The sequence below is a fragment of the Bos taurus genome, chromosome 12 (genome assembly GCF_002263795.3).
Source record: "Bos taurus isolate L1 Dominette 01449 registration number 42190680 breed Hereford chromosome 12, ARS-UCD2.0, whole genome shotgun sequence".
Lineage (NCBI taxonomy): Eukaryota > Metazoa > Chordata > Mammalia > Artiodactyla > Bovidae > Bos > Bos taurus.
The window spans coordinates 32,603,976-32,748,154 of record NC_037339.1 but is presented as its reverse complement, the minus strand read 5'-3'; the positions used below and the strand labels follow the sequence as shown (position 1 = coordinate 32,748,154).

The window sequence follows — 144,179 nt, the reverse complement described above, 5'->3', positions numbered from 1 at the left end:
TCAGCAAGGCTCTGGGGGATCGTTCTGAAGGCAGAGTTTAGCCACAGTTCCAGGAACAGGAGACAGGGCAAGAGACTCCTGGAAGGCTCTTTGTAAATGCCTTCCCTGGAGGGGTTTAACAACTGGAGTCCCCCGTTCCGGTGGGGAGGAGGTGTTGTATTCAGGACTCGGATCCCTGGAATCCTGGGCTCTGCTCCGGAGGTCGGCTACCAGCAGAGAGGGGTGCTCATGCAGGCTGTGAGCCAGGTTGGAGGGAAGCAACAGGTGACAAAGAGCAAAGTAGAGAGAGAGATGCCCCCTGGGGCTGACTGGAGAGAGAGGTCAAAGATTGGTCAGGAGAACAAAGCAGGAGAGGGTGAGGCCTTCTAGCTTCCAAGATCTAGGAGAAAGGGACAACCAGGCTTGAGGGCAGGGGGCAGAGGGGTGGAAATGAGAAAGTGCTTGACTGTTGTTCAGTCGCTCAGTCGTTCAGCTCTCCACAACCCCATGGACTGCAGCATGGCCAGGCTTCCCCGTCCTTCACCATCTCTCGGAGCTTGCTCAAACTCATGTCCATTGAGTCAGTGATGGCACCCAACCATCTCATCCTCTGTTGCCCCTTCTCCTCTTGCCTTCAATCTTTCCCAGCATCAGGGTCTTTTCTAATGAGTTGGCTCTTTGCATCAGGTAGCCAAAGTATTGGAGATTCAGCTTCAGTCCTTCCAATGAATATTCAGGACTGATTTCCTTTAGGATTGACTGGTTTGATCTCCTTGCTGTCCAAAGGACTCTCAAGAGTCTTCTCCAACACCAAAGTTCAAAAGCATCGATTCTTCGGCGCCCGCTTTCTTTATGGTCCAACTCTCACATCCATACATGACTACTGGAAAAACCATAGCTTTGATTAGCCGGATGGACCATTTTGCGTTAAAAACAATGGTGGAACTTGGATCTGTTGTTACACAAACATGTAAGTACAGGGTTGACCAGCAGGTGTCAGGCTAAGACAATATATTTTCTGTGACGCAACACCTCTGGGCTGATTAATTACCTCTGTGAACCCAAAGCTGTACCTCCACTCAGAGGTGTGACCCAGTTGTCAAATAAATCAAATCTCTGTCTTTATGCCAACAGCCTAAGGAGCAAAAGTAACATGAAGAATTATAGCTCCTTTTCTCTAGGTGTTTCTTTTCCTCCCTGACCCCAACTACATTTAAACAGTTATTGGAAGTCAGAAAAGATCCTAAGTTAGAAAAAAAGTGTAATTTGAGATGTGGTGCTTTCGAGGACTTAAAAAAAAAGGGAAGAAAATTAAATTGTGGAAGATGGTCTTTGCAGCATGAGGTCTCCAAATTCGTCGAGTCAGTACCTTCGCTGTATCATCAGGAAACAACCTTCAAGGGTCCTTTGTGTCCTGGGGTCCAGGCCGGATGCTGGAGACACACAGGCCCCCAAGCAGGGTCCCCACTCTCTGGCTTGATGCCTCTTCCATAAGGTCCCTGAGCGCCTACACCGCGGAGCTTCCTGCAAAAGCACTGTGCAGGCATGGGGGTCGTGGTTTCTAATAAATACGCATCGCTTCTGTCCTGCACACGCGAGAGCGAGCTCTCCAGCAGGGCACCACCCTGACTCCAAGACGACATCAGTAACCCCTAGACTGTGCAGTTCAGGCACCAAAGCACATTCAATTTCCTTCTCGGTTTCCCCCAGCTCCTCATACAGCTTGAACCAGGATTCGGTGATTTCCGTACCATTTTCTGAGCATGTACGTGCTCATGCCCAAATTGTGAGAGGAGCCCAGGGTGCCCCCTCGATAGCCACACCTCAGTGAGGCTGTGATTATCATCCTTCCATCACAGAGATGAAAGCCAAGGCTTAAAGACGCTCAATTTCCCCAATGCCAGAAACATTGAGTCAGTCTTTTAAATGACAGCAGGAGTGTGTAACTGCACACATGGCCGGCGGGGTGGGGGGGACGGTGTGGCAGTGGCCTGGGCCCCACCCTCAGTGTTCCAGGATCTCCGTGTCCCGTGATCGTTCCTGGTTTGTGCATGAAACACACTGTGCCGTGTAGCCACACGCCTTACACATGGCCTCCTGCCAGGAGCCCGACATGCGAACTCCCCAAAGAAAGAACTCCCCAAGGAGAGACCCTCCCTTTGCTGGCTGCAAGCAGCAGACACACCCACTCTCCCGAATTGATTGTGTGCTGGTTCCAGCTCAGGGATTCCCAGAGGAACGCCATTCACCCAGAACCCTGGTTAAACTAAACACTCAGTTCTCAGAGAAGTCACCTAAGATCTCAGCTCAAGGCTGACGCATTTGTAAAGATCTTTTGAAATAGGTGTTTTCTCCTCTCTTCCTCCCCAGACCTCACATACCGACGCTCAGCCGCTTATTGCTCCCAAACCTTGCCATCTCTTGCCTCCTCTCTTCAGAGAAAACGTCCTAATGAAAGCCCCTGGATACCCACAGGAGCGACAGTCACACCAAGCCCGACCTCTGCTTTCCTAGAACCAATGATGCCCAATGTCCAGAGCAATGAAATCAAAGCAGGACTCCAACTCCACAGACCAGGTGAGCTTGGGGTCTGCCCCCAAGCCCAGGCTCTGCTCCACCGTCCCCAGGAGCTGAGCTGGAAATCCGAGGGCCCCCTGGCCTCGCCCACCCTGCCGTCCCCAGCGGCCGGGAGCAGAGCACCCTCCCCACCCTACGTGCCCCCGACCCCGAGCTCCTCCCCTCCTCCCCAAGCACCCATGTTCCCCTATTCCTCCTTCTCTACAGGATCATGTGTAACTGCGCCTTTTATCACATTTTCCTGCCCATAGTTTCCCTTCGCTCCAGTTTTCTTCTCTATTTACTTTTCTGTCCTGTTTATATTTGTGTCTGTGGGGACTGGACACGGCAGAGTGTATGTGCGTTCATCACGGCCCGAGATCTCTGTGGCAGAGGTCAGCAGCACTTCACGCTCACACCCAAGGACACCGAGGTGGGCGGGGCAGTGACCCTGCGGTTCAGGGGGCGACAGGGGGTCCAGGCTCCTGGCTCATCATCCCAGGCCTCCCCTTGCCCCTCCCCACCACTGTGCCCCCACCTCTCTGCCCTCAAGTTTATAACCTGTAGGGTCAAAGACAAGAGAAGGCCACTCCCTTCTCTCGAGATACAGGCAGGGCCAGGGTGGACAAGGCCACAAAATAAATAGAATCGAATTTAAAAGGGCCCTCACCTGGAAACGCCCCTGGCCAGGTAGGCTCCTCCCCGCCCCAGTTCTGCCGCATTGTGGGGTTGATGTGCACAACTACCCTCCCTGACCTTGGACCTTGACTCTAGTCTAGTTTCCACATTCCTCTGAAGTCATTCCCCTTTGTGACATGAGTTTCAAGTGACAGGAAAGAAACCAGGGTCCCCGGTTAAACAAGAGCCAGCCCAGCAGCAACTCTGAGTCACAGACACCCAGACCCTAAGCAGCCGGCGAGGGCACCTCCTCTGTCCCCTCCTGCAGAGGGTCTCCCAATCCCTCTCCTGCCTCAACTCGGCCCAGTTGACCAGGACCCCTGCCAACCCCAGGGACTTCTCACCCGGGGCCATGGAGCCCCCCAGGGTCTGTGGGCAGGTTTGGGATGTCATGTGTCAACTTGGACGGAGGAAAAAATGACTCTTGATCTTCAGTCACTTCTAACTGCAACTTAACATTTCCTTAGACAAAGCAGCCTTCAGTGGATCTTTCCAGCTTTGTTCAGGTGGAAATGATGTCAGTCACTCTCCTCTTCACCGAGTGCTACATTGAGACCTCACATCAACTCAGCTCGGGAAGCCTTGCCTTTGCTAACTGCAAGGTTTGTGTCTGGAGACAGCCTCTGACTCGGTGGTTAATCTGTCGATCTCCAGATGTAGAAAATTAGACAGCAAGGGCCTGCACTAAGGTTCCTGACCACTCTGCCCCATGTCCAGTGTGTTCCCTGGGGAACAGACCAAGAGGGAGCCCAGCCCCCATGCACCTGTCAGGGCTGGTTCTCCGGGAGCCTGGCTGACCTCTGGCCTCACCCAGCCCTCCGGGAAGAGCACCCGAGATAAAATGAGATGCCCATGCTGGTCCTCAAATAGCTCAGTGTAAGCTCACCAAGTGTGATGGTTGCTCCAACAGAGCCACTTGGACCCAAGGAAATCCGGCTTGTCCACACAGCATTCCACAAACACCTGCTGAGTCCCTACTGCATGCCAGACACTGCACAAAGCATCATCAACAATCCAGGGGATTCTGGGTGGGGCCCCCCAGAGACAAAGCACTGACCCAGACAAAGTCCTTGACCAGAGTCCTGGAGACTCTGATGACAGGGGTGCATTTTATTCCTGATGCAAAGCAAAACCTCAGGAGGGTTTAAGCAGGAAACTGTCACATCCATTAGCGCTTTGGAAAACATCCTTCTGGGCACAACTCAGAGGCTCTGGGCAAGAAGCCCGGATGCAGCCACGCTGGTGAGTCAGGAGACCCGGCCGGGCACTGGACAAGCTGAGGTCACCGGGCAAGTCCCTCGTCTCTGGGCCTTCACTTGGGAATGTGGGGCGGACTGGGTGGACCGCAGAGCACAAGCGACTCTGTGAAATGGGGACCTTCCTGGAGTAGCCTGATGACTGGTGTGGACCCCGGGCACCTCTACCCAAGGCTCCCCCGAGTGGGATGGATGGCCTATGGGACCCGGGGCTGGCAGTGGTTCCCCCAGACCCCGTGTGCTTGAAAGGGTGACGGGGGGCAGTGGGACCTATCAGCACAGTCATCCATCAATGCAAGTCCTCCCAGGGCACCCAGTTGGCCCACCGCTGACCTGAGGTGGGAGCTGTGTTCTCAGTAACCATTGAGCATTTGCCCAGGACACCCTCTGCCTGCAGCATCTGCCGCTGCTGACTCCCAGCTACTCACTGGGTCTGACCCTAGACACCCTTCCATGAGGAGCCCTCCCAGGAGCCCTGAGTAGTCCAGGTGCCTCCCATCCAAGCCGTACTTCCCTGTAGAGCATGAACCCACAGCCGCTGCCCCCCTTTCTCCAGCAGTCAGTGCCCCCGAGGGCAGGACCAACCCCACCGTGCACAGGAAGCAGGTGCTAGACAAACACTTGCTGAAGGAACAAGTGGACACCTTTTAAAAGCCATCGGGACGTCCCTGGTGGTGCAGTAGATAAGACTCTGGCTACCAATGCTGGGGACAGAGGTTCAATCCCTGGTCTGGGAAGATCCGACATGCCTCGGAGGAACTAACTCTGTGCGCCACAACTACTGAGCCCGAGTGCTCCAACTACTGAAGCCTGAACGCCTGTGGGCCACAACCAGTGAGCCTGCGCGCCTAGAGCCGGCACTCCACAACAAGAGAAGTCCCTGCAGTGAGAACGTTACTAGCACAGAACAGGAGCCCACTGGACACGTCCCTGGCCGCCCCACGTAAACCTCCACCTCCTGACTCTGCACTCCCTGTGGGCCTGTCCACAAGGAAGAGAGCCCTCGATTCCACAACTGGAGAAAGCTGGCGTGCAGCAATGAAGATCCGGTGCAACCGAAAATAAAATTAAAAAAACAAAACATCGGATGCTGGGCTGCTATACACCACGATGTGAATCGTAGTTCAAGACCACTGAAATACCTGTGTAAGCAACAAACTGACCAGTTTCTCTGCTAAGACCACTTACTATATGTGTTCAGTTCAGACTAGGCAATTTGTGAGTCTTCCAATTCAAGTGGTTTATCCTGGGCAGAGAGCAGCAGGTAACTGCCGGCTTGCTCAGCACCCCTAGATATCTCAGCTGTCGACCCAAGCCCGGGGCCTGGACAGAACCTCGGGGATCACAAGGAGGCATGAATTAGGGAGAAATTCAGCCACCGCCCTCAGAGCAGGTTGCTAAATGTACAAGTCACTACTTTAGCTTTTATATATTCATATGGTTATACTTTAAAAGCAGCCTCGGGTACTGATTTTTTTTTTCCAGTATTCAACAATATCACTAAGCCTCCATGTTTTCAGAACAGTCCGGATGGGTTTATCTCAGAATGCCAGCTGGAGTGTGGGTGGCAGTCAGTGCCAGCCCAGGGGAGCACCGAGTCGCCAGGTGGTGCCAGTTCAATCACTGATCACTGAGGCAGGAGGCAGGAGAAGGCAGGGTGCTGCCTGCTTCACTGCCATGCCTGGTTTCTCTCTTCCAACGACCTCTGCCTCCAGGCCAGGAGCCCAGGTGAGGCGGCAGGGGAGACGTCACGTTCTGCTCAGGCAACCTCAACAAGCCCTGAGAACCCCAGCCAGCAAGCAAAGCTCTCTGCCTGCACCTCGAGGCACGGCTTAAAGAAAATGGACCATCCAGCCTTTCTCCAGTAGGACATGCGCATCCTCCAAACACAGGGGCTCCCCAAGTACAGAGCAGCCCAGTGCAGCCTTCACAGGGGGCTCCCTCAACCATCGTTGGTGCCCTCGGTGGCCCCAAAGACCAGGCGTTGAGGGGCAGACAACCCAAACAGAGACTTAGGTGTTTTGAAGAAGAGCCCATGAGCTTGGACAAAGCTAGGTTGTCTGGCCCTCAGCGGGGACACTCCTTAACAGATGGGGCTCTGCCAACTAGGTGTGTGTGTGTGTGTGTGTGTGTGTGTGGCCAGGGGGCAGGGCAGGGAGCAGGAAGGTGGAAAAGCAAAATCCCCCTAAGAGCTTTCTCGCTAAAACTGCCTTCAAGCAAATGAATTTTCAAAGTAAAATCCTGACTGATGGCCCTCCTCCTTTTCAAATGCTAAGTCCAACTGAGACCTAGACCAGGAGAGCATTTGAGATGTTAATAGCGTGGTGGACGTGGGTGCCCCTCTTTCACTTCCGCCTCCTGACTCCGTGCTCCCTGCAGGCCTGTCCAGCTGCCAACCTCAGGCCCCTGCCCAGTCTGTTCCTCTCTCTTCCATGCAGACCAGCAGGCAAGGTTTGCCAGCCTTCCCACAGCCTGCACCTCCAGCCACCCCCTCGGACAAGCACCCTGGGAATGCAGCTTGAAGAGGTGATGCGCTTCAGTGCACAGACTAAGGGGTAGATTCTGCAGCTGCCACTTGCTAACTTTGGGCACTTCACTCAAATCCCTTGAGCATCAAGTCCATCAACTGTATAATGGGTATAACCCCTCAGTCATGGACCATTGGTTGAAAGTAACAGAGGCCCACTGAACTGGCTCAAGTCAAAAAAAAAAGGCGGGGGGGTAAGTTACTAAAGGGATGCTGGGATCAATCAGAGAATCCAAGGAAGAGCTGGGCCAAGGAAAGCTCAGCAGGCTACAGGCTTCAGGAAGAGTGCAGATCAGAGAGAGTGCCGAGAACTTGGCCAATGCAATGCCTGGGCAGCAAAGCTTTGCTCAGTGTCCACCATTGTTATTAACAGGGTTTCTCCAGTGGCTCAGTGTAAAGAATCCACCTGTAACGCAGGAGACACAGAACAAACAAGTTTGATCCCTGAGTCAGGAAGATCCCCTGGAGGAGGACATGGCAACCCACCTCATTATTCTTGCCTAGAGAATCCCATGGACAGAGGAGCCTGGCGGGCTGCAGTCCATGGGATCGCAAAAAGTTAGACACAACTGAAACGACTGAGAACACACACATTGTTATTAACAAGCCAGTTGCACCCTCTCCCAGAGACCATGAAACAGAGATTTCTCACTTGTGTGAAGTTAGTGTCTATTCTGTTGGCATCTTCAATATTTCTAATTAGACAGTATAATTAGATGGTAGAATTTTCCAGACATGGTAAGGGATTTGCTCTGTCTCATTTGTTTAATTTTTCCAACCAGAGTCTAATTTCCTTCTCATTTGCTGTGCGACAGGGGCAGACGGCGGCAGAGCTGAGCTGCAGAGAGGAGCCTGTGTCGGGGCAGGGGTGTCCCCTAGCTTCTCCCACGAGGTCCTAGCACAGAGGTGGGTAACATCCAGATGCACCCGCAGCCACCAGCATGGGCATCCCTGTGGCTTCCCTGAAGCCCCCCCCCACCTCTCTGCACGCTGGGCGGCTGCTTCCCGGCTTCTCAGGGTGGCGGACCACCGCCATAGCTACCTTCACAATGGCAAGATATTCAGCACAGCAACCCGTGGTCAGCCTCAGTTACACAGACAGACATACCCACTGTGCAGTGTTTAGTCAGAACTCTGGAATCTGAACGATCCCACTATAAATCTGAACTCCAGCATTAACCCCTCGTGTGACTGAGAGCAAATCATGTACTACCTTTTCACCCATTTTTTTATTACAGTAGAATACATGTAACAAAACCTGCCATTTGAATTATTTTCGAGTGCATGGTTTAGTGGCCTCACACATATCTGCACATTGCCCTGCAGTCGCCACCATCCATCTCTGGAACTCGTCTCACCTTGCAAAACAGACACCCTAAGTCCATTGTTGATAGTAGGGGTTCTTCAGAGAACCACGGCCACATAGACACATCCAGAAATAATGCTTAACCAGCTGTCTGGGCACCACTGGCCCACTCAGATTTGTGTGCGTGCTAAGCCACTTCAGTCGTGTCTGACTCTTTGAGACCCCATAGACTGTAGCCCACCAGGCTCCTGTGTCCACAGGATTCTCCAGGCAAGAATACTTAAGTGGGTTGCCATTTCCTCCTCCATGGCATCTTCCCCACCCAGGGATCGAACCCAGGTCTCCTGCATTGGCAGGCAGGTTCTTTACCCCTAGTGCCAACTGGGAAGTGAGAGCAGTGTTTGTCAGGCACGCTCCTGCTATGTACAGGACCCAGCTCGGGCTGCAGACTGACTAGTAAAGCACTAAATGCTCTCCCGCCTGGGCTGTGTGGGATAGGCTAGCAGACAGTCCCCTCCTCCCTGCTGCCCAGACAAGGAAAGTACCATCGATGACATTCAAAATCAAGGTTCAGGCTCAAAGTCCTTCTTCATGTCTCCTTGCCATCTGCTCCTGTCTTTATCTCTGAAATACTGTGCAATTGCTCTTCTTTCCAGAATCTCCTGATTCTGACATAAAAGGATGTGTCTGATGCTTAGTCTCAAAGGTGAAACCAATGAACATGGATGAGGTGTGCACCACGGGCAGGAATAGAGCTCCCCTGAGCCCGTTACTCGTAATTGTTGGCTGTTACATTTTGTTCTGTACCTTGAGAGAAAGTGAACAGGTTGCTCTGTTAAATGAATGACAAAGCTGTTCTAAGTATGGAACAATTAATAGGTTATCTTATATAGCATTCTATAAAATATAAGACAAGGAAAGCATTTTCAAACCAACTTGAAATTGCAGTCTTCCTCTCTGCAGAAGTTTTCTTTCCCGCAGCTCGAAGCTGATGTCCTTGTTCACTGTCAGTGTGGTAGGATGATGTACCATCATCCCCTGGGAATGTGACATGAAGTCCTCCCGACACAAGGTAAGAGGCTGGAAAACAGGGCAGGGCAGAGTTCATTTGGAAAAATCAGCCTTGAAACATATAGCAACATTGGCACTTCATGGCCTTCCAAACTTGAGGGGCAAAGGCTGTTTACAGACCCTACAGTAACCACTGGGCTTCCCAGGTGGCTCCGTGGTAAATAACCCACCTGCCAAAGCAGGAGACTCAAGAGATGCGGGTTCGAGCCCTGGGTCAGGAAAATTCCCTGGAGGAGGACATGGCAACCCACTCCAGTATTCTTGTGTGGGAAATCCCATGGACAGAGGAGCCTGGTGGGCTACACAGTACATGGGGTCTCAAAGAGTGGGGCATGACTTAGTGACTAAACAACAGTAACCTCTGCTTTGCATTAGATGCCTCAAAATATAATTCTGATGTTTCAGATGTATTAATGTATCGGTATACTTAAAGATGGAGAAGGCAATGGCACCCCACTCCAGTACTCTTGCCTGGAAAATCCCCTGGACGGAGGAGCCTGGTAGGCTGCAGTCCATGGGGTCGAGAAGAGTCGGACACGAATGAGAGACTTCACTTTCACTTTTCACTTTCATGCATTGGAGAAGGAAATGGCAACCCACTCCAGTGTTCTTGCCTGGAGAATCCCAGGGACGGCGGAGCCTGGTGGGCTGCCGTCTATGGGGTCGAACAGAGTCGGACACGATTGAAGTGACTTAGCAGCAGCAGCAGCATACTTAAAGATACAATTTTTCACTCACCAAACGGAGGGGGAGAAAATCACTGAGAATACATGAAGAGCATCACTTAACAAGAAAATCTGGAGACTGAAATTTCCTAAATTGTTAGTAAAACACTCAGACATACAGATACCCACAAACACGCATAGCACACACCCCATACCATCACTACTTGAAATGAGAATGTGTTAGTTGCTCAGTCATGTCCGACTCTTTGGGACCCCATGGATTGTAGCCCACCAGGTTCCTCTGTCCATAGGATTTTCCAGGCAAGAATACTAGAGTGGCTGTCATTTCCTCCTCTAGGGGATCTTCTTAACCCACAGATCAAACCCACATCTCCAAGTTTCCTGCACTGCAGGTGGATTCTTTACTGCTGAGCCACTGGGGAAGTCCATTTAATCTGTATGCTTAGCCATTTCACACAGTTCCATATATTCCATCACAGCTCCGAATGATAGTGAAATAACTCCATTAACCTTCAGAGAATTCTACCAAGTGGTGGGACTTTTAACTCCAGTAAGCAGAGGACAGCCCAGGTTCTCTTGTAATGTTACCTACACAGCTGCTTCTATCCAAAAGGACTCCACAAACGGTTCATCCAACCACCCAGCACACTTGGAGTATGAACTTCGTCTCCACAGCCAGGAAGAGCGATGATCAACAGAGTATGAACCAGTCTAGGCATCTGGACCGTGGCCATCCTGCCCTTGGGGGCAGTCACCTTCCTGTATTTCAGAGACCTTTCTCAGATCCTAAGTTGCCGAGTCTGAGTCTGAGAACTTCCTGGGATAATAAGAACCAGAGAGGTGATGGAAATTGACATGAAGCTTTAGCCAAAGAAATCCTTTAACTGAAAAAGCTATTTGTAGACCATCCTGTACTATGAATTCATTTCTACACAACATCTGTATGGGGTAGTGTGTGTTTAGAGTAAACTCTGGAGAATATTACCGAAATGTAACTAATGGTTATTGCTCTGATTGAAGCTGAATTTTAGAGTACTCTAAGTTTCTACTTTACTTTGATATTGAACCTTTTGCTAATGAGCATGTATTAGTTCTGAAACCAGAAAAAAAATCATTTTTTAATTTTAAAGAATAAATGTGCAAAATAAGTTTCAACCTATCATTTTACATTCTATTAGATATGGTTTTATTAATGGAAAAATGAGTGACTAAAACTAAGATTGTCTTAGCCCAGAGGCCCTATTTATTTTTCATTTCCTCATTTTTTATGCCCCAAAGAATATAGGAGGATATTTAATAGGATTCTAATTTTTAAAGGTGCTAATCATTCTTTAGCCCTGACATGAAGACACCTAGCAAATGAAACAGAGGAGCTAAATAAATTCAATGTAGAAAACAACAAACTTTATCAGAGTTTATATTAGGATTTTCAGTCATCATGAGGTTCAATGCTGGACCCTATTTCACTCTCCTCTTCTTTTTTCAAATAATTGAAATTTAATAAACAGTCATATTCTACAATGTCATTCCATGACAAATCGTAAGCATTTCCCCACATTGTTAAAAATTCTCCAGAAACAGATCTCATATCTGTACAGAAAACAACTGTAACAGCTGTGTCACAGACAACCGTGTCTTGGTCGATTTGGCCACTAGTCTGCCATTGGCCTCCTAGGTCTTTAATTAGCTAATGGAAACAGTCATCGCCTGTTCATCAGCTCCTGCATCTACCAATTCAGTGAATACCTTCTGCACACTGGCTCTGCATCAGGCACTGTGCTAGGCACTGGGACGCAGCCACCAGCAAAGCAGGTGTGTCTTCCCTGTTGATGGAATTTAGACCTGGTTGCAGGACAAACACCAACAGGTCAGACGCCCGTATTGTCACTCACCGTGCTGACCACTTCTGACACAGTCTGATGACACCCAATTTAAAGTTACCTCCAATTCCTCCAAAAATTAAAAAATTGAATGATCATATGATCTAGCAATTCGGGTAAATACTCCCAGGTATTTATCCAAAGAAAACGAAAACACTAATTCAGAAAGACACATGGACCTCCATGTTCATTGCAGCATTATCTGCAAGAGCCAAAACATGGAAGCAACCTCAGTGCCCATATATAGGTGACTGGATAAAGAAGATATGGTGTATATAATATATACACACAGTGGACTAGTACAGGCCAGCACCAAGAGACATCAGTCTACTCTTTTCTGGCCCTGGCGCTCCAGGAAGGGGCTCAGGTACCCGTCCTCTGACCCCTCGGTCTGAGTTCTGTTCCCCTCGCTCCCTGTGGTCACCTCTAGGTCAGCACTTCCTACATCAGACTGTCTGTCTGTCTGTCTGTCTCCCCTGCTGGACGGGGCACTCTGAGGGCAGGAACAGGCCCTCCAACTCTGACTCCTAAGGCCCACCCAGATCCTGGTGACAGGGGCTCACCCACAAACATCTGCAAAATGAGCAAATTCACTGCAGCTTCATCCAGGGGACTGTTCCCCAGGGGCCCCTCTGGGGACAGATGCACACACATCCCCACCCCGAGTCCTCAGTACTTTCCTCCACCTGCAGTCAGGCCAATTAGTACATCTGCACATCAGGCCAGGAGGGCACCAGCTGGAGGGACCGCTCAGCTCAAGAGCTGATTCAGCAAGCAGTCCCCAACAGGTGACACCCCAGATGCTAGAGCGCCCTGGTGAGGTCAGGGCCCTGCCTCAGCTGCTGGGGAACCCCAGCTGACCTCCTCCCCTCACCTGCCCAGAGAGTCTGCGCCCAGCAAAGGCCAAGATGAAAATCAGGCTGCTTCTGCAGGAAGCCTCTGTCCACAGAAACAAATGACGCTGCATCCAGGGAGGAAGCAACAACGCGCCTTTGCTGCTGCTGCTGCTGCTAAGTTGCTTCAGTCATATCTGACTCTACGCGACCCCATAGACAGCAGCCCACCAGGCTCCGCCGTCCATGGGATTTTCCAGGCAAGAGTAGTGGAGTGGGTTGCCATTGCCTTCTCTGAACACACCTCTAACCATGTCTTAGTAAGAAAGCGCCATGAACATGACGGGTTTAACTGCGGAGGGCTGCCTCAGACCTATCCTCTGAGGTTTTATCCCTACTCACTCGGCTTTTAAAACGACAGCCCGGGCCTGAGCAGCTTGATAGCCTCCACAGACTGGCCCCGGTATGGGGAGGACAGAGGTGCTCCAGCTCACATTTGTGGGGTCTCCAGATCCCCTGGAGGAGGGCATGGCTATCCAGTCCGGTATTCAGGCCTGGAGAATCCCCATGGACAGAGGAGCCTGACGGGCTACAGTCCATGGGGTCGCAAAGAGTCAGGCACGACTGAGGGACTGAGCGCACACGCACTCTTCACCCAAATGCTTCTTCCTCAGCTGTCTGGTGCTTTGTGACATTTGTTTCTGGGAAAGGGAGGGAGAGGGAGGCCCCGACAGCTGCTTCTGACGTGTGTGCACTCTGGGGACCTGGGGTGGGATGGGGGGTGCAGGGAGAGACAGCTGCTGGGCCAGCTGGCCTCCTCTCTCCCTAACACCACCCGGCTTCGTAACCCATCTGCGTGCCTCCTCGGGTGCCCAGAACCCTGGTGGAGTGGGACACAGCAGCAAAGATCGCCGGCAAAGCTTTTCAGAAACACTTCCTTTCAGAAACCCAGCCTTTCAGAAACACTTCCTCAGCTGTTAGCTGTGCTAGATGGTGGGCAGACATGGAGGGTATGAAGAGTAAACATCAGTTCTCCTCAAGGCGCCTGGGTTCCAGCTGAAGAGCTGAATAAGGTGCAAATGAAACAGGATACAGCAGCCACTACAGGAAGCACTCTGCATTCCACCTGGGGGGAGTCAGGGGGGCTCCCTGGAGGAGGCGATCATGCCTTAACTGAGTCATGAAGCAGAATCACTAGCTGCATGAAAAACTGGGAGTAAGGGACAGAGATCAGACTGTCCAAAGGAACAAGCAAGAAAGAAGGGGCCCCGCACGGTCAGAAAACCACACAAGCCAAATATCCATGAATCTGAATGAGGTCATGTCAGTTATATGAGGATATGCTCGGGTACAAGAAAATTAACACCCAGCAAAAAGTCACTCAAGGGCTTTCCAAACTTCAGAGTGTATACAAATCACCCGGGGATCTCATTAAAATGAAGATGCTGATTTTTAAATGATTCAAATGAAAAGACCTGGGGTGGGGCCTAAAGTGAAGTGAAGACGCTCAGTCATGTCTGACTCTTTGCGACCCCATGGACTGTAGCCCACCAGGCTCCTCCATCCGCAGGATTTTCCAGGCGAGAGTACTGGAGTGGGTTACCATTTCCTTCTGCAGAGGATCTTCCCAACCCAGGAATCAAACCCGGGTCTCCCACATGGTAGGCAGATGTTTTACCATCTGAGCCACCAGGGAAATCCCTGTTAGAAATGTGGAACATAACTGACAAAGTAACTGGCCAAGATAATGGATAATACGATCAGGGTGAGATGTGGACCACACTTCTGGTGGCAAGGGTTAAACTTCCAGGAGATGCCTGGATCAGGCTGTTGGACCGTGGATCCAGTGGTTTGGCCACATCACCAGGGGTCCACTTTTCTGTCTTTCTACCCTGCTTCTCCAGAGAAGGCAATGGCACCCCACTCCAGTACTCTTGCCTGGAAAATCCCATGGATGGAGGAGCCTGGAGGGCTGCAGTCCATGGGGTTGCTAAGAGTCAGACACGACTGAGTGACTCACTTTCACTTCCCACTTTCATGCACTGGGGAAGGAAATGGCAACCCACTCCAGTGTTCTTGCCTGGAGAATCCCAGGGATGGGGGAGCCTGGTGGGCTGCCGTCTATGGGGTCGCACAGAGTCGGACATGACTGAAACAACTTAGCAGCAACCCTGCTTCCCAGCACTACTGTTCTAGTCTCATGTTCTTGTCATCAAAGCTGAGTATTACAGCTCTAGACAGTTCATCCTGCCACACCACAATAAAGCCAAGAGCAAAGAGGGCTCCTCCTCCCAGGGCTCTTCCTTTTCATCAAGGAGAAAAACCTCCCTATATGCTTAGTCACTCAGTTATGTCCAACTCTTTGCAACCCCATGGACTGTAGCCCGCCAGGCTCCTCTGTCTATGGGATTCTCCAAGCATGAATACCAGAGTGGGTTGCCATTTCCTCCTGCAAGGGATCTTCCAAACCCAGGGATCGAAAATGCATCTCTTACATCCCCTGTATTCGCAGGTGGATTCTTTACCACTAGTGCCACCTGGGAAGTCCCAATCTCCATCCATATATATACATATATATATACACACATACACACACACATATACACACACACACACACACACACACACACACACTTATCTGTTTATCAAGAGAGAAAAGAGAGAGATTCATTATAAGGAACTGGCTCATGCAATCCTGGAGGCTGGGGAGTGCCAAGACCTGCAGGGTGGGTTTTCAGCTAGAGACCCACGGGAGCAGATGGTATGACTCCAGTCCAAGTCTGAAGGTCTGAGAACCAGGAGAGTCAGTGATGTAAGCTCTGGTCAGACAGCCAGCAGACTCTAAGCCCAGGAAGAGACGATGTTCCAGTTAACCTTCCAGTGCTATCCAGACCTTCAACCGATTGGACGAGGCCCACCCACATTAGGGAGAACAACGTGCTTTTCTCAGTCTACTAATTCAAATGTTAATCTCTAGGTTTGACATATATACCCTACCATGTGTGAAATAGATAGCTATTGGGAACCTGCTGTATAGCCCAGGGAGCTCAGCTGGGTGCTCTGTGAAGACTTGGAGGAGTAAGATGGGGAGTGGGAGGGAGGTCTAGGAGGGAGGAGCTATGTGTATCCGTATGGTTGATACACTCTGTGGTTAGCAGAAACTAATGCAACATTGTAAATCAATTATACGCCAATAAAAATAAATAAATAAATGTTACTACTACTACTACTATTACTACCACTAATTCGCTTCAGTCGTGTCGGACTCTGTGCGACCCCACAGATGGCAGCCCACCAGGCTCCCCCGCCCCTGGGATTCTCCAGGCAAGAACACTGGAGTGGGTTGCCATTTCCTTCTCCCATTCATGAAAGTGAAAAGTGAAAGTGAAATCGCTCAGTCGTGTCCGACTCTTCGAGACCCCATTGACTGCAGCCTACCAGGCTCCTCCGTCCATGGGATTTTCCAGGCAAGAATACTGGAGTGGGGTGCCATCGCCTTCTCCGAAATAAATGTTAATCTCATCCCAAATACCCTCACTTCAACACGAAGAATTACATTTGGCTGAATATCTGGGCACCCCCATGGCCCAGCCGAGAATACTGAAACAACCCTGAAAATGAAGATCCAATACCACCACCTAATTTCAAGACTATGCATAGGCTACAATTATCTAGTCAAGGCAGAAGGCAAACAGATGAATGAAACAGACCCACACATAAGCTCACAACTGACTTTTTACAAAGATGCCAAGTAAAAATGATCCATAAAAGAAAAAGGCAGACTTCACCAAGACTAAAACCTCTGCTTTTTTGAGAATATTATTAAGAGAACAAGAAAATAAATAAAACCAGCCATCGACTGGGAGAAATATCTGAAAAATCATATAGCTGTTAAAGAACTTATATCTAGAATACACACTTTTAATCAGCTTTTTTCTTTCAGTTTCATTGAAGCAAAGTTGACATAGAGCAGTATGTAAGTTTAAGGTGTGCAGCGTAATGACTTACAGCTATTGTAAAATGGTTATCACAATAAATTTAGTTAACAGCTGCTACCTCATATAGACACAAGGGGAAACAAGAAAAAAAGGAAACATTTTTTACTTGTGATGAGAACCTTTAGGATATATTCTTTTAACTACAGTCATCGAATTAGTTTATAGAGTCTTTGTGGCTTTTCTCTCACCTTGAAAAGCTTGGCTCACTCCATTAACAAATTTACCTATTGATTTCATCCTCCCATGTAATTAGCTTCAAAATTACTAGACCAACATTACTACAGATAATAACAGTGAATGAAATTCAAGATTTCTCTGCTATTCTTTTTGATCTTAGAACATACCCCGTCATCAGAGATGAGCCACATTTCTAGAGAATCAGACTTGCAACAGGTTCTAGAAATAAAAACACCGCAGTTGTGGCACAGGACACACTCAGCGGCCCATGGGACAGAGCAGTAAATTCACAGAAGATCTGTGTGTGTAGGATTGTGATCAGACACTGTCCTTGTCTTGGTGTTTCAGCTGAGGCCCCACAGCTGAGAACAACAGGTGACAGGTACCCACATGCTCGAAAGATGCTGGACCATCTAGGTCAATATCGCTCACAGGTGCCCCAGAAACACTCTCCATCTGAGCCGGGAGTGATGGGAGAGGATGGAGGGAGATGGTCAGTGCGAAGGAAGGATTTCCAGCAGGGACTGGTCAGGGTGATGGTATCACTCCTCGCCCACTCAGATGAGGAGAGGTTCTGCTCCGTCCACTGCTCCCAAGCTAGCAAGGGGACTGCAGCCCCCAGCCCAGAGCGGGAAGCCATGCCAGCGGTGCAGTCAGACCTGCAGAATGCCAGGAGGTTGGACGGAGCAGCTGAGGAGGGATTAATCCCTGAGCTTCTACACAAGCCCCGACAGCTGACCCTGGGGGTGGCGTGTGCTGGGGGGAACCCCTTCCCAGCCTCTCCAGGTACCTTCTCCAGGATAACCCTGAGTAGGGGGTCAGGTTATCACGACACCACCCCGCCCCAAGGCTCTTTCCATTCCTTCTGCCTTGCCCAGCCTCTCGGAGCCTTCAGCCTGGTCCCCAGTGAAGACGTGAGGCTGCCATGACCCCACTCAGCCCTGAGAAAGGAGTCACACCCTCTGCTCCCTCCAGCTATGGATCTGGTGACTTCTGCTGGGGCATTTACACATTGTGCAGGCAGTCACTCTGCCATATGGACCCAGGGCTGCAGCTGGGAGGCTCCAGATTGCTGATGGAACATCTAAGCTGGTCAGAGGCCCAAGCATCACCGACAGAGCCAGCAGTGGATGCCAGGAGCCCCGAATGTGTTGTGGCACAACTCATTGTCAGCTGCGGTTACTTAAGGAGGCTTAGTAATCTCCCCACGTGGCTCTTGGAGCATGGGGGTGGGGGTGGGGAGCTAGTGTTAGTATTCTGCGAAGCTCTTGACGGATGATGCCTGGTGACCTCCTCACACCCAGGCTTTTGGACCTGCTCTTCTCTTGCTTGTGATGCCCCCTCTTGCCTCCCTCCAAATCCTACTGGCCCCCCTTTCTCCAGGATACCCTCAGCTCACAGCTCTGACCCGAGTCTTCAAAGATCACGGACCACTCTAGGAGTATTTTCTCAAGTTGCCTCTGGTTGGTTTTGTCCCCAGGTCTCACTTCCCTAACTGAATTTTTCATGCCTGCCCTGGGGTCCTTTTTCTGGTTCTCAGTCCCAGGCTCTTTCTTGTACATCATAAGCTCCAGAGAGGTATTCTCAATATTTGTGTATGTTTGGAAAACAACGTAATAAAAACTCGATTAATAAATAAATGTGAGGCTCCTCAGAATATTAACACTGGCTCCTCACCCCCACCCCCATACTCCATGAGCCACATGGGGAGATTACTAAGCCTCCTTAAGTAACCGCAGCTGACAAACCGTTGCCAAATACAGTCCGCTGTGCTTTAACGTGATGCCTGTGTTCTGAAGAATCCCCCTCCGGGCGCAAAATCAAAAATCACTCCATGCACAGCCCTGGACTCACAGGAGTAAATGGGGCCCGTGGAACAACCCTAAAGACCAAGGACAACTTCATACACAGACAGGACCCCCTAGGATCATATTTTAACACAATCAATGGTTCACAAATACAAAAAAAGAGGAGAATGAACATGGCACTGTACCTTGGAAATGACCTGAAGCGGTTCAGGGAGAGGGCTGGGCAGGGCTGCAGCCTGTGCGTCTTCGTGAAAGGTGGGAAGTATGACACCCACGGGCCGGGGGCAGGGCCCCTTATCCTTGGTTATCCTTGACCAAAGGGAGGCAATCTTTCCAGCCTTTTATCCTGAGGTCTGGTTTCCTGCCTTGGAGAGGCAGGTCCTTTGAAGCAAGTGTTTATGGTAAATATCTGTTTTTATCAAAGCTGAGAATCAAATCCAGTATTATTGACTTCTCTTACAATCAACTTGGGAATCACTGCTGGAAATGTGTTTCTGATCTTCTTGTTTTTCTCATTGGCGCTCAGCGCCTGGGGAAATGCAACAGGACCTGAAACCACTGAGCCACCGGGATGGCGTGGAGCCGGGTGGCTTCCGTAGGGCTTGGGGATTCCTGCGAAGGTGTCCGCACACCTGCAATGCCTTCCCCACACGTGCTCCCTGGAGTCGTGGGCCTGGAGCCTCACACTCAAGTTGGGTGTGGAATAACCATTTCTTCTTTTTTATTTAATAGAGAAAAACTCACATATGCACAAGCAGAGTGAAGCCTTTCAGGACCACGGGTGCAAGGAAGCCAAGTCGCTAGGAGCTGTCTGAGAGGCTGTGCATGTGCACGCTCACACCAGTGCTTGCATTCACGTGGGCACATGTGCTAGTGTGCGTATTCGCATACACGTATACATGCCCATGTTCACAGTCCCTACCCTGCTCATTTTAGGTGGGTGCAGGTTAATGCTCATAAGCAAACACAAAATTCACATTATGCTTAAATTTCCCCTAATGGCAGGCATCCCCAACGTCTGGAGACTAATGCCTGATGACCCCAGGTGGAGCTGGTGTAATAATAAAAGAAAGAAAGTGCACAATAGATGTAGGCTTCCCAGGTGGCTCAGCGGTAAAGAATCTGTCTACTAACGCAAGAGATATGGGTTGGAACCCTGGGTCAGGAAGATGCCCTGGAGAAGGAAATGGCAACCCACTCCAGTATTCTGGCCTGAAGAATCCCATGGACAGAGGAGCCTGACGGGCTACAGTCCAGGGGGTCACAAACAGTCGGACACGACTGAGCAGGCACATGCAGGAGCAAGAAATGTAATGCGCTTGAATTATCCTGAAACTGTTCCCCCACCCACCTCCACTCAATGGAAAAGTTGTCTCCCCTGAAAACAGTCCCTGGAACCAAAAAGGTTGGGGATGGCTGCCCTAATGTATCAGTTGCTCTGAAACAAATTCATAGGCTTCATAACAGAACTGCCTGTGAGCGGAAACTAACACAGAGACCACCCTTCTTCTGAGTACCACTATCTCTTCCGTATCATCCTGGTGATAATAACAATAGTGACAGCCGCCTTGTTCTCAGCACAGCCTCTGTATGTGCTGGGGTCAGAGATAGAGGTTTGATGCACATGATCACATCCTGTATTTACCACAAACCTGCGAGCCAAGTACTATTACATCTGGCTCCACAGATGAGCAAACAGACACAGAGAGATTAATTAAATCACTTGCCCAAAGACATACAGTTAATCAGTGTGTGTTAAAGAGCCACCAAAGGCACTCTGCTCACTGCTGCCTCCACCCTTCCCTTCCCTGCCCCCTCCCTTCCCGTATGGTACCCTATTTGAAGAAGCACCGCTTTCTCCATCTTTACTCTGCCTTATTTTTGTTCATTGAACTTACCTGACCTGATCTCATAGTATACTGATTATTTATTTATTGTCAGTCCTCCCACGAGACTGTTAAGTCCTCCGAGGTGGGGACCTGGTTTTGTCCCTGCAGAATCTCCAACGCCTAGAAGAGTCTGGTCCACAGCAGACCAGACTCCAAAAAGATTTGTGGGATGAATGACTATATCCCATGCTAACTCAAATTTTGCAAAGTTGAAGTGGTGTCATGCAAAATATTAATAAAGCCTCACTTTGTTTGCAAAATGTAAAGCGATTCAAATGTTTCCAAGTTGTAAGAATTCATCAAGATCCATACAGTTCCAAAGCTGGATGGACGGGGAAATTGTAAGTTGTGTTCATACTGCTAACTACGGTTGGAAGATAAACCTCAGCTTCTGTACTCCAGACACTTCAGAAACCAAAGTATGGGAGGGATTTTGATGGCTCGTGTGTCATTATTTCCTCATTTGCTGTCATTATAATTTAAAGTATTTTGGGTGTGTATAAAAATGTCATCCAAGCACTCACTGCATTCATGCGGCAAAAAATTTGCCCGACATTCATCAACTTTGGAGCAGAAATCAAATGTGATAAAGTTGTCTGTAAGGAAGCCTGAACTACACGCTGGTCATTTATGGAGAGTGTGTGTGTGTGTGCATATGTAGTTGCTCAGTCTACTCTTTGCCATCCCAAGCACTGCAGCCCACCAGGCTCCTCTGCCCTTGGGATTTTCCAGGCCAGAACACTGGAGTGGGTAGCCAGCCATTACTTTCTCCAGGGGATCTCCCCAGCCCAGGGGTCGGGCCCACGTATCTTTCGTCCCCTGCATTGGCAGGCGAATTCTTCACCACTAGTGCCACTGGTGCTTGTGCTAAGTCACTGCAGTCGTGTCCAACTCTTTGGACTCCATGGACTGCAGCCCGCCGGGCTCCTCTGTCCGTGGGGATTCTCCAGGCAAGAATACTGGAGTGGGTTGCCATGCTCTCCTCCACGAGATCTTCCCAACCCAGGAATCGAACCTAGGTCTCCCACATTGCAGGCAGATTCTTTACCATCTGAGCCACCTGGGAAGCCTTCATTTAGGAATAGGACTTCACAGAAGCCTAGAGCCACTGACTGAGAAAACTGTTAATAAGAAATTACAAGGCCCAGATGGAGCCATTTGTGCCCCACCCCCACCCCTGCAGCAAAACAAGACTTACTGACAGTTTCAGTCCCTTCCAGATGTCATCTTTGAAACAGCCAATCTGACACTTCCTGATCCAGTCTAGTGAGGTAAGACCCCTGCCTGCCTCCCCATCCCTCAAAAGAGTTGGCCTGGCCTGGGACAATCCTTTCTTTTCTTCTGCTAATACCTCCCCTTCCCCCACCCCCTTCTGCCTAAAAAAACCCACCGTTTTGTACAAGCCCACCTGGGTGAGATGCTGCTGTCCAACTCATTACTCAGCTAACAGAGCACGTCACATCTTCAAGTTTACTCAGTCGAATTTTGTTTTTATCACAAAACTTAAGGCAACTCTGAGGCAAAAGGAGAAGGGGTCGACAGAGGTTGGACAGAGGTTGGCGACAGATGATTGCATGGCATCAACGACTCAGTGGACATGAATCTGAGCAAACTCCGGGAGATAGTGAAGGACAGAGAAGCCTGGTGTGCTGCCGTCCATGGGGTCGCAGAGCAGGACACAACTGAGTGACTGAACTCAGCAACAAGGTGAAAGTAATAATAGTTACAGACTTCTGTGCTTTGTCTTGTGGTCAATACTTTGTATTTTGGTGGCAAAATAGGCCTCAAATCATGCGAGTCAAGTCTCCTTTAATTTGTAATGTGGCCACCAGGCTATGGGGTTCCAGACTCAGCTCCACAGCCAGGGTTGGCTGGGGGATAGTGACCCGGCCCTCCAGTAATAAGGGCAGTTCTCTAGCTGCTCTGTCCCCTGGGATAGGTGGGTCCCCAACCCTTCACGGCCAGCCCCAAGCACAGGTTTCTTCTCACCCAGATTGCAGGGCTCCCACCAGTGGCCCAGACCAAGACGGACAGAAGCCGTCACTGATGTGAGCCCATGTCTACCCGAGGCCACAAAACCATACCCCAGGCCCTGCAACTAATAGGCCACTTCTTTGTCCTGAACCTTCCTGTCATGGGCTCAGCTAAACATTAGCTTCTCTTTCAAACACAGAGCAAACTGCCCCCCAACATGCAGCAGAAGGAAACTTGAATGCTAACTTCCCCCACCTTCTGGGGCCCCACACAGGCCTGCATGGAGGAAACCAGAGTCAGGTGTGAACCCTGAGGTGGTCAAGACCACCTTGCTGAGACCCTCCCTGTGGCCTGGGCTTCGTGCTCTGGCCCCAACCTGCCCCTTCCCTCAGGCCTAGGAGAGAGCAGTGCACTGAGAAAGGCCACGTAGGTGGCCGTGGGGGATAATCAGAACCCTGGGGCGTGGGAGGAAAGCCTAGTGGGACCAGTGCAGAGGGAGGAAGGTGGGGGCTCTGTCCACACTGAGCACTGACCGCAGTCCAGGAGGGGCTCAGCTCCAGGATGCAGAGACAGCAAGACACACATCTGCTGCCCAGCGGTCCACATCCAGGGGCATGATGCTTGTGTGGGGGAAGGAGACCCGGGGAGTCAGAGGCACCTGCTGGGGGTCCCACTGCCAGGAAAGTGTCCTTGTGTGCAAGCAGGAGTCTCCTCCAGAGAGCTTCTCTGGAGAGGGGGAAATGAAGGAAACAAAAGAGGCAAAGATGGCAAACGTGCTGTGTGGGGTGATGGACAGACACAAGCTGAAGCCAGAAACACGAGGACTAACTCTGACCTCTGCTGGTCACTGGCCAGGGTCGGGGTCGGGGCGGAATTCTTCAGGCTCTGAGCTCCTTAACCAGGTGAGGCTCCGCTTCGACTAGGAATAAGCCTACTGTGCACGGGGCCTGACCCCGAGAGAGGACACTGAGAGGCAGTCGTGGCTCTTAACATGGGTGTGGGGAGGGCTCGGGTCCTGCTTGTGCACAACTGGAGGGGGGTGAGGGGCACCCAAGGGTGCATCGACTTCAAACCTGAGTCACCGATTTCCAGGCTGACTTGGCGTTATCCACACAAACACCCTCTGCTGAGGAGGTAGGAACTCAGGGCAACCCCGTTGGACAATCGTGGGCTCCTCTGGCATCCCTGGGCCCTGGGCCTTTTGGCTTTTATCCCTCGAGTTGCTCCCAAGGGAGGTTTCAGCTGTTCGCCAGCACCATGGCGTCACATCACTCTGACCAACTCCAGTACTCAGCGGCCACTTTCAGTGTGAAAATTCAGCTGCGGGTGGTGCCTTGCACTGAAGAGCATTAAATTAGTGTTTTGGGGAGAGGGACACATGCGTCATACACTCTGCTTTGGAACAGATGGACGCTGAAGCCGGGGCTCCCATATTTCATAAAGGAAGGACATGCCACAGCCCCAACCCTGAGCTGACCATGCGGGCGGCCACGAGCCTGGGCCCCTCTCTGTGTCCCAGGCGACACACGTGACCATGGAGGAAAAACTAGTTCTAGATCCCTGGGAAAAATACACAAGGAATGAGATGCCACGTCCCACTTATTTGACCCTGAACTCTCATAACCTGTTTTTCTGCTCTTCCCTATTTTATAAGCATCCGTTCGAACTTTCTCCTGCTGTCACACCCCCGGCCCTCAGGCCTGGACCTGCCTTCTCACGTCTCCCTGCCCCTCCAGATCCCTGCAGACCGGTCCCAGCTCCTCCATGCAAGAGCTGAAACAGGTTGCTGCTATCTCAAACCAGCTTCGTGGAGCTAAGGTGCTTTGTCTATAAATTCAAGACAGAGAATAAGGCCTGGAGCTTGCTGTTGACCTGCCAAATAATTTCTAACTATAGAAAAGAAGCTTCTAAACACCATCCAGTGACACAGAAAGAAAATGACACGGGGTGCACAGTCCACAGGCATCCGGTTCTTGGGTAGAGATGATACTTTAGAGTTGTGTCTGGAGGTCTGGGGGAGAATCTATATTTCCTCCTTTCTGTCCCAAAGAGGGTTTACTGAACAGACAAGAATCCCAGGCAGTCGAGACCACGGAACAGAGGGCCTGATGCAAGGAGTGCATTTGGGGTTTTAGGCTCTGTGTCAGATTTAAGATACATGAAGATTAAAAACATTGAAATTCACCCAGTAAGAGTAAGACAGTGTTGGCTGACCCCATATGAAGTGATGGGATCACTTACTACCTTCAGGGGCACATAACTCCAATGACCATAGGACCAGTGGACTGCTGATGGAGGGCTGGGGCTCCCAAGGAAGACAGGACAGCTTCTGGGTGAGGAGGGAGCCAGGCACGACTGGAAGGACCCACTCACGCACAGACACACGTGGCCTCTCTGCTGACAGGCTTTAAGGAGACATGAGGCAGAGATGAGCAGGGGGTAAGTCACAAGGCTGCCCTGCCTGTGGTGATGTGGATGGAAGCTGTGACACGCCAGCTGGGCCTCCAGTCCTTCCAGCAGCCCTCCCACCTCTTGGGGGCCGCCGAGGAGCCTGAATCTCAGTTGAAGGGGTCCAGGCTCCTGCTGACTGCACAGTAACAAGCCCTACAAGCCCCAGGAAGCCCCCTACCCCGGACCCAGCTCCCCAGCCCCCCAGAGCGGAGGCCCAGCCTGAGTCCCTCCACCATCACACCTGCCTTCGCATTTTACATCTTTTCTTCTGAAAATATGGTTGATAACCATATCATAGCATAGAAACAGGAGCCTTAGAAACAGAATCTCAGAGCCCTGGGGTGAGCTCCTTGGGAGGCCATGTGCACAGCTGACCCCCAGCCAGCAGGTGTCCCAGTGGGAAGCACTGGCCTCAAGTCTCTGCTTCTCCTCCCGCCTCCTTGCAGCCCCTGGAGGGAGTGAACCTAGGGTCCCCCAACCTCTCTGCGTCCCAAGGACCAGGTGCCTCAAGAAGGGGCAGCCTGACTCTCCTGTCTTCTTGAGCTCACTCAGCAGCTTTACTCTCTCTGATACTTTTTCTCCTAGGATCCTGGAGGCAACAGGGTTAGCAGTACAAAGTTGACTTTACAGCACAAAGCATCTGCAGGGATGATGAGGGTCACTTCGTAGTGATAAAATGATAACACACGGACAGTTGCCCACTTGGGGCTGTTCGGCCTTGTTGGCAGTGCACAATGCTCTTACAACATTCTTTCTTTAATATTTATTTATTCAGCTGCATCGGGTCTTAGTTGCAGCATGCCAGATCTTCATTTCACCATAAGGGATCTTCCACTGCAGTGCACAGACTCTCTAGTTTCAGGGCACAGGCATAGTTGCTCTGAGGCATGTGGGATCTTAGTTTTCTGACCAGAGATCCGAATGGGTCCCCCATTGGGAACCTTTGCAAGGTGGATTCTTGCTTGGCAAGGTGGATTCTTAACCAGTGGACCACCAGAGAAGTCCCTCTTATCAACATTCTTGCATTTAAATCAAAATTGTTTTGAATATGATCAATTAGCCAAGAGGATATAATAATTTTATGTGTCTAATAACCTGGATTCAAATATATGTGTGTGCGTGTGTGTGCGTTCATGTGCTCAGTCGTGTTCAACTCTTTGCGACCCTACGGACTGTAGACCACCAGACTCCTCTGTCCATGGGATTTCCCAGGCAAGAACACTGGAGTGGGTTGCCATTTCCTCCTCCAGGGGATCTTCCCAATCCAGGGATCAAACTCACATCTCTTGCGTCTCCTGCCTAGGCAGGTGTATTCTTTACTGCACCACTGACAATTTGAATCACCACCTGGGAGATTCAAATATATAAAGCAATAAATAAATAAGACAAATCTACAAACATATACAGTGATTTTGACCTATTTTCATAATTAACAAACATAAAAATCAGCCAGGATATAGATTTGGACAAGCCAGATATGTCTTTGAAAAACAGCTTGGCATTATCTTTAAAATCACAGATATGCAAACCCAGAACTCCCAATTTGTGAGGTACAACCTGCAGAGAAACGACACATGTGACTCATATACAAAAATATTCACAATAGCGCTGCTCGTTGCCAACGGACTTGTACAACAGCCAATTCCCATCCACAGTCAAATGAGTAAGTAACCGGGGTGTATTCACCAGAGAGAACCCTACACGGCAGTAGAACCAGAGGGCTAAGTCTGCACAGAACAGCATGGATGAATCTCAAAGTATGAATGCTGGGATAAAGGAACAGAGGATGACTCCACTCCCACACAGTTTAGAAAGAGTCAAAGCTCACGTGCCGTGCTTAAGATAGAGACCTGCATGCTCACACTGCAGTGGACAGTCAGGTGGGCGGTCACTCTGAGGGGTCGGAGGTAGACTAGAGAGAGGCACACGGGGGTCTCCTAGGTGTTAAACTGTACATATATTTGGGTTGGCCAATAAGTTCATTCGGGTTTTTCTCTTACCACCCAAATGGTCTCATTGGCCAACCCAATACTTTGATAGCAATTTCAGGTATGTTGGCTATTATTTACCGGTAAAAGCAATATTTTTCAAACTTAAGAAAGCTGGAGAGGCTCTGGGAGCTGTCCTGCCCAGAGCAGCTCTGCCCTCCTCTTCTCTGCTCCTCTCAGGCACCTGATCGTCCCTGCCTGCCCCCGCAGGTGCCCCCCAACACCACACCCTCCCCCACTGCTATCTCCCACCAGGAAAGAGGCGGCTGTGGGATAGGAGGCAAGGCCCAGCCTATCTGGGTTCTGGGCCCTGACCTACTTCCAGCTGGGAGAAAGGAATTCCTCATAGGGCCACACTAGTCCATAAGGACCCACACGGGGCTTCCTCCTTGTAAAAGGTACATCTGCCTTCACCTTCCCTGTCTTGGGCTTATCAAGGGCAAGAAAGGGCTATGTTGGAGCAAAATTCAAACATTTCAGATCTTCAACCTTTTGGCATCGTCTGTTCCCAAAGTCCAGTACCAAGGGGCAGAGGCAGAAATGACAGAAAATTAAAGCCAGGAGGGTGAGAAGAGGGGGCGCGACATCTCCGAAGATGTCAAGAGCCTTCCATGCTCGGCAGAAGCGCATGGTCCCCAAGAGTGACCCACTCAGGGTATTTCTCGTCTGTGATGGGGACCCAGCCAGGCCCAGAGGCTTCCAGAAATTATTCTTATTATTTTTAATAGATTGTTGACACCTGTATATAAAATAGATTCCTATAAACAGACATTTTCCAAAAGATTTCCAACTACAAGGCATCTACCTAAAGCCTGAGAAATGTAAGCTTGGGGCTTATTTTCCTTCCACGTGGGAACCAGGCCCAGCAGCAGCCCCAGCGGAGCCGCCAAAAATGGGCTAGAGCGGCTGGGAGCACCTCCCGCACCCTTGGCTGGCCACAAGACAGATGGAAAGCAGGCTTCGCCTCTGGCTTTCTCCCTTGTGGTGAAAAAGTCCGCAGTCTCCACTCCCCGCCCCACCTAGCACCCCCTGCCCCTCGCCGCTCCCACACCTCCCCACCCATGCCGAGGCACCCCGCCCCCACAGCACCCCATCCTTTCCCTAAGCTCCCTGGCCCCCTCCCTCCTGCATCCATCATGCCACTGGTAGGGGGTCACTCCCTCCACCCCCACCCGCTCCTCTCCGCTGCTGCCCTGGGCGTCCTGCCTCCCTGCTGTCCTCAGCTTCTCTGCTCAGCCCTGTCTGGCCCATTTCTGGCTTTTTGCTTCCACTTTTAACCCCCCACCCCCACCCCGTGGGCTTCCCTGCTGGCCCAGACAGTCAAGAATCCCCCTGCGGATGCGGATGACCAGAATTTGATCCCTGGGTGGGGAAGATCCCCTGGAGGAGGACATGGCAACCCATGCCAATATCCTTGCATGGACAATCCCATGGACAGAGGAGCCTGGTGGGCTACAGTCCATAGGGTCACAAAGAGTGCAGACAGGACTGAGCCACTAAGCACAGCCCAGCACCCACCCTACACCCCACACCCTGGCCTCAATTATCCATACAGTAGCAGAGCGTCCTTTTAAAATTGGAAATCAAGGACTTCTCTGGCGGTCCGGTGGTTAGCACTCGGCACTTCCATGGCAAGAGGCACAGGTTTGACTCCCTGGTTGGGAACTAAGATCCCATGTGCCCTGCTCAGCCAAAAAAAAAAAAAAAATCCCTGGAAATCAGACCTACCCAGGTTCGTCCCCTCATTTTCTGGATAAGGTCCAAAGCCAGCCCCCACCCCCACCCCCATGACATGGCCCTGCCTGTGTCTCTCCTCTCTCCTTAGTGCCCATCTTCCAACCTGCTTCCAGGTTCCTTCAATACGTCTGGCTAAGGCTGGGCTGGGGGTCTTGCCCCTGGCCGCTCTGCCTCTTGAGTCTCCCCTTAAGATGTCCAGATGGCTCCCATCAGATTCCCTCTCTGCTTTCATGTCCCCTCGTAACAAGCTCTTCCCTGCCCCTGCCTTTTCACCGCATCCCCGGGTCTGCGCTCCTGTGCGGTCCACACACGTACATGACATCATAGGTATGTTTTACAGGCCTGTTTCCTGCCTTGGCCTACACTAGCAGGTACATTCCGCGCCAGGGACTTGTTGGTCTGAATCAATTATTTCTTCATTCCCAGAGCTAACAACACTGACGCGTAGTAGGCTCTCGATTAGTACATGGATCAACCAAGGATTTAAAAATCATATAAATACTTTCAACATTTTCTTTTACCTTAAAACACATACATGGTAATTTACTTGCCAATATTTGACTCAGGGCCCAAGTCTTTCTTTGAGTGATGCCCTCGCTGGGGAATCTTGCTGTCTTGGGTTTTGCATAAATCACACCTGTAATAAATTATCTACAATTTCAGATTTTGTTTTCTTTAAAGGGGTTGGAGATCTTAAAGACTGTTGAAAAACCATTCCAGTACAGAATCCTTCTGTTCCTATTTTCCCCCGGTGTCCCCTACACCTAATTTAAAGCAAATATTGTTACCTTTATTGGATCTTTTCAAATCATTCAACTGAGCTTTCAAAGAAGCAACTCTCCCTCCCAAACTCATTATAGTTGCGTACATAATATTTAATTGACTGATGTAGTAGGGAATCACATGTCTTAAGCACAATATCATGAACCTCAGGCATCAGCTGGTTTAGGAAAAAAACAAAGCTCCCCTCAAAGGCGTGCAGGTGAGCTGGAGAGATTCCAGGTTCACTTGCACCTGCCAGCAAGTTTGCTCCGGTGAGACTTGGAGTGGAGGTGGAAGAGCCCCTCTGTAGAATCCAAGTCCCTGACGCAAGCACGCAGCCGTTGTGATGGAAACCGGTCTGGCGCCATAGGAAAGAATCAGAAAAGCAAACTGAGGGCAGCTAGATGTGGTGAAGGGGCTTCCCCGGTGGTAGAGAATCCACCTGCCAATGAAGGAGACTCAGGAGACGTGGGTTCGATCCCTAGGTTAGGAGGATCCCCTGGAGAAGGAAATGGCAACCCACTCCAGTACTCTTGCCTGGAAAATCCCATGGACGGAGGAGTCTGGCAGGCTACAGTCTGTGGGGTCGCAAAGAGTCAGATACAACTGAGCGACTGAGGACGCTCACACAAGGTTACTAGGAGAAGTAAATGAGATTGTATGTCAGGGGTCTGGTTCAGTAAATGCAAGCTCCCTTCTTCAGCTGTTTAGTAGTCTGCGAGGAACCCTGTGTTTTCATGGCTGACTGTGTATTCAAATTATGAATTCCCTGTATCAGCAAAGTAAATTTTAATAATAGTACTTCTCTTGACCTGTCTGCACATTCCCTACACTTGTCTCAACTGTGGGTCTCCTATCCCCACATTCCTGGTCTGGTCACTCACTGACACCCTCTTCCAAAGGCCCCCTGCTGGGGTCCCAGCCTGGTGGGCTCACACACATACACACACCTTGGTCATGGGAAGCTTTCCCCCTCCCACCTTCTCAGATGTGTGGGCCTCAGAAGCTCCTGGGCTCTAGCCTGCCATTCCGCAACCCACTTCAGATGTAGGATCAGCCATAAGCTCTAAAAGCAAAGCTAAATGTTTATCATCCTTCAGGTAAAATTCACTGCAGCTTTCAAGGTGATTTTCAAATCCTGCTTGGGAATGAGGAGGATGGAGTCTGAGGCCCAGATCTGTCCCTCTGGGGCGTGTGTTAATGACAACTGTTTTCACCAGACCAGAGCCACCAGCCAGACACCACCCCCCAACCCCCTTCTCTGATGGATGGAACCACAGTCACCATGTGTGACGCAGATGTGAGCCAGTTCTGCTGTTTTGACTCCCATTTTGGAGTCCATTTCTGAATGACCTGATAATTTGTCGTTTAGTTGCTCGGTCGGGTCTGACTCTTCGCAACCCCATGGACTGCAGCACACCAGGCTTCCCTGTCCTTCTCCCAGAGTTTGCTCAAACTCCTGTCCATTGAGTCAGTGATGACATCCAACCATCCCATCCTCTGTCATCCCCTTCTCCTGCCCTCAATCTTTGCCAGCATCAGGGTCTTTTCCAATGAGTTGGCTCTTCAAATCAGGTGGCCAAAGTATTGGAGCTTCAGCTTCAGCCCTTCCAATGGTCCATATAGTCAAAGCTATGGTTTTTTCAGTAGTCACGTATGGATGTGAGAGCTGGACCATAAAGAAGACTGAGTGCTGAAGAATTGATGTTTTTGAATTGTGGTGCTGGATAAGATTCTTGAGAGTCCTTTGGACAACAAGGAGATCAAACCAGCCAATCCTAAAGGAATAATCAACCCTGACCATTGCTTAATTTGATTTTTCAAAAGTGCTACCATCAGGTCCACTCCAGACTGGCCGTGACCTTACAGAAACATAATCTAGAACTTCAAAGGAGTCCTAACACAGGCCCCAAAGTGGATGATTAGAACCACCTGGGAGCCTTTGAGAATGAGCTTTCTCAACGTTGGCCAACGAGTTGAGATTGTCCAGATTTGGAAATGACTTGTCGGTAGAGTGGGACGATTTTCCTTGCTCTTGAACGTTTTGCTTATTTAAAAACAATTTGGAGAAATAAAGTGTTCATTAAGTTCTGTATCAGTTTCATTATAGGCAAATCCTTGACAGCAAGTGAGGAAATTTAAGAAAGGAACATGTTGTAAAGGTGGATTATAAGTGGTTTACTGTAAGCCTGGTGGCTCAGATGGTAAAGAATCGCCTGTAATGCAGGAGTCTGGGGTTCGATCCCTGGGTGGGGATGGCTACCCACTCCAGTCTTTTTGCCTGGGAAATCCCATGGACAGAGGAGCCCGCTGGGCTACAGTCCATGGGGTTGTTAAAACAGTCGGACAGGACTGAACAAACGCCTAATACTTTCACTACTATTTCACTTTCATAGTAAGTGGCATATGACAAATAGTGTGAGCCTGTTCCTTCAGGAATCAGGTCCACAGTGGCTGCTTGAGAAAGAACTCCTAAGAGCACTGTAGAACCCTCTTTAGGAACCAAGGGGTTAAGCGCTTGGAAGTCAACTTATACCTAGTTGACACCTTCCAGCTGAGTGACTTTGGAGTCACTTAACCTTGGAGAGACCTAGTTTCCATTTTTGTAAAGTGAGGATATCATGACCTCTGTGACAGTCTTCAAGCTACCTTTTTAAAAATGTAAAATGCTGAGTACAGAGCCTATCACACACTCAACTCAAAAATGACGGGTTATTTCAGCAAACCTGGAGATTTTAAAAAATGGTTGATAGCTTATCATAAGGAACAGACCAATGAAGAAAGGTGGAGAGGGTTTCAAATAACTTACACACAAGCACCCGATGACAAGGTAGAAAAGGTGAGGGGCAGTCACGGCTTTTTCAACAGTCTGTGAAACTCTCTTGAATACAGACAATGTCATTTACTCAAAGTTCAGTATGTTACAGATGTTTATCTCAGGTCCCCAGGTAGCTGGCTGCCCTGTTACTGTGTTTAACTCTGAGAACTCTCCTTCAGAGACTCCAATGAGAGTGCTGCCTGGCCAGGCTTCCCAAGAACCATGGGGATCAAGAAACAGCAATTTTTAAGTCACTCTACAGAGGACCAGGCTTTGTCTCAAGTTCATGTGATCATTTTCCAGGACCAAGTAGGCCCGTGGAAGGGAGGACAGGACATTAGGAACAGTGACTGCAAAGGTATCTTGCCCTCTAAGATTCTATGACGTGAAAGTTAAATTTTTAAATTTGGGATTTGGGGAAAGACAACGCCACTAAATAAAGACAAATACATGCACGGTGCATGCTGAATAAACATAGGCACGGATGGAACACAGGTTTACACTTGTGGGATGCGTTCTGGGAAAATCTCTTTGGGCGACAGGAGTAGTCAACTTTTGAGGAAAAGCAGTAAGACAGCGCCCACGGTGTACATTTCTATTTCGTAAATGCATTTTAAGGAGGAAAAAAAAAAAACACACGAAACCCCACAGGCACAAATAGACCAACTTTAATAGATATTATTTTGTATTTATATAGCGCCTTCTTCAAGAACCTTAGATGCTTTACAGACATTGTATCTAATTAATCCCCACAACAACCCTGTGAGGTAGGTATTACTCCCATTTTACAAGATAGGGAGACTGAAGCACAGAGAGGTTAAGTGACTTGCCCAAGGTCACACAGTTAAATTCACTGAAGAGCCAGGACCTGAGCGCCTTAGCCTCCCGGCTCCCAGGTTAAATACCTCATGAGAGAAATCTTCAATGAAAAAGTAGCTTTAAAGAAAGTATCAAGAGTAGTATGTTATGGAAGTGAGGTCTTTCTACTGCCATCAAGGAAAGGAAAAAACTCTACACGGATGGTTAGAGGCGACGATGACCCATATATTACACACCCCCCCTTCTCCCTCTGCCTAGAGTCTCAGGGCTCCCGTCTCCAGCCAGCTTCTAAAGGTACCGCTGCCAAGGCAGAAGCCATATGACTTAGAAGTGAGACTTCATTTAGAATACTTACTTTCAGTTACGATAATTCATAGAAATTCTTATTCCAAAACACAAAATACGGGACAGCCATCCCAACAAACATGTACACAGTTGGACGGCAATCAGCACCGTGTACAACTGAAACCCGCCGCTCCTTTCAGTTGGTCAGCCAACACACACCCTCACGTCGCTTTCTAGACGCGTCACTTTTCTTTCTCTGTCTGCATTTCTCCCCCCAGCCCTAAACCCTTCGAGTTTTTAAAGCATACTGCGTTTCTGAGAAGCTTCGAGACATTGCACGTAGATGCAGCTGCACTTAAGAGGACAAAGTGAATGGAGAACCATCATGCCATTGTCCTGCCCCTGACAGGTCGTCCTATTAAACAGGGTATAGATGTGAACAGTGTGCGACTACCATGGAACTCAAGAAAAATGTGAGAACTTGCTTTCATAGAAAATTTAACCTTGGCTTTTACTTTACTGTACTTTTTTTTTTTAATGCAAAATGTAAAGTTTACAAACACAACACAGTATCCCAACGCTGTACCTTTATGCAAATGACTTCATCTATCTTTCTTCTACATGCTGCGGACCAGTGCAAGTTAAAGCTGGTTCAGCTTCACGTTACTCCTCGTCTCTGGACTGAAAGCTGCAGACCTTCAGCTTTAAATTACAAGACGATTTGGCTGAAGCCCTCAAAGCAAAAAAAATGTATGCACCTCCAGAGCTCTGACCTTGCCCACATTCTTGGTTGATTCTCTTGAGCCACACTGGTAGATTGGGCAGGCCATGTAATTTGTACGAAACCATCCCAGCCAGGGGTAAGGCTTTAGAAACTGTTATCTGCAAAAGCAATCTGTCAGAAGACACCATCATTTTCTCCTGGCACATTTGTTTCAACAGTCCAATTAGCTAAGTGACCCTGTTAAAGATCTATTCATGGAACGAACAGGTGAAGTCATTTCCTGAGCTAAAAGATACAGATAATAAATGTTAATAATAGCAGCAGACAAAAACATTCTTCTTTGTTGCTTTTTTTTTTTCAGATTCAACAGTATTAGTAAAATAACTTTAGAAAATTACAGCAATTAAAAAAAAAGATTACTGCCTTAAAAAGACTTGAATAAAGAACATCTAAGACCTGATTGCTATTATTTTGAATATATATTCAATTACTTTCTGCAAGTTACATTCGGCCACTGTCAAACAACTTACTGATGTATAGGAAAGTGTCAACTGCAATGGTTTACATACATCTTACATCACGCATGTCACTTCTTGAAACTCCCAACAGAATGAAGTCTTTACAAACACAAAGTTAAATTTCTAAACACTCTTCCAGTAAGATCTGCAAAGGTGGAAGGGGGGGAAAAAGGACTTGCTTTCAAAGTACTCCTGGTTGACCTCATTAATGCACTCCTCAAAAGGTCTGTCAGCTCCCCAGGAAGGCTGGGGTTGGGATGGTCACTTCTTTCCAGAATAAAGAACATCTGAAAATAAGGTAACTGCTGTGACATGAGTTTTCCAAACGTGACCTCAGCCTGAAACAGAGTACTGAAGAACCCTCAAGACTAGCACACCACTACCACACCAGGATTTCTTCCATCATTCCACAACAATAGGGAATTTTTTGATTATTTTTAAATTTTACTGAAATTAAAGCTGAATAAAACTTACAACTAGGAACAAATATTTAGAGCCAGAGATATCAGTTCCTCCTGGAAAAAGAATAATTTACCTTCTCTCACTGCAATTTTTCTTAGGGTAACTTATGATTTAAAATAGTTTAAAAATTCACCTTAAAAATAGAAACAAACGAAAGGATTCATTAAACTGACAAAAACTAATAAAAATATGCTCAAATTTACCAACAGAATCATGGGCACTTCATACAATACTTAGACTCTACCAGTTTTAAGTAAAATAAATAAGGAAAAAAATTATAATTACAAAGCCAGTCTTTCCCCTTGGGGAAACAAAAAGCCACTTTTGACCAATTGTTCCCTAGATATACATATACTGTATATGATTATAAGCTTCTTCAGAGAAGCAAACGTTATTTGCCTTCCTGACACTGGATTCTAGTATGTGTTAAGTCTCTTTACATCAGGAAGGCGACTCCAAGTGTTGGGCCCAAAAAGCATTTCCGGTTTACGCTCGAAAAGACTACCCAGTGTTCTCTCTCTACGTGTCCAACCCAGGCACGCGCGTGTGCGGCGTGTTCAGCATCACCTCCTGCCATCGTCAGTATAACCTCGCACAGACTCCCGTTTTCTCTGCTGCACCCCCAAGGAGCTCAATCACTACCGGTGCAATGAAGGAAGAGAAAATGCATGTTGGTTACTGGAAGGCTGTTTTACAAGAGGAGCTGGTATCTCTGATTTCACTGCCTTGTGCAGAGTTGCACAGACAGCATGATACCTGAGCGAATCAATCAACTACCAGGATAGGAAGAGCGTGTTAACCCACGGTCTTTGCTTTATTGTGTGCAAAGTGTGCTGCTGCCCCCCTGAGCTCCCTGCAGTTCTCTTTTCTTGGAAAAATCGGTGCTTGATCCTTTCCCAAATAACCAGAGAAGAAATGAGGCAGAAAGTCTCTCTTCACTGCGGTTCCCTCAGTCCCGGGACTGATAGAAAAGGATGTAGCCAGACTCAGAGTTCTTCGAGATATCTGATGTTAACCCGTAGAATTCTTCAATAGCTTGTGCATCTATTTTCTGCAAGGGAAAAAAACAAATGTCAGTAGAAAAATGAGCTCTTTGGACTCCTGGAATCCAGTAAAAGCTTCAACCTTTCTTAGGATAATGTCTTTCATTTTCTCATTTGTAAAACAGCTCTGCACAATCAGAATGGCTTGGATGATGCCCAGTATTGGTGAGAACGTGGAACGAATGGAACTGTCATTCATAGCTGGGAGCGCAAAACGGCACCAGACACAGACAAAATGCTTTCATCATCTTCTAAGCCTGAACATACCCTGTGACCCAGCAACTCTATTCCTAGGCACAGGCCGAACTATAAGAAACAACGGATTGTCAACCATTTGGGATCTATGAACATGGCAATTTCATAAGGTCCAATCTAATATATACTCAAGAAAAAAATGAGTGCATATGATCAGTGAAAGACTTGTACGAGGGTAACCAAGGCACTTTTATTTTAATAGTCATTAATGGACAAAAAGCCAAGTTTCTAACATGGTATATTTGTACAATGAAAAATTAGATAGCAATTTAAAAAAAGAACTACTACTGCAAGTAAGAAGAATGAACTGCATAAATACGAATGACTGAAAAAAGACACCAAAGAAGTCATACTGGATGAGTCTACTTGTATTCAAACATAGACAAAATTAACCCCAGTAAAGATAATAAAATTAGAAATAGTGGGTTCCAGGGGATGGGGGAGGAAAGCTGTAGGTACTAAAGGGGAAAACGAATAAGAGAGCTTGTTGGGGTGGTGAAATACACTAGTTCTTGATCTAGATGGCAGTTATGTGTGTGCGCTCATGTGTGTGTGTTCACATGTAACAATTTAAACTCTTGCTTAACATCTGCATACTTAACTGTGTCTTATAGCTCAATAAATTATTTTTTTCATAGTGTAAGTTCTTTTTCTTAACTAGCTCTGTGGTTGAAAGATCTCACTTGTTTTATTCTAAACATTTTCAAGGCTACCTGACTGTTCCAGCAGCACTGGAACTGGGTATTAGGGACTGAGAAGTAGGAATTCGATTACAACCTGAAGACCTGTCATATACAATGAGAAGCTGGAAGGAAAAAGTCACGAGCAAGATACACACATAACTTTGAAGGAAAACAAGAAATCAGGAAACTACTTACTTCTACAATGTCGTCATCAAACAACAACCAAAAATCATGACTCTTAACTATTGCAATATAATGGCCTCGATTGGGACCACTAAAACAAAGAGAAATAAAAGTTAACTTTATACAAAGTTTATTAGTATTACTCTTCTTGTCCTAAATTCCATGTTCTGTAAAGGAGAAAAACTGAAACAGATAAAAATGTTCCTTACTTATTCTTTCCCCCCAAGAGATCAAGCTACATTGATTTGAATTGTCATTCGATTTTAAAATAATTTGTACTCTGCTTTGAGAGATATAACCAGTATTCTATTTATATAAAGCTATGCTATTAAAATTCTTTGTTGCCTTTTAAAATTATTATTTTTAAAGTAAAGTTCAAATTTGATTCTGCAAGAGACTTAAATAAAATTTTCTAGCATTTTTGTGGGGCAGGAGAGGCCAGAACACACTGAATTATAACTATAGAACAATGTACATAGAATTATTTCTGAGTCTTAACCCTTGGCAATAGTTTTTCTTGAGGAAAAAGTCCACATGATGCTTGAAAAAGATATTGAAACCTTGGATCTGCAATCAAGCTCCAACTTCATAAACTTCTCTAAACAAATAACTTATTTTTAGTATTATTAGTGCTAGTTTTAATTCTTAGCAACATGTAATTATTATAATTGCCTCTGCCTTTCATTTTAAATAAATCTGGGATACAGAATCTAGAAAAATGTAAAAATAAAGGTGGGGTTTTTTTGGTTTTTTTTTTTTTTGGCCATGCTGCATGGCCTGTGGGATCTTCATTCCCCAACCAGAGACTGAACTCGTGTCCCCCACAGTGGAAGCGTAGAGTCCCAACCACCGGACCACCAGCCAATTCCCTAAAAGAAATTCTTTTTAAAGAACATATCAAAGATTTTTTTAACTTCTCCCAGTTATTTAAGTATGACTCACTAGAAAAGCTTATATAATTTTTAATTAAATTACAATTCTACCACAATTATTACATTATAGGCCTTGAAAAAATTTTCAACGCAAATTATCCTTTATGGCTCTGAATACTATTTTAAAAGCAGCAACCTCAGATCTGAGAATAAGCTGCCTCCCAGTTTCTTTAGATCTTTGATCCCGTAGTTAAAATGAGTATCTTTGTTGAGAGAAAGATATGACGAGAGTACTTTTTCCCTGCAGAAGAAAACATCTCAAACTTAAAAAAAAAATCTTAATGCTAACATAAACCTCCAGTCTGATCATTACAGTAGAGTTCTGTAAGTTATCTGATACCGTTTTCCTCTGTTCAGATGTCATTACTTACTTTAGAAACAGAACGCTCCAAAAATGGAAAAGCAAGATTACTGCTGAGGATAAACGACAGGAAACGGGCTGACGCAGCCCACGGAGGTTAAAGACTGTAACAGGGTGGACCCCCCTCCCAGCTCTCTTGACATATTCTGAGCAGAAAGGTGGGAGGCAGGGACAGCTAACATTCCCATTATCTGGGATACAATACGCTGTTAGTACACGTTTCCAAACACCAGGGGAAATGGAGGAGTGTCTTGTTTTAAAATTATTACAAGGGAATTTCTTGGTGGTCCAGTGGTTAGGACTTGCACTTCCACTGGCTGGGCCCTGGTTCAATCCCTGGTGAGGGAACTAAGATCCCACAAGCTGTACAGTACAGCCAAAGTATGTGTGTGTGTGTGTATATATATATATATATATTTATAAAATAAAATTAATACAGGAAATAGTAAACAGTCAATGAAGACTGTATGTTCTAAACATAAATGTTGATTATGCAATGCTCTTGTGGTCTGAGAATCTTTTTGAGCTATTTTATGAATTAAGGTCTGTAGATGAGATAGTACACTAAATTAGCTAATAGGAAACATACACACGGACTTGTAAAATCGGAAAACTTATCTTTGAAGGTTATCTCCAAAGCCTTCTAAAAGTGTTTTTCATTATTATCAATATGATGAACATATCCAACTAGTCTCAGATTTTGTAAAAATAAAGAATTTATTTTATAAAATCTCTTTAAGCAGCATCTTTTTTCTTTTTTTTAACCAACAACCAAGAAAAACAAAAAAGAAAACTAACAGGACTTAAAAGTTCTCAGAGTAATATTTAGATGGTGGTGGTGGTGGTTTAGTCACTAAGTCGTTTCTGACTCTTTGCAACCCCATGGACTGTAGCCCGCCAGGCTCCTCTGTCCATGGGATTCTCCAGGCCAGAATACTGGAATGGGTTGCCATCCCCTTCCCCAGGGGATCGTCCCAACCCAGGAATTGAACCCGAGACTCCTGCACTGCAGGCAGATTCTTTACCAGCTGAGCTACGAGGGAAGCCCCTATTTAGATAATAAGAACAAATATCAGATCCAAGCAATAATGCACTATTTAAACAGATAAAAGCTTTAAGGAGGAAATGGTAAAATGGATCTGAAATACTCATTCTGAAATAAACTCATCTCGGTCCTAGAGCACCGGGGGTACAGGATCTCTGGCAGGCCCGCCTCTGAGTGGCTCTGGGGTGTCCTGTGCACACTGCCCGCCCCTGAGCCTCCCGCCGGCACGGCCCACACCCGTTACCTTCCACAGTGAACCACGACGGCCACGAGGTCGTACATTCTGTCAGGATTGGTCGCATCGCCTGAAGTGTTAAACAGACGAAGTTCTAAAGGAAAAACCACCCGGTAAGAAAGTTTTGTGTATCGATGAAGTTGATCCATATACTTAAATCTTTTCAGATGCAGAGCTAGAATCATGGGCAGCTTTTTCACTTTCATCCTGTCAGAATAAACATGAAGACAGAATCTTGTAACAGACATTCACCATGTACTTAAAAGAACTATCAAACTGCAGGATCCAATTAACCGTTGACAGTTTTATTAGCCCAGCACTGCCCACTTCCGTGTTATTTCTACCTGTGCCTTTTTTAAGCTTTTTATTTTGTGTTGGGGTAGAACTGATTAATAATGCTGTGATGGTCTGAGGTGAACAGCGATCTCCTGTGACTCTTATATCAGCAGAGCAATATTCTGACAGTCTTAAGACGGCCCCGTCCCTCATCATCTCCAAACCACATAATGCAACGTGGAACTCCGTGTGGCTCCCAGACAGAGGTCTAGCTGGTTATTTTAAGAACTCTGAACTCCTGAAATAGAGGTCCCTTATGACAAGGCAGACTGCAGGCGATGCCTGCGTCTGGTAGAGGAAAAACCGGTTCCTAAACGCTGCTGAGCAGAGATTGAAATATATTTGTTCTACTCATCTATATAAGTCAGGAACAGACTGGGAACAGGAGAGAGAGAGAGAGAGAGAAGTGCAATGAAGACCAGCCACTCAGGCTGTTTCACAGACAGGATACAGCTCCTTACTGCGTGGATCCCAGAAAGGCAATAAAATAACCTGGAAACACAGGAATGAGGTTTCTACCTGTGAAGTCCAGGCCTCCTCATCCTCAACAATCCTGAAGACCCCCTCCATGCCATCTCCACTCCCCTATGTCACCGCATGGCAGCCTCTTCTTAAAAAAATTCTCCGCCAACGCTTTCCCGTCCAACAGAAACAGCTGTTCTCCTCCGTCCTCCATCAGCACTTTACAGACTCACTCTGTTTTGGTACAGTTTGCTACACTACAAAATACAGAGATGGTCGTGGTCTCTCTCTCTGTCTAGGGTCTGGACTCCGGGCAGACAGACACCATCTCTTTCATCGCATTTCTCCACCCCCAGTAACATGCCTGGCACAAGCAGGTACCTGACAAACAGTGCGGAACTGAATTCTGTACGTGTTCAGGGAAGCAAAACACTTTTCATATTTTAAAAAAAATTTACTAAGCCACTGCCTCTAATAAAGTGAAAAAAAAATTATAGCCTTATTCGAAACCTGCATTCTGCATTCTACAGATCTTAAGTGTGGAGGAGCAGCTGATTATCCCAGAAATATTTATTAACCTGGCCAGTGGAAAACATCAGTGAAAATAAATGTAAAAACCTAATCTTTCCTGGAAAACCAGCCAGCCACAGGAACCAACAGTCTTTATGCCCTTTTCCTCAATAATTCCATTTCTAGAAATTAAATATATAACCTCAAATACAATATCCCTGAGCCCTCACTGAGACTGAGAAATAGGGATATTCATAATCTCAAAATACCTTCACACAAAATGCATACGAGTAACAAACTAGGGAGAAAGCACAGCTTAACACTGGGCGACAGCACCTCAGTCAAGTGACCAGAGAGAACGGTAGGAGTCACGGGACCTACAGAGCAGGCCCCAGACCGTCCTGGGAAAGGCTGGCTGTGGGGCTGACCCTCAGCTGGCATCTGGGAACCTGATCTGGGGGTGCTCCCGCTGTTCCCTAGCTGGTAAGCGGTTCTCGATGTGCCTGAACTTATGGTACAGATCATATGGTTTATGCTGAGCTCTTGCTTCCCTTCCAGGAGCCTAGAGTTTTGGTACAGGCCTGATGGCTTGGCGGGTGAAGAATCCGCCTGCGATGCATTAGACATAAGAGACTCAGGCTTGATCCCTGGGTCAGGAAGATCCCCTGGAGGAGGAGATGGCAACCCACTCCAGGATTCTTGCCTGGAGAACCCCATAGACAGAGGAGCCTGGCGGACTGTGGTCCGTGGGGCCGCAAAGAATCGCACACTGAGTGACTGAGCGTGTATGCACACACACAGGCAGGGAATGCCTAGGTGACCTGCCCCCAGTAAATCTCGGGCACCACGCTGAGTCTGTGATGAGCTTCTCTGGGAGACAATGCTGCCACATTCGATGCTGGAGAAACAAGTGTGTCCAAGTGACTCCACGGGGACAGGACACCTGGCTTCCCCTTTGCTGATCGGACCTGTCACTGTTCCCTGTGACAAACCTTGGCTGTGAGCAGGACTATAGACGCTGAATCCTGTGAGTCCTTCTAGGGAAGCATCAAATCCAGGAGTGGTCGTGGGGCCCCGACACATGACATGCATCAAAATCGTGTATTTAAAAAGAACACAGCCTCACCTCTGTGTGATTCCTGCCCAGAATACATAATCTGAACCTCATCACATGAAAACATTAGATGGACCCAAAGAAGGACATTCTGTAAAGTAACTAACCTGTAATTTTTAAGTGTCAAGAGAGTGAAAGTCAAGCAAAGACTAATAAGGAACTGCTCCCGATGTAGAAAGACGACAGAGACACGAATGCTAAATGCAACGTGTGCTTCTGGACTGGACCCTTTTTTTCTATAAAGGACATTACTGGGACATCTGGTGATGCTAAAGGAAGGTCTATGACAACAGTAACATGTCAGTGCTGCTGTCCTGACGTGGCCGGACATGGTACAGGGGAAACGTCTCCGCTGGCAGGACACTGCTACCAAAGCCTCAGAATTGTGGGACATCACAGCAGGGACCCACTCTCAAATGGTTAAGGGTGAAAAAGCATTCTTGGTATATTGCTCACAAGACTTTTGAGGCTGCTTCAAAATAAAAAGTAAAATAATCAGGGTGATGAGGAGTCCCTTTTCTGATACCAGAATACGGCTTCTTCATGGTAACATGTGTTCTTCATGGTAACACACTGAGAAAAGGCATGAATCCTAGGAGGAACAGTGGAGATTGGAGTGGGCGTGAGGAAAGCACTTTCCCCCTCTTCTTTCCTCACCAAGAGAAAGCTTACACAACGAGGAGAGCTTCAAAGCAGAACCCTCTCACTGTGTTGGTTTATGGTGATTAAACACTCACCAAGTGTGGACAGTCAAGGCAGCACAGAGTTGAGCACTGTTTGCCTGGTAACCACCTAATGTGTTTGTCTAGTAATTACCTAATGAGTCTTAACGGTTGGTGATAAAACGAAGGATGATTACTCAATGTAAACTGCCAGAGATCACTTTTGGTTAGAACATCCATGGCCAAAGAATCACTATGAATTTCAGAAAACACTAAATTACCGTTTGTGTGCTTCCTGTTTGCTGCGACATTCTTCACAGTAATATTTGTATTCACTGCATAGAGTTTCTGTGTTGCTAAAACCCCTGTTGTAAAATTCAAAATAAATTAGTTTTGCCTATACCAGAAAATGATGTATTCATTTAAAGATATTCTAAAAACCAAAGATAATCATTAACTGTCAAAATAAATAATTCCATGCTTACCTTAAGCAGTGAGTAATTGATGTGTTTTGTTCCACGTCAACAGAAAGGTCTAAAAAATCTTCATCTTTGCTGCTTATCTGTAAAAATAGGAGAATTAATTACCGTTGATTTCTTTAGATATCAGGAAATTACTGCTTCAAAATGATAGAATTAAATGTGGGTTATTATCAGTATTATTAAATACATAAAGAACCTTTTCCCCCAAGTTGAAAAGAAACTACTTGAGTCATGCAAGTTTACAAAAGGACGCTGAATCAACACCCTTCATTATATTTAGAGGAAAATACCAAAGTGCACCTACGGCTGCTCTCCTTACTGGCAAAGGCTGGTGTGATGTGAAATCCTATCACTTCCCCGAATCCTGGTATGGGGGGTGGTTTAGTCACTCAGTCGTGGCCCACTCTTTCAACCCCATGGACTGTAGCCCGCCAGGCTCCTGTGTCCATGGTGTAAAGCATAAAACAAACTATGCCATATACAGTAATTCTTAAAAGAACACAGGACAAGGCTGAATGAGAATGGCTGGTAAAGGACATGATCTCTGTACTGTTTAATTATTAAGAAAAAAACTACCATTTAAGAAAAAATGTTAGTCCAACATGCCAAATGAGCCTTCACTTATGACCTTCTTTCATTTACCCTCTGAATTTAACCATGTTCTGTTTGAACTATGAATAAATCATCTGTCATGATCTAAAGTTACTACTGATTCAGTGAACTGGAGTAGGACACATCCCTCATGCTGGCTGCCTCCCTCGACAGGATGCAACAGGAGGGACGTCAGACTCGTGCCCGGGACCCCCCACCACCACACGACTCTACACGCACAGATGGTCTGTGATGACTTTCTCGATACGACACCAAAAGCATTTAAAGAATATCAAAAGCATTTCCATGAAGGAAAACAAACAAACAAACTGGACTTTATTAAAATTTAAAATTAAAACATTAAAAACTTCTGATCTGCCAAAGGCATGGTTCAGAGAAAGTAAAGATGAGCCACAGGCTGGGAGAAATCCTTGCAAATGACACAGCTGACAAAGGCCTGGTATCTAAAATGTACAAAGTACTCCTAAACCTCAACAACTAGAAAACAAACAACCTGATTTGAAAAATGGGCCAAAGACTAGTACTAATACCTCAGCAAAGAAGATATATAGATGGCAAACGGGTGCATGTAAAGATGTTCCACATTATATGCCATCAGAGAAATGCAAATTAAAACAAGACAACACTACATACCTATTAGAACAGCCAAAATCCAAAACACCGACATCAGCATGTGCTGACCAGGACGTGGAGCAGCAGGAACTCTCCCTCATTGCTGGTGGGAATGCGAATGTAGTTCCTTCCAAAACTAAACGTACTCTTCCTACCACACGATCTAGCAACTGCACCCCTGACCACTAACTGAGGCACTGAAAACACATCCACACAAAATCCTGCACATGCCTGTTGAGAGCAGCTTTATTCATAATTACCAAAACAAGCAACCGAGATGTCCTTCAGTAGGTGAATGGATAAACTCTGGTACATCCAGACAATAAAATGTAATTCAGCAATAAAAAAAAATGAGCTATCAAGCTGTGAAAAGACGGGCGGGAACCTTAAATACCTACTGCTGAGTGCAAGAAGCCAATCTGAAAAGGCCACGTGCTCTACGATTCCAACCCCGTGGCATCTGGAAAGGGCAAACTATGGAGGCAGTAAAATGACCAGCGGCCGATAGGGGCTGGGGCGGGGGGAGGCACAAATACACGAGGCACAGAGGGCCGTCAGAGCAGCAAGACTACTCTGTACGACACTGCAGTCACAACACAGCCCTCCTGTTCAACATGAAGTCTCCGCACAGTTCACACCGCAGCGAGTGTTCCTCTGCCGGCTCAGGGTTCAGTCAACAAGAGACAGCTGAGAGGCTTGTCGGTCACAGGCACCACAACTCTCAAGCTCACTCTCACATTCATCTTCAAAGAACTTTTAACACGATGGGTTAGATGTGTTCTATACGACATTTGATGATATACTTACAGTTTCACAAGTAAGACACCTGGTTTCATTAGTCAGTGTTCCCTGAAAGATCTCATGAACCCATGTTGGGTCTGGTGTGCTGTTATTTTCACTGTCGATGTTACCGTTAGGCAAACGACCATTTTGTTTCTCCTGCTTTCTCTCTTCTTGTAAAATATCAGCAATGGTGTTTAGTAGGTAGTTTAGGAATTCGTGGGCATCTTGCTGCATGTAGTTGTCAAAGAGCTCTAAAAATAATGATACACAGAGAATTATTTCAGAATGAATAACTTCATTAAAAAAACTAAATTAAAAAAAGTATATCTAGTATTCTATCAGAATTACATAAAATGTTTGGGACTGTTAGTAATGAACAAGAAACACGTACCTTTCACATATACAAATTATGACTCAAATGTGGGGAAAATAAAGTTATGATGAATAAAAGTCTTCTGCTGCTGCTGCTAAGTCACTTCAGTCGTGTCTGACTCTGTGCGACCCCATAGACAGCAGCCCACCAGGCTTCCCCATCCCTGGGATTCTCCAGGCATGAGTACTGGAGTGGGGTGCCATTGCCTTCTCCAATGCATGAAAGTGAAAAGTGAAAGCAAAGTCGCTCAGTCGTGTCCGACTCTGTGCAACCCCATGGACCGCTGCCTACCAGGCTCCTCCGTCCATGGGATTTTCCAGGCAAGAGTACTGGAGTGGGGTGCCATTGCCTTCTCCAAAAATCTTCTAAAAAATACTAATTGATCAAAAAAGAGAAAACCTATCTCATACATAATGTATTGAGGTGGTAAGAATCAACTGCTTTTTATTAGTTCACTTAATCTATTGTCCCGTAAATACTACAAAAAGGCAAAATGGTTGTCTGCGGAGGCCTTACAAATAGCTGTGAAAAGAAGAGAAGTGAAAGGCAAAGAAGAAAAGGAAAGATATACCCATTTGAATGCAGAGTTCCAAAGAAGAGCAAGGAGAGATAAGAAAGCCTTCCTCAGTGATGAATGCAAAGAAATAGAGGAAAATAATAGAATGGGAAAGACTAGAAATCTCTTCAAGAAAATCAGAGAAACCAAGGGAACATTTCATGCAAAGATGGGCTCAATAAAGGACAGAAATGATATAGACCTAACAGAAGCAGAAGATATTAAGAAGAGGTGGCAAGAATACACAGAAGAACTATACAAAAAAGATCTTCACAACCCAGATAGTCACGATGGTATGATCACTCACCTACAGCCAGACATCCTGGAGTGTGAAGTCAAGTGGGTCTTAGGAAGCATCACTATGAACAAAGCTAGTGGAGGTGATGGAATTCCAGTTGAGCTATTTCAAATCCTAAAAGATGATGTTGTGAAAGTGCTGCACTCAATATCCCAGCAAATTTGGAAAACAGCAGTGGCCACAGGACTGGAAAAGGTCAGTTTCCATTCCAATCCCAAAGAAAGGCAATGCCAAATAATGCTCAAACTACTGCACAATTGCACTCATCTCACACACTAGTAAAGTAATGCTCAAAATTCTCCAAGCCAGGCTTCAGCAATATGTGAACTGTGAACTTCCAGATGTTCAAGCTGGATTTAGAAAAGGCAGAGGAACCAGAGGTCAAATTGCCAACATCTGCTGGATCATGGAAAAATCAAGAGAGTTCCAGAAAAACATCTATTTCTGCTTTATTGACTATGCCAAAGCCTTTGACTGTGTGGATCACAATAAACTGTGGACAATTCTGAAAGACACGGGAATACCAGACCACCTGACTTGCCTCCTGAGGAATCTATATGCAGGTCAGGAAGCAACAGTCAGAACTGGACATGGGACAACAGACTGGTTTCAAATCGGGAAAGGAGTACGTCAAGGCTGTATACTGTCACCCTGCTTATTTAACTTATATGCAGAGTACATCATGAGAAATGCTGGGCTGGATGAACTACAAGCTGGAATCAAGATTGCCAGGAGAAATATCAATAACCTCAGATATGCAGATGACACCACCCTTATGGCAGAAAATGAAGATGATCTAAAGAGCCTCTTGATGAAAGTGAAAAGAGGAGAGTGAAAAAGTTGGCTTAAAACTCAACATTCAGAAAACTGAGATCACGGCATCCGGTCCCATCACTTCATGGCAAATAGATGGGGAAACAATGGAAACAGTGACAGACTTTATTTTTAGGGGCTTCAAAATTACTGCAGATGGTGACTGCAGCCATGAAATTAGAAGATGCTTACTCCTTGGAAGAAAAGATATGATCAACCTAGACAGCATATTAAAACGCAGAGACATTACTTTGCCAACAAAGGTCCATCTAGTCAAGGCTATGGTTTTTCCAGTACTCATGTATGGATTTGAGAGTCGGACTATAAAGAAAGCTGAGTGCTGAGGAATTGATGCTCTTGAACTATGTTGTTGGAGAAGACTCTTGAGAGTCCCTTGGAGATCAAACCAGTCCATCCTAAAGGAAATCAGTCCTGAATAGTCATTGGAAGAACTGATGCTGAAGCTGAAACTCCAATACTTTGGCCACTTGATGCGAAGAACTGACTCATTGGAAAAGACCCTGATGCTGGGAAAGAATGAGGGCAGGAGGAGAAAGGGGATGACAGAGGACAAAATGGTTGGATGGCATCACCGACTCAATGGACTTGAGTTTGAGCAAGCTCTAGGAGTTGCTGATGGACAGGGAGGCCTGGCGTGCTGCAGTCCATGGGGTCACAGAGTCAGACACGATTGAGCAATAGGACTGAAATGATAAATACTACAACAGGGAAAGTTTTAAAGCGGAAAGTGGACCTTGTGGCAGTGCCAGGGCAAATGTATACGAATCACAGAGGAAGCCTTGAACATGATAAATCACTGGGCCACACAGCCCCGTGTACACGCTCTGCCAGAGTCAGGTGAGGCCTGGAACCTGCACTTCTCCAAGCTCCTCCAGGTGATTCTGCTGTGCAGTCAGGTTTAGGGAACAAAGGCATCATGGAAAATATATTTAATCCAGAGAATCTCTAAGGGCCCTTCCAAAGACCTGTAACTCCGTGGAACGTCCCCCGTAGCTACTCAAATGAGTCCTGTCATGGAAACACTAAGCACTTGATCTGTGCTCACATGATGTACCCTGAGCCTGGAGAGGAAGACCTTCCAGGGCAGGGCCTCATGCCATCTTCCTAACAACCCCGTGACACCGCTATTAGCAGTATTTAACAAGTGAGGAAATGGAAGAGAGTGGTAAAGACACTGCCAGGAATCAGCAGGACCACGACTCAAGGCAGGCCGTTTGGCCCCACCCAGGGGACTCGGGCAGCCAGGCCACCTGGCCACACAGGCATCTGTACCCAGCCAACAAGATGCACTCAGACCACCACCCCACCAGGAAGTTTCACCTCCAGAGCTTATATAAGTTCAGGAAGTTTACAGTTTACATTTTCAAAATGATAGAATAGAAACTGATTAGAAAATCGAGGGAAAGCCTCCCTAAGACACAAGGAATTTAAAAATTACATTTTAGAAGGGCTGCAGATATGACCACATAAGACTAAGTTCTACACATTAGAAATCATTTAAAAATCTTAAGATGGTGAAACCTGAAAGGTATGAACATCTTCAACATAAAAAGAATTTATACAAAAGACAAAGTCAGCAAAAGACTTGAAATCAACAACTTATAGAAACAAAATTTTAAAGGTTAAATAAAATACATGAAAAAACATTCAACCCCATGGTAAACCAAAGAGGTCATTTGGCATTTCTTGAATGAATGAATGAACAGACCACAGGCCCTGAAACAGTGAAGGTGACATAAGAAGAACAGACTTGACGCCCAACAGCAATGTGAATGCTGCACATTGCTACAAGCCAGCTGTTCTGACTTCAAGCCACCTTAGGAGAGGTGGCCCTCTGCACAGGTGAAAACCCACGTAAAACCATAGTCGGCCCCTTGTATGTGAGGACCCTCCGTACCTGGTCACGCACCTGTGGATTTGAGCTGCCACAGACGATGCAGGGCTCTAGTATTGACTACTGAAAAAATCCTCGTACAACTGGACCCGTGTAATATAAACCCATGCTGTCCCAACGTCAACTGTACATGAGCTTTCTACCAGGACAAAATTTTTTAAGTGTCCCACCAACACAGACAACAAAAAAACAACAACTCTCTGAGAAGACCTGAATCACTCTCATTCTAACAGAGTTGTACTTGGCTTTCTCACCACAGCAGATACTCGACACATCTGTAATTTAAGACAGTAAGTAGGTTTAGCTTTGAATCAGGGAAATATTTTAAAAAGTGCTTTTGTGAGCAATTAATCTATTTGTATATGGAGAAAATGAACAAAACTTTTAACATGGTTATCAGATTAATAAAGAGTAACCTATAATTATATTATTCCAGCATCTTCATATGTTTTAGGAAATTCAGTATGACCCATGCTTTTCTTGATTCATGTGACAATGAACAGTTCAACTGAGTTAAGGGCAGGACTCCCCATTAATAACCAACCTTAGAAACTTCTCAAATTATATGTCTATGGGCATCATTATATTCGAGAGATAACAAATGAAACTAAAAATAACACCCAATTTTCTTTCTACAGTGACTGAAATGCCTAATTCCAAGCAAATAAGCAAAAAGAATTCCACACGTTTCTCAAGTCCATCCGAGCTTCCCGAGGCGGTTCACCACCCTGGACAGACGCTGGGCTCAGACGTCAGGGAGGACACGGGCCTGACAGGTCACCGTAACATCCCTGAGTGCCAGTGACATTAAGGCAACTGAGGAAGTAGTGACTAATGATGAGCTTGCTAGGGAAATCAAATGAAAACTATTTGAAGAGAGAAAAGGGAAGTGGGGGTGTAGCCAGTAACTATTTTTAAAAGGGTGGGGTGGGGTAGGGGGTGGAGTTAAAACCATATATCTAAGCCAGAAAGTTTCATTTATTGTGTTGGCGCTTTCCTTTGCCTGGGGTATGTCTTTTAGCATCAGTTTTTGTTTTTGTTTTTTTTCATGGCTAAAGTGGGGGAAATATAATGGCCTTTCATCAGGTTATTGTAAGGATCAAATGAGTTAATATGCATAAAAAGCATTACCAAAAAAACACAAATGAACAGTAATTGGAAAAAAAAATCAACAAAAAAACTGCAGAAGACCCCACAACTTTTCTTTTTTCAATATTTGGGTGCACCAGGTCTTAGCTGTAGCATGCAGGATCTAGTTCCCTGATCAGGGATCAAACCCAGCCACCCCCAACCCACCCACCCCCGCCCGCACTGGGAGCCTGGAGTCTTAGCCACTGGACCACCGGGGAAGTGGCCCCCAACAACTTTCCTTGATCAAAGAGCCAAGTAGGCAAAAAAAGAGAAATGACGATTTCTCATATCCGGGCATACAGAATTTAATCTCTGTACAGCACACTTCAGACGGCAGCCACACCTCACAGGAACCCAAGTGACTGTGTCCTCACTGAGCCGGCTGGCGCTGCCTTCCAGGCAGGAACACCGCCTTTGGCTTCTCAGAAGCCGCTGCACCATCAGGCGTGAGGACGCCCAGCCAACGCTTGCTGCACCCGACCGTCCTGTTACCTCAGCAGCAGGTTGAGAAGCAGAAGAGTTATTTACCATTTTCTTTCCGCAATCTTGTTATGAACTTCTTAGGAGGTATGACTCCAACCTTCTTCTTCTGGGTGGCGATGCTGTGGAAGAGGTCTGCTAAGCACGTGAGAAGGCTCTCCTTCTTCCGGGGCTGACTCTTATACGCGAGAACTTTTTCCCGAAATGGACGACAGAAGTAAAGTGCCTGAAGAACTGAATTGCAGTAGCAGGTATTCCCAAACTAGGATAGAAAAAGAAGAAAAAAAATTTATTTTGGTTAAAATTGGGGGTAAAACAATTTCCAGAGAAAGAATTTCCAAGCCTAGAGTTGTTGAGAGAAGAGAAAGAGCAAGATAGCGAATATTTATGATCCTCATAAATCAAAAGGTACCCAAGGGTAGAACTGTGGTGTTGGAGAAGATGCCTGAGAGTGCCTGGACTGCAAGGAGATCCACCCAGTCCATCCTAAAGGATATCAGTCCTGAATATGCATTGGAAGAACTGATGCTGAGGCTGAAGCTCCAATACTTTGGCCACCTGATGCGAAGACTCATTTGAAAAGACCCTGATGCTGGGAAAGATTGAAGGCAGCCGGAGAAGGGGACGACAGAGGATGAGATGGCTGGATGGCATCACCGGCTCAATGGACGTGAGTTTGAGTGAACTCTGGGAGTTGGCGATGGACAGGGAGGCCCGGCATGCTGCAGTCCATGGGGTCACAAAGAGTTGGACACGACTGAGCGACTGAACTGAACTGAGGGTAAAAATAATTGTCCTGACTGCAAATTAGAGATTTTAACATTAAATGGATGCTCTTGACATCAGTTTCAGGTTAAAATGGAAGAAAGATACATGCGATAAATTTGGCCTTTATGACCACTGAGTTAAAGAACTACAGTTTAAATAGTGAAATTAGATAAGGTTTAGGATTCTGGAGTGGAGAAGGAAATGGCAACCCACTCCAGTGTTCTTGCCTGGAGAATCCCAGGGATAGGGGAGCCTGGTGGCCTTCTGTCTCTGGGGTCGCACAGAGTCGGACACGACTGAAGCGACTTAGCAGCAGCAGCAGCAGGATTCTGGAGAATTTTTTTCTTTTCCAATTCTCACTGTTTTGATAGTATCGGTTGTATAAGAACTATTTTCTATACTGTACATTTAAAAATATAACTCTCAAAAATTCTTTTATAAAAACATAATAGTGAAGTTTACTATCAAGTTCTTCAGGGCCATCCAAAAAATAAAAACAGAAAATAAGAAAAAAACAGGATACTCTGAAGTATTAGATGAAAGAATCAACAGTGTGACAGCCTAACCACTGACATGCTGAAATGCCAGGTCACTGGCATTTTGTGCTCAATCCATCAGGAGGACCTGGACTCGCTCTGGAGTTGAATCCTGAATGCCTGCGCCACCTCTCACTGGCCGTGTGGCCTGGAGCAGGCGACCATGACTCACTCAGCTTCAGTTTCCTTCTTTTTTTTTTTGGCCTTGCCCCAAGGCACGTGGGATCTTAGTTCCCCGACTAGGGATCAAACCTGCACCCTTGCATTGGAGACACAAAGTCTTAACCACTAGACGCCAGGGAGGCACGAGTTTCCTTCTATTTAATGACAAGGGAGGAAACAGTCTTACTTTACAAACAGAAGAACACAGAGCTTGACAAATATTTTCTGCCTTCCTTCTTCCTTCCCGTGAATAGACAATGACGTGAAAAGCAGGCTAATAAAACACCTGGAAGTCACTCAGGGAGGATCCAGGGAGTACACAAGGACCGAGGACAGTTCTCAGAGCACTGTCCCAGGGTAAGGTCCTGCACGCGAAACTCTAACAGGCTACCTGCAGAGGAGTGCTGAAGAATGCAACCTTCAACTATGTCCATAAACACATGCACACGTCCGCTGATATTTTAAAATTAGGAAGGCTAAATCAAAAGCTAATATAAATGATTATTTATAGAGAGAAGGAAAAGAGGAGAGAGCAATGAAAGTGAGACTGCTGTGCATGTACATGGTTATAAGAAGTTTCTTTTGCACCCATATTTTTAAGAAAAGATTTATTTGGCTGCCCTGGGTCTCAACTGAGGAACACAGGATCTTTAGTTACAGCATGCAGACTTTTAGGTGCAGCATGTGAGATCTAATTCCCCAACCAGGGATCAAACCTGGGCCCTCTGCATTGGGAGCTCAGAATCTTAGCCGCTGGACCACCAGGAAAGTCCCTGTATCCATATTTTTAAAAAATTAAATTAAAACAGGAAGAAAAAATAAATTCCTAAAATCAAAAATAAACAGAAATAAACCTAAATGTCTATCAAATTGATGGCAGAATTACTTAAAGAATGACTTCAAATGACTTTAAAGCACAGGATGGGTTTTTACTATCAACGCCTTCCTAGGGAAGTTACCAAGCCACTCTCTTTATCGGTTTCCTCATCTGTAAATGACGTTTATAACAGCACCAACCTCTACAATCTTGTGAAGAAGTAACTCAATGATCTGCATGAAGAACTTAGTGTGGTTTGGCATACCTCATCACTACATGGTTATTTTTGAAACAACCTTTTTGAGTCATCTGTCCCTTTTGGAAAATTAGCTTAGCTGAAACAGATTAAATCCTATAATCCCCAGGTCTACACTTAAATCATGATAGATGGCAGCAGCACAAATAAACCAGAGGGGTGGTACCATCAGCCTGCAGCACTGTGCAACTTGAAGTGATACAGAGCCATCACATGTGTGGACAGAGTACGGGTGCCAGCATTGTCCATTTATTAAGAATCAGCAAAGCTTAATTATCTTTCATTTTTAGGTAAAAATGAACATTAGCAGTGCTCATACTTTTGCCCCCACCCGCCAATGAATCATCTTACATATTCCATTTGGAAACTACTGGTTTTAACCACTATTATGTCAACATAATGTCAACAGAATGTTTTAAATGGCTAACTGCTCCACTGTCACCCACGCTGGTTGGTGACGATGCCTGTCCCATGAACATCCCCTTCTAAGGGAAGACCCTCTTCTCCCCACAATTTCTGTTCAGGCACGTCCCCAACCACCTGCTCCCTGCAGCCAAGGGTACCTAATCCAGATTCTCAGGGACATTGTTCCTCCCCCTCACCTGACCCCCATCCTGACCCCCTTTCTGACCTGCCCCCCCCACCTACTCCCCCCTACTCACCTGCTCCTCCCCCCTTCACCTGCTCCCCAGCCCCAGGCCTCCTCACAGGAACTGACTTCTCTATGCAAATTCTGTAAGGGGGTCAGTCACAAGCCCTTCTGCAGATGCTGCCACAGGGTCAGGCACTTGATCCAGTCTGGCCCGAGTTCTTTGGTCAGGTTTGATATGAACAGTCTGCGATCTCTGATAATATAGGCTTTGAGCAGCCTAAGGACACCAGGTGGGAAGAAAGTAATGGAGAATGAAATCAACACAAAAGAAAACAGAACCAAGAGACATCAGCCTGCTCAACCCTGTAACCTGCAAATGGTAAGTTTCATTTTTATTTCTCTTTCCTCCATGGTGACCCTTGTTCCCTGCATTCAGAGTTCCAACTAATGACTACTATCAGTTCAGGTTAGAGAAAGCCTTTTATAAGATGGTTCAGCCTCACAAAAAGATTCATTAATCCCAACCGACTTGTGTTTGGGGGCTTATGTATTAGAAAGTTAAAATGATTCTCGAAAGGCTGCTAAAAACGGAGTAACTGCACAAAACGTAGGAAAAAGACACTAGCAGTCTAAATGACTCTTCACTCAACTTCACTCGACTAAGTATTTATTGGCTACAAGATATAAAGGGGAAAAGGCAAGTTGGCTGGTCAGATTAAAACCATTTGTTTTCAAAGAATTCAGCTAACTGCACAAACAGCCGACATGTAAAAGAGGGATTTTACAGCAAGAGAAAGCACCCAAAGGCTCCTCCGCCTCTCGAGATGGTTTCTGCACTCCCCTGTACCCCACCAGGCACACCCATATTTCTCCTGACATCCTGTAACATCAGAAATACTAACGTACCCACAAGGGTTAACTCAATAGGAAACCCCCACTATATGTATTATGCAAATCACAGGGATAGACATCAGAGTTATCAGGAAGAGTCAACTGACATGAAAGCTATCATTTGCGAAAATGTTCCTCCAAGATAAAAATATCTACAACTGAAAGTAATGGAAACTAGATTGTTATTAACAAAGTGAAGAGTAACCACTCTGAATTTTCTGGTAGGTTAATTAAACTATGGGGTTTTTTTCCTTCTCTTCATTAAAAAAAAAAAGTCTACTTTTCTAATTGCCCAAATGCACAGACAGTTTCCCAAAAGCAAATGCCTTTGAGTGATTCTAGTACTTTACTAGTCGCAAAAAGGGATTCAATCAGGAAGACCTAACAGGAACTCTTTTCAGTATTCGCTTTCAGTATTCGCTTTTTGTAAGGTTGATTAAAATGAACCTGGAAATGCACACTTTGCTAGAACAGACTGATTAGAAGAAAACAGACACGTGCCTCATTTTAACAGAATCCAATTATTAGGAAAGATTAACCACCAAGTTCCTAAAGCAGCTGCGTTCCGTGTTGTTTATAAACACTAACGACTTGGCAAACAGGCATAGGGACAGGAGGAAAATGTTCAAATGTTCACCTCTGAATTAACTAAGCCATCTCCCCAGCTTCTCAGAGCTCCAACCTTAGTTTTTAAGGGACTCTATAAATAGTGTGATAACTCCAAATAAAAAAGGAGAAGAAAACTAGAGAGAAGGGTGATGACAGTGTAAGAGGTGGAAATAGAGCTCATGGAAAACGGTTCAAGGCACACAACACAGCTGTAAAGTGGCCCAAGACCACAGATCACAGGAGCGTGTGTCGCTGTCCCAGGTCAGCTGAGCCTGCTCTCACCACCACTGATCTCTGAGCAGAGTTCGAGGTGCTCATCAACTCTTCACAGCCGGAGCCCTGGTTACCTCAGGATCTCAGGGATCTCAATTCTTCATCACTGTAACAAGGCACAGAGATCGGAAATTCCGGCTTTCCTTGGCTTTACTGGACCCTCATTTATTCAGCTTCAGGGAGAAACACAAACTCCACCTTCTGAATTTAGACTGGTGCATACGAAGTAATAAAAATGATACCTTCTTAGAAACTTTTGGTAACACAATCAACAATGGTTTTTGGTATCATATTGAGTTAAAAACATTAGCAGAAAAAAAAAAAAATACCACAGAGCTTTGTGCTTAGTCGTGTCCAACTCTTTGAGACCCCATGGACTGCAGCCCACCAGGTCCCTCTGTCTTTGGGGATTTTCCAGGCAAGAATACTGGAGTGGGTTGCCATGCCCTCCTCCAGGGGATCTTCCTAACTCAGAGATCGAACCCAGGTTTCCCGCATTGCAGGCGGATTCTTTACCAACGGAGCCACTAGAGAAGCCCCACAGAGCTTTAGGACTCATATCGTATCAAGTATGTTGTTTTACTTGTTTGGAGGTTATTTGCAAAAAAGTTACTTAGGCACAAAAGGCAGAAGGCTGGAATGCTTACACAGGACAAGCTAAAGGTAAGATAGCCTTCAATATAGAAAACACTACTGTTCTAAAGAAGAGAGGTTCTCCCGGGACACTAACAATGGGCACAGCTTTACGACAGTTCAAGACACAAATGAGCTTTGGGGTCTGAACCAGGTAAGAGTGGTTCCCACAGAAAAGGAGCAGTGAGACTGAAGAAAATAGGGTCTGCTCCCCCAGAACTGAAATGAGGCTTCTGATCGCTAGGCAACTCTATATGTAAGTGCAAGCATTTCAGATACTATACAGAAGTCGAGGCTAGACTTCTCAATAACCAAGGGAAATTAAATATTCATTTAACTCTCTTCCCCACGAAACCCCAAATAAAATGACAGTAAAAGAATAGATTATTATTATTTGTAGACTTTTGGATCGCAGCCATTCTGACTGGTGTGAAATGGTACCTCATAGTGGTTTTGATTTGCATTTCTCTGATAATGAGTGATGTTGAGCATCTTTTCATGTGTTTGTTAGCCCTCTGTATGTCTTCTTTGGAGAAATGTCTATTTAGTTCTTTGGCCCATTTTTTGATTGGGTCATTTATTTTCCTGGAGTTGAGCTGTAGGAGTTGCTTGTATATTTTTGAGATTAGTTGTTTGTCAGTTGCTTCATTTGCTATTATTTTCTCCCATTCTGAAGGCTGTCTTTTCACCTTGCTAATAGTTTCCTTTGATGTGCAGAAGCTTTTAAGGTTAATCAGGTCCCATTTGTTTATTTTTGCTTTTATTTCCAATATTCTGGGAGGTGGGTCATAGAGGATCCTGCTGTGATGTATGTCAGAGAGTGTTTTGCCTATGTTCTCCTCTAGGACTTTTATAGTTTCTGGTCTTACGTTGAGATCTTTAATCCATTTTGAGTTTATTTTTGTGTATGGTGTTAGAAAGTGTTCTAGTTTCATTCTTTTACAAGTGGTTGACCAGATTTCCCAGTACCACTTGTTAAAGAGATTGTCTTTAATCCATTGTATATTCTTGCCTCCTTTGTCAAAGATAAGGTGTCCATATGTGCGTGGATTTATCTCTGGGCTTTCTATTTTGTTCCATTGATCTATATTTCTGTCTTTGTGCCAGTATCATACTGTCTTGATAACTGTGGCTTTGTAGTAGAGCCTGAAATCAGGTAGGTTGATTCGCTGGAGAGGGTGTGGAGAAAAGGGAACCCTCTTACACTCTTGGTGGGAATGCAAACTAGTACAGCCACTATGGAGAACAGTGTGGAGATTCCTTAAAAAACTGGAAATAGAACTGCCTTATGATCCAGCAATCCCACTGCTGGGCATACACACTGAGGAAACCAGAAGGGAAAGAGACACGTGTACCCCAATGTTCATCACAGCACTGTTTATAATAGCCAGGACATGGAAGCAACCTAGATGTCCATCAGCAGATGAATGGATAAGAAAGCTATGGTACGTATACACAATGGAGTATTACTCAGCCATTAAAAAGAATACATTTGAATCAGTTCTAATGAGGTGGATGAAACTGGAGCCTATTATACAGAGTGAAGTAAGCCAGAAGGAAAAACACCAATACAGTATACCAACACATATATATGGAATTTAGAAAGATGGTAACAATAACCCTGTGTACGAGACAGCAAAAGAGACACTGATGTATAGAACAGTCTTATGGACTCTGTGGGAGAGGGAGAGGGTGGGAAGATTTGGGAGAATGGCATTGAAACATGTAAAATATCATGTATGAAACGAGTGGCCAGTCCAGGTTCGATGCACGATACTGGATGCTTGGGGCTGGTGCACTGGGACAACCCAGAGGGATGGTATGGGGAAGAAGGAGGGAGGAGGGTTCAGGATGGGGAACACATGTATACCTGTGGTGGAATCATTTTGATATTTGGCAAAACTAATACAATTACGTAAAGTTTAAAAAAAAAAAAAAAAGAATAGATTAGGTAAAAACTCAAAAGGCTAAAGAAGATGACAATGGACCAGAGACAGAGCAAACTTAGAGAAAATTTCACTCTTTTAGATGAACAAAATTTGAGGAAACCTTCCAATAGTAAAGATACTAAAAAAGAGGTGGGGGCGGGGGAGTGGAATAAACTCAAAGGTCTCAGAAACAATCCAGTGAGTGCAAGAAAACCTCGGCAACAACAAAATCTTTGAATAATATCGTAAGAAAAGGAGCAGAAGATATTGTCTCCATGAAACAAGATTAAAAAAACAAACAAACAAACAAGGTAACACTCTAAAAAATGAAACATGCAAAGAGTGGATAAAACAGTTGAAGATACAGTCTAAAATGGAGACTAAGGGAAATGATCAAAAATGGGATAAAAAATAAAAATAAGGAATCAGTCTGTTTCAATATGCAATTAACCATAAAAAAAAAAAAAAGACAAAACAGAGACATTACAGTAACAGGAAGAAAACTATCCCAATAATAGTATCGGAAATGACTTAGACCTGAGGGACACACATCATTAGTCTGAATGGGTCAGTAAACAGCACAACAGGGTTCCCATCAAGAGACAGGATGAGATTTCAGAACATTGGGACAGAGAACACCCTTCAGGACTCCCAGACACCCTCTAAAGGGGAAAAGAAGGCACGTTCATAAGAGAGAAAGAGCCAGAATGGCTCTCTTACTGAGAGGCTCTCTCACTTGCTGAGAGGCAAGTGCCCTCTCAGCATCAAGAGAAGCCAGAAAGCACCAGAGCAAGCCCCAAAGACTCTGAAGGACGGGTATACCCTAGGATGGACGTCCAACTGACACTTAGAGACAGATAACCAAACCTGTCTTTGGTACACACGACCTCAGAGTTTATACCTGTGCACACCTCCTTAACAAGCGACTGCGGGCTGTGTTCTGCAAAGCAAGGGAGGAAACCGCTGGGAAGGGGTCGGGATGGAGGGAAGGAGTCAAGCGCAGGGGCCGTGCAGGGCAACAGAAGAGACGCTGCCAGGCACCAGGAGAGCACAGAGGGGGCCTGCTGGGCACAGCTCCGTGGAAACTGACACATGGTCTTCTTGGCTTTCTTTGGTTCTCTTGAAGACTTTGGTTAAGAATAAGTGACAATTAAGGCCAAGATTAATTTCATACTGGGAGAACCAGGGAAAGTGAAGTTGGGCAGGGATGATGGGAAAAGACAGCAAAGTTCCTGCTTCTATTTCTGCCAAAACAGCAAGTCAGTATACATATACGTGTGTGTGTGTATATATATATATAAATAGAAGTATAAGTATCTTATTTACTCTATAAGGACACATTCCAGAAAAAAGAGCCAGAGGATTGATGAGTGGTCTTCTCCAGGGAGGGGAATACAGAAGAGGGTGGGCACTGCTGATTCTCTGTCCAGCACAGACAAAGAAGAGTCCCCTGGCAAGGTGACACCACACACCACTTTATCTGCCCTCCTCAAATGGCACAAGAAATCCATGTGTACATAACGACATGCTAGAACCAAGTTTAATAAAACTTACTTTCGTACCTGTATTATCACATATATATATATATATATATATATATTTAAAATGCCACAGATCCACCTAACAGAATAGTACAATAGCATAAACTACCATGCCAAGCGTGTAAAGATCTGTGTTCTCTGACGATTCAGGAAAGAGTTCAAAATTCTAAAGAAAGTTCTTTAGACTCTACAGACACACAGAGACATTTACAAAACTATATTTATTTCTATCTGTACATGTAGACCACTTATATTTAGACATGTATATAATTCTCAAAGAATCAGATCATTTGGTCTAGGCCATATGAGATTTTGGTTATGAGAAAATTCTGACACAAAATAGAAAAAAAAAAAAATCAGGCTGATAAATTAGAAACTGTTTCAAGACTCTTAAGGCTTCAGGCAGTGCCTCTCTCTCTCCCATTAGAGAGAATTCTGAAATTCCAAGTCGAGTTTCTTGCATTAAATCTGCTGATGCGAATGAACAATTTTCCTTTAATAAATTATGAACTGCATTCATCGTCCTTAAGACTACTTCCAAGCACAATTCTATAGGCTACTTACGTATTAAGTTACATTGATACTTACATTGACTAATCCGAAATAGTGCTCGTTGACTGGAAACTGTTCTGGACCAATCTCTTTCTCTAATGCCGAGGCATTGGCGCCCTATGGGATGAAAAGGAGAAATCTCAGTATTCAGGGTATTTTCCCAATACTATCACAGATACATACACATTACAGAGAGATCCTTAAAATGATTTTGTTTCCTGTAACTACCTAACATTATGGAAAGAAAATAAAGGGTGACAATGAAGAAGAAAGCCTTTTAATAATATGACTTAAAAAAAAAAAAAAACAGTTTGCAGGAACAGTTGGATCAAGGAATTCTACTAAATCCTGCTCCTTTTCCTACATGATTCTTATGTGATGGATGAGAGCCCCTGCTGTATCTGTGGTCTCATAGGTGCGTGATTTCAGAGACATCATGAAGTTAAACAGGCATACCTTCAGCAACCTAACACTTCTTCAGCAGTGTACGCATGAAAATTTCTCATGCAGAACAAAGGGGGACAAGAATGTTTGCTGAGGGCTTCCCTGGTGGTTCAGTGGTAAGGAATCTACCTGCCAACGCAGGAGACATGGGTTCAATCCCCGGTCCAGGAAAATCCCACGTGCCTTGGAGCAGCTAAGCCCGTGGGCCACAACTCCTGAGCCCGGGTGCTGCCACTACAGAAGCCCATGCGCCTAGAGTGTGTGCGCCACCGCAAGAGAAGCCACTGCAGCGAGAAACTAGAGGACAGCCCCTGAGGAAAAGCCTGCGCAGCAACAAAGACCGACACAACACTGCCAAAAATAGATGAATAATATGAAAAAAAAACATTAAAAAAAGAACGCTTCCTGAAGTCTTACTGGTGACAGCACAGCTGACCGCAATCTATGAACAGATGGCCCATAAAATGACAGCATACCACGTAGCTGTCAGAATAAATGAAGCAGAGTTCATTCACACACACAGGTATTTCTCAAATACATAATACTAGGTACACAAAGAAAAAAGATCAACACAACCACCACCACATACATACACAATAGCGCACGGCAAGGGGGCTGGAGAATGTACACGACACGCACCTGAGTGGGGCCGGAGGAGGCCAGGACGCGGAAGTGAAGGGGGTTAAAGACAAGAGCGGAGAATGAGATGACACCCAACAAAAGAAGGGCCTTGCTCAGAGAGTAACCGCGTGCCACGGTCTCAGGAATACGGTCGACACGTCTGTGCATCTGGGGCACCGAAGGAAAAGGGATTGGGGGGACGGGGGTGACAAAGGCCCTGAGCACCGGTGCGTGCCAGCAAATGCACTCCAGACGAAGTCTGAAAGGGAAGTCAGAGCGATTCTGGAGACAGAGTAGCTGTTAACTTCAAAATTCCCCAGAAAACACAGGACCAGATGAATACAACTGACACTACCCACAAAACAGCCGAACGCTGCCTTGTGTACGAAGCCGCGGACAGGACGACACGCACACGGCGCCTCCCCGGGGACAGCCGCACTCAACAGCACCCAGTGCCCAGCGTGCCCCTGCTGCCTCCTCAGCCTGGAAGCCCGGCCCTTTGTCAGGTGGCGCCTCCTTGGCTTCCTGACATGCCAGGCCTGAAAATAAGGCCTGACGGAAGGAACCAGGCAGGCTGGTGGTCAAGCTCGACCAAAGCAAGACATTTGCCTGAATACATTTCAGCCGCCCAGCACCTGTATTTATACATGATGTTTACTTGTTTAAGACATACTATTTAGCTTTATATAAGACCTTGATATAAGCCCTAGCTCACAGACACTATTTAAATTTGGCATTCCATGCACTTTTTAATAATAACACGAAATTCAGTTATGACAGCAACTTCAAGATCCACTGAACCAGAGCCCTTTGTGGGGAGCCTACCGCCCACTGTCCACACCACCAGCTTGAGTGTCTTGTCACGGAATTTCCTCGCGTGTGCTGAGAACTATCACTAAGAATTCAAACTGATACTGGTGTCATTCAAACAAGTATAACCTCTTTCCATACACACATACACAAAAGCTAGAAAAGGTGCTGTTGTCAAAGGACATCTACTTGGAACAGTAAAAGCCAGCAGGCACACCCAAGGAAGGCATTTCTCGCCCTTAGGGTGAATCAAGAACCCAGCATGCCAGGCTTCCCTGTCCTTCCCTGTCTCCCAGAGCTTGCTCAAATTCATGTCCATTGCATCAGTGGTGCCTTCCAACCATCTCACCCTCTGTCCCCCGCTTCTCCTCCTGCCCTCAATCTTTCCCAGCATCAAGGCCTTTTGCGATGAGTCAGCTCTTTGCATCAGGTGGCCAAAGTGTTGGAGCTTCAGCTTCAGCATCAGTCCTTCCAATGAATATCCAGGGTAGACTTCTTCAGCAATTTTCCAAATCCCAGCTCTAAGCTCATCTGTTGGGTGTTCAAGGAAGCCCTTACACCAACTTAGGTTTTCACAGCTAAAGGTCAGAAAATTTCTAAAGTCTCTTCTAACTCAACATTCTATCATGTCTAATCACTTTTATCCACACTTCTGAGGACATTACTAGATTCACACAAAACTCTAGGAACTCCAAGTCAACCAGCACATGACAAGCACCATAGATGGTTATAGATGGAGTAAGGGCAGCAGACTGCAATGGGAAGTACAGAGAGCACGGAACTTACGGACGTGAGCGCTAAGTTAAGGTACAGCACAGTAAACTATACCTTAGTGCAGCGCGATGACACCGCGGCGCTTATTCTGTGAATGTGCGGGAGGACAGTCTCATGGCAGGAATTCAAGACTCTCTTGCAGAAACGACCAGAGCACATTCCTGCCTCTAGCCAAACGCTAACTACAAAGGCAGGGTGTAGACAGAGCAATCCAGTGGCTGATGAGTGGTTCTTTTTTGTTTTTAATTTAGAAGTGTTTTCAACACTGTAGTTAGACATTAATTGGTTAAAAAATTAATAATAAAGAAAAAAACCCCACCAAGTTGAAAATGTGCTATACAATTTTTTTTAGTACATTTACAAGAGTTCTCAAACACCATCCCCTGAAGATTCTAAGATTCTGTTGAAGGTTGCCAAAACCTATCACGTCAACTAATAGTCCATCCAGCAGCCCAAAATTTAAACTGAGCCTAGAACCTGTCAACATCCAACAGGGATGGCTCTGAACAGTCTCCCATCCCCACATTTGAGAAATATGTTCCTACTGCAATTAACAACACTGCGTGAAATCATGATTCTTCACTGGGACAAAGGGAAGAAATGCTGGCACTCTCAGGAATCTCTGCTCTAAAGCCATGGGGATCAGGAATGTCATCTGTTTTGTCTGAGAACACAACACACTGAAGGAAGAAAACATTCTTTCTGACTCTTCCGTTACCACGTAAGATTATTTTAGACTCAGGACCTATTGCTACAAATTCATCACGAAGAAGTGATTAGATATTTATGACCCTCCTGATGAAAACAACCAAAAAGTGGATGAACTTTTTAATTAAAAAAAAAATATATATATAGTAATTTAGTGAGCTGGTGAGAAAATAAGAAATCTGCAGAAACCAAAAATCAAGTGATGGGAGAACCTGAGAGATGAGCAAATGCCAAAGACGGATTTCATGAGGAGGCACCTGCCGACACCAGCGACCCGAGCACCCCACGCTGATGGCCGGATCGAACGGGGCACGGAGACCAGGGCTGAGGCTCAGGGCCCGCTCAAGACGGGGACCGGCAGGAGACCCAAGCACGGCAAGGGAGCCGAGAGGGCTGTGTCTTCAGCAAAGGCGGAACAAGAAATAACCCTGCACCACAAGAGGAGATGGCAAAAGAACCTGCAGGACTTGTCCATGGCCTGGGGGTGGGAGAGACGACCAGTATCTTCCCAACATCATAACCACAAGCTGGCCCCCATCAAAGCTTGTGACCCAGATTCACACACACAAACAAAATCAGGCAGGAAATGTAATTCAACAAGGTCCTAAGCGGATGGTGCCCACAACTAGCAAACAGTGGAATTACAGACTCATTCCAGAAGACAAATTCAATCCACCCACAAGGAATTCCCGCAAGTAAAACTCCCAAGAGATTGAGTTCACAGTCAAAAATCACACATACACACAAAAGCAGAAAAACAAAGCACCATGTGTAAAAACCAGTGAAAATACAGACAGAAGAATTAAGACTCAAGATGCTAAACATCAGAAATATTTCAGACATGACATAAAGCAAATGGTTGGTATATACAAAGAAACAGCAAAAGCCTGATTATAAGAACAAATGTCAGAATTTAAAGCCTAAGCTGATTTGTTTTTAAAGAATCAAATAAAACTTCCAAATCTGAAAATTATAATTGAAAGTAAAAAACTCAATGGTAATTATGGAGACAGTTTAAAAAAAAAAAAAGCTCCAATACTTTGGCCACCTGATATGAAGAGCCAACTCACTGGAAAAGACCCTGGATGCTGGGGATGACAGAGGATGAGATGGTTGGATGGCATCACTGACTCAATGGACTTGAGTTTGAGCAAGCTCCGGGAGTTGGTGATGGACAGCCTGGCATGCTGCCATCCATGGAGTCATGAAGAGTCAGACACGACTGAGCAACTTAACAACACACTGCTGCTGCTAAGTCACTTCAGTCGTGTCCGACTCTGTGCGACCCCACAGATGGCAGCCCACCAGGCTCCCCCACCCCTGGGATTCTCCAGGCAAGAACACTGGAGGGGGTTGCCATTTCCTTCTCCAATGCATGAAAGTGAAAAGTGAAAGTGAAGTCGCTCAGTCGTGTCCAACTCCTAGTGACCCCATGGACTGCAGCCTACCAGGCTCCTCCATGTCCATGGAGGTTTTCCAGGCAAGAGTACTGGAGTGGGGTGCCATCACCTTCTCCTAACAACACCCTGGCCTGGCCTAGTCCAATTCTTAAAAAACTGAGTGTCTCACTGAAAATTAACCACCAACCCATGTGAAAGAAGAGAAGTAGAAACTGTAAGGATACCTTCTGTTTACTGATAAAGATACTATGTTTTGAGGACACAGCTGCAAATAGGAAAAAAGAAAACCAGTCGGGAGATGGCTCTTCTGAAGGACAACGTTTACACAGTCAACCATGGAAAACACATCTGACCGCCCTGCATCCTGCCGTTGAGAGAAAGAAACAATTACACAAAAGCAAAGTGACACCCAGGAATGTTTTCAAGGCAGTAAATTAAGGAAATCTCTTCTACCATCTAAAGCTCGACTATGATTAAAAAATGGTTATCTGTGAAGATGTATTTGGAAAAGCTAATTATGTTCAGTGTACACTGCTTAAGAAAATAGCAAACTTTATACATTTTAGCAAGAAATAAAAAGGGATGAAAATGTAAAAGATCAACACCTCCATATAGGAAATGGACTTATCAAGAACATAGTCGTCTGTCTGTATCTGTGGGGAACTGGTTCCAGGACCTCCACAGATCCCAAAACCCAAGGATGCGCAAACCCATCATGCAAAACAATGCGGTTCTTGCATATGACCCATGAGCCATCTCTCGAGGTCATGTCACACCTAGTGCAGTGTAAATGCCATGTGAACAGCTGCCAGCACACGGCACATTCAAGTTTTGCTTTTACGAACTTTCTGGGACTTTGTTCACAAATGTTTTCGATCCTGGGAGGCGGAACCCACAGATACCGAGGGCCGGCACTTCCTTCTTTCCATTAGACAGCTTACAGTTCTTTATACTAGATAGCCTGTATTTAATACAAATATGAGAAAACACATTTCCCCCACTGTTGTGTTTCAAGTCCTATCTTGAAATCCAGCATTTATCATTCCCAGTTTAATACTGAAGAGGGTCAGATCAGGTCGGGAGCCAAAGGAGAACTGCCAAAACAGGCAGGAAAGGCTTCCTGAAGATCAAAGAAGCAAGTGACCCTACAAACCGAGAACAGTTCGGGAGGCACAGGAAGAGGCGAGGTAGGATGTGGACAAAGCAAGGAGGAAGTGAGTGCGGGCAGGAAAGGGGTCAATCCAGAGTGAGATGTGAGAAGCAAGCTCCTGTCTCCCAAACCAGAAGATGGAGAAGGGAGACAAGGCTGAGAGCCCACGACTGTTTCCCTGGAAGACGCCATACCCCGACGCTAAACCAGAGACGCCATGCCCTGACGCTAAACCAGGTATGCCGTGCCCCGACGCTAACCCAGACACTGTACCCCAACACTAAACCAGAGACAACAAACGTTTTCATGAGAAAACAAACCATTTCCATACTCTCAGTCTCAGGCATCCTAAAAGTCATCCCAAAGCAGTAGTCCTCCAGAAAAGATGAACCTCAGTAAGCATCTGAGAACCAAAAAGGTCGCAGCCCTCAGTAGGTAGCAGAGTATCACAACCGCTGTTCCCTTTTCAGTGACGCTGAAGAGGTCACAGTGCCTCTCCCTACCGAGAGAGTAAACGGTGGTTTGTGGGACTTCTGTTCCAATATTCAAGTACACATATATTAGGTCTAACTGCCAAACCGCTCAATCAGAAAACGGGGACCAACGTTTTCCCACTTACAAAAGCGTGAACCCCTCTGTTTTCCCCAAATCCTGTGTTACAGTAAAGTGAACTATGTGAAAAGTCCCTCACACTCCTGCAAGGAAAATCACCATCCAGCTACAACGTATTATTAAGCTGAAGTGAAATCAAAGCTATGTAAATTATTGACTGACTGAATTATTCTGTTACTGTAACAACAGGGTTCATACTCCAGATTCCAGGGGCTAACTGTAATAAAAACTAAAATTATCATCAAACCGAAATAGTTGTTAGACACAGAAAGGAACTGACTGCTGCTGGCAGCTCGCGGAGTCCTGTCCAAAACACCCCGCAGAATGGAAAGACGTCACAGAGGAGACACAGGGGGAAGTTCCTGGGGTCAGGCCCTCCACCACCACTGTTCAGCTAAAAAACCCTCAGCATTAACTATGTCAGAAGACTTAAAACCACAGGCTTTAAAACCCTTCGGAAAAAATGAGGGGAAAATACTTTCTCATTTTATGAAACCAGCATCACCCTGACTCTGAAGCTAGACAAGACACTAAAAACTACAGGTGCTATCCCTTATGAATACAGATGCAGAAACCTCAACAAAGCACTAGTGAACCGAATTCAGCAATGTACTAAAAGGATTACCGACCATGACCAAGTAGGATAAACACCCGGAATAAAGCACTCTTACAACCCAAGAACAAAAAAAACAACCCAACCAAAAACAGGCAAGTGACTCGAACTGACATTTCTCCAAAGATGATACACAATTGGCAAACAAGCACATTTAAAGATGCTCAGTATCACTACTCACTAGGGGAAATGCAAATCGAAATCACAGGGTGCCGCTTCACACCCATCAAACTGGCCAGAATCAAGGGGGGGAGACAGAACAGGCATTGGTGAGGATGTGAAGAAACGTAGTGGTTCCTCCAAAAATTTAATATGGCATTCCCATATGGCTCAACAATTTCAATCCTAGGTATATATCCAAAAGGTCTGAAAACAGGAAGGTCAACATTCACAGCAGCATTAGTCATTAAAGGCAAAAGGTAGAAAGAACCCCAAATGCCCATCAAGAGAGGAACAGATACACAAACCGTGGACTAATACAATGGAGTATCATTGAGCCATAAAAAGAAATGAAGTACTGATTCATGCCACGACATGCATAAACTTTGAAAACGTTATGCTAAGTGAAATAAGAGGACCCAGACCCAAGAGGACAAATAGTGTAGGATTCCATTGACATGGAACACCTCCACTGGGCAAATTCACAGAAGACAGAAAGTAGATTAACTTTAGATTAAGCAAAGTCTGCAGACAGGGAGGAATGGGGAGTTCTACTGAATGGCCATGGAGCTCCGGCTGGGGTGATGAAAACATTCTAGAATATGACAGCGGTGACAGCTGCCACAACATGGCAAATGTAATTAATGTTACTGAAATCTATACATAAGATTAACTGAAGTGGCAATTTTTTTGTTGTTATATATATCTGACCACAATTTTAAGAAAAGGACTTCGTGATCAAGGGTCAAGGCTGTTACACTGGGATCCCAAGACAAGAGTTAATTACGCATCCCCCCCCACCATTGTTTTCCTGGAGGGCAAGTCACTACTGAAATCCATAATTTCTTGGGTTAAAAAAATCTCACCATGAGGATCAGATAAGGCCAAGCATTGCTTGTTTAGTGTCATAAGCCCAAAAGATGAGTTAAACCTTGAAGCAAACAATACTTACCTTCCACTGCTCTGACTGAGCTAGCTACAAGAGTGCAAAATAAAGACATAGGGAAAATTCCGGGAGGCACTGCTGTCTGAGGAAAGACGGGGACAGCAGGGCAGAGAGCAAGTGTGGTCCAGATGCCCAACAGTGAGAGGCTGAGTGACTCCCAGTGTCATGTGCGGCACTGCTGAAAAACCTCAAGAGAACTCACCTTTCAAAATAAACACAGGCTTACCTGTTTTTTTGTTTTTGTTTTCTTTTTTTTTTTTATTTTATTTTATTTTTAAACTTTACATAATTGTACCTGTTTTAAATACAACTAGAACACAATGTTCCAAATGCAGGGAGAAATCGGAGTGGGAGCCTGAGTTTGGGAATGCTACAGAGATCCTATGTGGGGGCCGGGAATCGGGGACAGAGTCTGAGCCCAAGCTCAGCACCACCTCCGGACAAGTCACCAAGGCTGGTGTGGTCTCTGCACCTCCTCATACAGGAAAACACCTACTCTGCCAAGCTCAGGGGGCTGGAAAGCAAACAACGAGAGTGAAGCTGCCCTTCGTAAGGCTATCAGAAGCATCAGTCACTCAAGTGATGGTTTCAACCAAACGGAACAACACAACGGAAAATTCCAACAGAAGACAGCGAACTACCTCACTTGTACTTTGTTTGGGAAGCTACTGGGCAGGTTAAAGAAAACACATAGCTCTTTATCCCAAAGTCTGAAGTTAGCACCCCCTGGACAGTTGTAATAAATACTAGAACAAGCACCAAATCCCTTTTGTGTGCCTCATGTAACACCTTATTTAATAAATACTGCAAGCTCATACACTGAACACAATGCAAAGTGCAGAGGGTAGAGGGTAAAGGCAAGGTGTTATTGGTCGCCCCCTCCCTTCAGTTCCTTTGCCCAGAGACACCGGCTGCTAACAGCTTGGTTTCAGCTCTACAGTGGTTATTATCACAGCTGTAAATTACAGATGTCTCGTCACCAGCTTTAAACCTGCTCTGCAAATGTGAAACTGGCACGCACACGCCTCCGGTTCTCCTTCCCCACACCACCTCCCAGTTTTTATTACGAATTACTGGGTATAAGATTGCTTTAGGGAATCTAGTAATTCTATATTTAACTCTCTAGCCAGATTCACCAATCTCATAAAATAGGTAAATTACTGCTGTGAAACTCTCCTTCTATGTCCCTCCTTCCTCCCCATCCCTACTACCTGTTTACCTGGGCAGAGGCTGGACCACTCACATTTGCTTCTGTGACAATTCACCCACCACACTTCACTCACAACACAGGAGCTCCACAGACAGCGGCTTGGAGGGCAGCCAATGCTGCCCGGGGAGCTCAACTCGAAAGCAGACAAAAAGACGTTGAGTAACTTCGACGTAAGAAAAGGTGAGTTACAAAGGCGGCAAAACTTTACAACTATCAAAAAAAAAACATTGATGCGACAAAGTTCAGGAAAGTCAACAAGAAAAAAACCTAAGGAACAGACACATGGCCCTTGGACATTTAACTATTGTCACTTAAAGGAGAATCTTTCAAGTTTCCCGTTCTCCTTCTCCCTCCCCGGTTTCCCTTAAGTGTCTGGAAACCCCCGCTTAGCAGATCCAACTTGTGAAAGAAAGATGGCCAGCATCTGCATCTCTGATTGGGATTCCTCCCCACTGGTCCTGAAAGAGCTGGGAGGGACAGGGAGGCAGAGCGCCGGGGGGCGTGGCTGGGGGTGGCTGCACCCTGGGCTGGCCTTAGGTCTGCGGGGACCCAGCCCATCACATGCCGGTCCCTGCTCTCTCCCCAGCCCTAACGGCCAGTCCACCCACCCCCAGACAGAAGGTCAGCCACTCTCTGCAAAGACCAGGTCTCTGGCCTGACCCCATGTGCCCACTACTCTGTGTCAATAGGAAGCGAGAAGGCTCCCTGACCCAGCTCTCCCAAGCCAGAGGCTAGATGCGATTACCATGGTGACGGCATCACAGCCACAGCCAACCATGAACGGCAGATTCCAAGTTCAAGCTTCCACAGGAGCTCTCTGGGGAGGACCACAGCTGGCTGGTCTGTTTTTTGCTTCTTTTCTTTCCCATCACTACTTTCCAGTCCTCTAGGAATCCCTCAAAGGATCTGGTGCGTCGGTAACGCCGCTCAGCCTCTAGCTCTATTGCAGTTCAATAGACAAAGCACCGATAGCCAGCCACTCAGCACATGCACGCAGACACACCTTTCTGTGACTCCCACAGATGGTGCCACTGAAGAAGCAGACATGCATGTGCTCACACTGGCCACAGGGTCCTTTATAGCAGATCTCGTAAGAGTTTTTATATTAACAAGTATTATATCACTTCCAGTAGTCTACGCTCCACATGACACTAATATATCTAAATCCTATAACAAGCTCTGCTAATAAACATCTACAGTCATGAAAGGAGTCCTTCTTGGTGCTAAACCAATCTGAGCAGAAACTCACACCCCACAGCAAAGGCTGTTCCATTCAGACCGCTGTTTCCTGAAGTCACTTCCAACAATGCTTTCTTATTACATCCAGAAATGTAAAAGAAACTCATAGATCCATTATCTACTTCAGAATAGTTTTTATAAATTAGAACAAATTTGAAAACTTATTAGTCACACTGACTGTGTCACCACACTCCAAAGAAGGACTAAAGGACTGCTCTTTATAGTGATGCTGATTCCCACGGGATAGAACATGGAGAGAAGCAGTGTGCAGACCAAAGGTGACTCAACTTCAAAAATATCCTTATCCCATTTGGTTTGCCGTCTAGAATCATCTTCCATTATATTCTGAAACTGACACAGAGGTGGGGAACAGGTCTCCTCTATTCAGTCTGAGGAGGGAAACGTGAGTCCCAAGGTGAGCACACACATCACCTGCCCAGACACATGGTGCTCCCTCCCCCAAATCCCAAAGAATAGGGACCTGCTCTCCATTCAGGTCCCCTTAAGTCTTTCCTACTACCAAAAATACTCTCACAGTTACTTCCTTCTGAACAGCGAAGAGTAAGCCGAGGAAGTCTGAAACAACCCCAACAAACAGTAATTCTAATTCCTCTAGAGAAGAAGTAAGGAACTTGAACACAACTTGAACATAATTTTGTAATGCTAGAGACGTGATCTCATTACAGAATGTGATGGATGTTCTGCTGCTGCTGCTGCTAGGTTGCTTCAGTCGTGTCTGACTCCGTGCGACCCCATGGACTGCAGCCTACCAGGCTTCTCCATCCATGGGATTTTCCAGGCAAGAACACTGGAGTGGGTTGCCATTTCCTTCTCCAATGCATGAAAGTGGAAAGTGAAAGTGAAGTCGCTCAGTCGTGTCCGACTCTTAGTGACCCCATGGACTGCAGCCTACCAGGCTCTTCCATCCATGGATTTTCCAGGCAACAGTACTGGAGTGGGGTGCCATTGCCTTCTCCCGATGGATGTTCTAATAAAGCTTTAAAATCACTTTTACAGGGAGCTGCCCTGGGGGTCCAGTGGCTAAGACTCCAAGCTCCCAATGCAGGGAGCCCAGGTTCGATCCCTGGTCTGAGAACTAGATGCCACATGCCACAACTAAGACCCAGTGCAGCCAAATAAATAAAATAGTCTTTTAAAAATCACTTTTATAAAGGAGAGACTAGGTCAGCAATTAGTGATATATTATGTGGGGTATCAGCAAACAAGCAGACGAAAAACAGTGCTCCATTCTGTGAACAGGAACGCCATCCCAAGCCACAGTATCCACCAGTGTCATAAAGAGAGACTTACACGTGATGCACTTAAACAAGAGAGGAGATGCCATGCAGACAAGCTGGGCCGGATGACACAAACACATCAGGAACAAAACACTGCTGCTAGAGGCACCTACAAGCAGCCTGAAGATGAACGAAGAGGCATCATAAAGTGAATGAAAACATTCATAGTTTTTTTTCTTTTTATCTCAGATCTCTAAGTGTAACAAAATTTATCAATTGAATACAGGTAATGCTTTATGGTCTCAGCTGCACCACCAAACATTTACATAAACACTTAGCCACTGAGGTCTATGAAAGACACAAATCCTAAGATATCGGCTGGTCTCTACGGAGGATACAATCATACGTCAACAAGTGCAGCCAGGAGCGCACTGGGGAGGGGGCCAGGACACATGTCTCCCCACCCAGAACACACGAGCTTTGTGTGAACAGGGTTCCTTCCGGCTAGAACTCAGGCAGGATTCCGTCTAGGAATCCTCCCACCACAGGCCTGAGTTACTGCGGAGTCTTGTTATCAAAGGACTGCTTCGTCATCATGAGTCTATGTGGAAAGCGATAGGGATTCTGAAATGACTTTGCACACGTGTGTGTAGCTGCCTACCCACTTGGCACCACCAGGACAAAGCAAGATGTGGACGAGGCGATCCCTATTTGCAGGGAACCCACAGCGTAGGAGAGGAGAACCAGGGCCCAACAGGAAAAGTTAATTTCAGTGATAACATGGTACCTGGGGTTCACCTCAAAATAACCCAGGAGGTGTACAGCAGGTGGGAAGGAAGAAGACAGGCTGGTCAAGAGACACTCTGGGCTGCAGACAGCAGATGGTGCACGGCGGCACACGACATGAAGCGTTGACCCGAGAGACGTCTGTTTTTCTTTAGGAAAGAAGACTGCGCTTGGTTAAAACAGAATGGGAAACATGATGAACTGCCAAAGAAGTGATTCAGATAACGGATTCATTTAGAAAGAGGTGGCCCCTTCACAGAAAATAATCACAAGTAGGACATTTACCAAGCAAGGGCAGAAACAGGCCTCAGTCAGGCTGACTTCACACTGACAAGCTGCTGGGAAGGCATCACTGTGGTGGACAGAGTTAAAGGGCTCCCCTCGACTGCAAGAAGGGCCAGCAACTTGCTTCTAACCAACAGAATCTGACGAAGGTCATGGGACGACAATTCTTTGGTTATAGAAGACTCTGCACCGCTCACTGGCGTGCTGTCTGACTCACTGACTGGCTCTGAAGGAACAGGCTGCCAGGAGCTGAGAGGACCATCCCAGGACAGAGAGGGGCCACGTGGAGGGGAGGGCTACATGGAGGAGGGCTCCCATGGAGAGGTCTCACAGCCAGGAACTGGAGGCGGCCTCTCAGTGCTGAGGGTTGTCTCCTACAGACAGCCGGCCAAAAGCCAGGCCCCTCCAACCTGTGCCCTCTGCAAGGCTGCAGTTGGTGCCCTGGCCAGAGGTCAGTTCTCATCAGAGCCTCACCTGGCAGTGGGTCTGCTCGATGACAAACGCATGCTGGTTTAAGCTGCGAACTTTGTGACAATCTTCAGTTCTGAAGCTCTACATTTGTCACAGTTTGTGCAGTGTTTGCCCCTTTAGTTTTGCCATCGTTCTGTCTCTTGAGTTTAAAGAAACACTGATTCTGGAACCCCAGGATACAACAGAGAGATCAACGTTGACCCTGCAGAAGGACCACGGTGCCCTGCTCTGTCTGAGACGGTGTGGGCCAGGTGTCGGCACACATTTCAGTCCCAGAGGGCCCCAGGTGAGACGAGAACACAGCCTTGTATTCACATTCTACACCTTAAATCATTATCTTCCCAAGCACGGCTGCACCTTTCATTCTTTTCAGTTTGCTCCAGCTGAACACCCTACACATCTCTATCTGTTACCGTTAACATTCTGCTGGACTTTGCCCAGATTAATGACTTCTTTGGTAAAGAAGTTCAGCGTACAGATCAAAATACCAACATTTAAGCTTGCAGACACATTCAACAGAGCTTTCCTTAGTTTACATCTAATGGAGGAAGATTCATTTCTGTAATGCTGATACATCCAATATCCCTACCACAGTAGTAAGGCTCCTCCAGCTTGCGCTACACACGTGTATAAAATTGTTTCTAAAAAAAATAAAAAATAAAATTGTTTCTAAAACAGTTGTTCTTAGATAAAACTTTAATGTCAGAAACCTCTTTAGAAAGACAGAGCTTTCCTACAGCAATTTCATATACGCAACTGAAGTCACTCAGTCATGCACGACTCTCTGCGACCCCATGGACTGTAGCCTACAGGGCCTCTGTCCATTGGATTGTCCTGGGAAGGGTACTGGAGTGGGTTGCCATTTCCTTCTCCAGGGGATCTTCCTGGCCAGGGACCGAATCCAGATCTCCTGCATTGCAGGCACACACTTTACCATCTGAGCCACCAGGGAAGCCCTAGGCCCACGTTATTTTATGTGGTACATGCATGCTAAGTCTCTTCATTTGCGTCCAACTCTTTGTGACCCCTGCTGGACTGTAGCCCACCAGGCTCCTCTGTGCATGGAATTCTCCAGGTAAGAACAGTGGAGTGAACTGCCATGCCCTCCTCCAGCGGACCTTAGGATATATATAAACGCAGGTGAAGTCACACATAGGTACTGCGTTGTGCATGAGAGACAGCATTAGAAAACTGCCACGGCTTGTCACAGGTGAGGAATGGACCTGTCAGGTCGAAGGAAGCCCTGATTTTGAGATGATCCATCAGAATCTGCCCACTTAGAATTCAATTCCTTTACTGAACACATAACTTTTAATTGAAAGGTTAATTTCTCCCACTAGAACCTAAACCAAGAAAGAGCTAAGTATAACTCAGAACCACCACAGAGAGATGGCCCTACCCCCCAGTGGCAAGTGCTCTGATGCCTCAGACTTTCCAGCTGCCGATGATGCCTGACACCAAGCGACTCCATCATGTCCTGGGCAGACCCTTCCCAGGGTCTGTCCCTCCCTTTCCACTCACCCCAAAACTGCCTGAATTTTGACTGAGGATTTCCACCTGAAATAAGAAGGTAATGTGCAGACAGGTCAAGCGAAGTACTACTATGTTATTAAAATTCACCTTGCTGATACAGGAAGTTCATAACTTGATTGAGTATATAGTCAGCCATGAATACACAGGGTTCCTCGAGGACTACTTGAGAGCTGAAGAAGGGAGCTAACGTTTACTGAACCAGATCCCTGATATACCATCTCATTTACTCCTCCTAGAAACCTCATGTGTGTGTGCTCAGTCACTTAGTTGTGTCTGACTCTTCGCCACCACATGGACTCTAGCCTGCCAGGCTCCTCTGTCCATGGGATTTCCTGGGGAAGAACACTGGAGTGGGTTGTCATTTCCTTCTCCAGAGGATCTTCCCAAGCCAGGGATCAAATTCACGTCTGCTACATAGCCAGGTGGGTATTTTACCACTGAGCCACCTGCGAGCCCCCCAGTAACCTCAGAGCAGTGCTTCTGGACAACCGGTTAAGTGAGACAGTTATAAACCAAGACTCTGGACCCAGACTCAAGTGATCTGAACCCTAGATCTGCATGACGGTAGGAAAACTCCTTCAGCTTTTTGTGCCTCGGTTTGCTTCCCTGTTGGGTCAGGTGGTAAAGATCAGATCAGATCAGATCAGATCAGTCGCTCAGTCGTGTCCGACTCTTTGCGACCCCGTGAATCGCAGCATGCCAGGCCTCTCTGTCCATCACCAACTCCCGGAGTTCACTGAGACTCACGTCCATCGAGTCAGTGATGCCATCCAGCCATCTCATCCTCTGTCGTCCCCTTCTCCTCTTGCCCGCAATCCCTCCCAGCATCAGAGTCTTTTCCAATGAGTCAACTCTTCACATGAGGTGGCCAAAGTACTAGAGTTGCAGCTTCAACATCATTCCTTCCAAAGAAATTCCAAGGCTGATCTCCTTCAGAATGGACTGGTTGGATCTCCTTGCAGTCCAAGGGACTCTCAAGAGTCTTCTCCAACACCACAGTTCAAAAGCATCAATTCTTCGGCGCTCAGCTTTCTTCACAGTCCAACTCTCACATCCATACATGACCACAGGAAAAACCATAGCCTTGACTAGATGAACCTTTGTTGGCAAAGTAATGTCTCTGCTTTTGAATATGCTATCTAGGTTGGTCATAACTTTCCTTCCAAGGAGTAAGCGTCTTTTAATTTCATGGCTGCAGTCACCATCTGCAGTGATTTTGGAGCCCAGAAAAATGAAGTCTGACACTGTTTCCCCATCTATTTCCCATGAAGTGATGGGACCGGATGCCATGATCTTCGTTTTCTGAATGTTGAGCTTTAAGCCAACTTTTTCACTCTCCACTTTCACTTTCATCAAGAGGCTTTTGAGTTCCTCTTCACTTTCTGCCATAGGGTGGTGTCATCTGCATATCTGAGGTTATTGATATTTCTCCCGGCAATCTTGATTCCAGCTTGTGTTTCTTCCAGTCCAGTATTTCTCATGATGTACTCTGCATATAAGTTAAATAAACAGGGTGACAATATACAGCCTTGACGTACTCCTTTTCCTATTTGGAACCAGTCTCTTGTTCCATATCCAGTTCTAACTGTTGCTTCCTGACCTGCATACAGGTTTCTCAAGAGGCAGGTCAGGTGGTCTGGTATTCCCATCTCTTTCAGAATTTCCACAGTTTATTGTGATCCACACAGTCAAAGGTTTTGGCATAGACAATAAAGCAGAAATAGATGTTTTTCTGGAACTCTCTTGCTTTTTCCATGATCCAGCGGATGTTTGCAATTTGATCTCTGGTTCCTCTGCCTTTTCTAAAACCAGCTTGAACATCAGGAAGTTCACGGTTCACATATTGGTGAAGCCTGGCTTGGAGAATTTTGAGCATTACTTTACTAGCATGTGAGATGAGTGCAATTGTGCGGTAGTTTGAGCATTCTTTGGCATTGCCTTTCTTTGGGATTGAAACGAAAACTGACCTTTTCCAGTCCTGTGGCCACTGCTGAGTTTTCCAAATTTGCTGGGATATTGAGTGCAGCACTTTCACAGCATCATCTTTCAGGATTTGAAATAGCTCAACTGGAATTCCATCACCTCCACTAGCTTTGTTCATAGTGATGTTTTCTAAGGCCCACTTGACTTCACATTCCAGGATGTCTGGCTCTAGGTCAGTGATCACACCATCGTGATTATCTGGGTCGTGAAGATCTTTTTTGTATAGTTCTTCTGTGTATTCTTGCCATCTCTTCCTAATATCTTCTGCTTCTGTTAGGTCCATACCATTTCTGTCCTTTATCGAGCCCATCTTTGCATGAAATGTTCCTTTGGTATCTCTAATTTTCTTGAAGAGATCTCTAGTCTTCCCCATTCTGTTGTTTTCCTCTATTTCTTTGCATTGATCGCTGAAGAAGGCTTTCTTATCTCTTCTTGCTATTCTTTGGAACTCTGCATTCAGGTGTTTATATCTTTCCTTTTCTCCTTTGCTTTTCGCTTCTCTTCTTTTTCCGCCTGCAATGCAGGAGACCTGGATTTGATCCCTGGGTTGGGAATATCCCCTGGAGAAGAGCACAGCTACCCATTCCAGTATTCTGGCCTGGAGAATTCCATGGACTGTATAGTCCATGGTGTCACAGAGTCAGACACAACTGAGCGACTTTCACTTTCACTTTTCCCACCCGTAAAGGAAAACAACAGTTCCGACCCCACAGAACTACCATGAAAACTAAATGGATTCATGTATGCCAAGGGCTTAGAATAATGACAAGTATGCAGTCAGCACTACCCAGCTATTACGCACATTATGTGGGGCCCACTTTATACAGAAAATAAACTCAAGGGTTGAAGGCAATAGGCCCATGACTGTAACTAATAAATGGCAGAGGGGAAAGCGCAACGCGGGTAAGAATCACAGAGCTCCCCCTCCTCATCACACCCCCTTCCCAATGTCAGGTCCACCTCAGATCACTAGCGAAGTGCAAGACCTTCCCCAGGGAGTCTTCTTGAAAAACAACAGGCAGCAAAAACATGAGACTGAGTCCCACCTTCCCAGGTGGCAACAGCAGCCCCTCTGCATGAACCACGTGTCATAATGTGGCTGAACCACAGTAACACTCGGGCTAAAACAGGCCTTATCCGTTTGGCTAAGGAACTAAATTATATACACTGTTTCCGCTGGAGAGTCAATGAGCACCAACTGACTGACTTTCAAAAAGACCTCTGGAAATCAGTCTGCTGGCTGGAGACTTCCTACATAACCACTCTCTTCCAATGCTTGCCATTCCAGTTTGGCAGCTTTTCAGAAGGAAGGACAAATTAATAATAATGTACACTAGCTCCCACTGAGCTTCAAACTAAACCATGATGCTTAAGGGAGTTCATTCAGAATCTGCACATCACTGTGAAATATCAGGATGTCAGATTTAGCTCCCCTGCACCACATACTTATTGTAAAGGGCCAGTTGTCAAAAGGTTCTTTTTAAACTCCAAAACTGTAAATCTGTAATACTAAACTCTGGTTGTCAGAAGAGAGAATGAGAAACAACAAAAATAAATATATCTTGGTTTCCAAGAGGTCAGAGAATAGAAAGATACAAGAGCAAATAAAAGTCTGCTATGAGAGCGCTAGTATTAATAATTAACTCAATTACCCACAAGACGGTAAGAGCATATTTAATAATACAAATTGTGTTTTAAAAATCATGTCTGCCATGTATGGAAAAGACCAGGAGAGATACAAAAACATGTAATCAAATACGAGTAAATGATTAATGGGTTACTGGTGACTTCTGGCTTCTTTACACATTGCTGTCCATCACATTTTTTTCCTGTTATAATCAGTAAGACAGTAAAATTTCTTAGTAAGTATCCATGTAACTAAAAGAAAACATCACACATCTGTGAAAGACTTGGGAGTGGGAAGCTGGGTAGAAGGTAGCAAACGATCAATCACAAAGGGGAAAAAAAAATCGCACAGCTAACCAACTACATCCACTTCCAGAAAACGTCAGCCATCATTGGTTTAATGGAATATTAAGTGTCCACCACTGCACAGGTCCAATCTTGGCTCACAAGTGACGTTAGAGATATTTACACTAGTTAGTTTAAAAGACACTTAAACTGGTTGCTCCCCCCTCACCACCAAAAAACTACAGCTCTTTAAGTCCCTATCTGATTTCTGAAAGGATTGAGATGGCAATGTTTCTTTAAGCCACCCGTTATGAACTGAACTGTATCCATTCCCACCCTCCCCACCAAAAAAAAAAAAGATGTATGTAAAACTTAACTCACAGCAGCGTGGATTGTGACCTTATTTAAAAACTGGGTCTTTACAGAAGTAATCAAGCTAGAATGAGGTCACTAAGGTGAACTCCAATTCAGTATGACTGGTGTCCTTTTAAAAAGGGGAATTGAGACATAGACACGCACAGAGGAAAAATGATGTGAAGGGACACAGGGGAAGGTGGCCACTGACAAGCCACGGGACACCTGAGGCTCAGACTTCCAAGTGAGACTCTCAGATGCTGGCGGCGGGGCAGGGAGCCCAGCACCTTCCAAGGGCGCAGTACAGTGTCCAGACCGTGGACTTGGACTCTGGCCTCCAGACTGTAAGACAATAAATTTCCCTTGTTCTAAGCCATTCAGTTTGCAGCTCCTGTTACAGAAGCCCTACGAAGCTAATACACCATCCGATAAGCATGCAGGACACCCTCAAGAGCACTGCCTTTCCAAAGAGCTCACACCCAGCAATTTCATCTGTGGCATAAATACTCAGCAAGGCTAGTCTAAAGGCATGCCAATATACAACTCATGAAAGGAATTCACACTATCATTTCATTTTAGTTTGCTTCCAATTTTCTTAAGAATGTCTTCTGTGAGAATGTTTGTAATATTTAACTGCAGTAATATATTCTTGGTTGAGACACAATGATTTTGAATGAATTTAATCACTCTGGCCTATGAAGTTGATATATTATAACTGAAATGTACCACTCTAAAAAAAACAAACAAACTTTCAACTGAATGGTATAGGCATTTAACATAAACCCGAATTTAAGAATCTATAGGTCATAAACACACAGACCCACAACCAGGCATGTGATAGTGAAAACGCTGAAAGTCAAAGACAAGGAGAAAAAATTCAAAGCAGCGTGAGAAAAGGACGAGTCACTTAGAAGGGACACCTTCTCAGCAGGAGCAAGGCTGAGGAGGTGGGGTAACGCATTCAAAGTGCTCCCTTTTAAAATCCTCATTTTAATAGTTCCAAACAATTTATGCAACCTCAGAGGCGTATCTACCACCCCAGGTCTAACACATGGGGGGACAGGTGGGAGGACAAGAGACAGAGGCACCACCCTGCCTCGAAAGTGACCACGGAGATGAGCCAGCTCATCACTAACACAACATACAGGGTGGTATAAGAACCACAGCGCAGTTCCTGGAGCGAAAAGGAGAGAAGATGACATCTGGGGTGAAAACTGCAACCACGGGAGAGAGGCGGGAGGACACGAGAGAGGCAGCCACGCCGCCTCGAACAGACAAAAATAAAAACAAACCACAAGCAGAGATGAGAAAAGGTAAGAGAGTCCACTTTTCGGTCGAAAAAGGCAACGTATGAGTGTCTTCAAAGAAGACGACAACGAGGCAGATTTGCAAGCTTGGTCATGGGGCGAGGGCTGGATTTTCATAGGGAAAACCCACCAGAGCGCTCACAGGTGCCTCTAGGTTTCTCCTGCTGGGCTGACCAGCTCCCCCGGGGGCACCTGCTTAACCAGGGAGGGGAATCGTCCTGTGGGCTGGCTGCGTCCCCTGGGAGGGAGACGTAAGCCTCCTTCAAGTTAAAATACGCAGCAAAAACAAATGAAACTCACTAGTAAACTAGAGAAACTAGTCTTGAAAAAAAAAAATGAACTGTCTTTTTAAAGAATGACATGCAAATTAACGAAAACAAAAATAATAAATTTGCCTAGCAGAGTCGTTAATCCAGTACCTGGGGTTTCGTTTTTGATCAACTGTATCTAGTTTTGAGCCTTTGACATTTCAAAACTGTTCCAACTTCTGTTCACCTTTAGTAACCCTGATTCCCTCAGGGGGACACGGAGAACACTTGATTTCCATTCCTCGCCTGCTCCTGGATGAACCAAAGCCACGTCATTCACGGCCGAAGTCTGAAACCGTCTAAACATGCTGTCTTGTTCAGTAGAAACCAGAACACCCTTCCTCTGCTATTTCAAGACACATCTTCCTCGTGCAAACTTCAAAGTACCAACAGCTACCCCAAGGTACCACCTTGATCATCCTGCAGAAGAGCACTTCCGTGAAGCAGATTAAACACCAGGGAATCGTCCCAACATCAGGGAAAGCAAACAAACCAAAAAACAAAACAAAACTGTGGAACAACATTCTAGGGAAGAAAGAAAAAAAAATTCTTCAAAATGACAGTGGCTGGCTTTCTGGACTGAGGTTCAGAGCAGAGGAAATGTTTATGTCTACAGGATCTCACATTATAAACATATTTTCCACTCCAGAGAATAGGGGGCTCTTATTTTCTACTTTCCTTGCCCCTAGGACTTACTCCACTGCTTCCTTTCTTTGTGCCCAGATGGGCTCTCTTTCTACAATCCTAATTTGAAAGAATTACTAAAGCTTTCTTTTCAGGCATTCCTGAAAAACTCAGGTAGATGAATACTATAGAGATTAACACAATTGATTCACTATAATTTTAGACCTTAAAAAAAAAATGGCACTAGAAGGAAACAACAAGAAGTTAGCTGACATCACAAGTAAACTGCTCCCTCACAGCACAAATAATTTGGCAATGAACTGCATGTCATAGGAGAACCAAGCCCACAGATACCTCATTAGAAAGAAAAGAAAAAAAAAGTCTATGAACCATAAATCCCTAAAAGACTTTTTTAATGAAAGAGAACCTAAAATTGTGCTTCATCAGTTACCTGAGCACCGCAAGACCAGGATCACTAAAACACTCATTTTCAAACTCTGCACTGACTTCTATTTCGTCAAAGGGAACCTGGGAGCCCGCTGCCATGCCACAGCCCAGGTGGCCAGACACGCCCCGACCTCTGCCCCTGAGGACGAATGCCCATCACCAACCACCACGGGGATCTCCATTTATGTTTCCAGTGCAAAGAAAGCAGTTCCACATGGATCATCTCCCTTCACAGGCTTTCTCTCATTTGATCTAATGGGGAGAATGATTCCATCTCACAGTAAGTGGTCCATCCAAATATACATAATTAGTAAGTGGAGTGGGACTCAAAGCTACACACACATACAGAGAAGCTTAGAAATTAGGGACAAAAAAATTTCCCAAATTCTTGTTTAAAAAGGAAAGAAAAACAATTGTATCTCAACCATGAAAGAGGCAACGTATTGTCTTGTAGATACCATCACGGACTAGGGAGTCAAGAAACAGGGATCTCACCTCCAGTCGCTTTGGGGACGACTTGAAGCTTGTTTTTGTACTCTGTGAAAGTGGGGCTGATATTTCCTGAGCTTTCCTCACTCTGAAAGGATCTTCAAGATGACAGATGTGAGAAGGAGTATGAGACTAACAAAAAAAGGGCTTGAATGATCTTAAAATATCTAGAAAAGCTATCTGCACATTAAGTTCTTAGAGGTGATGATAGTATTGTGTTATTGTTATATACATTGTCCTTTTGTTTTACAAAGGTTTTTAAGCGATATTTAGTTCTTTATGTAATCTGATAGTTCCTTCCCTATAATACAGATGAATTTAATCCATTTAGATTTATTATAATTAATAAAACAGCTTTCTTCCATTTTACTTTGGTTTTCTGTTCATCTTTTTCTTTTGTTTTTTTTTTTTCAATCTTATATTTCCTATTTTCCTGCCCTCAGAATTTGAGTGATAAAGTTTCAGCTAGTTTGGAAACAAGGAAAATCATTTCTTGTGTAGGTATATATTTAGCCTTCATTTTTACCATGCATATACAACTTACAATTTTCTAACACTGTTTTTGGGGAGGTTTTTTGGATAGGGGACAAGACTTTTAACAAGTTTTTAACTACCATTAGTCCCTTCTACTTCATCATGTTATTGTCACCATATTTTTTAAAAGCAACGTTTTAACAATCAATGTAGTAAAATTTACCAATGTACCTTTATCAACTCCACTATACCTTTATCCCAACTCTCCTCTGAACTTACACCTTCTCAGGATAAATGCAGATCCCAGGAGGCTGCACCTCTGCTCACCTCTGGAATCCCCTCTCTTCCTGCTCACACAATGACTGACTTCCTTGCACTAAATTCAACCCTGAATATTCACTGGAAGGACTGATGCTGAAACTGAAGCTCCAATACTTGGGCCACCTGATGCAAAGAGCCGACTCACTGGAAAAGACTCCGATGCTGGGAAAGACTGAGGGCAAGAGAAGGGGGCAGCAGAGGATGAGACGGTTACATAGCATCAGTGATTCAGTGGACACAAATTTGAGCAAATTCCGGGAGACACTGGAGGACAGTGTCTGGCGTGCTGGAAGCCTGGCGTGCTGCAGTCCATGGGATCGCAAGAAGTCGGACACAACTGAGCGACTGAACAACAGCAACAGCACTAAGTTCCGATCTCTTCCGAGAGGTTTCCTCCCCAAGCCCTCGTCTCTTTCCCAGGGAGAAATGACCACTTCCTCTTTCCCATACTGATTATTCCTCACTCCTGATGTGCTGTATACGTCTGGCCTCCTTCCCGACCTTTTTCTCATCATGGTACACATAGTGAGTACTAAGTGTGGAGCCCACAGGAACATACAGGTAAGACTATTCTCACGCGTACTTGTCTGCTAAGTCGCTTCGGTCGAGTCCGACTCTTTGTGGCCCCCTGGACTGTAGCCCGCCAGGCTCCTCTGTCCATGGGATTCTCCAGGCAAGAATACTGGAGTGGGCTGCCATTTCCCTCTCTAGGGGATCTTCCCGACCCAGGGACTGAACCCACGTCTCTCATGTCTCCTGCACTGGCAGGCGGGTTCTTTTCTGGATGCAAATTGGTCAAGGGTCTCTGGTCAATCCAGACAGCTCCTGGTTGCCCAGCAGCCAAGAAGATTTCTCTCTGGGCACAACTATGACCTATTCGGGACACACTGAACGGGAAGGTCCTGTGAGACCAGAGCTCATCATGCTCATCTTCATATTCTCAGTACCGCACGCACCCTGACAGCATGCAGGTCCCCGCGAATACTTCCTCAAAGCACTTATGAAGAAAAGGCACTCTTTACGGGGGGGAACAAAAAAGAACACATCGCTATTAGCTTAAAAAGAATAAATCCATCACGCCTTCCATGAAAAGCATTTACACACTTAGCATCAGGAAGAAGCCTGGCTTAGGTCACTGAAAGAAAAAGGACTAAAATAAAACCAAAGGCAACAATACTCTAACTTCTTTAAAATATACCATGATGAGACCACTATTCACAAGTAGAAAGTGCAGGGTTGGTCCCTGAACCTATGAAGCATTTCAATAAGAATATCTGTCAGCTGGCACTGGAAAAATATCCACTTGTTCTGAGCTGGAAAAAAATTTTTACTGGCCTGCAGCTTTCGATGTGTGGATTACTACAGATGGAGGTCCTAAGCAAGCTTCGACATCGTTCTATAGACGTCACACAACTCTGAGAAAAAGCTGATCTTTCTTTGGAAGCCGCAGCAGCAAAGGATAAGCCAGTGAACATACAGGATTATGAAGACCCACACCACTCACACAATCACATTCTATATTAAATATCATGTACTTCACAGCATCACGAAATTCTTCTTGATTGAGTACTTCTGGGAAAGTAGACGTCAGGGTTTTTCTTCCAAGATGAATTATGTATACAAAAACCATTTCTCTCGTCTCCTTCTAATATAAATTCTGTGCATAAGGTTTTAAATGATGATGACTTCTATATGGGTATTTTCAACAGTACTGGGTCTCTGGATTATTGATTCAGCATCTCATATAACTCACCGTTATACCTGGCATTTACCTTTTTCTTCCAACACAAACCATTTTACAGATATTTCAACAATCCTCTTCGAAAAGCAGGTTTGGTAACTGCACCACAGGCCAACAAGAGGTGTCACCCTGGTAGGGGACCAGGGCATGAAGGAATCAAATGCAACAATGTGGCCCCAGGGAAGAACAGGAAAATCCAAAAGGAAATAAGGCCTGAAGCTGACTTTAAAACACAAACTCCATTCTACCAATGATGACAAGTTGGTGTGCTTTTTTTCAGTATAAAAAATAAGACTTTTCTTCTCAAAGTACTATTCCCAACTTATCTAAACTTCTCAAACATGTTTGAGAATGTTGCAAATTTAGACCATTTTTATTCCCAGCCAAAAGCAGTAGTTCCTACAAACCACTCAAAACAGGAGAAAAAAGACAATCCACATTCTTAGTTTGAATATTATGATCTAACCCACTTAACTTCAAAATAAATGTGTGCTTTCTCAGAAGCATATACTATTAATAAACTCATGTTGCTTACGATAAAAATGAACTAAAATAACTGCATTTTATTTAAAAGATTTCCATTTTGGTTACTAGTATTTGCTAACCTGACATTAACTAGAAGTGCCAATGAGTCCTTACCTCATGGAGGGGAGCAAACCACTTTACAAAGATAATAATAATAACTACAAACACAACAGATGATTAGTCATGGGCCAGTACCATTCTAGAACCCTATAAAGTGGACGTTATTTCACCCCCATTTTACAGATAAGAAAATCGTGGTACAGAGAACTAATTTGTCCAAGATCACACTCACACCCGTGAAAATAAATGTGGAATCTCAAAAAGGGCTTATACCTGCTCAGTAACTCAGTCGTGTCCGACTGTTTGCAACCCGATGGATGCAAAGGCTCCTCTGTCCATGGGATTCTCCAGGCATGAACACTGGAGCGGGTTGCCATTTCCTTCTCCAGGGGATCTTCCTGACCCAGGGATTGAACCTAGGTCTCTTGCTTTGCAGGTGGATTCTTTACCATCTGAGCCACCAGGAAAGCCCTCAAAAAGGGCAGCAATTCAAAAATCTTTAAAAAATGGTATCGGAAAAGAAAAAACTGTCGAAAATAAGTAAACAGCTATGTGGATTGAGCCCCTTAATGAATAAAATAGTGATATCGCTGCTGCTGCTGCTAAGTCGCTTCAGTCGTGTCCGACTCTGTGCGACCCCATAGACGGCAGCCCACCAGGCTTCCCCGTCCCTGGGATTCTCCAGGCAAAAACACTGGAGTGGGTTGCCATTTCCTTCTCCAATGCATGAAAGTGAAAAGAGAAAGTGAAGTCGCTCAGTCGTGTCCGACTCTTAGCGACCCCATGGACCACAGCCCACCAGGCTCCCCCGTCCATGGGATTTTCCATGCAACAGTACTGGAGTGGGTCGCCACTGCCTTCTCCACCTCCACTAAATGCTTTTGAAAGAACAAACATTTACTTTGGACCATAATTATCCATAAATTCCACAACATTTTTTAAAAACTAGCAAACTAGGTATAATCCATATTTAACTATATCTAATTCCATGCTCTTCATGTTATCTAAAACATGATCAGATGCAACCTACTGAACAGGAGAAACTACTGTAAATCATGTATCTGCTAAGGGACTAATATCCAAAATATATGAAAGAACTAATACAAATCAATAGCAAAAAGCCAATCCAATTACAAAGCAGGCAGAAGATCTCAACAGACACCTTTTGAAAAAAACACACACACATTTGCCAAAAGTTACATGAAAAGATACTCTACATCATTAATCACCAGGGAAATACAAATCAAAACCACAAGGAAGTATCTATCACCTCACACCTGTTAGAATGTGTCAAAAAGACAAAAAATAACAAGTGTTAATGGGGAGGTGGAGAAAAGAGAATCTGCTCACTGTTGGCAGGAATGTAAGTTGATACAGCAACTATGGAAAACAATATGGAGGCTCCTCAAAAAATTAAAAATAGAACTACCATATGATCCAGCAATTCCTCTTCTGGACATTTATCATATCAAATGAGAACACTAATCCAAAAAGATAAATGGACCCCTATGTTCAGTGCAGCACTATTTACAATAGCCAAGATATGGAAAAAAACTATCTAAATGTTCATCAATGGATGAATGAATAAAGAACATGAGGTATGTGTATACAATGGAATGTTACTCAACCACTAAAAAAAAATCTTGCCATTGCCAACAACATGAATGGATATTACTGTTATTATGCTAGGTGAAATAAGTCAGACAGACAAATACCATATAAGCTCACTTATATGTGGCATCTTAAAAAAAAAAAAAAGGCTCATAGATACAGAAAACAAGAGTGGTGGTTGCCAGAGCCGACAAGGGTGAAGTGTGGAGAGAACTGGGTGAAGGAGGTCAAAAAAGTAAAAGTAAAATTAATTAATTAAACATGATTAACATTCCCAAAATGATGAAATCAACAGTCAATTTATAAACTCTAAAAGGATTAGAGAATACTGAGTTTTAGATCTAGAAGGAAACAAACACAGAAGGAATATTTATTAGCGTCTAGTCCAGCCCCTTCATTTTACAAATGAGAAAAATGAACTCGGAAAGTTTTAAGAGACTTTCCCATACACGCAGATCTAAATGTCAAAATCTGGACTAGAGTTTTCCTTCTGGTCCAACTGCTCTTTTTAATTATACCATGCGGTAGGACACATTATAAAATACTATATTAAGCTTCTAGAACGGAGCTACTGAGAGAGAAATCAAAACAAAATCAGATCGTTTAAATCTAAAAAATGAAGATTGCTGGAAACGAATTAATGCTAAATAAGCGCTTACATAATCTTTCTGGAGACAGTAAAACTTTCAGGTAAGCTTCAGTTAATCTGACTTTAAAGGGAGGCTGGTGGCTCAGTGGTAAAGAATCTGCCTGCTAATACAGGAGACACAGGTTCGAGGGTTCGATCCCTGATGGTGGAAGATCTCACATACCTCAGGCAACTAAAGCCCATGCACCCCAACTTCTGAGTTGTGGCTCCACAACAAGAGAAGCCACCACAATGAGAAGTCTGTGCACCGCAACTAAAGAAAGCCCTTGAGCAGCAACAAAGACCCAGAGCAGCCAAAAATAGGTGAATTTTTTTTTTTTTAAAGACAAAACAAGCTCTGGGGGTGGGGGGGAGGGTAAAGTAAATTATTTTCTGCTGCCTTCAGAGTTTCCAAACTCTTTTTAATAGAATATTTTCCAAATTTTCTATAATGAGAATAATTTTTTATGTCCAGTATGTATTCTGTCCAAATTCAGAAGATCAGCTGGCTTAAATAAAACTTATTCTCAACGATTTATCCACTAAGGTCCTCAAACACCTCTTCAAACATTTCCTATCCAACCAATTATATGACAGAAGACTCCTTATTTTTGAAGTTTTCATCCCTCCTAAGTTAACGTTAAAAACGGCAAAATTAGAAAACCAACAGCAACTCACTTTAAATATTCCTGTCACAGAAACACTAATTTTACTACTAAAGTATAGATAAAAATTAATTAAATATTTCGCTAATAAAAGAACTACATCCACCCTTCCCTGGTGGCTCAGATGGTAAAGAATCTGTCTGCAATGCAGGAGACCTGGGTGCGATCCCTGGGTCAGGAAGATCCCCTGGAGAAGGGAATGGCAACCCACTCCAGTATTCTTGCCCGGAGAATCCCCATGAGCTACAGTCCACGGGGTTGCAAAGTCAGACATGAATGAGCAACTGAGCACAGCACATCCACCCTATTTCCTAAGAAGGAACACAGAATGTTATTATTTAATAGAATATTCAGACTACAAGAAGAGCCTACCCCACAGCCTCATTCCCATGAACAAGGCACCATGGGTGAGTGACCCCAGTGAGACTCAATAAGACAAGACAAGTAGCCAGTCTCAACTGTGACTTTCCTGCAGTAAGTACAGTCAGTTTCAAGATTCCCACGCCTTTTTCGAAGCGAACTTGTCAGACACCAAGCTGCAGATTATGCTCTTGGCTCAGCAGTCCCATGTTCCAGGGGACCTAGCTGACTCCAGAGACTGGGGACGGGCAAGAAGCCAGGCCACCCCACCACCTACCACCTTCCTTTGCCACAACTTCTCCTTTACTTAAGCCCCAGCCCATGCCCCTTCCCCGGCCAGGACTCCTACAACCCAAACAAGCCTAGATGCCTCTCACATCCCCAGAGCACCCCCTACTGTGCTTCCTGACGGCCCTGACCCGTGTGGTCACCAGGTCCCAGCCGCTACAAGCTGCTCTACAACTTCACTTTGATTTCCAAACGCAGGCCGCCTCTCTACATGCATTTGTCACTTTCCCATTATTTCACCACGATGAAGTACAAATTAAATATTGGGTAAATCCTCCATGCCAGGCCCTCAAGTCAGGAGCTACTTTGGCGGCAAAACAAGCACCATGTGATACTGAAATTATTTCCTGGACATCATAAATAAGAGGGGTTTCTAGAGGCACCCTGCAGATGGATTCCCTGCAGCCTAAACGCAATCCCTCACTCGATTAGGCTGTAACATTGACTTAAGAGCAACAAACTTGACTAACATTACCATGCCAGCAGAACAGTGATCTAGGAGAAGGCACTTTGGAAGAGATTCGCTTTTAACAGGTACTTAATCCAATCCAAGTCCAAGGGACTGCTGATTTGCCCAAGTGCCTTATGTTGACAGGTAAAATAAAATTCTGTCAAATTTATTATTTATAGTATAAAATGTCAACTCATTATAAATGTTTTCACAGCTGCTGATTCTCTGAGAGATCCAGCCCCCTCCTCCCACCACCCAACACACAACCTCAATCTCAGCCACGTTTAGCGAAACTCACTCCCCCCAGACATTGGCATGGGACGGAAGGGACCCGGACAAACTCTTGACCGTCCGCAGAAGGTAGTGCTCTACCAAACTGCACAAATAAACAACAGTCCCTCCGCTTAAGGCCTTTACAGTCTATCATAATAAGGCGATAAGAGAAAACTTTACAACATAGCTAGTGTGGGAAGTACCACTGAGATTAAAAAAATGCTGTGAAAAGACATGAGTGGGGATGAAGGCTGGGGATGGACAGCTGTAAGATTATTCAAGTAAGGCTACCTGCTTGAGAGCGAGCTGTGAATGCACCAGAAATCTACAAAGGCACACAGGTAAATACTTTGCTTTGCTTCGTTGTCTACTTGGTGATATCTCAGAAGATAGGCTGAAGTGCTCCTTAAGCAAAAGATCGCAGGCTACTTTGAGATGTTCGGCTCTATCTCGGACAGCGTCAGAGTTTTTATTCAAATATGAAAACTGACACACCCAACTTTAACACTGCTTCAGGAGCAATCTCATTTGGCTGAGCACTGATGTTTCTGTATCTGCCAACAATACACACATTACACTACATGCAATTAATGCACCAGAGCAGAAGCCCTAGAAAGAACTCTAGAGTATAAGGTTCTTGAGATCAAGATCCCACTCAGTGTTTGACAGGGCAAATTGCTCTGCCTCATTTTCTTAATGTGACTAGTGCATCTATAAATTCGTTAATGTGAATGACGCTTGTTTCCCTTAACTAGAAGGTAAACAACCATGAAAGCAAAAGTCCCACTTGACTACTGTTGTATCCCCAGCGCTCAGCACACCCTCCTGTACGAAGTAGGTGCTAAATGTATACCTGAAATACTGGAGTGGATGAGCAGGCAGTAAGACAGACACATCTCTCCAGAAACTCTAGACTTTGACAGGGAACCATGACCCGGCAATCTGTGCAGGCTCAGCAATCTGGTGAGATTATCGAGATTATCATTTTCAAAGATTTAATTATCACATTCCTTCTGAAACAGAGTAAGATGATAACTGACACATCTAAGCGTAATTAATGTACCTGACCCTTGGAAATCATCCTTTAAAACGGTCCCTTTAACATCAATGCTTTCCTAAAACGTGAACTGTTCAAGAAAAACATCCACTTGAGGAAATGGACTCTTCATGATTCATTCTTCAGCGTGATGTCTTTAATACTGTAGATTTTAATCCCACCTGATTTCAGCCATTTTTAAAAATACTGTTTCTCAGGGTGCAGTTCAGAAATCTGCGGCTAAAAGCCATCTTTCCGATCGGATTCGCCGCTCCTTCAAGAAAGGTACAGGAAATGTACCACCCATACGAGGAAGACAGCTGGTGGGGGGCGGGGGGAATTTCCCACAGGCACAAAAAGGGCTGGGAAGGCGTAAAACAGAAGGAAAGACTGCAGGAGTCTTTAATAAACGTGATCGCTAGGCCCACGTGGTAGAAGAATAACTTTTTTTTTTTTTTCCTGAGACGGCTCATAACTAAGATCGCCAGAGAGATCGCCAGATGTTAAAGCCATAAGGAACTAAGGAAACGAATTCGCCCCCATCGTGTGGAGTGACAACGGGTACCCCGGCCACGCACAGAACACCAAGATTTAAACGCACGTTCGCTCTGCTTAACTCGGGACTTGTCCACGAGGCAGGAGCTCTTTTCCCCTGAAGCTCTTTTCCCCTTCTACTTAAAAGCCCCCGACACGACACAAGACAGCGATGCTGCTGCCGTCTGTTCCCGCACAGAAATACTTCCAAGTCACACACCGATGCGTCTAGTGCGTTCAAGTAAACAAACGACAGGAACGCTTAAGCTGTTCTCAGGATCGGCGGGCATTCCCAGACAAGACTCCCCGGCTGCAAACCGGGGAGCTCAGTCACCTCCGAGGAGGAGACACGGTGGGGAGGAGGGGGGGCGGGTCAGTTTCGACAGCACTTTAAAGTTTCCCCCTTCGCACACACACACACACACACACACACACACCCGTCCCCCGGGCCCGGCGAGGGGACGCGGCCTCGCCAGGGCGCGGGGAGCAGACCTGCGCCGACTTCCGTGCGCGCGGGCCGGCAGCGGGACCTACCTACCCCGCCTCGGCCCCGCGCGCTCCGGACGCAAAGGCTGGGGCACCACGCGCGTGCTCCCGCCTCCGGCCCCCCAGAGCCGCGGCGATCGGGAGCACCGCCGGCCCGCGCCCCTCCCTGCCCCCGCGCGCCCCGGGGCCGCTCCGCCCGCGCTCGGGCCGCGCCGTCCAACCGCCCCCGGCCGGCCCCGCGCTAGGCCCCGCGGGCGGCAAGGGCGGGGACGCTGGCCGCCCGCCTGCCGCACCTACCATGGTACAGATGGAGGCGAGTTTGGAGACCGTCATTAGGATTTCCATCCGCCCAGCGCCATCTTCCACCGAATCGCGGCGGCGGCGGCGGGCGGGGAGGGAGGCAGCCGGGCCGCCCGCTCGCACCGCGGGCCGACCCCGAGCCGCCGCGGACCCACGCACCAAGCCTGCTCAGCCGCCGCTGCCGCTTTCGCCGCCGGCGCTCCGGCACTCCCCGCCGCGGGCCCCAGCCCCCGCCTGCCGGCCGCCCGCCCCCGGCTCCTCCCCGGCGCAGGGCGCAGCCGCTGCCTCCGGGCCCGCGCCTGCCCGCCGCGCACCCCGCCCAGCGCGCTGGGGAGCGGGCTCCGCCGAGGCCCTAATGCCCAGCCTGCCCGGCAGCTGCGCGGCCCGGCGGCGCGCCCGCCCCGCCCACCGCCACCGCCTCCGCCCCGCCCCTCCGCCACCCCGCCCCTCCGCCACCCCGCCCCTCCGCCACCCCGCCCCTCCGCCACCCCGCCCCTCCGCCACCCCGCCCCTCCCACCTCCGCGCGCCCTGGCCGGTCCCGCCCGCCGCCGCCGCCCCGCCCACCGCCGCGCACCCCCGCCCTCTCCCGTGCCGGCCCCGCCCACAGCAGCGAGCCCCGCCCGCCGCCTCGAGCCCCGCCCACTCCCGCGCCGGGCCCGCCCTCTCCCCGCGGACATCTCCCTCCACCCCCCTCCTCCTCCCTGAACGCGCCACTCTGGGAACTCCCGCGCCGGCTCCACCCCGCGCTCGGCCGGGGCGGGGCTCGAGCTGCACCGCCTCCCGCCCGCGGCCCTCGCGGTCCTAGAGCCTCCGCTTCGGGTGAGGGACGAAGAGGGTCGCGGGGGCGACCAGCGCCCATCCTGAAAGGAGCTGACCTCCAGCCTCTAGCACGGCCGAAGGAACAGCTAGCCTCCACTGCCCAGAAAACTGAGGGGCGGTCTCGATAATCCTGGGTGCGATGGGAGGAAACCTGCTTCTGGACGGTTAAAATAGCCCAGGTCATCCAACATCCCAAACAGCTAAAATACAAGGTGGTTTGTCTCTTTTTACACACTTTGGGTGAATAACCTGGGTCAAAACACCATGATTTAGCGAAAGACAAATTAATTCAATAAACGTGAAAGGGGCAAAGAAGAAACTATATATATTTGGCTCTTTGAATCAAGAAAGGTAAATTATGAGGAAGGGGGCGAAGCTGCTTTCCTGCCTGCTTCTTGGCCATAAATTTAGAATTTGGTTATAAATATAGTTTCTAAATATATTTGTTCTGAAAGTCGAGTTGCAAAATAGGAAAGATCTCAACCTAGCAGTGATGATGATGTTCCCAGGGACAAGTAGTCCTGCAAGTGAGAAAAAGGTCCTGTGAGAAATGGTGAAGCTGGTGTTAGCCAGGAGGACAGTTACCATTTTCCACTTTTGTAAAATGCATCATTGCACCCTGTCCTTCCTGTCAGGCATCTCAGCTTCACTTCTTCCTATTTGAGAAAGAAGTTCAAGTTAATAGAATATAAACTATTGTATTAGCCTGCATGTGTGCTCAGTCACTCAGTCGTGTCTGACTGTTACCGACCCCAAGGACTGTGGCTGGCCAGGCTCCTCTGTCCATGGGATTCTCTAGGCAAGAACACTGGGGTGGGTTGCCATTCCCTTCTCCAGGGGAATCTTCCCCACACAGGGATCAAACCTGCATCTCCTGTGGCTCCTGCATTGGCAGGCGGATTCTCCACCACTGAGCCACCTGGGAAGCCCTTATTGTATTAGAAAGCTGTGATTTTTCACAATTAAAGAACTGTGGTCATGGAATGCTTTTTTGGGTTCCCCTATTTCAGTGGGGCAGAAATTCAGACATATATCTAAAATCAGATATTCCTTATCTCCTCAGTTCAAAACATTCAAAAAAACAAAACATTCAAACAAAATTTAGGTGAAAAAATAGATTTCTGGTACATGCATGCTGTTTCCATAGTGATTTCCATTATAAGCTTGCTTGGGGGGAAAATAAATTGCAAACAGAATGTAACTAAGTCCCATAGTAGCTGGCCTGATGCTCCAGGCACCTGCCTCCTGGGAAGCCAGGCCCACCCTCTTTGCCCTGATACCTGAGCCAGTACTAGAAAACTCCAAAACACACGTTCAGGGTGTTGGGTGCTCATCTCCCTGTTTCTCTGCCCAGACCGGAAAGTATCACCCACCTGAATTCCTTCTTGGTATGGTCCATCTTGCTTAGGCCCCCAGTGTGTGCCTGGGCCTCCTACCAGTGTCACCATGCCCCTTGATGCTGTCTCCCTATTTGGGTTGACATCTATCTTCATCTTGCCCCATCAAGCAGGTCCGCACCAGAACTTGAGCCCCACCTCTATCTATGCTGCCCACCGAGATCTTTCCTTGTCCATGGAACAGAAGCCACCAGATTTACGTGTAAGTGTAACCCATGGACAGAGGAGCCTGGCAGGCTACAGTCTATAGGATCATAAAGAGTCGGACACAACTGATGAGCTTGCAATCAATCATGCACGTAAGAACAAGGACTTTTCTACATGGATTTCTGGTAGAATTACCAGCGTTGTGTTGGTTGATGTTCAGTTTGCTCAGTCATGTCCAACTCTTTGTGACCCCATGGTCTGTAGCACACCAGGCTTCCTTGTCCTTCACCATCTCCCGGAGTTTGTTCAAACTCATATCCATTAAGTCGGTGATGCCATCCAACCATCTCATCCTCTGTTGTCCCCTTTTCCTCCTGCCTTCGATCTTTCCCAGCATCAGGGTATTCTCTAATGAGTCGGCTGTTTGCATCAGGTGGCCAAAGTATTGGAGCTTCAACTTCAGCATCAGCCCTTCCAATATTCAGGATTGATTTCCTTTAGGATTCATGGGTTTGATCTCCTTGCTGTCCAAAGGACTCTCAAGAGTCTTCTCCAACACCACAATTCAAAAGCATCAGTTCTTCAGCACTCAGTCTTCTTTATGGTCCTATTCTCACATCCATACATGACTACTGGAAAAATCAGAGCTTTGACTGTACAGACCTTTGTAATTTAGAGTCATCAAAATTCAGGTGAGGGACTTCCCTGGCGGTCCAGCAGTTAAGACTTGCGGGGGATGCAGGTTTGATCCCTGGTCGGGGAACTAAGATCTCTCATGCCTCACAGTGAGGTCAAAAACTTAAATAAATTGGGTGATATCACAGATCCAAAAGGCAAATATCTCAATGCCTCGGGTCTCCAGCCTAAAGTTGAATAGAAAGATACAAATGTAAAGAAGAGAGTCTTCCATACACTAGGTGCTACGCTGGTGTGCGTTTTTTGGTTTTTGTTTTCTACCATCTATAATGCTGTTGAAGATAAGATTAAGCTGAAATGTCACACTTTCGCCCCCAGAGCTTGAAAGGGATTATCTGGGTTTAGAACACAGTCTTCACCTGCAGCCATATCAGCTTCACAAAGAGCTTCATTGTATGCAGGGAAAAGATGCGTTTGTGTGCAACTGACTTCTTTCAGGCCTCCCTGAGTGTATCAGCTCCAGTTTACGCCCGGATAACTTCAGGGGCCAACCAAGTAAACAACCTAGGGCCAAGCTGATTCCATTTGGTCAGCACGATATTTATTTAAATGGCTTCATCTGAATAATTTTGCACAATCTTTTATATATTTCCTTGTATAGTTCCTTGCAAGCCACTTTGTATTTTCTGTTCTCTTCCTGCCTCCAGTTCACCAAGTGTCACTTTGTATACTTCTGCCTCTCTCTCCCCTGCAGGCATTAGGGTTTGCAACCAGCTGACATCAGTGAGTGAGATGTTGCCTGTGATGGGGAGGGAAGGACCCGGTGAGGAGGTGGGGAGAAGTGTGGAAGACACCGACAATGACAGGATGTGTTTATCAAGAGCTTCTCTGTGCACCAGGCATGGAGTTGGTGCCACCACTGCCTCATTCCAGATGAGGAAACAGAGGCCCAGAAAGAACTTTCCAAGCTTGCACAACTAGTAAGCAATAGAACCAGGATTTTAACCCGGCTCCCGAGGTCACACTTCTATATACTCTGCTAACCCAGTAAATGTCAAAGTGCCTCATTTTGATTCTAACAGAATGAGGTTGAAAGGTACTCACTCCTTTGGGACCCAAATCCAGGTTTTAGCTACAAAATATACTCAGAGAGATAGTGCTTTGCCTTACTTTCATCAATTGGAAGATAAGAGTAATGTTTATGCCTACCCCAGAGGGGTGTGACGGGTGTGATGTTCAGATAGCATCACGGACTCAGTGGACTTGAATTGGAGCAAACTCCAGGATATAGTGGAGGACAGAGGAGCACAACTTAGTGACTCAACAACATATTAAAAAAAAGAGAGAGAGAGGAGTGTGACGAGGATAAAACCTGGAGACACGGTTATAAACATGTCTGGCATTCAGCATAGACTGGCAAGCTTTTTGGGGTTTTAATAATCAGGATGGGTGAGTACAGCTCGCAGGCTGCCAGCTCACTCCCTCTGATGGGACAAGGCTCTGCTGTGTGCCAGTCATCTGATCTGTATTTTAGATGCATTTGCTAACAGAAGCTCCCAAGGCCCTTGGACCTGGATCATTTTGTGCTCATTTTACCATGTTTATCTCAGCGCTGCCCACACAGTACAGGGCCAGGGGCCAGACCCAACTGCTGAAAACCCAGGGTCTCTCCCCTTCTCTCTCTGGATCCTTGACAGTTGAGTGAATTAACCTTCTTGGTGGCACTAATTAACATCATCTACCTGTCCAGTTGCATGTGAGAGCTGTATCATAAAGAAGGTTGAGCACCAAAGAACTGATGCTTTTGAACTGTGAAACTGATGGTTTCAAATTTGAGAGTCCCTTGGACAGCAAGATCAAACTAGTCAATCCTAAAGGATATCAACTCTGAATATTCATTGAAATGAATGAATGATGGTTGGATGGCATCACCAACTTAACGGACGTGAGTTTGAGCAAGCTGCTGAAGATGGTGAAGGACAGCTTGGTGTGCTGCAGTCCATGGGGTCACAAACAGTCAGACATGACTGAGGAACTGAACAACAAAATTCATTGGCAGGACTGATGCTGAAGCTGAAGCTCCAATACTTTGACCATCTGATGCAGAGTCAACTCATTGGAAAAGATTCTGATTCTGGGAAAGATTGAAGGCAGGAGAAGAAGTGGACGACAGAGGATGAGATGTTGGATGGCATCACTGTCTCAATGGACATGAGTTTGAGCAAGCTCCTGGAGACAGTGAAGGATGAGAAGCCTGGAGTGCTGCAGTCCATGGAGTTGCAAAGAGTTGGATATGACTGAGTGACTGAACAACAACAAACTGTCCAGCATGCTAAGTTGCTTCAGTCGTGCCAACTCTGTACAACCCTATGGATTGTAGCCTGCCAGCTCCTCTGTCCATGGGATTTCCCAGGCAAGAAAACTTGAGTGGGTTGCCATGCTCTCCTTCAGGGGATCTTCCTGACCCAGGTATCGAACCCACGTCTCTAACGTCTGCTGCATTGGCAGGCAGGTTCTTTACCACTAGTGCCACCTGGGAAGCCCCCCCATAATTTAATCAAAACAATGATGTTCTTTTGTTGGTCAATCAACAAATCAGTGACTGTCTTTTCAAGGCTGATTTCTAATTCAGACGAATGAAGTTGAACCATATGCTCTATGGATATACAACTCTATTTTGCTGGGCAGCATGGCATTGTAGCTAATATATCTAAAACTTTGTCATTGTTTAAATCTAGGTCTTCAAATAGAGGGCCAAAGGCACAGCCCCTTTATACTCTATTTAAAACTGAAAAAAATTAGTTCATTCCTTAAAACCAATATCAATTGGTCATCTACTGACCAATTTAAGAGAAATCTGTGGCCTCAGGAGTACATGGTCCTTTGGGGACGAACAGGTGAGTTTTACGGAAAACGAGCTGAGAGAGTGAAGCATGTCTGCCTGCAGGAGGGACGAGCTGAGACCAGCTTCACAACCTGGGAGAACAGGATGAACAGGGGTGAGGGAAGGGACCACAGAGGACACCCATCTGAGCCTGAGGCTCGTCTAAGGCTGGGGCACTGAGTGGTCCATGGTATCTGTGGAGGTGAGGGTGGAGTGTTAAGGGGATGCAATCCAACCTACAATGACCAGCAAGGGCTATGGTCTCTGGAACCTCTATGGCTATCTCCATCCTTACTAAGTGGGAGAAGCAGCCTACTCCACTGTTTCCTGGGACTTCCCTGGTGGTCCAGTGGCTAAGACTCCATGCTCCTGATGCAGGGGGCCCTGGGTTTGATCCCTGGTCAGGGAACTAGATCCCACATACTGCAACTACAACCTGGAGCAGCCAAGTAAATAAATACATGGACACATGTATATGTATGGCTGAGTCCCTTTGCTGTTCACCTGAAACCATCACAACATCATTAACTGGCTATAGTGGTACCCCAATACAAAATGAACTGTTTAATAAAAATAAATAAATATTAAAAAAGAGAGAAACCTATTTCTCGTCCTTCCTATTCTCTATTTGGATTCTTCATCCTGCCGTTTTTGAGCCTAAACACGGTAGAGAATCTCAAGGAGACACCAAACTAACTGATCTGTAACTGGGGAGAAAAACCGTGACTTCTGGTGAGCACAGCGGTAACCCAGAATGGTTTGTTCAGTGCTTGGCTCCTTACTAAGCAGGGCCTGACTGTGGGAGGCTGGGGAGAAAACTGGGGAGCATCCTAGCTGATTAGAAAAAGTGCAAAAGCTGCTGAGTGTGACTTGAGAAGTGGATATGTTTTCAAATGGTTTCAATCAGCCACTCTATCTCCTGTGAAAAGGGGGGAACACAGAGAGAGAGCCAACCTTGGATACAAATGTGAGCCATTCCAGTCATACGATTACTCAACTTTGTGCATCTGAATTGCAGTTTTTTAGTGACACGTATCTGTTGAATACTTCCGACACTTCAGGAACAAAAAGCTTGCTCCTTCGAGAAGCTTGCCATCTAGTTGAGAGAGAAGACGTGTACACAAACCACTTTAAGTCAGCTAAGTACCAACTGTGTGATTTGTAGCATTATCATTGTGCAGAGAAGAAGGTGCTTGTTTCTTCTTTAGGTCATCCAGAATTCTACCACTTACTGGAGAGTAGGGTCATCTGATCCAAAGGGAAAAATTGGAAAATCTCAGAGTAACATAATTATATCTTTTAAGTAACACTCACCTCCGTCTTCTTCCTCAAACACCAACGAGCTCCAAGCCATTTCTGAGCCTCTGTACTGGCCATTCCTTCTCCCAGGAACACTCTCCTCCTTTACATGGTCACCTTCTCCAGGAGGCCCACTCTGATGCCAGTGTGTGTAAATCTGTGATAACTGGAACCCTATCTGTTTTAGAGCTATCCCCAAGGCCTGAGAAAGAACAGTTAAGTGTTCAGTGAATAAACGTCAGTGAATGAACAGAAACTGATAAACACCTACTCTTTAAGCATGTCCCCTCCAGAGCAGGTAGAACTGTTTTATGCTGAGTAATCCATGCAGTGAATGTGAAGTCTCTGAAAGCACTCAGAGACACTCCAGTGCTTCTCTGAGTCTCTTCCGTCTGGAGTTTCGCATTTTCATTTCAGCATTTGCTCAGCTCTTGTAAGAAAGTGCATCAGGAAAAAAAAAAGAGAGAAAATGCACTTTGTGGACTCTGAGAGTCTGAAGCACCTACATCTAACTTCCCCAATCATGACTCTGACTTTCTTGATTGTGCCTTTAGGATTTTTCTGTGGAGGCAGCATCTTACTTCATCCTGACCTCTCCTTATGACTTACTTCTCAAAAATGTCAGGGCAGTTTTTCTCTATGATTCACCAGAATTTAACCATGTACTTGGAGTTTGTATTGTAAACGTTTGCCTCTGACCTGTGATTTTATTGCCATTTTTGCATCTTACCACCCACCGGGCCTCCTGTGCACTTGACTTTGAGGAGCCTGCCAAGGGCACCTAGTATGGGGCAGTGTAGCCCCCGGGGGTTTCCTGAGACGCGCAAGCTCTGTCATCACTTGAGACAGACAGGCGTGACACCCACTTCTTCTTTTTAGAAGAATCTTCTATTAAAATAGCCGAGCATAGTGATGTTAGACAAAGGCAAAAATTCCAAAGTATATTTAGCATACAGAAACTCTTGTTGAACATACAGGCAACTGTTCATGGTGATTTCCCAGGACTGAGGAAGTGGGAATGGGTGCAAACTCTTTATGCTTTTTGAGTTTGGGAATATGCAAAAGTATGTCAATTTCAAACGTTGAATAAATTGAATTTTTTTAAACCAAAAGATGTAGTTATGTGACAATATTTTAAAATTATTGGGCACAATCTAAATTTTTTTTTTTATTTTAAGTAACTTGTCAGTGGGAGCCTAGTTCAGTCTGGTCCATCTCTGCCTAAATAGAACACACATTTGACGTCTGACACTACCTCCTGTAAGACTCTGGACTCTTCTGTCTACACTAGCTCAGACTCTGTGAGTTAAGAAAGATAGCAGTCTCTTTACAGAAGGGCAAGCTTTTGTCTGCCTGCCTCAAGAGGGCTAGCCATGGGTATTTCTCCTGCTCTGGTGGCTCAGAGGTTAAAGCGTCTACCTGCAATGCAGGAGATGCGGGTTCGATCCCTGAGCTGGGAAGATCCCCTGGAGAAGGAAATGGCAACCCACTCCAGTATTCTTGCCTGGAGAATCCCATGGAGGGAAGAGCCTAGTAGGCTACAATCCACAGGGTCGCAAAGAGTCGGACACAACTGAGCTACTTCACTTTCACTTTCACTTTCTGTCAAAAGGAAGAGGTCATGGAGGAAATGAGAGATGGGAAGAAAGGAGGTGAACACAGAAAACCCTGTCTGTTCTCCTGTTCCTGGTGCTCCATCCTCAAGGCCCAAGTGGAAAAGAGATGATATTTCTTTTCATCTCTTTTGAGATCACCCTCATGTGATCATATAACCAATGAACCAACGACCACCATCACGTGACCTCCTGCCTGACACCTGTCCAGGAAACAATCCGGTGCTTTTCTCCAGAAGAGTGCTCATCCTCCCAGACACTTCTGCATCTTAACCTTTTCTAGGTGTTTTTGTAGGACTTTTTTTTTTTTTTTGCTTTAGCCCTTCCCAATTCCCTCTGGCCAATTCTACTAAGCATAGTGTGTGTGTGTGTGTGTGTGTGTGTGTGTGTGTGTGTGTGTGTCTGTGTCTGTGTCTGTGTTAGTCGCTCAGTCGTGTCCGACTCTGTGATTCTATGGACTGTAGCCCACCAGGCTCCTCTGTCCATGGAAGTCTCCAGGTCAGAATACTAGAGTGGGTAGCCATTCCCTTCTCCAGGGGATCTTCCCAACCCAGAGGTCAAAGTCAGGTCTCCTGCATTGCAGGCCAATTCTTTACTGTCTGAGCCACCAGAGAAGCTCACCAAGCATAGTAGAAAATTTATTTCTCTTTTGAACAACAGTTACACACAGGAGCAGATATATCTGCTTACTGGCACAAAGCTTAAGCAAAAATGACAGATGATACCAGAATTTCTTTCAACAGGTCTTCCAGGGAACAGGGAAACGCACGCCCATCTGTTCAAGGCTCAAGCCAGGGGCTGCTGCTTCTGACAAACTGGCCACACCTGGTCCCACTGCTCCCTCATCTTCGCTGCCTGCAAGCGGCAAGGAGCTTTTTAAGGCTTCAATAGTTAATCATTCGTAAGAAATAGGAAACAGACATCGAAAATAATAAATAAGGGAAAAACAAAATTGTATAAAACTCTCTGGTAGTTAGCAGTGGTCGACTTCTGAAATACTAGAGGGTTTCAACTTAAAATTAGGGCGTCTCAGACTTCCCTGGTGGTACAGTGGATAGGAATCCGGCTGCCAACGCAGGGAACGTGGGCTCAATCTCTGGTCTGGGAAGATCCCACATACCTCGGAGCAATGAAGCCCATGTACCACAACTGCCGAGCCCACATGCCCCCAAGCCTGTGCTCCGCAGGAAGAGAAGCCACTGCAGTGAGAAGCCCACACACTCAACGAAGAGAACCCGCTCACCGCAACTAGAGAAAGCCCTCGAGTGTCAATGAAGACCCCATGTAGCCAATAGTAAGTAAATAATTTTTTTTTAGAAGTATTTGGGTGTCACCTTGGTTGGATCCCTCCCCTTCACCCCCACAGGGTGTCCAGTTTGTGATCCTGAACAAACTCTTCACCCTCTAAGCTCCAGTTTCCTCTTTATTGCAAAGGGGAAGACCCTGACGTCATCAGCTTGTTGGGGAGATTAAACGAGATACTGCATGTAAGGACTGGCCTCTGCTGGCCCCCAGGCTGAGTGACATAAGAGAGTGCATGACCGTTCTCATGAATTCTTTCCACTTTTCTCTTCAACAAGATGATTCAGTCAGAACAGTGTGTGGTTGCTTGATTCGAAGAGCAATGAATTCACAGTAGCCAGAGGTGGAAACAACCCGTGTCCATCAATGGATGAATGGATAAACAAACTATAGCAAATACACATAATGGAATATTATTTGGCCTGGAAAAGGAACAACGTTCTGATGCATACTACAGCATGGAAGTGCTTTGAGGCCATGATGCTAAGTGAAATAAGCCAGTCACAAAAGGCCATAATGTATAATTCCGCTCACATGAAGTACCTAAATGATCAGAGGCTTCCCTGGCAGTCCAATGGTTAAGACTCTGTGCTTCCACTGCAGTGGCACAGGTTCAATCCCTGGCCAAGGAATTAAGATCCCATGTGCCATGGAATGTGGCCAATAAATAAATAATAAAATGGGTTGAATGCATAGAGACAAGGAGAATGGTGGCTGCCAGGGGACAGGGAGGAGGGAAATGGAGAGTTAGTGTTTAATGAGTACAGAGTCTCTATCAAGGATGATGAAAAGGTCTGGGGTATGGACAATGGTGATGGCGCACAGCAACATGAACACATTTAATGCCATTGGACTTTGTACTTAATAATGTTAATATGGTAAATTTTATGCTATGGATTATACACTTCACCAAAATAAAAAATAATCACGAAAAATACTCCCCAAGGACTTATACACAGACAGGGTCAATGCATTCATTTAGACTGAGTTCCTTCGCCCTTTGGGCCCCACACTGACCTGCCTACAGCTTCTCTTCTGCCACCCCGTATGCCTCCCCGCCCTAAGGCCTGCCTTCGAGTGCCCCCATGGGTCTGCCCAGGCGTCCCCGCTCCTTTCTGAATCACTACTAGGATGCGGAGGCTACAAACACACCAGGCACGCCTGTGGCTCAGTGTAAAACCAGGCCTCTCTCGGTTCCTGCCCCACTGCCCATCTGCTTCAGCACTTCTCTTTCACGGGCTTCCCTGGGCCCCGTGAGTCACCTGGACTCCTCTTTTCCACCTGTGCTGACCCCTTGGATGGAGTGACTCAGCCCTTGGATTGCCCGCTTGGCTGGGCACTTGGCCTTGTGAGGTTCAGCTTCCTGTGTCGGTTCCCTGATGACTCTTCAGAGTCTGCCAAGCAGCTGAAGTCATTCTCTGCTTGTCTCCAGCAGAAGCCACCGGGCTCTGAGGCTAGGAACATGAGCGTCACCCATTTCTGCCTTCCCTCCTCTGCCCCTCCATCAGGGCCACCTCAGGAGTACCTAGTCTTTGGAACACGCCCTTGCATCCTGCTAGAAGCCTCTGCGTGCACCTCTGGTCTGGCTCCATCCTCCAGTCTGGTGTGCCCCCTCTATTCTGTGTTCCTCCTCCAGTCTTGTCTCTCTCCTCTGGTCTGTGTCCCTCCTCTGGTCTGGTCTCCCTCCTCTGATCTGTGTCCCTCCTCTGGTCTGGTCTCTCTCCTCTGGTCTGGTCTCACTCCTCTGGTCTGTGTCCCTCCAGACCTTTCTCCCCATCATGGCCAGAGCTGTTGTCCCAAACGCAGATCTGGTCATGCTGCTCTCCTGCCAAGAAGCCCCACAGGCCCCAACCCTGGAGGACACGCCTGGGCTCCTTGCTCACCAGAATACACCCCTCACACAGGCACCTGCCATACCAGCCCAGCCCCTCCCTCACCACAACACACAAACATCTCCCCATCCCTGAGGGCTTCCGCCAAGGCGCACATAGCTCTGGTTTGCCCAGAGCGGTCTCTGCTTACACCTGTTGTTCGGTGTAATTATGAATAGCCTTCTTTTTACTCTCCACAGTGTCCTGGTTTGGGCAACAAGGTACGTGGTCACTGCATTTGCCCTAATTCTTCATCCTTCATGATCTGCTCCCTGTTGGAGGTGTGGGAAGCCTTGCCCACTCGGCTTTCTCTGTGTGACTTCATGACAGTGTTCACCGTGGTGCATTGTTAGGGAACTGTCTGTCTTCCCTGCTAGACTCCTTGATCTTAGGTGTGCTCAGTCACTCAGTCATGTCCAACTCTTCATGACCCCACGGACTGTAGCCCGCCAGGATCCTCTGTCCACGGGATTTCCCAGACAAGAATACTGGAGTGGGTTGCCATTTCCTCCTCCAGGGGATCTTCCCGACACAGGGATCAAACCTGTGTCTCTGATGTCTCCTGCATTGGCAGGTGGATTCTTTACCACCAAGCCACCTGGGAAGCCCATCCTTAAGTCTTGTATATCTTCTCGTCCCCAGCACTCAGAAGAATCCCTGACATAAAGTAGGTGGGCAATTAAACTTTGCCAAAGAGGAATGGAAAAGATGAATTCATTCATTAAGTGAGAATTCTGTGCCCAACACTGTTCCAGGTTCTTGGCAAAGCAGGTGACCATCCACATTCTCGTGGAGTTCCTCCACATTTAAGTGGAGAAAACAGACACAAGTAAGTTTCTGAGCAGATCACTGGCAGGGTACAGGTGTGGAATTTGCTGGGTGACTAAGCAGGCTCGCCCCCAGACCTGCTCTGTAGGTCAGCTCTCCTTGAGGCATGAGACTGTCTGGGGGATGAGGGCCACCCTGGCCAAAGCAAGCATTCGGTCAGAAGGGAAGAAGCAAAATGTGATGACGAGAGGGGGTTCACGGAGATGCTAGGATGCTGGCTTTGACGATGGTAGAAGGGGATAAGCCAAGGAATGTGGATGGTCCCTTGAAGCTGGAAAAGACAAGGAAATGACCCCTCCCTAGAGTGTCCAGAAAGGAATTCAGCCTGGCCCAGACCTTGAGTTTAGCCCAGTGAGGCATGTGTCAGACTTCTGATCTTCAGAACCAGAAGACAAAACATTTAAGCTCTAAAAAACAGGGAGAAGAGAAGAAGCAAGGAAGAGAGGCTAGGTAAATGTGTCCACTGGGAGTAGGACTGGGGGAACGATCCACCTCCAGGCCAGAGCTGCCTCCAGTAGTGTCTTCTTTCCACCCTGTCAGCGTACTTCTGGGACAGTGCATTTAACGGTATGTTTGAATGTTACTCAGAGTGTTATTGTAAAGCTCTGGGTGAATACCCTGCCTTCCTGCCCAGGCACATGCCATGTTAGAACCTGTTCACACTAGTTACATGCTCAGGACCTGCCAACCTTGTCCTGAAAACTTTCCTCGACCATCCCTGCTCCCTAACTCTTACATCAAACACCACTCATTGTCATTTTTAGTAATTAGAATACCAGATCTTTAGGAAAATACCCCCAGAGAGATTGCTCCCATTCAAATATAAAAATGAAAACAACAGACATGAAAAAGGCAATACCGTCTGTTCTGTCGACATAGTTCGAACAGAAGAAGCCACCCAGGGAAAGAGTCAAGGTACCAGATCTCTAGGATTAAGCATACCCTGGAAAGCCCTAAATATCCTTCCTCCTGGTTCTACTATGAAATGGTCTGAGAAAGTCTCAACCCTAAAACCAAAGCACATCAAAGAAAATTTCTTCTCACTGTTTTCTTTTTTTCTTCCCTTGAGAGATGGTGGAGTAGCAGTTCTGTGGATGAGAATATCAAGCAGGCATTTTGATGATGCAGGTAATGAAGCTGGTTGGAGAAAATGGGAACTGCATTGGAAAATACCAAATGAATTCTTTTGTGTTCTCCTGTTCTAATGCCTGGGTCAAAGCAACCCAAACCAACCGCAGTTCTGCAACACCAGGTGAGTGTTCCAGGGAGGCCAAATCCTGCTCCATCCAGCAATCCATCACCTGTTTGAACCTAAAAGATCTCACTTTTTATCTTTCTGCCTTCTTTCCATGCCACTACTCTAATTTAAATAATTTCCCTGCTGCCAAGACTGCAGTAGATTCTTCTTTCCTTTTTGCTTTTTGTTATGAAAATTTTCAAATATATTAAAAAAGCAGAGGGAATAGTAACCCAATTTACCCATTGGGTAAATACAACCCAACTTACCCATTGAATAAACAACCCAATTTACTCATCATCCAATTTTTCTACAGAAAATTTGCATGTAGTAAAATGCATGGATTTTAAGTGTACAATATGCTTTAATAAATCATATGCTTGTTTGAGGCTTCCCTGTGGTACAGTGGTAAAGAATCTGCCTGCCAATGCAGGAGACGCAGGAGATTTGGATTCAATCCCTGGGTTGTGAATATCCTCTGGAGTAGGAAATGGCAACCCCTTCCAGTATTCTTGCCTGGAAAATTCCATGGACAGAGGAGTCTGGTGAGCTACAGTCCATGGGGTTGCATAGAGTTGGACAAAAAACTCAGCATGCATGCATATACTTGTTTGACTGCCACACCCTATCAATATAAAGAATTTTCCCATCACCCCAGAAAGTTCCTTTGCCATCACCCAGTTTGGCAGTTATCAATACAAAGCCGCGCTTGTTTCATCTGTACCCCTACTCCTGGACATCTCAGGATGACTTTGAAGAAAATCCAGATATCTTCTTACTTTATCTGTAAATATTTCTTTGTATTTCTTTGAGATCACCAAACTATTATTATCACACCTGAAAGAACAATAATTGTTTAACATTGTCAAATACCCAGTCTGCATCTATATTCCCCCAATTATCTTTTAATAGATTTACACTTGGTTCTTCATCTTTGGTCTATTTCATTGATTTTGAAAACCACTTCAGGTGAACATTTCCAGTCCACCATCGTGATTATCTTCTGTGTGCTCCTTAGTCTAGCATACTTAGACTTGACAGATAACTTTCCCATTTAAATTCCAATGCTCCTCTTCATGCAGCTTATCCTCCTACCAAAGAAAACTAGGTTTTATATGAATAAACCTGTTTCCTCATGGCTGGGAATTTGATTATGTGTCTCTTCCCTTTACCCTGCCCACAAACGTTTGTTAAATGTTTTCTGGACACCTACTAAGAACCAGGAACGAGCTTATAGCGAGGGAATCAGTAGGGAACAAGATAAACCTAATTCCTACCCTCTGGGAAATCATGGCTTCCTCCCCTCTCTGCCTGTTGGAACTTTAGTTACTTTAAGTGCTCGTTGTTCAGTAGTGTCTGACTTTTCGGGACTGCATAGACTGTAGCCCACCAGGCTTCTCTGTCCATGGGATCTCCCAGGCAAGAATACTCCAGTGGGTTGACACTTCCTCCTCCAGGGGATTTTCCCGATCCAGGGATCCAACCCTCGTCTCTTGCATCTCCTGCATTGGCAGCATGGTCTCTGTCTCCTCTGTTCTGTTCCTCACTGATGACTCTCGCTCTGTTTCTTCTTTCCTACACTGGGCTCTATTTCTTACTCCACTGAACGCAGATTTGTGGGCTTGTGACCCTAATTTAAGTCTTCCCTCAGTCTCTGGTCCCCCAATCATGTCCCTGGTCAGGATCTCAGAGCCCTGTCACTTCAAATCCATTCATCTCACATCTTTGACCCTGAAGCCAGAGTCCTGGACCAGAACTGATCTTTATCATACTTCCCACCCACCCCCCACCCCGCCCCCCCGCACTTACAAGCATTAAAAAGCCTCTGCAAATTGAAAAGGAATGGTTGCATATTATTCTTTTATGTTCAGCCATAATTGTCTTAACCATTGTCCTAATACTGACCTTACATTAGTTTTCAGTTTGTCACTGTTATGAATAACATTTCAGTGAATATCTTTGTAAATAAATCTTTAGGCATATATCAGGTGACTGTCTTAGGTCTGGTTTGTGGAAGCAAAAGTACTGACATAAAATATGGCACAGGGACTTTGCTGGTGGTCCAGGGTTTAGGAATCAAGCTTCCACTGCAAGCAGTTCGATCCCAGGTCCAGAACTAAGATCCCTCATGCCCCAGGGTGTGGCCAAAGAAAAAAAAAATTAAACATACAGCATATAGATTTGATACATAGTGCTAACTTGATTTTAGAGACAGTGTGCAAACATACACTCCCACAGCAGAGAATCTGTGTCTGTCTTGTGACATTGTTGCTAACCTTGGGCATTGTTGGCAAACTAGAGAACAAAAGGGAATTTTGGAATAAAAAGGAGCTTTTTCAACAGGATCAAGAGTATCTACGAAAAATATACAACTAGCATCATAGTTAATGGATTCAGACCAAAGGGTTTCTCCCTAAGATCAGAACAAAGCAAGAATGTGCACTCCAACCAAATCTATTTAACAGAGCATTACTTTAAAATGTTTGCTAAGGTGAGATATTTTAAATCAATGTGTATTTTAATTTGTATCTCTTTGTTTTTGAGAATAACTTTTGTTATATTTATTAGCTGTTTGTACCTCTTCTTTCATGAATTTTGTATCCGTAGTCTTTCCCTATGCTTCTGTTGGTGTCCTATGGTTTTTTAAGTTATTTTTGTGAGCTCTCTATATTTTTGTCTGGTATATTTAGTTTTACAAATCTGTAGTTTGCTTTTTTGAATGCCACATTTTTGCAATACAGAATTTTATTTTTTTAATAGTGATCAAAACTATGGAGTTTGTCTCTTTTTAAGTGGTTTGGAAAAGACCCCCATGCTGGAAAAGATTGAGAGCAAGAGGAGAAGAGGGCAGCAGAGGTTAAGTTGGTTGGATGGCATCATTGACTCAATGGACATAAGTTTGAGCAAACTCCAGGAGATAGTGAAGGACAGGGAAGCCTGGAGTGCTGCAGTCCATGGGGTCGAAAAGAGTCGGACACAACTGAGTGACTGAACAACAAGGAGTGGTTTTTATGCTTCACCATTTGTTCTTACAGTACTGCACGATACTATAGAAACTCTACTGCTCCCATATTCAAGTACTAGTTGGGTAGTTCAAAGCTATAACTAATTTAGCTATGAAAAATAGCTTTTATATCCTGCAGCTGATATTATTTGTATCATTACAATGCATCAGCATGAAAAAAAAAATGGCTCAGAGAATCTAATTTGCAATATTGGTTCAAAGTTACAATGTGTAGGATTTATACTCATGAGTCACACTTTCATATGTGGCTCTCAATTAAAAAGATGGTGAGATCGATTATTCAAGAAGCAGAGGAGCATAAAAATGTATGACAGAATTTCATGGGGAAAGATAGCTTAATTTGGACTGAAAGTTCACCTTACTAATTGTTCAAAATGCAAATGGAGAAGAGTTTTCTCCTGTTAAAGAATAGCTAAAGGAGAATTAAAAAAGAATGGTTATTTTCACATGCCATCAATCAATAGTTTATTGAGTATATTGAGTATTGAATTTTCCCAAGGTTATTAGTCTAAAAGGGGATGATTTTTAAATGTTAGTTTATTAAGTGACATCGAAGAATCTTTTATTTGACTTTATTTGTAGCTTAAGTCATGTATAATATCTGCAGGTTAATAGCTGAGAAATTACTGTATTTTTATTATACTTCGTGTTCTTTTGTCTCGTGATGAGTTTGGATATGAGTCAGTAAGACAAGTACAAGAGTAAGTACTTTCCAGAATTAATCTAAGCATTTGATGAATAAGATTTGTATGATATCAGTATTCTCAACATAAAACAAAGGGAGAGTCCAGATGAAGCAATTTAAGAGAATAATTTAGACAGAAGTACAAGAAAGAATCGTGGATTACTGAACTTCAAAAAGAATGCATCTATCAATCACAATTTCAAAATACATCAGTGGAAAGAGAGGAAAATTATGCTACCCAGCACTGTTGAAAGGTGCTCTGATGTTGGAAACACGCACCATTCAGGCCCCTGGCTGCCTTGCTCGCTCTGCTTCCCCTCTGCCCAGTTCAGTCCAGGCTTTCTAGAATTTGCTTTCTGTCTCAGCAGTGTGCCTGCATGGAGCAGGGACTCAGTGAATGGTAGCTATTACGAACACCTTTTTGATAGGTCCTTGGGGAACAGAATCCACATTCATATAAAGTACCAAGACGGTGGGCTCTGGGGCCAGGCTGTTGGATGCAAATCCTGTATCCACTCTTAACCAACTGTGTGACCTTGAGCATGTTATTTACCTCTCGGTGTCAGTGTACTTTCATTGAAAAAGAAAATAAAAGCAGCATCATACTAGCATGTATATCAGGATTAATATCAAGGCATACCAAATACCTGCTAGAGAGTAAGCATTTAGTGGTGCGTCCATGCTCAGTCATGTCCGACTCTTTGTGACCCCATGGACTGTAGTCCACCAGGATCCTCTGCCCATGGGATTCTCCAGGCAAGAATGCTGGAGAGAGTTGCCATTTCCTCCTCCAGGGGATCTTCCCAATCCAGGGATCGAACCCTCATCTCCTGCGTCTCCTACATTGGCAGGCAGATTCTTTACCACTCAGCCACCTGGGAAGCCCAGTAAGCATTTGGTACACTTGAGCTATTCTTACACAGAGGAGAGGAAAACATAACCAGCTAGATAGTCTCTGTATCATTCTCTGCCAGTGAAACAAAACAAAACATATACAAACACCTCCTAAGGCCATTGAGTCAAGTTTAGCTGTGTGAAATAAATACATACTCTTGCCACTACATACACACACACAGATACACACACACACACAAAAGGCTTATGAAAATAGAAATGAATATCTCTCACACACAAAACAAGCCAGAAGGTAGGCAGCCCAGGCTGCTCTAACATGATCGTCTGGATCCAGGCCAATAGTTGTACAGGTCTCTCTCCGCAGACAGCATCCTCATGGCCCCTAAAGGTGCTTGGTCCCTACCATCTCATCTCCTTTTCCAGCAAGGAGAAGGGAGAAAGGGTCGCAGGGCCTGCGCTTACCCTTTAAAATTATTTGTCAGTAGTCACATGCAACACTTCCAAAATCATTCCGCTGATCACAGCCCCATTGAGCTAGGAAGGAGCCTGAGAAAGAGTCCCTACTCTGAGGGGTCACTTGTCCAGCCAGTAACTGGGGGTTTGATTACAAAGGAGAAAATGGACATCAGGGAGGACAGCAGCCTATCAGGTAAGGACCTGGTTCAGAGCAAGAAACATAATGGGAATATTTGAGAGAAATGAGGGTAATCCCCCAACTGTGTATTTGCATCCTTATTTGTCAGGACACAGTTGTCAGTGGTTTACTTCATTGTGTTTTATGTTTTAATCCTAAGAATTATGAAAAGGATTATGGTCTCATCCCTCCTGGAAATGCTCTGCAGAAGAGTATCCAACTCATTCGGACCTCAACTTTTAGAGAGGAAAAGCGCTTAGGGAGGATTTCAAAGAAAAGCCATCTGATGACTAAGATGACTAACCGCTCAGAATGATAAAACCGAGGTCGGACCTTTAAGAAAGGGGTGTGAGTCATCCAGGGAGAGAAATGGCTCCAGAGTGACTAAAGAATGATCTCCTGCTACAAAAGGACTCTGCTCCCGAGGAGAGGGGAGGGGAGGAGGGGAGCAAGGATGGCCAGCCAGCTGTTCATTTCCATTGAGACTGGAGAGACACGAAGGAGAAGCAAAAGTGACTTAGGGTGACCCGTAAGGAGAAGTGTGCTGACAAGGCGGCATTAAATACTGCAAGTATTTAATACCTCGGCATGTGCTCCTCCCCCCAGAAGGGGCTGGCGGCAGGTAGAGACAGTAGGTGAACCCCCTGAACATCAAAGGTCTTCTCTCCCATGCCTGTTTCCCTCATGGTATAACTATGTTTCAGAGCTCAGAAAAGGGATACTATGATGATCTGAAAGGTAATGTCTGGTTTTGCCTGTGCATGAAAAGTAAGAACAACACAATGTCAGTGTATTGCAGAACAGACCCTATAAGGAGAAAGGAATGAATCTCCCATAATTTAAGATACAAATTATAATAATAATGTTTGGCTTTCCAGTCAGGATGCACTTCATCCTCTGCATGTGTTAAGCAATGCCAAACAAAATATACACAGAGAAAAGAAAAACAGATAGAACATGGCTCAGAAATAAGACAATTACTTATGAGGGCAAGAAAGAGAAAAGAGTTAGAGCCGAGTGGGACCTGGGTCATGGGTCTCAAAACAGGCAGTGGCAACTGGGAGTCTCCTCTATCCATGGGATTCTCCAAGCAAGAATACTGGAGTGGGTAGCCGTTCCCTTCTCCAAGGGATCTTTCCAATCCAGGGATCCAACCTGGGTCTTCTGTATCGCAGGCAGGTTCTTTACCACTGAGCCCCCAGAGAAGCCCTTAACATCAGAATCCAATTATTCACTCGTTTATCAAGTGTGCACTATGTCATGCTGGTTTCCATTTGCATCTCTGACCCCGTCTCTGCTTTCTCTGCTCTGCCTCCTGCCCCACGGTCTAACCTGTAGGACTGGGTTTTATTTGGATTTGAGTACCTGGAGGCACCAGCAGGAGCTTGGAGACTGGCTGGCGTGTTTATAACCCTGGCTTCCTCTTCAGGGTTGCTGTGGGTTGGCTGCTCCAAAGGCAACACTTTCTGGCACCTCAGTTCAGTTCAGTTGCTCAGTCATGTCCAACTCTTTGAGATCCCAAGGACTGTAGCATGCTAGGCTTCCCTGCCCATCACCAACTCCCAGAGCTTGCTCAAACTCATGTCCATTGAGTTGGTGATGCCATCCAACCATCTCATCTTCCGTCCTCCCCTTCTCCTCCTGCCTTCAATCTTTCCCAGCATCAAGGTCAGTTGGGAGCTAACCCCCTGGGAAGTCCAGGGGCTGCTGCATCATTGATGGTCCCAGGGGCCTGGGGCATGCTGGGTTGTCTTCTTCTGCAAGTGGGAGATAGCTGCTGTGCCCCGCCCCACACCCCCTGGGAGACACGGCACCGAGATATTAGAGGCGACTTCAACCACGTGTTGCTGTGTGCCCCTCTGACCGACTCACCAGGTAACCTACCAGGCTGCCCATTTTGAATGGGCACAGGGTATGAAAGGTTCTGAAACAAATCCAGGCTGTGTTACAAGCCCTGTGAGCTGCAGACCCAGTGGCCTGGGAGAATCTGTGGCAGACAGAGATGCTATGGGGGTGGGGTTGGGGGTGGGGAGGGCCTGGGAAGACCCAATAAGAGCCAAGTAAAGCCAACTGCTGATAAATAATTTTTTTCAGTAATTTTTTTGTTTTTACTTGCACTGATTCTTCATTGCTGTGAGCGGATACTTTCTCTAGTTTCAATGAGTGGGTGCTACTCTTTGTTGCAATGAGTGGGCTTCTCAGTGCAGTGGCTTCTCTTATTGCTGAACACAGGCTCTAGGCTCACAGGCTGCAGTACTTATGGTGCATGGGCTTAGTTACTCCTCAGCATGTTGGATCTTCCTGGACCACGGATCGAAGCCATATCCCCTGCACTGGCAGACGAATTCTTAACCAGTGGACCACCAGGGAAGTAGTCCTGCTGATAACTATTTTCGCAGTTGAAAAGCAGCTCCTGGACAGTTTGAGGGCCCCAGAGGGACTGACCATTTGACCCCTCACACCCAGGGCATGCCCAGCAGTGTGCTGTGAGTGATGCACTGAGACCAGGCTCTGCAGGTCTAGAAACCTCAAATCGGGCGGTCCACGCTCCGTGGCACCTCTTCCTACAGCTTGACTGCTCCCCTCTCAACACACACTGGTGGACCGATGGAAAGTTCCTTGCAGCCGCTTGCAAAGAAGGAGAAATTGGCTGGATTTATTCATGGATGTACATGGTAGGATGGAGCCAGACAGCAGGGATGAGCCAACGAGTAGGGGTGGCCTGAAAGAAGGGAGGATGGGGCGCGTCCTCCTGCTTTACTGTAGAAAAGAGAAGGAGGTCTGAGGAATGATCACCTGACTCATGGGCAGTGGTAGCGGGTTCACCACATGATCGGGGATTTGGAAAAAATAGTTTAGTGGCGGGAGGGCGTGGGAGAGACGTGTGGCTGGAATGTGTTTTGGAACGTGTACAGAATCTGTACAGGTGGCCAGATTACAATTCCACAGCCTGGCAGGCTTAGACAACAGCCATTTCTTTCTCCATGTTGTGGAGGCTAAAAGTCCCAACAGCAAGGTGCCATGAGGGCTGGTTTCCGTGAAGACTCTCTTCCTGGTTAAGAGAAGGCGGTCTTCTCTCGGTCCTCACCGGGCCTCTCCACTGAGCGCCAGTGGTGAGAGAGCTCTTTGAGGTCTCCTCGTCTTTTTTTCCCCTTTGTTCCTCATTTTTGTTTATTCAAATTTTTCCCAGCTTTACTGAGCTATAATGAACATTTAGCCTTCCTCCTCTTCTAAGGACAACAGTCCTGTTGGATTAGTGCCCCCTCTGTAGGGCCTCATTTAACTTGAATCACCTCCTTAAGGGAGAAGGCAATGGCACCCCACTCCAGTACTCTCGCCTGGAAAATCCCACGGACGGAGGAGCCTGGTAGGCTGCAGTCCATGGGGTCGCTAAGAGTCGGACACGACTGAGCGACTTCACTTTCACTTTTCACTTTCATGCATTGGAGAAGGAAATGGCAACCCACTCCAGTGTTCTTGCCTGGAGAATCCAAGGGACAGGGGAGCCTGGTGGGCTGCCGTCTATGGGGTCGCACAGAGTCGGACATGACTGAAGCAACTTAGCAGCAGCAGCAGCAGCAGCAGCATCTCCTTAAGGGGCCTCCCTGGTGGTTCAGATGGTAAAGAATCCTCCTGCCAATGCAGGAGATGTGAGTTCCATCCCTGGGTCGGGAAGATCCCCTGGAAAAGGAAATACCAACCACTTCAGTATTCGTGCCTGGAGAATCCCCATAGACAGAGCAGCCTGGTGGGCTACAGTCCACGGGGTCACAAAGAATAGGACACGACTTACTGGGTAAACAACAACAACAATCTCCCTTAAGGCCCTTCTCCAAATACATAAACTCATGGATATGAGGAGGGGAAACCTAGCCCCTAGCAGTAATCAGGTGGTCAAGTTGATCCACCCTGTGGACCTGTGGCAGTCTTTCCTCGTCACCCGCGAGCCTGATCCAGGGGCTCATGAACAAAGGACATAGGAGGCAGGGTGGAAGCTGTACACGCCAGTAGCTTATTCCCTTTCCAACTCTGGTCTGGCTTCTTCAGGGGCTGAATGTCCAACCTGCTGGCATCTGATCAACACTGAGACCCTGAGATGGCACCGTGCCCCAAGGAGTCGGCAAGAGACCCCTCCAGCAGAATCAGCCTCAGTGGGATAGATCTTTGCTCCAATCATGTGCTTGCCTTCCCTGCCCCCCAGGAGTTCCACCAGCACTAGCATTCCCGAACTCAGAGACTGTCTTCTCTATCACCACAATGTTGTAAAGAGATGCATTTACAGAGGCTGTCATTTGCCAGTGGGATCTTGACCAAGGAACTCACTGGCTTTATCACATGCTTCATTCTCTAGGACAAAAAAAATCTAAGTCACTCAGTCGTATCCGACTCTTTGTGACCCCACGGACTGTAGCAAGCCAGGCTCCTCTCTCGATGAGATTTCCCAGGCAAGATTACTGGAGTGGGTATCCATTTCCTTCTCAACCCAGGGATTGAACCCAGCATTCCAGGCAGATTCTTTACCATCTGAGTCACTAGGGAAGCCCTTAGAGGAATATTTTTAGGACCAGGTGACATAATTGATTACTTCCAATTCATTAATGATGTATTTTGAATCACCCATTCATTCAATTATCCATTCAATCTCCAACTCAATGACTTTAGAGAAATTATGTCTATGAATTCTTCATTTTTCAAATAGTTTTCAGCATCTTCTAGAAGTATCTACATTCTTCCTGCTGGATTTTCACAGGGCTACTACATAATGGCATTAAACTCTGAATAGCAGCCTTCCCACAAATTTCACATGAAGCTGCTCCTTTTGAAACTAGACAAAATAGCAAAGGAGAACAAAATTAAACAGTCTAGACAATGAAGGAAAAAAATCTGTTTTCAGTTTATATTTTATTAGAGGTGACCTGCCAGTCTGATGCCATGTTAAAATTACCCAGAGTAAAAAAGGAATGTGTAGTTCTATGAAAATCTTCTGTTTATTTTTAAGCAGTTCCCTAATGAGTTATTCATATAACTAAAATTCTAGGTCACTTCATCCACAGAGATAGACTCTGCATCTATTCAATGCTTGCAGAAAAGGAGGTGGAAACACCATTTTCATCCTGCTATGAATGTCCTTATGGATGTCTCCTTGTGTTCATGTACAGAAGCAGTTGTAGGGTACTTACTGATAGAATTGCTGAGTTATACAGGGAATGGGAACATTCACCTAGCAAAGTGTTATCAAGTTCTGCCCAGGGACTGCCCTGGTGATCTATTGGTTAAGAATCTGCCTTCCAATGAAGCGGAAGCGGGTTCAATCCCTAGTTGGAGAACTAAGATTCCACATACTGTGGGACAACTAAGCCCACCAGGCGACAGCTACTGAGCCTGCTGACCCCAAGGAAGATCCCACGTGCAACAACTAAGACCTGATGCGGCCAAATAATCAGTATTTTTAAAAATTACCCATAGTAACACTGAACCAATTGGGCTATTTTATTGCTCCCATCCAGTTCCATTTTTTCCATCTCTATTTCCAATTATTTCTTGAGCATTTACTTGAGCTTTGCTGGTGGCTCAGGTGGTAAAGCATCTGCCTGCAATGCGGGAGACCCGGGTTCAATCCCTGGGTTGGGAAGATCTACTGGAGAAGGAAATGGCAACCCACTCCAGTATTCTCGCCTGGAGAATCCCACGGCCGGAGGAGCACGGTAGGCTACAGTCCATGGGGTTGCAAAGAGTCGGACACGACTGAATCACCTTCATGTTCCACTCTCTAAGCAGTAGATACAAAGTGACTAAGTCCTTACCCTTACGAAACCTACATTTAAATTTTTTGGAATCCACTGTGCCAAAGAAATCAGACCACTACCCTAAGAAGTTTCCTATCCAGTTTATTCTCCAGTTTCAAATATCTTCTCCTAGATCAACTAAAAATAAATAGAATTTTACCAAATTATTTAAATTGAGCCTTACCAATTTCGTGTACCTAAATCAGCTTTCAAATACTACAGAAACCAACTGTTAAGTATCACAGATGCTTGAAAACTAGTTTGAAGAAAATAGTTGGCAGTGGGATTGCATTTGCAAAATGTGAAAGCTTTGTGAAAATTAGGAGCACTAAAATAATGTCTGACAAAGATTGTTCACATAACACTTTTTGCTTCAGCTACAAACTCCAGCGCTAAAATTTTTTCAAAACCACTTTGTATCAGTCATTTTGCAGGAGCATTTTGATGTCATTGTAGTTCATTACAATGGTTAAAGTTACTGTCAGTTTTCCAAAAAATTCTATTTCGGAAATTCCTGGCATTATGAAACTGGAGCCCAAGTAATTTTTCTAATGGCTAAAAAGGTTTCAGTCTTTTGTCAGCAAGTACTGTAGTCAAAATATTTCAACCACAAACTCTTCTTTATTCCCTGAGAGTACAGCCAAGGACCTGAATGATAGCAGAGAGGTGGAGACAGGACATGGCCAGTCAGCAGAAAATTCTGAGTCTACTCAGAGGACCAAAGCCTAATTGCTCACCTATTTCACTTGACAACCAAAAAGGCTGTTTTGAGAAAACTTGTGTGGCTTTCTTTTTAAAGTGTCTCCAAGAGAAATTTTAACAAGTCTCATCAAGTGCTAGTTCCATATTTATGTGATTTTCCCAGAAATTTGACCTAACAAGCAGTTTCACTGGAAATTTACAGACATAACAGAATAATAGTGAAGCAAAATTAGCCTAATTACAGTATAAATTAAAAATCCAAGTCAGTTCAAGGCAATTCAGCAGCTGTACAGTTGCCACTGGAATTCTGGTAGGAATTGCATTGAATCTATAGCTTGCTTCAAATAGTTTGGACACTTTAACAGTATTAATTTCATTTCAATCCTTGAAAATGGAGTATTTTTCCACTTATGTGTGCCTTCATCAGTTTATTTCCTTAATGTGGTATAGTTTTCAGTATACAGGTTTTCATTTCCTTGGTTAAAACTATTAAGAATTTTATTCTTTTTGATGTAGTTAAAAGTGGGAATTTTCCTTAATTTCTCTGATAGTTAGCAATGTATATATATAGAAATATACCAGACTTTTATGTATTGATTTTGTATCCTGCAAACTTATTGAATTCATTTATAAGTTCTAACAGTTTATTGATATATCTTTAGGGTTTATTTGTATATACACACACATATTGAAAAAAATATGTATTACTTACTAAAATATAGAGTATTACTCAGCCATAAAAAAAGAAAGAATTCTTACCATTTGCGACAACATGGATGACCTTGAGGGCATTAAGCTAAGTGAAAGTCAGAGAAGTACTGCCTGATCTCTCTTATATGTGGACTCTAAAATTTTAAATTAAAAAAAAAAGACAAGATATAGGGAACAGATTGGTTGCCAGAGATGGAGGGGGATGAAGGATGGGAGAAAGGGGTGAAAGGAGTCAAAATGTCACATTTTCTTTCAACTTTTTTGGTCAGCCATGCAGCATGTGGGATTTTTGTTTCCTGACCAGGGATCGAACCTGGACCCCCTACAGTGGAAGTGCAGCATCTTAAGGGCTGGACCGCCAGGGAAGCCCCCAAAGTGCAACATTTTTCTAAATAAATAGGAAATGAAATAAATTAAGGATAACTTAATCCATTGTGCTTGATTCATTTACACTTAACTCATCCAAATGCATTCTGTAAGACCCATTTATCATCCAGGAAATCTTTTGAACCTTTCTAAGACAAAGTCTTTTGTCTCTGAACCAGTAAGTTCTAATTTTCCACATGAATGAAGCCTGGGCCTTGAGAGACCGATTGATTTTCAACTTAGATTCTTGAAATTTGAAGTGAAATAAAGACTCAATATTATGTTTATTGCTTTGAGCATTGAATAAGGTCATTAAAAAAAAGAAGAAGAAATTTCTCAATGCAGGCCCAGGTACCCATAGTCAATAAGGGCTAACAATAGACATGAAATTGGTCTATCAGCCCTACTCAAAATTATTATGAAGCAAGAATACGGGATCAGAGGGATAGTCTCTTTCTTCCTTCTCTACAAATACAAAAAGTAAGTTTGCCTGGAAGAGATGGGAATGGCTCCAAGTGATGGTGTTACGTGGAAAAACTAATGTAATCGTTAGGAATAAGTTGACTCCAACTGACTAGTTTTCTCCTTGAATTTATTACAAGTCTGACAATCTCCTAGATGCTTCCTGCAAACTAGAAAACCCTACATTGTATCTGTTTCCACACTTCCAAGCTGTGCCTTACTGTCAAAGCATAACTAGGTCTCCATAAATCACTGCAATGGCTTTCCCAGCTTTCCTTTCAATACACTTTCTGCCTCAAGGCTCCTGATATCTGATTCAGTTCTTCCTCATGGTGCTCTGGCCTTAGCGTCTACGGCAGTTGAAGATATTTTAGAAGCTGGAGGAAGAAGTAGGATTTGGGAACAGAAAAATCTGGATGCAGATAAAGTAGATCTGAGTTAGGGAGTTGAGATTCAGTTTAAATGCCTAATCCCATGGACACACGCTTGTTTATGCCTTTTTCATGGAGAGAATCAAATTCTGAAAGGGTATACTCTGTCTTACTTGATTTTTAAAAATTAATCAATATTTATTTTTGGCTTCCCTGAGTCTTCGGTACTGTGTGGGCGTTCTGTGGTTGTGGCGAACGGGGGCTTCTCTTGTTGCAGAGCACGGGCTCTAGGCAGGCAGGCTTCAGTAGATGCAGCATGTCAGCTCAGGAGTTGTGGCACACAGCCTCAGCTGCCCTGCAGCATGTGGGATCTTCCCAGACCAGGAATCGAACCTATGTCCCCTGCACTGGCAGGCAGACTCCCAACCACTGGACTACCAGGGAAGTCCTGTCTTACTTGATTTCTTTTTTTTTTTTTAAAGAGTTTCTCTTGTTCATTTTTTTTTTTTTTGCTTCTTCTCAAGATCTCAAATGAAAATTTTAATGGAAAAAAGATTATTTTGCATAATTATTCTTCACCATGTGTTTTTCAATTATTCATGGTATTTCTGCCTCATTACTTTGGCTATCATACAGTGACATTCTCCCGGAGACAAGAATTCTCATTATATGATTTTTATACTAGAAACTCATCAGTTCTTGAAATTGTCCTTGTGCCAATCCACCAAGACAAAGGCAAATTCGATGGAGGTTACTGATACTCAAGTGGAGTCTTCAACTAGAGTCTCACACATAAGAGAACACATCCATGTTTCTCCTAGCTTAGAAAATTTGCCTTGCTGGAGTTAAACTGCCAGTGTCTTCTGAAAACCCAAATAAACCAAATGTACACTTGGCTAATATCTTCACACAGGAAGGAAATAGAGACATAAGCTATTTTATTATTCTTATTATTTAGTGAGCCACGCACCATGAGGGATCTTAGTTCCCCAGTTTAGTTCAGTCGCTCAGTCGTGTCCGACTCTTTGCAACCCCATAGACTGCAGCACACCAGGCCTCCCTGTCCATCACCAACTCCCAGAGCTTGCTCAAACTCATGTCCATTGAGTTAGTGATGCCATCCAACCATCTCATCTTCTGTCCTCCCCTTCTCCTCCTGCCTTCAATCTTTTCCAGCATCAGGGTCTTTTCTAATGAGTCAGTTCTTCACATCAGGTGGCCAAAGTATTGGAGTTTCAGCTTCAGCATCAGTCCTTCCATTCAGGACTGATTTTCTTTAGCATTGACTGGTTGGATTTCCTTGCAGTCCAAGGGACTCTCAAGCATCTTCTCCAACACCACAGTTCAAAAGCATCAATTCTTCAGTGCTCAGCTTTCTTTATAGTCCAGCTCTCACATCCATACATGACTACTGGAAAAACCATAGCTTTGACTAGATGGACCCTTGTAGGCAATGTCTCTGCTTTTTAATATGCTGTCTAGATTGGTCAGGGATCAAACCCATGCTCCCTGCATTGGAGTGTGGAGTTTTTTAACCACTGGACCACTAGGGAAGACCCATGAACTTACTTTAATGAGCAAACTTATGAATTTTGCTTAGTATCTTACTCAAGCCTGGTGCAAAATCACAAAATTGGCTCCATTTAATAATTTTTTAAAAATAATTTTATTTATTTATTTTCAGCTGTGCTGGGTCTTCGTTGCTGCACGTGGGTTTTCTCTAGTTGCAACCAGCGGGGGCTCCACTTCGTCGCGGTGCACGGGCTTCTCACTGCAGTGGTTTCTCCTGTTGCAGAGCGTGGGCTCTAGAGTGCGAGCTCAGTAGTTATGGCACAGGTGCTTAGTTGCTCCACAGCACGTGGGATCTTCCGGGCCCAGGGATCAAACCCGTGTCCCCTGCGTTGACAGGCAGACTCCTGTCCACCACACCACAAGGGAAGTCCAAAACTGGTTTCATTTTAATGTCACACTCCTGTTCGTTTGTTGACCTTATTTTCTAAAGCTATTGGGTGACTTTCATTTCTGAGTTTTTAAAGTTATTATCCATCTGTATGCCTTTACAGAAGCAGTGATACTTTCAGCCTAAAATACCCTTGCTACTTGTTCTCTGGTCAAAGAGTGCCTCCTTCATTATATTCAGCCTTCTCTGCGAAGCTTCCTTTCTCACCCAGGGACTCTTCTATCCCACCCCTTCCGCTCACCTTGGCGCAGTGGATCAGCCACAGAACTCCTGTGTTGCTCACACTCTGTGTCCTCTGCTAGTCCACCTAGAACAGTCTGTGGCCTTCCTCTTCCACCAAGCTCTTTGGAGTCCTTGAAGGCAAGGATCATGTTTTATTCATTTTTATGGTCCCATCCCTCAGAATGGTACCTGTTTTAATCTAGATGCTTATAAATATTAAATGAATTTTGAGTTTTCCTACTTTCTACATTTAATTTACTTCACATTTCTTTTTAAGTTTCAAGCCTTTTCTTACTCTTTTTACAGTTAATGATCTCAAATGGGATAAACTGACCATCAGACATTTAGGAAACCACTTTGGTTTTCAGATCTGTACAATGGAGCTAATGACACAAACCTACTTTAAAAGCCTGTGTTAAAAATAAATGCTGTAGTCTCTCTTCAGAGGAAAATGCTAAATAAATAAAATAAGGGTTCACTTTGGAAAACCATCTGGCAATTTTCTCCAAAGTTAGACATACCTTATGATCAAGCAATGCTCTCAGTATTTACTCAAGAGAAATGAAAACATATCCTCAAGAATATTTCAGTTCAGTCACTCAGTTGTGTCCGACTCTTTGCAACCCCAAGGACTGCAGCACACCAGGCCTCCCTGTCCATCACCAACTCCCAGAGTTTACTTAGACTCATGTTCATTGATACGATCCAACCATCTCATCCTCTGTCGTCTTTTTCTTCCCACCTTCGATCTTTCCTAGCATCAGACCTGGGTTCAATCCCTGGGTCAGGCAGATCCCCTGGAGAAGGGAAGGGCAAGTATTCTTGCCTAGAAAATTCCATGGACGGGGAGCTTGGCGGGCTACAGTCCACGGGGTCACAAAGGGTCGGATACAACTGAGTGACTAAAACTTATTCATACAGCATAAAATCAAGGGGAAAAAAAACAACAACCAAATTTCCATTAAAAGAATGTATAAACAAACTGTGGTATATTCATACAGTGGACTACTACTTAGCAATAAAAAATAAATTCAACTGCTGATACCAGCAACAACATAATTGAAACTCAGAAACACTAAGCTGAAAAAAAAAAAAAAGAGTCAGACAACAAAGAGTACATACTGTACATACATTTCCATTTATGTGAAATTTAAGAATAGGTAAAACTAATCTATGGTTATAAAAATCAGAATACTGGATTATTCTAGTTGGGGAGGGGATTACCTGGGAAGAAACACAGGCAATGTTCTAATCTTGCTTGGAGATATTGGTTATAAGATTGTATATATTAGTATATATACTGATTGTATATATAGATTGTATATATATTAGCATATTGTATATATACTAATTGTATATAGTAGATTGTATATATTAGTCAAAAATCATCCAAATGAACACTTAGGATCTGTGCATTTCAGGGTATATATATTTAAAAATTCTATCTCAATTTCTCCCTCCCTACCCAAATATATGTATATAGACAGATATATATATAATACACACATCCATATGTACACACATGTACAAAGATATACAATATACACATGCTGCTGCTACTGCTAAGTCACTTCAGTTGTGTCCGACTCTGTGTGACCCCATAGACGGCAGCCCACCAGGCTCCCCCGTCCCTGGGATTCTCCAGACAAGAACACTGGAGTGGGTTGCCATTTCCTTCTCCAATGCATGAAAGTGAAAAAATAAAGTGAAGTCATATCTGACTCCTAGCGACCCCATGGACTGCAGCCTACCAGGCTCCTCCGTCCATGGGATTTTCCAGGCAAGAGTACTGGAGTGGGGTGCCATTGCCTTCTCCGATAATATACACATACATATGCACAAATACATATGTACAAAGTCTAAAACGGAAGGCCACAGCAAGAACACATTTAATTTTGGAATTTATCTTGTTATACTATTATTTTCATACTAATTATGTTTTTCTTAGGATAAGAGTAATAACCATGTTACCCTTAGTCGAGATCCACTGATGAGTGAGATAAATAACAGGATCTGCTAAAAAATAGAAATTTGATATAGAACAATTTTACTATGACAAGTAAGGTTTTTTGTTTGTTTTTTTTTTACTTCGCAGCTTGCAGGATCTTTTCATACTGTTCATGGGGTTCTCAAGGCAAGAATACTGAAGTGGTTTGTCATTCTCTTCTCCAGTGGACCACGTTTTGTCAGAACTTTTGAACTGTGGTGTTGGAGAAAACTCTTGAGAGTCCCTTGGACTGCAAGGAGATCAAACCAGCCAATCCTTAAGGAAATCTACCCTGAATGTTCATTGAAAGGACTGATGCTGAAGCTGAAGCTCCAATATTTGGGCCACCTGATGTGAAGAACTGACTCCTTGGAAAAGACCCTGATGCTGGGAAAGATTGAAGGTGGGAAGAGAAGTGGACGGCAGAGGATAAGATGGTTGGATGGCATCACTGACTTGATGGACGTGAGTTTGAGCAAGCTCTGAGAGTTGGTGATGGACAGGGAAGCCTGGAGTGCTGCAGTTCATCGGGTATCAAAGAACGGGACATGACTGAACTGAAGTGCAGGATCTTAGTTTCCAGACCAAGGTTCGAATCCATGACCCCTGCAGTGGACTCAGAGTCCTAACCACTGGACCACCAGGAAATTCCCAGCATTTTTTTTTTTAACTAAAATCGTGTGTATGTGTGTGCACGCGTGTGCTAGTCGCTCAGTAGTGTTCGACTCTCAGTTGTGACCCTATGGACTCTAGTCCGCCATGGGATTCCCTAGGCAAGGATACTGGAGTGGGTTGCCATGCCCTCCTCCTGGGCATCTTCCCCACCCAGCGATCGAACCCAGGTCTCCCGCATTGCAGGCGGATTCCAGGCAGATTCCTTACCATCTGAGCCACGTGGCTTAACACGGCTATCTGTTGAAGAAAACAAAGTCCATGCGCGCAAACTACAGCCCAGATATGACTTATTATAGTGACTGTAGTTAGCCTGTGTGCAGCTGAGGACGACGCTCAGCTGTGGAGATGCTGTCAGGGAGAAGGCAGAGCCTCCGTTTATCCAAGGAGCCTTAGCAAGGAGAATCCTAAGAAAGGAAAGATGACCTGTGGGAGCTGGAAGGTAGTGATTGTAACGGCCAACAACTAAAAATGCCAGAGTCTGGTATTTTTAAGACTTCTTTATTTGCCCCCCGCCCCCCCCACCCCCCATCTTAGGGCCTTAGCTGCAGCAAGCAGGATCCTTATTGAAACCTGCGGAATCTTTAGTTGCAACACAAGATGCGGCAGACAGGAATCTAGATCCTCCACCAGGGATGGAACCAGGGACCCCTGCATTGGGAAAGCGGGGTCCCAGCCACTGGACCGTCAGGGAAATCCCCGGAATCTGATTATTCGTACATCTTCCGTTTCACTAGATTTTGCCCTGTGGCTTTCCAAAGTGGTTGTAACACGCACGAACCTACCAGGAAGTGTGTACTATGCTTTTACGCATTGAGAAAAAAAAGGTTTGAAACACGTACAAACCGGACAACACGCTTTCTTCACTACAGCCTGGCTTTTCTGCCCACATAGCCATCCCCGTTGACTGCAGCAGCGAGAACAGACCCGTAACCTCGCGCGCCCGGATGCTGCCCGAGGACGCACGCACACACCCGCACCCGGCGTGGCGTCTGACGCAGGCGCTGACGTCAACACGCTCGGGTCGTCGGCGCCCGTTGGACGCCCTTGAAGGCCCCTTTCCGGGCTGTTTGGCAAGAGCCAAGTGTCAGCCTGTGTCGGTCGATTACCTCGCCCTCTTTTTCGCAAGAAATGACAGTATCCTCACAGGCTCTCCTCGTCCTCAGAGACAATAACCTCACCCCTCAGGAAAGAATGGCTGTCGGTCGGCGTTTCTTCAGGCAGCGCCGTGGGCAGCCCACAGGGCCTTGAAAGGCGCATGCGCGGCCCCGCCTCTTTCTTTTCGGCCGGAACCGCCATCTTCCAGGTAAAGGCCCGCGCGTGGCTCCCGCCGCCTCTCGTCTCTCTCCCGGCCCCTCAGGCGTGAGTTTCAACCCTGTAGCGGCTCAGGCCGCGCATGAAGCCCTAGAAAGGCTGTCTAGCTTTTCCGGGGGCCGCTGGCTCGAGTGGTGGGGCCGTGTCCCTCCAGACCCGGGACCGCGGGCGCGGGGCTGGGCCGAGGCCGCGACCTGCTGAGGGGAAGAGCCCCGGAGAAGCGGGGCCGCGGCCCCTGGGTGACGTGACTCGGGTCTGTCGGAGCAAGGGTACTGGTCCCACCTGCGCTTGCACGGCTTCAGCCCTGCTGACCTGGGATTCCTCGGACCGGCTCTGGGGCCGCGTGACCCTTTCTTTTCGAATGCCTTCAGGGTGGCATCCTTATTCTCGTTGCAGAAGCTGAAGTATATATGCTGCGGGCTAGGGGCTTCAGGGTGGTAGGAACGGGTTGGCGAGGTGTGTGTGTGAGCCTGGGGTCCTGGTCGGAGAACCGCAGAGGTGCCCAGAGTCCACCTGGACTAAGAAACGAGGCCGTTAGTCGTTCATACAGAGGGAGTGATTTCGGGTCGTTTAAATGTTGTCTTGGAGCCCCAGTTGGACAAAGGGAAAATGCTTTTGTTGGCTACGGGTGTATTAATGCAGGGCAGCAAGTGTTAAGTACAGGGATTTCTGAATAGTTCTGTCTGATTTAGAAGTTTGGGGCGGGGAGGGGAGTTAAGTAAGAAACCGCTTAGCCTTAGTTTTTGCGTCCTTCTGTCTAGTTTGTGGACTTCCGCTGGTGGCTCAGACGGAAAAGCGTCTGCCTACCATGCGGGATACCCGGGTTCAATCCCTAGGTCCGGAAGATCTGGAGAAGGAAATGGCAACCCACTCCAGTACTCTTGCCTGGGAAATCCCAGGACAGAGGAGGCTGGCAGGCTAGTTTGTAGCAGCTGCCAGAGTTGCCCAAACTGCGAGATGTGCTCCGTCAGTTCAGTTCAGTCGCTCAGTCGTGTCCGACTCTTTGCGACACCATGAATCGCAGCACGCCAGGCCTCCCTGTCCATCACCAACTCCCGGAGTTCACTCAAACTCAAGTCCGTAGAGTCAGTAATGCCATCCAGCCATCTCATCCTCTGTCGTCCCCTTCTCCTGCCCCCAATCCTTCCCAGCATCAGAGTCTTTTCCAGTGAGTCAATTCTTCGCATGAGGTGGCCAAAGTACTGGAGTTTCAGCTTTAACATCATTCCTTCCAAAGAAATCCCAGGGCTGATCTCCTTCAGAATGGACTGGTTGGATCTCCTTGCAGTCCAAGGGACTCTCAAGAGTCTTCTCCAACACCACAGTTCAAAAGCATCAATTCTTCGGCGCTCAGCTTTCTTCACAGTCCAACTCTCACATCCATACATGACCACAGGAAAAACCATAGCCTTGACTAGACGGACCTTTTGTTGGCAAAGTAATGTCTCTGCTTTTGAATATGCTATCTAAGTTGGTCATAACTTTCCTTCCAAGGAGTAAGCATCTTTTAATTTCCTGGCTGCAGTCACCATCTGCAGTGATTTTTGGAGCCCCCAAAAATAAAGTCTGACACTGTTTCCCCCTCTATTTCCCATGAAGTGATGGGACCAGATGCCTCATCTTCGTTTTCTGAATGTTGAGTTTTAAGCCAACTTTTTCACTGTCCTCTTTCACCTTCATCAAGAGGCTTTTTAGTTCCTCTTCACTTTCTGCCATAAGGGTGGTGTCATCTGCATATCTGAGGTTACTGATATTTCTCACGGCGATCTTGATTCCAGCTTGTGTTTCTTCCAGCCCAGCATTTCTCATGATGTACTCTGCATAGAAGTTAAATAAGCAGGGTGACAATATACAGCCTTGACGTACTTCTTTTCCTATTTGGAACCAGTCTGTTGTTCCATGTCCAGTTCTAACTGTTGCTTCCTGACCTGCATACAGGTTTCTCAAGAGGCAGGTCAGGTGGTCTGGTATTCCCATCTCTTTCAGAATTTTCCACAGTTTATTGTGATCCACACAGTCAAAGGCTTTGGCATAGTCAAGAAAGCAGAAATAGATGTTTTCCTGGAACTCTCTTGCTTTTTTCCATGATCCAGTGGATGTTGGCAATTTGATCTCTGGTTCCTCTGCCTTTTCTAAAACCAGCTTGAACATCTGGAAGTTCACGGTTCACGTGTTGCTGAAGCCTGGCTTGGAGAATTTTGAGCATTACTTTACTAGTGTGTGAGATGAGTGCAATTGTGCAGTAGTTTGAGCATTATTTGGCATTGCTTTTCTTTGGGATTGGCATAAAAACTGACCTTTTCTGGTACTGTGGGCACTGCTGAGTTTCCCAAATTTGCTGGCATATTGAGTGCAGCGCTTTCACAGCATCATCTTTCAGGATTTGAAATAGCTCAACTGGAATTCCATCACCTCCACTAGCTTTGTTCGTAGTGATGCTTTCTAAGGCCCACTTGACTTCACATTTCAGGATGTCTGGCTCTAGGTCAGTGATCACACCAGCATGATTACCTGGATCGTGATATCTTTTTTGTACACTTCTGTGTATTCGTGCCACCTCTTCTTAATATCTTCTGCTTCTGTTAGGTCCATACCATTTCTGTCCTTTATCGAGCCCATCTTTGCATGAAATGTTCCTTTGGTATCTCTGATTTTCTTGAAGAGAACTCTAATCTTTCCCATTCTGTTGTTTTTCTCTATTTCTTTGCAAAAGGCAAGTCATGTGTCTTGGATCGTGAATGGATTTCTAACTAGTGGGCTCAGTAGTCAAGAAATGACTTACTGATACCCACAGAGCATGTCTCCTTGTTTATGAACGTAAGGCGAGTTTATATGAAGTTAGTACAAATGTAGAGTTGAGAATTGAAGCAATATTTAGGCTTGATAGATTATTCTTGCCTTTCTTTTTTGTTGTGGATATTTTTTAAAAAGTTTTTATAGGCATATAGTCAGTCAATTTACAATGTTAGTTTGTAGAGTACAGCAGAGTGAATCATTTATACATAAGTCTTTCTTTTTTTTAATATTCTTTTCCCATATAGACCATTACAGAGTAATTAGTAGAATGTGAAGTAAGAGTGTGCACAGTGGTTTAACTTTGATGGGTTAGCTAAAACATTCTGTTTCCTTGCCAGACAAGTCATATGAAAAAGATTCTTGGGAGTCACTTCTTTTGAAGATATGGTAACATATTGAGAGATTGATTTAGGTTAGAACACTGTGTTCTGACTTGTGATCTCCTTGTGGTAGGAGTCGTTGCCAGTAATGGTAGTTCTCTTGGGTGATCTGAGGCAATTAAAACCATTATTTTGAGCTTTTGGGAAACAAAGTGAAAAGTTTAACAGTGTAGATAAACCTTACATTTCCTGGTAAACAACTGAGTAATTAGATATGTGAAGTGAGTTAGAGATTTTTGATAAGTTAATAGATGCTGTATAAGAGAAACCTGTAGGTTGAAAGGGGGGGTACCCAATATGCAAAAATAAAAGACTGAGTTTTGTGCTTTGCCTTCTAGTAATTCCAGTGCTCTTGGCAGTCTCAGAAATAGTATGCCAGGGTCCTGTTGTGTTTTTATATTCTCATAGGGAAAGTGCTGGTTTGGATTCTGAAATCCATTTCTGCTTCTTAGACTTTTTAGGTGATTTTGACAAAAATCTTGGTAAAATTACTGCTTTTTCCCCTTTTATAAGAGCTATTGATCGGTGAGCCAGCCTTGTAGATTGTTGCCTAATTCTGATGTTGCTACTGAAATGAGTGCATTTGTAATTACATATTTTTTGGTTAAAGGAGAAGATGACACTGTTGACACTGTGTTTGAGTGTTCTGTGCTTTCTGGTTTCAGTGATTCGCCAAGATGACCAACACAAAGGGAAAGAGGCGGGGCACCCGCTACATGTTCTCCAGGCCTTTCAGAAAACATGGTGAGTGGAGCTGCCCTCCTCCTGGTTTATTGCCTGTGTGTTGCGGTTCATACAGTGTGTTGTTAATAAATGACACTGATTAATCAGCATCTGCCTTTTAATAAATATAAAACATGCATTTTATATATAATTTCTAAATTGTTGGCTATCAAAGTACTTCTAACAGCCAAAAAGTGTGTTGAAGGCTAGTAAGTATTTCTTTTACTCTCGATATTGACTGTTTTGTGTGTTGTTTTTTTTTTTCTTTTTCTTTTTGCAGGAGTTGTTCCTTTGGCCACATACATGCGAATCTACAGGAAGGGTGATATTGTAGATATCAAGGTAAATTATAAAACTGGAGAATTAACCACGGAGTAACATTAGAAGTTAGAAAAGTTGTGTTGAAATTTGAACAGTGTGTATTCCATCTTTTTGTCTTCCTAATTGAGGGGAAATCCATTTACTGAGGAGGAGCTTCTTAAGAGTGTGGAATGGCTATTGTAATTTTACTTTCAAAAACAAGCTTTTAAAATGCTATTTTTGAGTCTTAAGAATTTTCTCATTACTTGTTTTTAACAGCTAGTGGAAAAGTTAGGGGGGACATCATAAGAACTTAAGTGTATGTGTCCTGGCACTCCAGAGCTTAATGATGATTGTCTTTTTGATTGCTTAAAGCAACGTGAAAATGACATTTCACCGGCTCTGAGAGCTCTTGAGTTGCCTTTTAAAGAAAAAAAATTAAAATATCTTACTTTGGGTTTAAAAGGAGGGGGGAAATTGCTGGCATAACATTGATTTCCTTTCTAAACAGGGAATGGGTACTGTTCAAAAAGGAATGCCCCACAAATGTTACCATGGCAAAACTGGAAGAGTCTATAATGTCACCCAGCATGCTGTTGGCATCATTGTAAACAAACAAGTTAAGTAAGTAAGGTCTAATTCTTTGTATATTGCCTCACACCCCCTTTCACTTTGCCAATTGGACTTATGTCTTTATTGGTCATTCAAGTGGGGCAAAGGAAATAACCTTTTAAAACTCAGGCAAACTGGGTGTTTGTCTTGTAACCTGTCAGAGGAAACATTGTAATAAACTTAGTTTGCACCTTACAATGTTAAAGCCTTATGGAGTATGTTAACTAAGTAGTTATAGTTTTTAGAAAGTAAGAAGTTTAATAAGTTGTACATTTTATTAGTGGTCTGGTTTTGCTTAAATTATTTGGTACTTCAGAGTCTGTCATCTCACAGAAGAGAGCTTATGAATGGGGATGTTTGCCTCAACACCCAGTTCAGCAAGATTTAATAAATGATTGTAAATTTGCTGTCATCTTGTCTCTGGGTAGAGGTTCATGGTTTAAAGTAAAACCCATGAAAGGATTCTCTGAATTTAGGCTGTGTTTTTGATGAAGCACTTACAAGGCTCTTTTTTCTCCAGGGGCAAGATTCTTGCCAAGAGAATTAATGTGCGTATCGAGCATATTAAGCACTCTAAGAGCCGAGATAGCTTCCTGAAACGTGTGAAGGAAAATGATCAGAAAAAGAAGGAAGCCAAAGAGAAAGGGACTTGGGTTCAGCTGAAGCGCCAGGTGAGTGCTTGGCAGGGTTTCTTGGTGTTGAGTGTGTTATTGGTTCTGGGAACAGTTTGAAATTGAGTTACAGTACTTTATATAATTACTCCCTTGTGTTTTTTTAGCCTGCTCCACCCAGAGAAGCACACTTTGTGAGGACCAATGGAAAGGAACCCGAACTGTTGGAGCCCATTCCCTATGAATTCATGGCCTGATGGGTGTAAAAATAAAGACCTGGACTGTGTAAATGATTCTCTTAATTGAGTAGAGGTGTTGTGTCCAAATTGAGTGGGTGATGTCTTTTCAAATTTAGTGTTTTTTCTTCCTGAAAGGTGTAAGATAGTTTGTTGTTCAGTATGCTCCATTTTTTAATACACTGCCAGATATTATTTATAAAGTATTTTTACTTCTTGGAAAATAGCCTATTAAATCCCTGTTTTGGGGGGGGGATGTAATGAATGAAAGATTATCTGTTGCATTATAGTTGAGTTCAGGAAAAGTTGATTACTCTTAATTGCATCATAAATAGATATGTTTTGAGGATCAGGAACTTAACTTTGAAGCCTGAGCTGTTTAGACCATTCATGCAGCAGTGCTCAGCAGAGTGTTAAAAACCAGAGGACCTTTTTTATTTAAACTGATGTGGCCTTCTAAGCACTTAATAAAATGTACTCAAAAAATTTGGAATAAGTTCAGTTTTGCCCATTCTGCGTGAAAGGAAGCAGAGGCACAAGTCAAGTAAGGTGCCAAGGTTATGAGGGGAGAGAGTTGGGCAAGGATTTATTGCTTCATAGCAATAATATTTTAAAGCTACTTAGTGTATTTGGAGCACATTTTGGGTTCTGTTACTTCCTGGGTATTTTTAATTGGATGTGGTAAACACCCAGTAGGGCCTTGATCCCATCCCACTCCCCTGCCTTCAGGATTCTGTGGTAGTACCTGTAGCGAGCTTATTTAAAGGGTGTTCTCTCCCCACTGTTAGAGACAAGAACCTGTGTATAATGTTGGTAAATGCTGTGAATGAGTGAAACCCTGGTGTTGGCGGCCTTCAGTTTTATCTGGGGTGGCGGGATGGTCGTAGGTCTGCTTTGGAGTCCAGCAGACCTGGCACTGAGTCTTGGATTCCTAACCTAACACAGTGAGTGTGGTTGGTTATTAATTGCCCTTAAAGATGCACACCTAGTGGTGGAGGGTTATGTTTAAACATGACTTTTGGGCAAAATAAATTGTTTACCACCACTGCAGAAAAGGAGAACCGTAATGAATTGCATCTGTTGGCATTCCCGTTCTGTGTTTTTCAAGGTAAGTTGATGGTGCCACTTATGCACCAGTTGAAGTCACTGCCTACTTGAAAATTCTGTTCTATGAATGTCACAGCCATTTCTTCACTCCGGCCTTTTTAGTCACTTTCTCTTCATTTCTTGTAGCTACTGTTAGAGTAGCTTCAAGACTTCCCACTTACTGATCCTCTTGTAATGCACACTGCTTAACCTGTGTTTGCTTCTGCTGCCTTTGCAAAGCGGAAAGCTGTTCAGGTTTGATTGGAAGCCAAGTAAAACACACAACATGGTGTCACACAGTGTTTGGTGACAACATCGTGATCTGTTGAGTTTGCAGTTTTCATCCAGGGCAGGAATATTAAAACAGCTGTCTGTAACTCTGAAGTCCAGGTCCTACTAAATATTCTTTTCCTACATGATGGCTCTATTAGGAAAATTCTGTGCATTGCCCAAGTTCTGCACATACACTTGCCTTGGCCCAAAACACCCATACTTGGCTTTCTTCATTTGACGGAATTTCTGCTTGTCCTTCATTTACCTTGAATCATAGATGAACCATCCCTGATAAAAGCATGTTAAGGAAGGGTATGAAAGTGCTTGGAATCAGATGACATCTGGTTTAGGTTGATGGAATGAAATCCACTCTCCCCGCCGCCCCCCCCCCCCCAAAAAAAAAAACTTCCCAAGACAGGTGTTCGATCCCTGGGTTGGGAAGATCCCGTGGAGAAGGGAAAAGCCACCAGCTTAAGTATTCTGGCCTGGAGAACTCCATGGACTACTGCTGAGCGATTTTCACTTCCTTTACCAGCTGAGCCACCAGGGAAGCCCAAGAAGATGAGTGGGTAGCCTATCCCTTCTCCAGCTGATCTTTCGAACCCAGGAACCAGGATCTCCTGCATTGCAGGTGGATTCTTAACCAACTGAGCTATGTATGAGGGAAGCCCCTGGCACATAAGTCCTTGATAAATGCTCTTGGATGAGAAAAGCAGTGCCTTTTTTTTTTTTTTTTAAGTAGACATCTACTTTAGGTGGTTTTATTTTCCTGTGGACTTTATAAACTACAGGAAAATAACCTAAAGTAGATGCCTACTTGTTTTAAAAGGCAGTGCTTTCTCATTCAAGAGCATTTATTGACTACAGTGACTGTTAGAAACTACAGTGTTTCTGAATTTTGAGGGCTAACCAACCACGTTGCTCAGGAGTAATGAGTTATTAAATATTTCATGTAATGTGGAAACATTAAGATACTTCAAACCTTTGTTCATTCTCCAGCAAGTCATGCTAACCTTGTTTTGTGTTGCTCCTGTAAAATGAGGGTTGTCTGCAAGTCTGACAGATTGGACCAAAGGATTTTCTACAAGTCCTTTGTGCGCTTGGAGTGATTCCACGTTTAACTCACTAAATGAAGTGTAACTTGACTTGTCAAAAAGGAAATGGAGGATCATAGGACACAGTGCTGGAGGGCTGCTGAGGCTAGACCAGAGAAAGGGCTGCAGATGGGCCTGGCCACGCAGAGGGGAGGTCACCAGGAAATGGGAACTCCTCTGTCTGGTGTGCAGTACAGCAGTTTTATAAATTGCTATCATTGGTGAGACTATGAATCTGCATCCTCAGGCACAGTACTGAATTTCAGATTCTTGATATTGATTGCTTTCCTAAAGGGTTGTACCAGTCTGTACTCTGTGAGTGAGTGAAAATGCTTGTCTTTTCACTCTCCCCAGTTGTTGCTCATTTGTTGCTGCTTAGTCACTCAGTTGTGTCACTCTGTGACCCCATAGACTATAGCCCGCCAGGCTCCTCTGTCCACAGGGATTCTCCAGGCCGGAATAGTGGACTGGGTTGCCATTTCCTTCTCCAGGGGATCTTCCTGACCCAGGAATCAAACCCAGGTCTCCAGCATTGCAGGAGTATTCTTTACTGTCTGAGCCACCAGGGAAGCGCATTATAATTTAGTTCTTGCTAATCTGGTGGAAGAAAATGTTGAATTACTGAATTGGGCTTTCGTTAGCTTCTGGGCCACTTACCTGGTTTCCTTTTGCCTCCACTGCCATCTCTGCTGAACCTTCCTGTGTTTCTGACCTTTATTCTCACATTCAAAGCCCTGTATCATCTGGCCTCTACCTGCCTTTCTGACATCTTGTACCACTTCCAGCCAAAGTCAGATTCAGTAAGTTAGGAGATGGTTACTGTCACTTCCCCTACTTTACCCTGAAAGGAGGTTAAGCACCCTTAAGGAAGTTACAACCTAGGAGAAGGAGTCCAATCAGAAATCCTATTTAAATTAAGGCAAAATCAGGCTTCGAGAGGTGCATTGACACTACACTGCCCTTGTTTTCACCAATTATTCTTGCTTTCTCTTGTTTGCTTGACCCTTTCCACTACTGCTGCCTTCATTTCAGCTTATGGACTGCTGAGAGCCAGCAAATGAAACAAACAGCTTCTCCTGTGTCTCATTTGTAGCTTCAACTCCCAGTCTCCCACTCAAATCTGGCTTCCACCTACACCACTCTAATGAAACTACTCCTACAGGTCACCAAACACCCTGCTAATTAAATCTGGAGACTTTTCCAATTTGGCTTCATCTCCCTAGTATTTGTCAGGGCCAGGAAATTGTTTTCCTTTCAAAGGCTTCGGCCGTCATGCACGTGTGTATCTCCTGCATTGGCAGGTGGGTTCTTTCCCACGATGCCACCTGGGAAGGCCCTTCTGCCATCATCCTTTCACCAAATTCCCTGCCTGTCTAACTCCCTCGGCCACTTTATTTTGGATCTTCCTTGAGGTTCCACGTCTGTCCCTCCTAAGTTCTTTCTAGGAGCAGTGGTTCTTCAAGTATGGTGCCCCAGAGGCAGCATCCACGTCTAGGAACTTGTTTAAAATGCAAACCTACCCCAGAGCCACTGAGTCAGAAATTCTGCCAGTCAAGCCTGGCACTTGAAACAAGCTCCCTGGATGATTGAGAAGCATTCTCAAATGTGAGATCCGCTAGATTTATCTTTAGCCATCTCTAATAAACTTGAGACTCAATTTCAGAGCTCACTTTCTCTGAAGCTCTACATCTGTATTTCCAACTCTTGGGCATCTCTTGTTTAGTGCAACTGTTTTACAGATGATCTTGGAAGGTTTTATTAGTGGAGAGATGAATTAAATTGAAACGAGCTTTGTGTGTGCTGATAAAAGTATGTGCCTGCCTTGAAATGCAGGTCCTTTAATTAGTAACCATCACAAAGTATGCATTTATAAATGAATCCCTTACTGTACAATTCCCTTTTTTCCACACACCCCAATGAGAATGAAGAAAAATATTCTAACTATAAAACTTTTCACCCTGTTCTTAATAAGAGCGACAATCGTGATTGAAGCTGTGTGGCTTCTTGGACTTTCTCTTCTGATCTAGCCAGGTATCACTGAAGGCCTTATGTTCGTGTTCAGCTGAAGCCAATCTGAAGGGTTGAATAAGCTACATCTCTGAAATTTCCTTCTAAATGTTTGGCAAAACAAAAAAACCTCAGTTTCATATCTCTTCTATATTCCCATTAGGGTAGATTTGCATTTTTTTTTCTGTACTAGGATAGGAAAGATTCTAAAATATAAACAATTGCTAAAATTTAGCAATAGGCATCACTATAACAGGTTTATCTTATTTTTTTGAGCAAGGAGAATTTCAAGCTGAATTTGATTTGTTTGGGATATGAGTGTTTATAGCATATTCATCCCAGCCCTATTTAAAAGGGAAAAATTAGTATTGTTCGAGTGAGAAATCTTCATAGAATCTTAGGCAGATTGCTTGGTTATGAAAAGAGTGAGGCAGAAACTGCAGCTATTATGCTAAGATGGAGAATGTACAAAGGCATGAATAACCATCCAAGACTCTACTGTGGGTCTTTTCAAACAGCAGGAGCCATGTGGTGAGGAGCCACGGATGGGCCATCTCTCAGAGTCCTGCATAAAAAAAGCATAGAGAATCCTCACAGAACTTTCTCAGCAAGAGTGCAGTTTATGGAAATCATTTGGTTTAGAAAAGGGATGCCATGGGGTACTCTTTGCTGTCTATCAAATGAGATGATGGCTTAGCTTAAGGGGAGATGTGATTGAGTGTCTGCTCCTGAGAAAGAACAAGAGTTCCGATTAATTTCTCACAGGAGATGAATAAGCAAACAGCTTGAAGATGCTTGACAGCAGAGATGTCGCCTGTCCTTTGCATACTGACAGCACTGGCACTTGCATGTACTAGGGGTCGCCTCCTCAGAGACAGGTCAGGGGTGTTCAGGAGCCCCCAGATGAAGCCACAGTATGGCCTTCACTACCACCCGCAGTCTGCTCCCCAACATTTGGGGTCGTTTTACTGTTCAATTGCTAAGTCATGTCCAACTCTTTACGACCCCATGGACTGCAGCACTACAGGCTTCCCTGTTCTTCACTATGTCCCGGAGTTTGTTCAGATTAATGTCCATTGAGTCTGTGATGCCATCCAGCCATCTCATCCTCTGTTGGCCCCTATTCTCCTCTTGCCACCAATCTTTCCCAGCATCAGGGTCTACTGCATCTGATCTGAGACTATGTGCCACACACGTCCTACCTTCCTGGTTTTGCTCATGCTGCTCTCCCAGCTAGATAAGACCTGTCTCTACCCTTGTGTTTCCATCTATCCAATATGCCCAGAGACCAGTCTTTTCTCCCTGTAGCTTTCCCTGATAACCTGACCCCCACCTCATATTTCTAACATAAGGTCAAGGTATGCAGCATTATAAACCAGCGTCTTGTGTACATTGCAAAGTGATCACCGCCAAAGCTACAGTTAACATACAGGTGGTCCCCTTCACTCTTTTCACCTCCCTTCCAACCTTCCCCTCCGGTACCCACCTGTCTTGCTCTCTGTATCCGTGAGTTTGTTTTTAAGTATAGCTGACTTATATTAAGTGCACAGCATAGTGTTTCAATACTTATAAAGATTATACTCCATTAAAAGTTATTCAAGGGACTTCCCTGGCTGTCCCATTGGTTAAGACCCTGTGCTTCCACTGCAGGGGGTGTAGGTTTGATCCCTGATCAGGGAACTAGATCCCACATGCCTCTCAGGGTGGCCAAAAAGTTAAAAAAAAAATTTTTTTTTACCCATTTCACAGGATTAAGATTAAGGGAGAATTAAGATAATTGAAAATTCTTTTGTAAACTCAAGAATAATATATAAATGATAATTGGATAATTATTGTAATTAACTTCACAAAGGGGATGTCTGTGAAGGCAGGTGAGAGTGTCTTACACATTATTGTCCTCTCAGTAAATGTTTGATAATAGAAAGCTGTTCTCTGTGTTCTGTACCAGCGCTTAGCAGCTTTGCTGAGAGTAGATTTTCAATCATTTGACTGCTGAACTGAAATAAAGTAGGGAGTGGGTAGAGAACAGAGCCTAATTTTTATACTGGGGAATTTAGGATACACAGGAAAGGTAGCTGACATTGAGTGATGGTGCTGGAAGAGATGTTCTTGAAGTCCAGGAGGATCCCTGGCAAAGTTTTGTCTAGGGCTGGAAATCAAACTCCTTCCTGTGGTTGGTGAAGGTTAATAGAGTCCGGAGCCTGCTATTTGCGTATTACCAAATCTACTCTTCACACTTCTAAACACCCACAGATCTGTATATTCATATCTGCGCCTACACACTTCTATTATCTTTTTAAAACCACTTCAGCATGCCTGTGATATGTTGCTTGCACAGCCATATTACATAACTCTGGATACAAAGAAATTAAAATGAAATAGAAGACAAGCACCTACAGTTTAGGCAAGGCTATTTATAATTCTACCGTTCAGGTACACACCTGCATTGAAAGGTCATGGGTGATCTTGTGTGTTTGCAAATGCAAAGAGCTTTCCAAGGAGAATGGAGGAGTAACGTTTCGAGCTCTCTGAGCAAAGGTGCAGTGTAAGTACAGACAGAACATAACGACACCAGGCAGAGAACAGTTTTAGGGATCTTCCCTATGGGGTGACCTTAACCTACAATGATCGTATATACGTGAGAACGTAAGAAAGTCAGGTGAGGAGACACGCCCACGATTCAGCCAAGAAAGGGCTCTCTTGCCCCTTGTAAATACTACGTTTTAGCCTCAGGAGAGTGAGGGTGTGTGGACAGAGCCCATGACTGCTGCTCAGCACGCGTCCCCTCTTCCACCACTGGGCTCCTAGCATAGTAGTGGTTTGTGTCACCTCCAGGAGGAGCTGACTCGAGCTCGTCCTGGTCTTTTCTGCTGGGCATTGGAAACACTTGTTCCCAGCTTCTCAGTTCTGGCCACTGGGACGTAAGAGAGCCTGCTGGGTTCTTCTGAGAGTTACTTTATTTCATAATAAAAAGAGACAGAGGGTTCCCTCCTTCCCTTCTGGCTTGGATGAGTACTTGATGTTTGGTGAAGCAGGAGCCATTCTGTGCTCAAGAAGCAGAGGCCAAGAGAAACCTGAAAGGCAGAAGCCCAGGTCCCTGTCACTGAACCTGGTGATTTCAAGGTGGTTCTGTAAGTCACCACCATCTCTGTGGGATTTTTCCCCGGTCAGGGAAGGAGGGTCTGGGCTTCACGTCTCTCCGGTCAGACTGAGGCTGCACAGAAAGGGACTGCTTGTGCAAAGCCAAAAGCCAGTTCAGCTGACATAAGGCGATCCCTCTCAGGGTGTTTCTTGGAACACTTTCTCCTGAGAGCAAGTTAATCTCAAAACCAGGGTTTGGGGAACGAGGTTACACATGTGACTTCTGTCTTCTCCAGTTTACACAGTGAAGACCCCATTCATTCAGAAAGTCAGTCAGTGCACTCACATTTATTAACAGCCTCCTAAGATACCACTATGTGCTGGGCATCCAAGACCAAGCTAGAGGCCCTGCATTCCGGGAGACAGACATGAAATAAACACTCTACTAGGCAGTAATGACAGCTGGGGGTCAGTGCTGCCAAGGGTGCCCTGAGAGTGCATCACTGGGTACAAGGCTGAGGATGACAGAGATCAGAGGAAGCGACCCCGGGGGAGGGGGAAGGAAACCAGTCCACTCCCAGATTCTTCAGGCAAGAAGCCAGGCGAGCAGGAGGGAGGGAGCCGAGGAGACCCCAGGAGACTGAGGCAGAAGAAATGAGGGAACTTGGCGATTAACCCATGTGGATGTGAGAGGGGTCAGAGTCAAGGCCATTAAGGGCGAGAACTGAGGGCCAGGCTGTTTAGCCTGGCCACTGTGAGCTCGGAAACTCAAGACAGGCGCCCTTTTGCTTTTGTGTCCTCTTCCTCCCCCTTCCATGCCCACCCTAAACTCCACTTTACACCTAGAAGTAAGCACTTGTATAACGAAGCAAACGAGTGACTCAGGTCCTAGGACGGGATCTGATGGAGAATTAGTCCGGAGGCAGAGCTCTCAGTGGATGGGATGCTGATTAAGTGTCGCTAAAGAGTCAATTCAGCCGGCGTCAGCAGCCAGGCTGGGTCTGGAGGCTGAGCTGTGAACGACCGCTTCCCCAAGGGGCCTTCACAAATCTGGAGCGAGGTCACACTGACCGCGCCTCCCTTCCACTAACAGTCAGGGCACTTCTCCTTAATAATGCCGCCCCTCAGCATCTTTCAACGATACAAATGGCAACATTGGACAGGAGTTTATCCTTCCCATTGATGCGGAAACATCTGGCCGATCGCCTTTTTCCTCTTCCTTTCGTCCCCCAGCTCGTAACTCTGATCTCAGATTCACCCACTGGTCTAGTGACCCAGGGCTCGCCTCTGAGGGATGCAGGGGCCGCCCGGGCAATGCTGGCGCAGTGGAGGCGGGGTCTCTAGGGCCCGGGGGCTGGCGTGGAGCGTCAGGCAGCGACGCGGTGGTGACGGTCGCCCGGGCCCTCCGGCTCCGCCCCCTGCCCGCCGCTGCGGGAAGGGGCGGGAAGAGGAGGCGGCCGCAGCGCCCCCAGCGCGCCCAGCCCTTTAAAAGCCGCGGGCCTGGCCAGCCGCGCCGGCCGCCGCGGTCCCCGCGCACCAGTGTCCCCGCGCTCCGGAGTGCGCTCCGTGCGGCCGCCCACCATGTCCGGGCACTTTCTCCTCGCCCCCATCCCCGAGTCCTCCTCCGACTACCTCTTGCCCAAGGACATCAAACTGGCCGTGCTGGGCGCCGGCCGCGTGGGCAAGAGCGGTGAGTGCTCCGGGGACAAGGCGGGCTCTCCGCGGAGCGGGGGAGGGCAGGGGAGACCCACTCGTGTCCGCGCGCTTGCTGGCCTGCCGCCTGCCCCGCTCACCTGGCTTCCCGCGGCTTCCCCCGGAGCATCCAGGCCCGGGCCCTAGCCAGTGGGCACCTGTGTGGTGCCAGGTGCGGCCGTAGCACACCCACGGCCGCACCCGCCTCAAAACTTGCGGAGGCCACGGCCGCGCCCTGGGCTCTGCGGAGCCTTGAGGATGCGCGCGGTACCAGCGGCTCCGCGGCCGGTCACGCCCTCTTTCCTGAGCAGGTCGGCTTTGGCAGTCTCGTCCTAGTCCTGCAGCTGAATTTTCCTCTTTTCTTTTCAGCGATGATCGTGCGCTTCCTGACCAAGAGATTCATCGGCGATTATGAGCCGAATACAGGTTAGGTTCCTCTCGCGCTGTTGGGGCTGCGTGCTCGGATATTTGTTTCTTTTTTTTTTTTTTCTGATGAGAGTATGAGAATTTAAAACCCAAGTCTCCTTAATCCTCCAGGCAAGTTGTACTCGCGGCTTGTGTACGTGGAGGGAGACCAGGTCTCCCTGCAGATCCAGGACACCCCCGGGGGCATCCAGGTAAGGACTGAAGGGAGCCGGCGGCCCACGCGCTTGCGGACGCCGGAGCCAGGTTATGCACTGAGATGCAGGGGCCTTCCCAGGTGGCGCTAGTGGTAAAGAATCCGCCTACCATGGCAGGAGATGGAGGGGGTGGGCCGTCCCAGGTAGGGCCCAGTCGTTGGAGTGTTAGAAACCGGCCACGATAGGAGGAGGGGACGGGGAGAGGAGGTCATTAAAGGCCGCCCCCTCCTGTCAGCCACCTCGGAAACTGGGAGTCAGCCTTACCTTCTCTCTGCAGCAGCAGCCCGGGCATCACTGGTTACAGGGATCCCAGGAATTCTGTAAGAGCTCAGCCTTGGAGCCTGAACAAAACTATGGGGTGGGACTCCGGAGAGGGTCTTCTCTCCAGGAAGACCCCCGAAGCGCTCCCGTTTCTAGCTGTTTCTGCAGTACCTGCATTCAGATAACCCCTGGGCAAGCTGTCAGGAATGTAACTTGATTAACAAGTTACTAATTGCTCTCTGTTCTAGGGAGGGAAGATCTGAAAGAAGGAATTTGTTTCTGTAACATTCTCAAGAAGGACACGCTAAAAATATTTTTATGGGTTTGGGAATAGATATTTATCTTGGCTTATGCTCAAAGGTTTGTTTGTTCGAAGTTAGTTCCCTAAAAATTGCGCCATCCTGAGTTGAAAGTTCTCACTGAAGTCCTTCTTCAGTCAGTCCTACAGGGCTCATCATAGACAACCTGCCAAGCTTAAAAGTGATGCATGGGTAACAGCTCAGAAATAACCCAGGCCGGGACCCTGCCTGAGAATCGGGTCTTTCCATGTTAAAAGCCTCCTGCAGAAGCCGGGTAGCATCTGAAAACTATATTTAGTGATTTCTCTTTCTAACGTTTTTTTCCAAGGGTGGCTTTGATATTCTCTTGGTGCCTTCCCACCGAGGCCTTCCTAGATCCGGGCTCTTTTCGCTCTTTTCAGGTCCAGGACAGCCTCATGCAGGCGGGTGACCCCTTGTCCAAGTGCGTGCAGTGGGCAGAGGGCTTCCTGTTGGTCTATTCCATCACGGACTACGACAGCTACCTGGCCATCCGCCCCCTGCACCAGCACATCCGAAAGGTCCACCCTGACTCCAGAGCCCCCATCGTCATCGTGGGCAACAAGGGGGACCTGCTGCATGCCCGGCAGGTGCAGACCCGAGAGGGCGTCCAGCTGGCCAACGAGCTGGGCAGCCTGTTCCTGGAAGTTTCCACCAGCGAGAACTACGAAGATGTGTGTGATGCGTTCCGGCATCTGTGCAGAGAAGTAAGCAAGCTGCACAACCTGGGGTCAGAGAGGAGGAGGGCGTCCGTCGTCCCGCGGCCGCGCTCTCCCAACATGCAGGATCTCAAGAGGCGCTTCAAGCAGGCTCTGTCCTCCAAGGCCAAGGCCCCCTCTGCCCCCGCCCTGGGGTAGACACAGCACCACGGCTGCTTGACTCATCTCCTTTTAACCCATGCATTCGTGCTACTGAGAAGACTGTGGGGGGTGGGTCCCCCTTTTTAATCAGACACTCAGAGTTTATTTTTATACAGACTGTTGGTTTTCAAGTGTATATGTATTTCTGAAAATTCAAACGGTGATTGTCTAGAAGTTGTATAAAGATTGTTGTTTTTTTTTTTTAAATAAAAGGTTTTTAAAAAACTAACGGCTAGCCACTTTTCCATTAAAGGCAAATGGTAACCTTGCTCCTTGTTTTTAAATGTCTTTTTATAGAAATCATACTTGCACCAGAGCCCAGAACTGCTCTGAGCTTGCCCTGGGTCTGAACTCTGATTGGTGGCTTCCGCAGTGAGGGGTTGGTTTAGAAGGAATTTGTGGGAGAAACAAGAGTCTGTGGAGGAGGAATGGGATTTGGATAGCTGCAGGATGGCTCATCTGGGAAAGAACCTGCCTGCCCAGGCAGGAGATGCAAAAGACTCGAGTTCAATTCCTGGATCAGGAAGATTCCCTGGAGAAGGAAATGGCATCCCACTCTAGTATTCTTGCCTAGAGAATCCCATGGACAGAGGGGCCTGGAGGGCTGCAGTCCATGGGTTCGAAAAGAGTTGAATTTGACTGAGCCTGCGCTC

General features: G+C 45.7%; 3 protein-coding genes, 1 long non-coding RNA gene and 2 other non-coding genes across 11 annotated transcripts; 4 read left to right on the top strand and 2 right to left on the bottom strand.

Annotated features, from left to right (window-relative positions):
- Positions 1-33,026: 33,026 nt before the first annotated feature.
- USP12 (ubiquitin specific peptidase 12) lies at positions 33,027-92,898 on the bottom strand. Of its 4 annotated transcripts, none has more exons than XM_010810799.4 (9): positions 91,289-92,380; positions 60,653-60,733; positions 51,107-51,320; positions 45,517-45,743; positions 43,489-43,565; positions 43,285-43,368; positions 39,929-40,126; positions 37,359-37,437; positions 33,027-36,233 (listed from the first exon to the last, which is right to left on the bottom strand). In XM_010810799.4, the coding sequence occupies exons 1-9, from the start codon at positions 91,364-91,366 to the stop codon at positions 36,132-36,134; spliced, it is 1,140 nt and encodes a 379-aa protein (XP_010809101.1). In that variant the 5' UTR covers positions 91,367-92,380; the 3' UTR covers positions 33,027-36,131.
- Positions 92,899-121,308: 28,410 nt separating this feature from the next.
- On the bottom strand, positions 121,309-126,452 carry LOC132346763 (uncharacterized). Its single transcript, XR_009496711.1, has 3 exons — positions 126,106-126,452; positions 122,624-122,735; positions 121,309-122,338 (listed from the first exon to the last, which is right to left on the bottom strand). It is a non-coding gene; the product is annotated as an uncharacterized lncRNA (long non-coding RNA).
- Positions 126,453-126,537: 85 nt separating this feature from the next.
- RPL21 (ribosomal protein L21) lies at positions 126,538-133,290 on the top strand. 3 transcript variants are annotated; one of them, XM_005213761.4, is made up of 6 exons: positions 126,538-126,569; positions 130,419-130,497; positions 130,757-130,818; positions 131,288-131,400; positions 131,909-132,059; positions 132,167-132,301. In XM_005213761.4, the coding sequence occupies exons 2-6, from the start codon at positions 130,431-130,433 to the stop codon at positions 132,254-132,256; spliced, it is 483 nt and encodes a 160-aa protein (XP_005213818.1). In that variant the 5' UTR covers positions 126,538-126,569; positions 130,419-130,430; the 3' UTR covers positions 132,257-132,301. The 3 variants fall into 3 exon arrangements, with proteins under 3 accessions (XP_005213818.1, XP_005213819.1, NP_001178341.1); XM_005213762.5 differs by having other exon boundaries at positions 126,538-126,625; NM_001191412.1 differs by lacking the exon at positions 126,538-126,569 and adding an exon at positions 126,574-126,846 and having other exon boundaries at positions 132,167-133,290.
- On the top strand, positions 131,117-131,187 carry LOC112449171 (small nucleolar RNA SNORD102). Its single transcript, XR_003037657.1, has one exon. It is a non-coding gene; the product is annotated as a small nucleolar RNA SNORD102 (small nucleolar RNA).
- LOC112449175 (small nucleolar RNA SNORA27) lies at positions 131,434-131,560 on the top strand. The gene has a single exon (XR_003037661.1). It is a non-coding gene; the product is annotated as a small nucleolar RNA SNORA27 (small nucleolar RNA).
- An 8,001-nt stretch (positions 133,291-141,291) lies between the features above and the next one.
- On the top strand, positions 141,292-143,794 carry RASL11A (RAS like family 11 member A). Its single transcript, XM_005213829.5, has 4 exons — positions 141,292-141,466; positions 141,838-141,894; positions 142,006-142,085; positions 143,050-143,794. Exons 1-4 carry the CDS (start codon positions 141,358-141,360, stop codon positions 143,521-143,523), a joined length of 720 nt encoding a protein of 239 aa, XP_005213886.4. The 5' UTR covers positions 141,292-141,357; the 3' UTR covers positions 143,524-143,794.
- Positions 143,795-144,179: the final 385 nt, after the last annotated feature.

Excerpts from the sequence above, each read along its gene's own strand:
- USP12 (XM_059892053.1), bottom strand. The coding sequence starts at position 63,544 with ATGTCTAACTACAGTGTTGAAAACACTTCTAAATTAAAAACAAAAAAG. Across the intron at positions 40,127-43,284 it reads AAACAGGAAGCACACAAACG|GATGAAAGTGAAAAAGCTGC; the intron begins GTAATTTAGTGT and ends TTATTCTGACAG. Across the intron at positions 36,234-37,358 it reads TTGATGACGACATTGTAGAA|AAAATAGATGCACAAGCTAT; the intron begins GTAAGTAGTTTC and ends TTTCCCTTGCAG.
- RASL11A (XM_005213829.5), top strand. The coding sequence starts at position 141,358 with ATGTCCGGGCACTTTCTCCTCGCCCCCATCCCCGAGTCCTCCTCCGAC. Across the intron at positions 141,895-142,005 it reads CGATTATGAGCCGAATACAG|GCAAGTTGTACTCGCGGCTT; the intron begins GTTAGGTTCCTC and ends TTAATCCTCCAG. Across the intron at positions 142,086-143,049 it reads ACACCCCCGGGGGCATCCAG|GTCCAGGACAGCCTCATGCA; the intron begins GTAAGGACTGAA and ends CGCTCTTTTCAG.
- RPL21 (NM_001191412.1), top strand. The coding sequence starts at position 130,431 with ATGACCAACACAAAGGGAAAGAGGCGGGGCACCCGCTACATGTTCTCC. Across the intron at positions 130,498-130,756 it reads CAGGCCTTTCAGAAAACATG|GAGTTGTTCCTTTGGCCACA; the intron begins GTGAGTGGAGCT and ends TTCTTTTTGCAG. Across the intron at positions 131,401-131,908 it reads ATTGTAAACAAACAAGTTAA|GGGCAAGATTCTTGCCAAGA; the intron begins GTAAGTAAGGTC and ends TTTTTTCTCCAG.